This window comes from Petromyzon marinus, chromosome 43, assembly GCF_048934315.1.
Source record: "Petromyzon marinus isolate PM22_M1 ecotype Great Lakes invasive population chromosome 43, UKy_Petmar_22M1.pri1.0, whole genome shotgun sequence".
NCBI classification, from domain to species: Eukaryota; Metazoa; Chordata; class Hyperoartia; order Petromyzontiformes; family Petromyzontidae; genus Petromyzon; species Petromyzon marinus.
This window is the reverse complement of record NC_133709.1, coordinates 17,537,901-17,682,079: the sequence shown is the minus strand read 5'-3', so window position 1 is coordinate 17,682,079 and position 144,179 is coordinate 17,537,901. Positions and strand designations below refer to the sequence as shown.

The window sequence follows — 144,179 nt, the reverse complement described above, 5'->3', positions numbered from 1 at the left end:
TGATTAACACTGAACCCTGTGGGAGTCTCATTGATTAACACTGAACCCTGTGGGAGTCTCACTGAATAACACTGAACCCTATGGGAGTCTCACTTATTAACACTGAACCCTGTGGGAGTCTCACTGATTAACACTGAACCCTATGGGAGTCTCACTGATTAACACTGAACCCTATGGGAGTCTCACTGATTGATACTGAACCCTATGGGAGTCTTACTGATTAACACTGAACCCTATGGGAGTCTCACTGATTAACAATGAACCCTGTGGGAGCCTAACTGATTAACACTGAAACATAGGGGAGTCTCACTAATTAACACTGAACCCTGTGGGAGTATCACTGATTAACACTGAACCCTATGGGAGTGTCACTGATTAACACTGAACCCTTTGGGAGTCTCACTGATTAACACTGAACCCTATGGGAGTGTCACTGATTAACACTGAACCCTATGGGAGTGTCAATGATTAACACTGAACCCTGTGGGAGTCTCACTGATTAACACTGAACCCTACGGGAGTCTCACTGATTAACACTGAACCCTGTGGGAGTCTCACTGATTAACACTGAACCCTATGGGAGTGTCACTGATTAACACTGAACCCTATGGGAGTCTCACTGATTAACACTGAACCCTGTGGGAGTCTCACTGATTAACACTGAACCCTGTGGGAGTCTCATTGATTAACACTGAACCCTGTGGGAGTCTCACTGAATAACACTGAACCCTGTGGGAGTCTCACTGATTAACACTAAACCCTATTGGAGTCTCACTGATTAACACTGAACCCTATGGGAGTCTCACTGATTAACACTGAACCCTATGGGAGTCTCACTGATTAACACTGAACCCTAAAGGAGTGTCACTGATTAACACTCAACCCTATGGGAGTCTCACTGATTACCACTGAACCCTATGGGAGTGTCAATGATTAACACTGAACCCTGTGGGAGTCTCACTGATTAACACTGAACCCTATGGGAGTCTCACTGATTAACACTGAACCCTGTGGGAGTCTCACTGATTAACACTGAACCCTATGGGAGTGTCACTGAACCCTGTGGGAGTCTCATTGATTAACACTGAACCCTGTCGGAGTCTCACTGAATAACACTGAACCCTGTGGGAGTCTCACTAAATAACACTGAACCCTATGGGAGTCTCACTGATTAACACTGAACCCTATGGGAGTCGCACTGATTAACACTGAACCCTAAGGGAGTCTCACTGATTAACACTGAACCCTATGGGAGTCTCACTGATTAACACTGAACCATATGGGAGTCTCATTGATTAACACTGAACCCTGTGGGAGTCTCACTGATTAACACCGAACCCTGTGGGAGTATCACTGATTAACACTGAACCCTGTGGGAGTCTCAGTGATTAACACTGAACCCTATGGGAGTCTCACTGATTAACACTGAACCCTGTGGGAGTCTCACTGATTAACACTGAACCCTGTGGGAGTCTCACTGATTAACACTGAACCCTGTGGGAGTCTCAATGATTAACACTGAACCCTATGGGAGTGTCACTGATTAACACTGAACCCTATGGGAGGCTCACTGATTAGCACTGAACCCTGTGGGAGTCTCAATGATTAACACTGAACCCTGTCGGAGTTTTTGATTAACACCGAACCCTATGGGAGTCTCACTGATTAACACTGAACCCTATGGTAGTCTCACTGATTAATACTGAACCCTATGGGAGTCTCACTGATTAACACTGAACACTATGGGAGTCTCACTGATTAACAATGAACCCTGTGGGAGCCTAACTGATTAACACTGAAACCTAAGGGAGTCTCACTAATTAACACTGAACCCTGTGGGAGTCTCACTGATTAACACTGAACCCTATGGGAGTGTCACTGATTAACACTGAACCCTTTGGGAGTCTCACTGATTAACACTGAACCCTATGGGAGTGTCACTGATTAACACCAAACCCTATGGGAGTGTCAATGATTAACACTGAACCCTGTGGGAGTCTCACTGATTAACACTGAACCCTATGGGAGTCTCACTGATTAACACTGAACCCTGTGGGAGTCTCACTGATTAACACTGAACCCTATGGGAGTGTCACTGATTAACACTGAACCCTATGGGAGTCTCACTGATTAACACCGAACCCTGTGGGAGTCTCATTGAAAAACACTGAACCCTGTGGGAGTCTCACTGATTAACACTGAACACTGTGGGAGTCTCATTGATTAACACTGAACCCTGTGGGAGTCTCACTGAATAACACTGAACCCTATGGGAGTCTCACTTATTAACACTGAACCCTGTGGGAGTCTCACTGATTAACACTGAACCCTATGGGAGTCTCACTGATTAACACTGAACCCTATGGGAGTCTCACTGATTGATACTGAACCCTATGGGAGTCTCACTGATTAACACTGAACCCTATGGGAGTCTCACTGATTAACAATGAACCCTGTGGGAGCCTAACTGATTAACACTGAAACCTAGGGGAGTCTCACTAATTAACACTGAACCCTGTGGGAGTCTCACTGATTAACACTGAACCCTATGGGAGTGTCACTGATTAACACTGAACCCTTTGGGAGTCTCACTGATTAACACTGAACCCTATGGGAGTGTCACTGATTAACACTGAACCCTATGGGAGTGTCAATTATTAACACTGAACCCTGTGGGAGTCTCACTGATTAACACTGAACCCTACGGGAGTCTCACTGATTAACACTGAACCCTGTGGGAGTCTCACTGATTAACACTGAACCCTATGGGAGTGTCACTGATTAACACTGAACCATATGGGAGTCTCACTGATTAACACTGAACCCTGTGGGAGTCTCACTGATTAACACTGAACCCTGTGGGAGTCTCATTGATTAACACTGAACCCTGTGGGAGTCTCACTGAATAACACTGAACCCTGTGGGAGTCTCACTGATTAACACTAAACCCTATTGGAGTCTCACTGATTAACACTGAACCCTATGGGAGTCTCACTGATTAACACTGAACCCTATGGGAGTCTCACTGATTAACACTGAACCCTAAAGGAGTGTCACTGATTAACACTCAACCCTATGGGAGTCTCACTGATTACCACTGAACCCTATGGGAGTGTCAATGATTAACACTGAACCCTGTGGGAGTCTCACTGATTAACACTGAACCCTATGGGAGTCTCACTGATTAACACTGAACCCTATGGGAGTCTCACTGATTAACACTGAACCCTATGGGAGTCGCACTGATTAACACTGAACCCTAAGGGAGTCTCACTGATTAACACTGAACCCTATGGGAGTCTCACTGATTAACACTGAACCCTATGGGAGTCTCATTGATTAACACTGAACCCTGTGGGAGTCTCACTGATTAACACCGAACCCTGTGGGAGTATCACTGATTAACACTGAACTCTGTGGGAGTCTCAGTGATTAACACTGAACCCTATGGGAGTCTCACTGATTAACACTGAACCCTGTGGGAGTCTCACTGATTAACATTGAACCCTGTGGGAGTCTCAATGATTAACACTGAACCCTATGGGAGTGTCACTGATTAACACTGAACCCTATGGGAGGCTCACTGATTAGCACTGAACCCTGTGGGAGTCTCAATGATTAACACTGAACCCTGTCGGAGTTTTTGATTAACACCGAACCCTATGGGAGTCTCACTGATTAACACTGAACCCTATGGTAGTCTCACTGATTAATACTGAACCCTATGGGAGTCTCACTGATTAACACTGAACACTATGGGAGCCTCACTGATTAACAATGAACCCTGTGGGAGCCTAACTGATTAACACTGAAACCTAAGGGAGTCTCACTAATTAACACTGAACCCTGTGGGAGTCTCACTGATTAACACTGAACCCTATGGGAGTGTCACTGATTAACACTGAACCCTTTGGGAGTCTCACTGATTAACACTGAACACTATGGGAGTCTCACTGATTAACAATGAACCCTGTGGGAGCCTAACTGATTAACACTGAAACCTAAGGGAGTCTCACTAATTAACACTGAACCCTGTGGGAGTCTCACTGATTAACACTGAACCCTATGGGAGTGTCACTGATTAACACCAAACCCTATGGGAGTGTCAATGATTAACACTGAACCCTGTGGGAGTCTCACTGATTAACACTGAACCCTATGGGAGTCTCACTGATTAACACTGAACCCTATGGGAGTGTCACTGATTAACACTGAACTCTGTGGGAGTCTCAGTGATTAACACTGAACCCTATGGGAGTCTCACTGATTAACACTGAACCCTGTGGGAGTCTCACTGATTAACACTGAACCCTGTGGGAGTCTCAATGATTAACACTGAACCCTATGGGAGTGTCACTGATTAACACTGAACCCTATGGGAGGCTCACTGATTAGCACTGAACCCTGTGGGAGTCTCAATGATTAACACTGAACCCTGTCGGAGTTTTTGATTAACACCGAACCCTATGGGAGTCTCACTGATTAACACTGAACCCTATGGTAGTCTCACTGATTAATACTGAACCCTATGGGAGTCTCACTGATTAACACTGAACACTATGGGAGCCTCACTGATTAACAATGAACCCTGTGGGAGCCTAACTGATTAACACTGAAACCTAAGGGAGTCTCACTAATTAACACTGAACCCTGTGGGAGTCTCACTGATTAACACTGAACCCTGTGGGAGTCTCACTGATTAACACTGAACCCTGTGGGAGTCTCAATGATTAACACTGAACCCTATGGGAGTGTCACTGATTAACACTGAACCCTATGGGAGGCTCACTGATTAGCACTGAACCCTGTGGGAGTCTCAATGATTAACACTGAACCCTGTCGGAGTTTTTGATTAACACCGAACCCTATGGGAGTCTCACTGATTAACACTGAACCCTATGGTAGTCTCACTGATTAATACTGAACCCTATGGGAGTCTCACTGATTAACACTGAACACTATGGGAGTCTCACTGATTAACAATGAACCCTGTGGGAGCTTAACTGATTAACACTGAAACCTAAGGGAGTCTCACTAATTAACACTGAACCCTGTGGGAGTCTCACTGATTAACACTGAACCCTATGGGAGTGTCACTGATTAACACTGAACCCTTTGGGAGTCTCACTGATTAACACTGAACCCTATGGGAGTGTCACTGATTAACACCAAACCCTATGGGAGTGTCAATGATTAACACTGAACCCTGTGGGAGTCTCACTGATTAACACTGAACCCTATGGGAGTCTCACTGATTAACACTGAACCCTGTGGGAGTCTCACTGATTAACACTGAACCCTATGGGAGTGTCACTGATTAACACTGAACCCTATGGGAGTCTCACTGATTAACACCGAACCCTGTGGGAGTCTCACTGAAAAACACTGAACCCTGTGGGAGTCTCACTGATTAACACTGAACACTGTGGGAGTCTCATTGATTAACACTGAACCCTGTGGGAGTCTCACTGAATAACACTGAACCCTATGGGAGTCTCACTTATTAACACTGAACCCTGTGGGAGTCTCACTGATTAACACTGAACCCTATGGGAGTCTCATTGATTAACACTGAACCCTGTGGGAGTCTCACTGATTAACACCGAACCCTGTGGGAGTATCACTGATTAACACTGAACCCTGTGGGAGTCTCAGTGATTAACACTGAACCCTATGGGAGTCTCACTGATTAACACTGAACCCTGTGGGAGTCTCACTGATTAACACTGAACCCTGTGGGAGTCTCACTGATTAACACTGAACCCTGTGGGAGTCTCAATGATTAACACTGAACCCTATGGGAGTGTCACTGATTAACACGGAACCCTATGGGAGTCTCAATGATTAACACTGAAACCTGTCGGAGTTTTTGATTAACACCGAACCCTATGGGAGTCTCACTGATTAACACTGAACCCTATGGTAGTCTCACTGATTAATACTGAACCCTATGGGAGTCTCACTGATTAACACTGAACCCTATGGGAGTCTCACTGATTAACAATGAACCCTGTGGGAGCCTAACTGATTAACACTGAAACCTAGGGGAGTCTCACTAATTAACACTGAACCCTGTGGGAGTCTCACTGATTAACACTGAACCCTATGGGAGTGTCACTGATTAACACTGAACCCTTTGGGAGTCTCACTGATTAACACTGAACCCTATGGGAGTGTCACTGATTAACACCAAACCCTATGGGAGTGTCAATGATTAACACTAAACCCTGTGGGAGTCCTATTGATTAACACCGAACCCTATGGGAGTCTCACTGATTAACACTGAACCCTGTGGGAGTCTCACTGATTAACACTGGACCCTATGGGAGTGTCACTGATTAACACTGAACCCTATGGGAGTCTCACTGATTAACACTGAACTCTGTGGGAGTCTCACTGAAAAACACTGAACCCTGTGGGAGTCTCACTGATTAACACTGAACCCTGTGGGAGTCTCATTGATTAACACTGAACCCTGTGGGAGTCTCACTGAATAACACTGAACCCTATGGGAGTCTCACTTATTAACACTGAACCCTGTGGGAGTCTCACTGATTAACAATGAACCCTATGGGAGTCTCACTGATTAACACTGAACCCTATGGGAGTCTCACTGATTGATACTGAACCCTATGGGAGGCTCACTGATTAACACTGAACCCTATGGGAGTCTCACTGATTAACAATGAACCCTGTGGGAGCCTAACTGATTAACACTGAAACCTAGCGGAGTCTCACTAATTAACACTGAACCCTGTGGGAGTATCACTGATTAACACTGAACCCTATGGGAGTGTCACTGATTAACACTGAACCCTTTGGGAGTCTCACTGATTAACACTGAACCCTATGGGAGTGTCACTGATTAACACTGAACCCTATGGGAGTGTCAATGATTAACACTGAACCCTGTGGGAGTCTCACTGATTAACACTGAACCCTACGGGAGTCTCACTGATTAACACTGAACCCTGTGGGAGTCTCACTGATTAACACTGAACCCTATGGGAGTGTCACTGATTAACACTGAACCCTATGGGAGTCTCACTGATTAACACTGAACCCTGTGGGAGTCTCACTGATTAACACTGAACCCTGTGGGAGTCTCATTGATTAACACTGAACCCTGTGGGAGTCTCACTGAATAACACTGAACCCTGTGGGAGTCTCACTGATTAACACTAAACCCTATTGGAGTCTCACTGATTAACACTGAACCCTATGGGAGTCTCACTGATTAACACTGAACCCTATGGGAGTCTCACTGATTAACACTGAACCCTAAGGGAGTCTCACTGATTAACACTGAACCCTATGGGAGTCTCACTGATTAACACTGAACCCTATGGGAGTCTCATTGATTAACACTGAACCATGTGGGAGTCTCACTGATTAACACCGAACCCTGTGGGAGTATCACTGATTAACACTGAACCCTGTGGGAGTCTCAGTGATTAACACTGAACCCTATGGGAGTCTCACTGATTAACACTGAACCCTGTGGGAGTCTCACTGATTAACACTGAACCCTGTGGGAGTCTCACTGATTAACACTGAACCCTGTGGGAGTCTCAATGATTAACACTGAACCCTATGGGAGTGTCACTGATTAACACTGAACCCTATGGGAGGCTCACTGATTAGCACTGAACCCTGTGTGAGTCTCAATGATTAACACTGAACCCAGTCGGAGTTTTTGATTAACACCAAACCCTATGGGAGTCTCACTGATTAACACTGAACCCTATGGTAGTCTCACTGATTAATACTGAACCCTATGGGAGTCTCACTGATTAACACTGAACACTATGGGAGTCTCACTGATTAACAATGAACCCTGTGGGAGCCTAACTGATTAACACTGAAACCTAAGGGAGCCTCACTAATTAACACTGAACCCTGTGGGAGTCTCACTGATTAACACTGAACCCTATGGGAGTGTCACTGATTAACACTGAACCCTTTGGGAGTCTCACTGATTAACACTGAACCCTGTGGGAGTCTCACTGATTAACACTGAACCCTATGGGAGTCTCACTGATTAACACTGAACCCTATGGGAGTCTCACTGATTAACACTGAACCCTGTGGGAGTCTCACTGATTAACACTGAACCCTATGGGAGTGTCACTGATTAACACTGAACCCTATGGGAGTCTCACTGAAAAACACTGAACCCTGTGGGAGTCTCACTGAAAAACACTGAACCCTGTGGGAGTCTCACTGATTAACACTGAACCCTATGGGAGTGTCACTGATTAACACTGAACCCTTTGGGAGTCTCACTGATTAACACTGAACCCTATGGGAGTGTCACTGATTAACACTGAACCCTTTGGGAGTCTCACTGATTAACACTGAACCCTATGGGAGTGTCACTGATTAACACCAAACCCTATGGGAGTGTCAATGATTAACACTGAACCCTGTGGGAGTCTCACTGATTAACACTGAACCCTATGGGAGTCTCACTGATTAACACTGAACCCTGTGGGAGTCTCACTGATTAACACTGAACCCTATGGGAGTGTCACTGATTAACACTGAACCCTATGGGAGTCTCACTGATTAACACCGAACCCTGTGGGAGTCTCACTGAAAAACACTGAACCCTGTGGGAGTCTCACTGATTAACACTGAACACTGTGGGAGTCTCATTGATTAACACTGAACCCTGTGGGAGTCTCACTGAATAACACTGAACCCTATGGGAGTCTCACTTATTAACACTGAACCCTGTAGGAGTCTCACTGATTAACACTGAACCCTATGGGAGTCTCACTGATTAACACTGAACCCTATGGGAGTCTCACTGATTGATACTGAACCCTATGGGAGTCTCACTGATTAACACTGAACCCTATGGGAGTCTCACTGATTAACAATGAACCCTGTGGGAGCCTAACTGATTAACACTGAAACCTAGGGGAGTCTCACTAATTAACACTGAACCCTGTGGGAGTCTCACTGATTAACACTGAACCCTATGGGAGTGTCACTTATTAACACTGAACCCTTTGGGAGTCTCACTGATTAACACTGAACCCTATGGGAGTGTCACTGATTAACACTGAACCCTATGGAGTGTCAATGATTAACACTGAACCCTGTGGGAGTCTCACTGATTAACACTGAACCCTACGGGAGTCTCACTGATTAACACTGAACCCTGTGGGAGTCTCACTGATTAACACTGAACCCTATGGGAGTGTCACTGATTAACACTGAACCCTATGGGAGTCTCACTGATTAACACTGAACTATGTGGGAGTCTCACTGAAAAATACTGAACCCTGTGGGAGTCTCACTGATTAACACTGAACCCTGTGGGAGTCTCATTGATTAACACTGAACCCTGTGGGAGTCTCACTGAATAACACTGAACCCTATGGGAGTCTCACTTATTAACACTGAACCATGTGGGAGTCTCACTGATTAACACTGAACCCTATGGGAGGCTCACTGATTAACACTGAACCCTATGGGAGGCTCACTGATTAACACTGAACCCTATGGTAGTGTCACTGATTAACACTGAACCCTATGGGAGTCTCACTGATTAACACTGAACTCTGTGGGAGTCTCACTGAAAAACACTGAACCCTGTGGGAGTCTCACTGATTAACACTGAACCCTGTGGGAGTCTCATTGATTAACACTGAACCCTGTGGGAGTCTCACTGAATAACACTGAACCCTATGGGAGTCTCACTTATCAACACTGAACCCTGTGGGAGTCTCACTGATTAACACTGAACCCTATGGGAGTCTCACTGATTAACACTGAACCCTATGGGAGTCTCACTGATTGACACTGAACCCTGTGGGAGTCTCACTGATTAACACTGAACCCTACGGGAGTCTCACTGATTAACACTGAACCCTGTGGGAGTCTCACTGATTAACACTGAACCCTATGGGAGTGTCACTGATTAACACTGAACCCTATGGGAGTCTCACTGATTAACACTGAACCCTGTGGGAGTCTCACTGATTAACACTGAACCCTGTGGGAGTCTCATTGATTAACACTGAACCCTGTGGGAGTCTCACTGAATAACACTGAACCCTGTGGGAGTCTCACTGATTAACACTAAACCCTATTGGAGTCTCAATGATTAACACTGAACCCTATGGGAGTCTCACTGATTAACACTGAACCCTGTGGGAGTCTCACTGATTAACACTGAACCCTGTGGGAGTCTCACTGATTAACACTGAACCCTGTGGGAGTCTCAATGATTAACACTGAACCCTATGGGAGTGTCACTGATTAACACGGAACCCTATGGGAGGCTCACTGATTAGCACTGAACCCTGTGGGAGTCTCAATGATTAACACTGAAACCTGTCGGAGTTTTTGATTAACACCGAACCCTATGGGAGTCTCACTGATTAACACTGAACCCTATGGTAGTCTCACTGATTAATACTGAACCCTATGGGAGTCTCACTGATTAACACTGAACCCTATGGGAGTCTCACTGATTAACAATGAACCCTGTGGGAGCCTAACTGATTAACACTGAAACCTAGGGGAGTCTCACTAATTAACACTGAACCCTGTGGGAGTCTCACTGATTAACACTGAACCCTATGGGAGTGTCACTGATTAACACTGAACCCTTTGGGAGTCTCACTGATTAACACTGAACCCTATGGGAGTGTCACTGATTAACACCGAACCCTATGGGAGTGTCAATGATTAACACTGAACCCTGTGGGAGTCCCACTGATTAACACCGAACCCTATGGGAGTCTCACTGATTAACACTGAACCCTGTGGGAGTCTCACTGATTAACACTGAACCCTATGGTAGTGTCACTGATTAACACTGAACCCTATGGGAGTCTCACTGATTAACACTGAACTCTGTGGGAGTCTCACTGAAAAACACTGAACCCTGTGGGAGTCTCACTGATTAACACTGAACCCTGTGGGAGTCTCATTGATTAACACTGAACCCTGTGGGAGTCTCACTGAATAACACTGAACCCTATGGGAGTCTCACTTATTAACACTGAACCCTGTGGGAGTCTCACTGATTAACACTGAACCCTATGGGAGTCTCACTGATTAACACTGAACCCTATGGGAGTCTCACTGATTGATACTGAACCCTATGGGAGTCTCACTGATTAACACTGAACCCTATGGGAGTCTCACTGATTAACAATGAACCCTGTGGGAGCCTAACTGATTAACACTGAAACCTAGCGGAGTCTCACTAATTAACACTGAACCCTGTGGGAGTATCACTGATTAACACTGAACCCTATGGGAGTGTCACTGATTAACACTGAACCCTTTGGGAGTCTCACTGATTAACACTGAACCCTATGGGAGTGTCACTGATTAACACTGAACCCTATGGGAGTGTCAATGATTAACACTGAACCCTGTGGGAGTCTCACTGATTAACACTGAACCCTACGGGAGTCTCACTGATTAACACTGAACCCTGTGGGAGTCTCACTGATTAACACTGAACCCTATGGGAGTGTCACTGATTAACACTGAACCCTATGGGAGTCTCACTGATTAACACTGAACCCTGTGGGAGTCTCACTGATTAACACTGAACCCTGTGGGAGTCTCATTTATTAACACTGAACCCTGTGGGAGTCTCACTGAATAACACTGAACCCTGTGGGAGTCTCACTGATTAACACTAAACCCTATTGGAGTCTCACTGATTAACACTGAACCCTATGGGAGTCTCACTGATTAACACTGAACCCTATGGGAGTCTCACTGATTAACACTGAACCCTAAGGGAGTCTCACTGATTAACACTGAACCCTATGGGAGTCTCACTGATTAACACTGAACCCTATGGGAGTCTCATTGATTAACACTGAACCCTGTGGGAGTCTCACTGATTAACACCGAACCCTGTGGGAGTATCACTGATTAACACTGAACCCTGTGGGAGTCTCAGTGATTAACACTGAACCCTATGGGAGTCTCACTGATTAACACTGAACCCTGTGGGAGTCTCACTGATTAACACTGAACCCTGTGGGAGTCTCACTAATTAACACTAAACCCTGTGGGAGTCTCAATGATTAACACTGAACCCTATGGGAGTGTCACTGATTAACACTGAACCCTATGGGAGGCTCACTGATTAGCACTGAACCCTGTGGGAGTCTCAATGATTAACACTGAACCCTGTCGGAGTTTTTGATTAACACCGAACCCTATGGGAGACTCACTGATTAACACTGAACCCTATGGTAGTCTCACTGATTAATACTGAACCCTATGGGAGTCTCACTGATTAACACTGAACACTATGGGAGTCTCACTGATTAACAATGAACCCTGTGGGAGCCTAACTGATTAACACTGAAACCTAAGGGAGTCTCACTAATTAACACTGAACCCTGTGGGAGTCTCACTGATTAACACTAAACCCTATGGGAGTGTCACTGATTAACACTGAACCCTTTGGGAGTCTCACTGATTAACACTGAACCCTGTGGGAGTCTCACTGATTAACACTGAACCCTATGGGAGTCTCACTGATTAACACTGAACCCTATGGGAGTCTCACTGATTAACACTGAACCCTGTGGGAGTCTCACTGATTAACACTGAACCCTATGGGAGTGTCACTGATTAACACTGAACCCTATGGGAGTCTCACTGAAAAACACTGAACCCTGTGGGAGTCTCACTGAAAAGCACTGAACCCTGTGGGAGTCTCACTGATTAACACTGAACCCTATGGGAGTGTCACTGATTAACACCAAACCCTATGGGAGTGTCAATGATTAACACTGAACCCTGTGGGAGTCTCACTGATTAACACTGAACCCTATGGGAGTCTCACTGATTAACACTGAACCCTGTGGGAGTCTCACTGATTAACACTGAACCCTATGGGAGTGTCACTGATTAACACTGAACCCTATGGGAGTCTCACTGATTAACACCGAACCCTGTGGGAGTCTCACTGAAAAACACTGAACCCTGTGGGAGTCTCACTGATTAACACTGAACACTGTGGGAGTCTCATTGATTAACACTGAACCCTGTGGGAGTCTCACTGAATAACACTGAACCCTATGGGAGTCTCACTTATTAACACTGAACCCTGTGGGAGTCTCACTGATTAACACTGAACCCTATGGGAGTCTCACTGATTAACACTGAACCCTAAGGAAGTCTCACTGATTGATACTGAACCCTATGGGAGTCTCACTGATTAACACTGAACCCTATGGGAGTCTCACTGATTAACAATGAACCCTGTGGGAGCCTAACTGATTAACACTGAAACCTAGGGGAGTCTCACTAATTAACAATGAACCCTGTGGGAGTCTCACTGATTAACACTGAACCCTATGGGAGTGTCACTGATTAACACTGAACCCTTTGGGAGTCTCACTGATTAACACTGAACCCTATGGGAGTGTCACTGATTAACACTGAACCCTATGGAGTGTCAATGATTAACACTGAACCCTGTGGGAGTCTCACTGATTAACACTGAACCCTACGGGAGTCTCACTGATTAACACTGAACCCTGTGGGAGTCTCACTGATTAACACTGAACCCTATGGGAGTGTCACTGATTAACACTGAACCCTATGGGAGTCTCACTGATTAACACTGAACTCTGTGGGAGTCTCACTGAAAAACACTGAACCCTGTGGGAGTCTCACTGATTAACACTGAACCCTGTGGGAGTCTCATTGATTAACACTGAACCCTGTGGGAGTCTCACTGAATAACACTGAACCCTATGGGAGTCTCACTTATTAACACTGAACCCTGTGGGAGTCTCACTGATTAACACTGAACCCTATGGGAGTCTCACTGATTAACACTGAACCCTATGGGAGTCTCACTGATTGATACTGAACCCTATGGGAGTCTTACTGATTAACACTGAACCCTATGGGAGTCTCACTGATTAACAATGAACCCTGTGGGAGCCTAACTGATTAACACTGAAACATAGGGGAGTCTCACTAATTAACACTGAACCCTGTGGGAGTATCACTGATTAACACTGAACCCTATGGGAGTGTCACTGATTAACACTGAACCCTTTGGGAGTCTCACTGATTAACACTGAACCCTATGGGAGTGTCACTGATTAACACTGAACCCTATGGGAGTGTCAATGATTAACACTGAACCCTGTGGGAGTCTCACTGATTAACACTGAACCCTACGGGAGTCTCACTGATTAACACTGAACCCTGTGGGAGTCTCACTGATTAACACTGAACCCTATGGGAGTGTCACTGATTAACACTGAACCCTATGGGAGTCTCACTGATTAACACTGAACCCTGTGGGAGTCTCACTGATTAACACTGAACCCTGTGGGAGTCTCATTGATTAACACTGAACCCTGTGGGAGTCTCACTGAATAACACTGAACCCTGTGGGAGTCTCACTGATTAACACTAAACCCTATTGGAGTCTCACTGATTAACACTGAACCCTATGGGAGTCTCACTGATTAACACTGAACCCTATGGGAGTCTCACTGATTAACACTGAACCCTAAAGGAGTGTCACTGATTAACACTCAACCCTATGGGAGTCTCACTGATTACCACTGAACCCTATGGGAGTGTCAATGATTAACACTGAACCCTGTGGGAGTCTCACTGATTAACACTGAACCCTATGGGAGTCTCACTGATTAACACTGAACCCTGTGGGAGTCTCACTGATTAACACTGAACCCTATGGGAGTGTCACTGAACCCTGTGGGAGTCTCATTGATTAACACTGAACCCTGTCGGAGTCTCACTGAATAACACTGAACCCTGTGGGAGTCTCACTAAATAACACTGAACCCTATGGGAGTCTCACTGATTAACACTGAACCCTATGGGAGTCGCACTGATTAACACTGAACCCTAAGGGAGTCTCACTGATTAACACTGAACCCTATGGGAGTCTCACTGATTAACACTGAACCATATGGGAGTCTCATTGATTAACACTGAACCCTGTGGGAGTCTCACTGATTAACACCGAACCCTGTGGGAGTATCACTGATTAACACTGAACCCTGTGGGAGTCTCAGTGATTAACACTGAACCCTATGGGAGTCTCACTGATTAACACTGAACCCTGTGGGAGTCTCACTGATTAACACTGAACCCTGTGGGAGTCTCACTGATTAACACTGAACCCTGTGGGAGTCTCAATGATTAACACTGAACCCTATGGGAGTGTCACTGATTAACACTGAACCCTATGGGAGGCTCACTGATTAGCACTGAACCCTGTGGGAGTCTCAATGATTAACACTGAACCCTGTCGGAGTTTTTGATTAACACCGAACCCTATGGGAGTCTCACTGATTAACACTGAACCCTATGGTAGTCTCACTGATTAATACTGAACCATATGGGAGTCTCACTGATTAACACTGAACACTATGGGAGTCTCACTGATTAACAATGAACCCTGTGGGAGCCTAACTGATTAACACTGAAACCTAAGGGAGTCTCACTAATTAACACTGAACCCTGTGGGAGTCTCACTGATTAACACTGAACCCTATGGGAGTGTCACTGATTAACACTGAACCCTTTGGGAGTCTCACTGATTAACACTGAACCCTATGGGAGTGTCACTGATTAACACCAAACCCTATGGGAGTGTCAATGATTAACACTGAACCCTGTGGGAGTCTCACTGATTAACACTGAACCCTATGGGAGTCTCACTGATTAACACTGAACCCTGTGGGAGTCTCACTGATTAACACTGAACCCTATGGGAGTGTCACTGATTAACACTGAACCCTATGGGAGTCTCACTGATTAACACCGAACCCTGTGGGAGTCTCATTGAAAAACACTGAACCCTGTGGGAGTCTCACTGATTAACACTGAACACTGTGGGAGTCTCATTGATTAACACTGAACCCTGTGGGAGTCTCACTGAATAACACTGAACCCTATGGGAGTCTCACTTATTAACACTGAACCCTGTGGGAGTCTCACTGATTAACACTGAACCCTATGGGAGTCTCACTGATTAACACTGAACCCTATGGGAGTCTCACTGATTGATACTGAACCCTATGGGAGTCTCACTGATTAACACTGAACCCTATGGGAGTCTCACTGATTAACAATGAACCCTGTGGGAGCCTAACTGATTAACACTGAAACCTAGGGGAGTCTCACTAATTAACACTGAACCCTGTGGGAGTCTCACTGATTAACACTGAACCCTATGGGAGTGTCACTGATTAACACTGAACCCTTTGGGAGTCTCACTGATTAACACTGAACCCTATGGGAGTGTCACTGATTAACACTGAACCCTATGGGAGTGTCAATTATTAACACTGAACCCTGTGGGAGTCTCACTGATTAACACTGAACCCTACGGGAGTCTCACTGATTAACACTGAACCCTGTGGGAGTCTCACTGATTAACACTGAACCCTATGGGAGTGTCACTGATTAACACTGAACCATATGGGAGTCTCACTGATTAACACTGAACCCTGTGGGAGTCTCACTGATTAACACTGAACCCTGTGGGAGTCTCATTGATTAACACTGAACCCTGTGGGAGTCTCACTGAATAACACTGAACCCTGTGGGAGTCTCACTGATTAACACTAAACCCTATTGGAGTCTCACTGATTAACACTGAACCCTATGGGAGTCTCACTGATTAACACTGAACCCTATGGGAGTCTCACTGATTAACACTGAACCCTAAAGGAGTGTCACTGATTAACACTCAACCCTATGGGAGTCTCACTGATTACCACTGAACCCTATGGGAGTGTCAATGATTAACACTGAACCCTGTGGGAGTCTCACTGATTAACACTGAACCCTATGGGAGTCTCACTGATTAACACTGAACCCTATGGGAGTCTCACTGATTAACACTGAACCCTATGGGAGTCGCACTGATTAACACTGAACCCTAAGGGAGTCTCACTGATTAACACTGAACCCTATGGGAGTCTCACTGATTAACACTGAACCCTATGGGAGTCTCATTGATTAACACTGAACCCTGTGGGAGTCTCACTGATTAACACCGAACCCTGTGGGAGTATCACTGATTAACACTGAACTCTGTGGGAGTCTCAGTGATTAACACTGAACCCTATGGGAGTCTCACTGATTAACACTGAACCCTGTGGGAGTCTCACTGATTAACATTGAACCCTGTGGGAGTCTCAATGATTAACACTGAACCCTATGGGAGTGTCACTGATTAACACTGAACCCTATGGGAGGCTCACTGATTAGCACTGAACCCTGTGGGAGTCTCAATGATTAACACTGAACCCTGTCGGAGTTTTTGATTAACACCGAACCCTATGGGAGTCTCACTGATTAACACTGAACCCTATGGTAGTCTCACTGATTAATACTGAACCCTATGGGAGTCTCACTGATTAACACTGAACACTATGGGAGCCTCACTGATTAACAATGAACCCTGTGGGAGCCTAACTGATTAACACTGAAACCTAAGGGAGTCTCACTAATTAACACTGAACCCTGTGGGAGTCTCACTGATTAACACTGAACCCTATGGGAGTGTCACTGATTAACACTGAACCCTTTGGGAGTCTCACTGATTAACACTGAACACTATGGGAGTCTCACTGATTAACAATGAACCCTGTGGGAGCCTAACTGATTAACACTGAAACCTAAGGGAGTCTCACTAATTAACACTGAACCCTGTGGGAGTCTCACTGATTAACACTGAACCCTATGGGAGTGTCACTGATTAACACCAAACCCTATGGGAGTGTCAATGATTAACACTGAACCCTGTGGGAGTCTCACTGATTAACACTGAACCCTATGGGAGTCTCACTGATTAACACTGAACCCTATGGGAGTGTCACTGATTAACACTGAACTCTGTGGGAGTCTCAGTGATTAACACTGAACCCTATGGGAGTCTCACTGATTAACACTGAACCCTGTGGGAGTCTCACTGATTAACACTGAACCCTGTGGGAGTCTCAATGATTAACACTGAACCCTATGGGAGTGTCACTGATTAACACTGAACCCTATGGGAGGCTCACTGATTAGCACTGAACCCTGTGGGAGTCTCAATGATTAACACTGAACCCTGTCGGAGTTTTTGATTAACACCGAACCCTATGGGAGTCTCACTGATTAACACTGAACCCTATGGTAGTCTCACTGATTAATACTGAACCCTATGGGAGTCTCACTGATTAACACTGAACACTATGGGAGCCTCACTGATTAACAATGAACCCTGTGGGAGCCTAACTGATTAACACTGAAACCTAAGGGAGTCTCACTAATTAACACTGAACCCTGTGGGAGTCTCACTGATTAACACTGAACCCTGTGGGAGTCTCACTGATTAACACTGAACCCTGTGGGAGTCTCAATGATTAACACTGAACCCTATGGGAGTGTCACTGATTAACACTGAACCCTATGGGAGGCTCACTGATTAGCACTGAACCCTGTGGGAGTCTCAATGATTAACACTGAACCCTGTCGGAGTTTTTGATTAACACCGAACCCTATGGGAGTCTCACTGATTAACACTGAACCCTATGGTAGTCTCACTGATTAATACTGAACCCTATGGGAGTCTCACTGATTAACACTGAACACTATGGGAGTCTCACTGATTAACAATGAACCCTGTGGGAGCTTAACTGATTAACACTGAAACCTAAGGGAGTCTCACTAATTAACACTGAACCCTGTGGGAGTCTCACTGATTAACACTGAACCCTATGGGAGTGTCACTGATTAACACTGAACCCTTTGGGAGTCTCACTGATTAACACTGAACCCTATGGGAGTGTCACTGATTAACACCAAACCCTATGGGAGTGTCAATGATTAACACTGAACCCTGTGGGAGTCTCACTGATTAACACTGAACCCTATGGGAGTCTCACTGATTAACACTGAACCCTGTGGGAGTCTCACTGATTAACACTGAACCCTATGGGAGTGTCACTGATTAACACTGAACCCTATGGGAGTCTCACTGATTAACACCGAACCCTGTGGGAGTCTCACTGAAAAACACTGAACCCTGTGGGAGTCTCACTGATTAACACTGAACACTGTGGGAGTCTCATTGATTAACACTGAACCCTGTGGGAGTCTCACTGAATAACACTGAACCCTATGGGAGTCTCACTTATTAACACTGAACCCTGTGGGAGTCTCACTGATTAACACTGAACCCTATGGGAGTCTCACTGATTAACACTGAACCCTATGGGAGTCTCACTGATTGATACTGAACCCTATGGGAGTCTCACTGATTAACACTGAACCCTATGGGAGTCTCACTGATTAACAATGAACCCTGTGGGAGCCTAACTGATTAACACTGAAACCTAGGGGAGTCTCACTAATTAACACTGAACCCTGTGGGAGTCTCACTGATTAACACTGAACCCTATGGGAGTGTCACTGATTAACACTGAACCCTTTGGGAGTCTCACTGATTAACACTGAACCCTATGGGAGTGTCACTGATTAACACTGAACCCTATGGGAGTGTCAATTATTAACACTGAACCCTGTGGGAGTCTCACTGATTAACACTGAATCCTACGGGAGTCTCACTGATTAACACTGAACCCTGTGGGAGTCTCACTGATTAACACTGAACCCTATGGGAGTGTCACTGATTAACACTGAACCATATGGGAGTCTCACTGATTAACACTGAACCCTGTGGGAGTCTCACTGATTAACACTGAACCCTGTGGGAGTCTCATTGATTAACACTGAACCCTGTGGGAGTCTCACTGAATAACACTGAACCCTGTGGGAGTCTCACTGATTAACACTAAACCCTATTGGAGTCTCACTGATTAACACTGAACCCTATGGGAGTCTCACTGATTAACACTGAACCCTATGGGAGTCTCACTGATTAACACTGAACCCTAAAGGAGTGTCACTGATTAACACTCAACCCTATGGGAGTCTCACTGATTACCACTGAACCCTATGGGAGTGTCAATGATTAACACTGAACCCTGTGGGAGTCTCACTGATTAACACTGAACCCTATGGGAGTCTCACTGATTAACACTGAACCCTATGGGAGTCTCACTGATTAACACTGAACCCTATGGGAGTCGCACTGATTAACACTGAACCCTAAGGGAGTCTCACTGATTAACACTGAACCCTATGGGAGTCTCACTGATTAACACTGAACCCTATGGGAGTCTCATTGATTAACACTGAACCCTGTGGGAGTCTCACTGATTAACACCGAACCCTGTGGGAGTATCACTGATTAACACTGAACTCTGTGGGAGTCTCAGTGATTAACACTGAACCCTATGGGAGTCTCACTGATTAACACTGAACCCTGTGGGAGTCTCACTGATTAACACTGAACCCTGTGGGAGTCTCAATGATTAACACTGAACCCTATGGGAGTGTCACTGATTAACACTGAACCCTATGGGAGGCTCACTGATTAGCACTGAACCCTGTGGGAGTCTCAATGATTAACACTGAACCCTGTCGGAGTTTTTGATTAACACCGAACCCTATGGGAGTCTCACTGATTAACACTGAACCCTATGGTAGTCTCACTGATTAATACTGAACCCTATGGGAGTCTCACTGATTAACACTGAACACTATGGGAGCCTCACTGATTAACAATGAACCCTGTGGGAGCCTAACTGATTAACACTGAAACCTAAGGGAGTCTCACTAATTAACACTGAACCCTGTGGGAGTCTCACTGATTAACACTGAACCCTATGGGAGTGTCACTGATTAACACTGAACCCTTTGGGAGTCTCACTGATTAACACTGAACACTATGGGAGTCTCACTGATTAACAATGAACCCTGTGGGAGCCTAACTGATTAACACTGAAACCTAAGGGAGTCTCACTAATTAACACTGAACCCTGTGGGAGTCTCACTGATTAACACTGAACCCTATGGGAGTGTCACTGATTAACACCAAACCCTATGTGAGTGTCAATGATTAACACTGAACCCTGTGGGAGTCTCACTGATTAACACTGAACCCTATGGGAGTCTCACTGATTAACACTGAACCCTATGGGAGTGTCACTGATTAACACTGAACTCTGTGGGAGTCTCAGTGATTAACACTGAACCCTATGGGAGTCTCACTGATTAACACTGAACCCTGTGGGAGTCTCACTGATTAACACTGAACCCTGTCGGAGTCTCAATGATTAACACTGAACCCTATGGGAGTGTCACTGATTAACACTGAACCCTATGGGAGGCTCACTGATTAGCACTGAACCCTGTGGGAGTCTCAATGATTAACACTGAACCCTGTCGGAGTTTTTGATTAACACCGAACCCTATGGGAGTCTCACTGATTAACACTGAACCCTATGGTAGTCTCACTGATTAATACTGAACCCTATGGGAGTCTCACTGATTAACACTGAACACTATGGGAGCCTCACTGATTAACAATGAACCCTGTGGGAGCCTAACTGATTAACACTGAAACCTAAGGGAGTCTCACTAATTAACACTGAACCCTGTGGGAGTCTCACTGATTAACACTGAACCCTATGGGAGTGTCACTGATTAACACTGAACCCTTTGGGAGTCTCACTGATTAACACTGAACACTATGGGAGTCTCACTGATTAACAATGAACCCTGTGGGAGCCTAACTGATTAACACTGAAACCTAAGGGAGTCTCACTAATTAACACTGAACCCTGTGGGAGTCTCACTGATTAACACTGAACCCTATGGGAGTGTCACTGATTAACACCAAACCCTATGGGAGTGTCAATGATTAACACTGAACCCTGTGGGAGTCTCACTGATTAACACTGAACCCTATGGGAGTCTCACTGATTAACACTGAACCCTATGGGAGTGTCACTGATTAACACTGAACCCTATGGGAGTCTCACTGATTAACACCGAACCCTGTGGGAGTCTCACTGAAAAACACTGAACCCTGTGGGAGTCTCACTGATTAACACTGAACACTGTGGGAGTCTCATTGATTAACACTGAACCCTGTGGGAGTCTCACTGAATAACACTGAACCCTATGGGAGTCTCACTTATTAACACTGAACCCTGTGGGAGTCTCACTGATTAACACTGAACCCTATGGGAGTCTCACTGATTAACACTGAACCCTATGGGAGTCTCACTGATTGATACTGAACCCTATGGGAGTCTCACTGATTAACACTGAACCCTATGGGAGTCTCACTGATTAACAATGAACCCTGTGGGAGCCTAACTGATTAACACTGAAACATAGGGGAGTCTCACTAATTAACACTGAACCCTGTGGGAGTCTCACTGATTAACACTGAACCCTATGGGAGTGTCACTGATTAACACTGAACCCTTTGGGAGTCTCACTGATTAACACTGAACCCTATGGGAGTGTCACTGATTAACACTGAACCCTATGGGAGTGTCAATGATTAACACTGAACCCTGTGGGAGTCTCACTGATTAACACTGAACCCTACGGGAGTCTCACTGATTAACACTGAACCCTGTGGGAGTCTCACTGATTAACACTGAACCCTATGGGAGTGTCACTGATTAACACTGAACCCTATGGGAGTCTCACTGATTAACACTGAACCCTGTGGGAGTCTCACTGATTAACACTGAACCCTGTGGGAGTCTCATTGATTAACACTGAACCCTGTGGGAGTCTCACTGAATAACACTGAACCCTGTGGGAGTCTCACTGATTAACACTAAACCCTATTGGAGTCTCACTGATTAACACTGAACCCTATGGGAGTCTCACTGATTAACACTGAACCCTATGGGAGTCTCACTGATTAACACTGAACCCTAAAGGAGTGTCACTGATTAACACTCAACCCTATGGGAGTCTCACTGATTACCACTGAACCCTTTGGGAGTGTCAATGATTAACACTGAACCCTGTGGGAGTCTCACTGATTAACACTGAACCCTATGGGAGTCTCACTGATTAACACTGAACCCTGTGGGAGTCTCACTGATTAACACTGAACCCTATGGGAGTGTCACTGAACCCTGTGGGAGTCTCATTGATTAACACTGAACCCTGTCGGAGTCTCACTGAATAACACTGAACCCTGTGGGAGTCTCACTAAATAACACTGAACCCTATGGGAGTCTCACTGATTAACACTGAACCCTATGGGAGTCGCACTGATTAACACTGAACCCTAAGGGAGTCTCACTGATTAACACTGAACCCTATGGGAGTCTCACTGATTAACACTGAACCCTATGGGAGTCTCATTGATTAACACTGAACCCTGTGGGAGTCTCACTGATTAACACCGAACCCTGTGGGAGTATCACTGATTAACACTGAACCCTGTGGGAGTCTCAGTGATAAACATTGAACCCTATGGGTGTCTCACTGATTAACACTGAACCCTGTGGGAGTCTCACTGATTAACACTGAACCCTATGGGAGGCTCACTGATTAGCACTGAACCCTGTGGGAGTCTCAATGATTAACACTGAACCCTGTCGGAGTTTTTGATTAACACCGAACCCTATGGGAGTCTCACTGATTAACACTGAACCCTATGGTAGTCTCACTGATTAATACTGAACCCTATGGGAGTCTCACTGATTAACACTGAACACTATGGGAGTCTCACTGATTAACAATGAACCCTGTGGGAGCCTAACTGATTAACACTGAAACCTAAGGGAGTCTCACTAATTAACACTGAACCCTGTGGGAGTCTCACTGATTAACACTGAACCCTATGGGAGTGTCACTGATTAACACTGAACCCTTTGGGAGTCTCACTGATTAACACTGAACCCTATGGGAGTGTCACTGATTAACACCAAACCCTATGGGAGTGTCAATGATTAACACTGAACCCTGTGGGAGTCTCACTGATTAACACTGAACCCTATGGGAGTCTCACTGATTAACACTGAACCCTGTGGGAGTCTCACTGATTAACACTGAACCCTATGGGAGTGTCAATGATTAACACTGAACCCTGTGGGAGTCTCACTGATTAACACTGAACCCTACGGGAGTCTCACTGATTAACACTGAACCCTGTGGGAGTCTCACTGATTAACACTGAACCCTATGGGAGTGTCACTGATTAACACTGAACCCTATGGGAGTCTCACTGATTAACACTGAACCCTGTGGGAGTCTCACTGATTAACACTGAACCCTGTGGGAGTCTCATTGATTAACACTGAACCCTGTGGGAGTCTCACTGAATAACACTGAACCCTGTGGGAGTCTCACTGATTAACACTAAACCCTATTGGAGTCTCACTGATTAACACTGAACCCTATGGGAGTCTCACTGATTAACACTGAACCCTATGGGAGTCTCACTGATTAACACTGAACCCTAAAGGAGTGTCACTGATTAACACTCAACCCTATGGGAGTCTCACTGATTACCACTGAACCCTATGGGAGTGTCAATGATTAACACTGAACCCTGTGGGAGTCTCACTGATTAACACTGAACCCTATGGGAGTCTCACTGATTAACACTGAACCCTGTGGGAGTCTCACTGATTAACACTGAACCCTATGGGAGTGTCACTGAACCCTGTGGGAGTCTCATTGATTAACACTGAACCCTGTCGGAGTCTCACTGAATAACACTGAACCCTGTGGGAGTCTCACTAAATAACACTGAACCCTATGGGAGTGTCACTGATTAACACTGAACCCTATGGGAGTCGCACTGATTAACACTGAACCCTAAGGGAGTCTCACTGATTAACACTGAACCCTATGGGAGTCTCACTGATTAACACTGAACCCTATGGGAGTCTCATTGATTAACACTGAACCCTGTGGGAGTCTCACTGATTAACACCGAACCCTGTGGGAGTATCACTGATTAACACTGAACCCTGTGGGAGTCTCAGTGATTAACACTGAACCCTATGGGAGTCTCACTGATTAACACTGAACCCTGTGGGAGTCTCACTGATTAACACTGAACCCTGTGGGAGTCTCACTGATTAACACTGAACCGTGTGGGAGTCTCAATGATTAACACTGAACCCTATGGGAGTGTCACTGATTAACACTGAACCCTATGGGAGGCTCACTGATTAGCACTGAACCCTGTGTGAGTCTCAATGATTAACACTGAACCCTGTCGGAGTTTTTGATTAACACCGAACCCTATGGGAGTCTCACTGATTAACACTGAACCCTATGGTAGTCTCACTGATTAATACTGAACCCTATGGGAGTCTCACTGATTAACACTGAACACTATGGGAGTCTCACTGATTAACAATGAACCCTGTGGGAGCCTAACTGATTAACACTGAAACCTAAGGAAAGTCTCACTAATTAACACTGAACCCTGTGGGAGTCTCACTGATTAACACTGAACCCTATGGGAGTGTCACTGATTAACACTGAACCCTTTGGGAGTCTCACTGATTAACACTGAACCCTATGGGAGTGTCACTGATTAACACCAAACCCTATGGGAGTGTCAATGATTAACACTGAACCCTGTGGGAGTCTCACTGATTAACACTGAACCCTATGGGAGTCTCACTGATTAACACTGAACCCTGTGGGAGTCTCACTGATTAACACTGAACCCTATGGGAGTGTCACTGATTAACACTGAACCCTATGGGAGTCTCACTGATTAACACCGAACCCTGTGGGAGTCTCACTGAAAAACACTGAACCCTGTGGGAGTCTCACTGATTAACACTGAACACTGTGGGAGTCTCATTGATTAACACTGAACCCTGTGGGAGTCTCACTGAATAACACTGAACCCTATGGGAGTCTCACTTATTAACACTGAACTCTGTGGGAGTCTCACTGATTAACACTGAACCCTATGGGAGTCTCACTGATTAACACTGAACCCTATGGGAGTCTCACTGATTGATACTGAACCCTATGGGAGTCTCACTGATTAACACTGAACCCTATGGGAGTCTCACTGATTAACAATGAACCTTGTGGGAGCCTAACTGATTAACACTGAAACCTAGGGGAGTCTCACTAATTAACACTGAACCCTGTGGGAGTCTCACTGATTAACACTGAACCCTATGGGAGTGTCACTGATTAACACTGAACCCTTTGGGAGTCTCACTGATTAACACTGAACCCTATGGGAGTGTCACTGATTAACACTGAACCCTATGGGAGTGTCAATTATTAACACTGAACCCTGTGGGAGTCTCACTGATTAACACTGAACCCTACGGGAGTCTCACTGATTAACACTGAACCCTGTGGGAGTCTCACTGATTAACACTGAACCCTATGGGAGTGTCACTGATTAACACTGAACCCTATGGGAGTCTCACTGATTAACACTGAACCCTGTGGGAGTCTCACTGATTAACACTGAACCCTGTGGGAGTCTCATTGATTAACACTGAACCCTGTGGGAGTCTCACTGAATAACACTGAACCCTGTGGGAGACTCACTGATTAACACTAAACCCTATTGGAGTCTCACTGATTAACACTGAACCCTATGGGAGTCTCACTGATTAACACTGAACCCTATGGGAGTCTCACTGATTAACACTGAACCCTAAAGGAGTGTCACTGATTAACACTCAACCCTATGGGAGTCTCACTGATTACCACTGAACCCTATGGGAGTGTCAATGATTAACACTGAACCCTGTGGGAGTCTCACTGATTAACACTGAACCCTATGGGAGTCTCACTGATTAACACTGAACCCTATGGGAGTCGCACTGATTAACACTGAACCCTAAGGGAGTCTCACTGATTAACACTGAAACCTATGGGAGTCTCACTGATTAACACTAAACCCTATGGGAGTCTCATTGATTAACACTGAACCCTGTGGGAGTCTCACTGATTAACACCGAACCCTGTGGGAGTATCACTGATTAACACTGAACCCTGTGGGAGTCTCAGTGATTAACACTGAACCCTATGGGAGTCTCACTGATTAACACTGAACCCTGTGGGAGTCTCACTGATTAACACTGAACCCTGTGGGAGTCTCACTGATTAACACTGAACCCTGTGGGAGTCTCAATGATTAACACTGAACCCTATGGGAGTGTCACTGATTAACACTGAACCCTATGGGAGGCTCACTGATTAGCACTGAACCCTGTGGGAGTCTCAATGATTAACACTGAACCCTGTCGGAGTTTTTGATTAACACCGAACCCTATGGGAGTCTCACTGATTAACACTGAACCCTATGGTAGTCTCACTGATTAATACTGAACCCTATGGGAGTCTCACTGATTAACACTGAACACTATGGGAGTCTCACTGATTAACAATGAACCCTGTGGGAGCCTAACTGATTAACACTGAAACCTAAGGGAGTCTCACTAATTAACACTGAACCCTGTGGGAGTCTCACTGATTAACACTGAACCCTATGGGAGTGTCACTGATTAACACTGAACCCTTTGGGAGTCTCACTGATTAACACTGAACCCTATGGGAGTGTCACTGATTAACACCAAACCCTATGGGAGTGTCAATGATTAACACTGAACCCTGTGGGAGTCTCACTGATTAACACTGAACCCTATGGGAGTCTCACTGATTAACACTGAACCCTGTGGGAGTCTCACTGATTAACACTGAACCCTATGGGAGTGTCACTGATTAACACTGAACCCTATGGGAGTCTCACTGATTAACACCGAACCCTGTGGGAGTCTCACTGAAAAACACTGAACCCTGTGGGAGTCTCACTGATTAACACTGAACACTGTGGGAGTCTCATTGATTAACACTGAACCCTGTGGGAGTCTCACTGAATAACACTGAACCCTATGGGAGTCTCACTTATTAACACTGAACCCTGTGGGAGTCTCACTGATTAACACTGAACCCTATGGGAGTCTCACTGATTAACACTGAACCCTATGGGAGTCTCACTGATTGATACTGAACCCTATGGGAGTCTCACTGATTAACACTGAACCCTATGGGAGTCTCACTGATTAACAATGAACCCTGTGGGAGCCTAACTGATTAACACTTAAACATAGGGGAGTCTCACTAATTAACACTGAACCCTGTGGGAGTCTCACTGATTAACACTGAACCCTATGGGAGTGTCACTGATTAACAATGAACCCTTTGGGAGTCTCACTGATTAACACTGAACCCTATGGGAGTGTCACTGATTAACACTGAACCCTATGGGAGTGTCAATGATTAACACTGAACCCTGTGGGAGTCTCACTGATTAACACTGAACCCTACGGGAGTCTCACTGATTAACACTGAACCCTGTGGGAGTCTCACTGATTAACACTGAACCCTATGGGAGTGTCACTGATTAACACTGAACCCTATGGGAGTCTCACTGATTAACACTGAACCCTGTGGGAGTCTCACTGATTAACACTGAACCCTGTGGGAGTCTCATTGATTAACACTGAACCCTGTGGGAGTCTCACTGAATAACACTGAACCCTGTGGGAGTCTCACTGATTAACACTAAACCCTATTGGAGTCTCACTGATTAACACTGAACCCTATGGGAGTCTCACTGATTAACACTGAACCCTATGGGAGTCTCACTGATTAACACTGAACCCTAAAGGAGTGTCACTGATTAACACTCAACCCTATGGGAGTCTCACTGATTACCACTGAACCCTATGGGAGTGTCAATGATTAACACTGAACCCTGTGGGAGTCTCACTGATTAACACTGAACCCTATGGGAGTCTCACTGATTAACACTGAACCCTGTGGGAGTCTCACTGATTAACACTGAACCCTATGGGAGTGTCACTGAACCCTGTGGGAGTCTCATTGATTAACACTGAACCCTGTCGGAGTCTCACTGAATAACACTGAACCCTGTGGGAGTCTCACTAAATAACACTGAACCCTATGGGAGTCTCACTGATTAACACTGAACCCTATGGGAGTCGCACTGATTAACACTGAACCCTAAGGGAGTCTCACTGATTAACACTGAACCCTATGGGATTCTCACTGATTAACACTGAACCCTATGGGAGTCTCATTGATTAACACTGAACCCTGTGGGAGTCTCACTGATTAACACCGAACCCTGTGGGAGTATCACTGATTAACACTGAACTCTGTGGGAGTCTCAGTGATTAACACTGAACCCTATGGGTGTCTCACTGATTAACACTGAACCCTGTGGGAGTCTCACTGATTAACACTGAACCCTGTGGGAGTCTCACTGATTAACACTGAACCCTGTGGGAGTCTCAATGATTAACACTGAACCCTATGGGAGTGTCACTGATTAACACTGAACCCTATGGGAGGCTCACTGATTAGCACTGAACCCTGTGGGAGTCTCAATGATTAACACTGAACCCTGTCGGAGTGTTTGATTAACACCGAACCCTATGGGAGTCTCACTGATTAACACTGAACCCTATGGTAGTCTCACTGATTAATACTGAACCCTATGGGAGTCTCACTGATTAACACTGAACACTATGGGAGTCTCACTGATTAACAATGAACCCTGTGGGAGCCTAACTGATTAACACTGAAACCTAAGGGAGTCTCACTAATTAACACTGAACCCTGTGGGAGTCTCACTGATTAACACTGAACCCTATGGGAGTGTCACTGATTAACACTGAACCCTTTGGGAGTCTCACTGATTAACACTGAACCCTATGGGAGTGTCACTGATTAACACCAAACCCTATGGGAGTGTCAATGATTAACACTGAACCCTGTGGGAGTCTCACTGATTAACACTGAACCCTATGGGAGTCTCACTGATTAACACTGAACCCTGTGGGAGTCTCACTGATTAACACTGAACCCTATGGGAGTGTCACTGAACCCTGTGGGAGTCTCATTGATTAACACTGAACCCTGTCGGAGTCTCACTGAATAACACTGAACCCTGTGGGAGTCTCACTAAATAACACTGAACCCTATGGGAGTCTCACTGATTAACACTGAACCCTATGGGAGTCGCACTGATTAACACTGAACCCTAAGGGAGTCTCACTGATTAACACTGAACCCTATGGGAGTCTCACTGATTAACACTGAACCCTATGGGAGTCTCATTGATTAACACTGAACCCTGTGGGAGTCTCACTGATTAACACCGAACCCTGTGGGAGTATCACTGATTAACACTGAACCCTGTGGGAGTCTCAGTGATTAACACTGAACCCTATGGGTGTCTCACTGATTAACACTGAACCCTGTGGGAGTCTCACTGATTAACACTGAACCCTGTGGGAGTCTCACTGATTAACACTGAACCCTGTGGGAGTCTCAATGATTAACACTGAACCCTATGGGAGTGTCACTGATTAACACTGAACCCTATGGGAGGCTCACTGATTAGCACTGAACCCTATGGTAGTCTCACTGATTAATACTGAACCCTATGGGAGTCTCAATGATTAACACTGAACCCTGTCGGAGTTTTTGATTAACACCGAACCCTATGGGAGTCTCACTGATTAACACTGAACCCTGTGGGAGTCTCAGTGATTAACACTGAACCCTATGGGTGTCTCACTGATTAACACTGAACCCTGTGGGAGTCTCACTGATTAACACTGAACCCTGTGGGAGTCTCACTGATTAACACTGAACCCTGTGGGAGTCTCAATGATTAACACTGAACCCTATGGGAGTGTCACTGATTAACACTGAACCCTATGGGAGGCTCACTGATTAGCACTGAACCCTTTGGGAGTCTCACTGATTAACACTGAACCCTATGGGAGTGTCACTGATTAACACCAAACCCTATGGGAGTGTCAATGATTAACACTGAACCCTGTGGGAGTCTCACTGATTAACACTGAACCCTATGGGAGTCTCACTGATTAACACTGAACCCTGTGGGAGTCTCACTGATTAACACTGAACCCTATGGGAGTGTCACTGATTAACACTGAACCCTATGGGAGTCTCACTGATTAACACCAAACCCTGTGGGAGTCTCACTGAAAAACACTGAACCCTGTGGGAGTCTCACTGATTAACACTGAACACTTTGGGAGTCTCATTGATTAACACTGAACCCTGTGGGAGTCTCACTGAATAACACTGAACCCTATGGGAGTCTCACTTATTAACACTGAACCCTGTGGGAGTCTCACTGATTAACACTGAACCCTATGGGAGTCTCACTGATTAACACGAACCCTATGGGAGTCTCACTGATTGATACTGAACCCTATGGGAGTCTCACTGATTAACACTGAACCCTATGGGAGTCTCACTGATTAACAATGAACCCTGTGGGAGCCTAACTGATTAACACTGAAACCTAGGGGAGTCTCACTAATTAACACTGAACACTGTGGGAGTCTCACTGATTAACACTGAACCCTATGGGAGTGTCACTGATTAACACTGAACCCTTTGGGAGTCTCACTGATTAACACTGAACCCTATGGGAGTGTCACTGATTAACACTGAACCCTATGGAGTGTCAATGATTAACACTGAACCCTGTGGGAGTCTCACTGATTAACACTGAACCCTACGGGAGTCTCACTGATTAACATTGAACCCTGTGGGAGTCTCACTGATTAACACTGAACCCTATGGGAGTGTCACTGATTAACACTGAACCCTATGGGAGTCTCACTGATTAACACTGAACCCTGTGGGAGTCTCACTGATTAACACTGAACACTGTGAGAGTCTCATTGATTAACACTGAACCCTGTGGGAGTCTCACTGATTAACACCGAACCCTGTGGGAGTATCACTGATTAACACTGAACCCTGTGGGAGTCTCAGTGATTAACACTGAACCCTATGGGAGTCTCACTGATTAACACTGAACCCTGTGGGAGTCTCACTGATTAACACTGAACCCTGTGGGAGTCTCACTGATTAACACTGAACCCTGTGGGAGTCTCAATGATTAACACTGAACCCTATGGGAGTGTCACTGATTAACACTGAACCCTATGGGAGGCTCACTGATTAGCACTGAACCCTGTGGGAGTCTCAATGATTAACACTGAACCCTGTCGGAGTTTTTGATTAACACCGAACCCTATGGGAGTCTCACTGATTAACACTGAACCCTATGGTAGTCTCACTGATTAATACTGAACCCTATGGGAGTCTCACTGATTAACACTGAACACTATGGGAGTCTCACTGATTAACAATGAACCCTGTGGGAGCCTAACTGATTAACACTGAAACCTAAGGGAGTCTCACTAATTAACACTGAACCCTGTGGGAGTCTCACTGATTAACACTGAACCCTATGGGAGTGTCACTGATTAACACTGAACCCTTTGGGAGTCTCACTGATTAACACTGAACCCTATGGGAGTGTCACTGATTAACACCAAACCCTATGGGAGTGTCAATGATTAACACTGAACCCTGTGGGAGTCTCACTGATTAACACTGAACCCTATGGGAGTCTCACTGATTAACACTGAACCCTGTGGGAGTCTCACTGATTAACACTGCACCCTATGGGAGTGTCACTGATTAACACTGAACCCTATGGGAGTCTCACTGATTAACACCGAACCCTGTGGGAGTCTCACTGAAAAACACTGAACCCTGTGGGAGTCTCACTGATTAACACTGAACACTGTGGGAGTCTCATTGATTAACACTGAACCCTGTGGGAGTCTCACTGATTAACACTGAACCCTGTGGGAGTCTCACTGATTAACACTGAACCCTATGGGAGTGTCACTGAACCCTGTGGGAGTCTCATTGATTAACACTGAACCCTGTCGGAGTCTCACTGAATAACACTGAACCCTGTGGGAGTCTCACTAAATAACACTGAACCCTATGGGAGTCTCACTGATTAACACTGAACCCTATGGGAGTCGCACTGATTAACACTGAACCCTAAGGGAGTCTCACTGATTAACACTGAACCCTATGGGAGTCTCACTGATTAACACTGAACCCTATGGGAGTCTCATTGATTAACACTGAACCCTGTGGGAGTCTCACTGATTAACACCGAACCCTGTGGGAGTATCACTGATTAACACTGAACCCTGTGGGAGTCTCAGTGATTAACACTGAACCCTATGGGAGTCTCACTGATTAACACTGAACCCTGTGGGAGTCTCACTGATTAACACTGAACCCTGTGGGAGTCTCACTGATTAACACTGAACCCTGTGGGAGTCTCAATGATTAACACTGAACCCTATGGGAGTGTCACTGATTAACACTGAACCCTATGGGAGGCTCACTGATTAGCACTGAACCCTGTGGGAGTCTCAATGATTAACACTGAACCCTGTCGGAGTTTTTGATTAACACCGAACCCTATGGGAGTCTCACTGATTAACACTGAACCCTATGGTAGTCTCACTGATTAATACTGAACCCTATGGGAGTCTCACTGATTAACACTGAACACTATGGGAGTCTCACTGATTAACAATGAACTCTGTGGGAGCCTAACTGATTAACACTGAAACTTAAGGGAGTCTCACTAATTAACACTGAACCCTGTGGGAGTCTCACTGATTAACACTGAACCCTATGGGAGTGTCACTGATTAACACTGAACCCTTTGGGAGTCTCACTGATTAACACTGAACCCTATGGGAGTGTCACTGATTAACACCAAACCCTATGGGAGTGTCAATGATTAACACTGAACCCTGTGGGAGTCTCACTGATTAACACTGAACCCTATGGGAGTGTCACTGATTAACACCAAACCCTATGGGAGTCTCACTGATTAACACTGAACCCTGTGGGAGTCTCACTGATTAACACTGAACCCTATGGGAGTGTCACTGATTAACACTGAACCCTATGGGAGTCTCACTGATTAACACCGAACCCTGTGGGAGTCTCACTGAAAAACACTGAACCCTGTGGGAGTCTCACTGATTAACACTGAACACTGTGGGAGTCTCATTGATTAACACTGAACCCTGTGGGAGTCTCACTGAATAACACTGAACCCTATGGGAGTCTCACTTATTAACACTGAACCCTGTGGGAGTCTCACTGATTAACACTGAACCCTATGGGAGTCTCACTGATTAACACTGAACCCTATGGGAGTCTCACTGATTGATACTGAACCCTATGGGAGTCTCACTGATTAACACTGAACCCTATGGGAGTCTCACTGATTAACAATGAACCCTGTGGGAGCCTAACTGATTAACACTGAAACCTAGGGGAGTCTCACTAATTAACACTGAACCCTGTGGGAGTCTCACTGATTAAAACTGAACCCTATGGGAGTGTCACTGATTAACACTGAACCCTTTGGGAGTCTCACTGATTAACACTGAACCCTATGGGAGTGTCACTGATTAACACTGAACCCTATGGAGTGTCAATGATTAACACTGAACCCTGTGGGAGTCTCACTGATTAACACTGAACCCTACGGGAGTCTCACTGATTAACACTGAACCCTGTGGGAGTCTCACTGATTAACACTGAACCCTATGGGAGTGTCACTTATTAACACTGAACCCTATGGGAGTCTCACTGATTAACACTGAACCCTGTGGGAGTCTCACTGATTAACACTGAACACTGTGAGAGTCTCATTGATTAACACTGAACCCTGTGGGAGTCTCACTGAATAACACTGAACCCTGTGGGAGTCTCACTGATTAACACTGAACCCTATGGGAGTCTCACTGATTAACACTGAGCCCTAAGTGAGTCTCTCTGATTAACACTGAACCCTATGGGAGTCTCACTGATTACCACTGAACGCTATGGGAGTGTCAATGATTAACACTGAACCCTGTGGGAGTCTCACTGATTAACACTGAACCCTATGGGAGTCTCACTGATTAACACTGAACCCTGTGGGAGTCTCACTGATTAACACTGAACCCTATGGGAGTGTCACTGAACCCTGTGGGAGTATCATTGATTAACACTGAACCCTGTCGGAGTCTCACTGAATAACACTTAACCCTGTGGGAGTCTCACTGATTAACACTAAACCCTATTGGAGTCTCACTGATTAACACTGAACCCTATGGGAGTCTCACTGATTAACACTGAACCCTATGGGAGTCTCACTGATTAACACTGAACCCTAAGGGAGTCTCACTGATTAACACTGAACCCTATGGGAGTCTCACTGATTACCACTGAACTCTATGGGAGTCTCATTGATTAACACTGAACCCTGTGGGAGTCTCACTGATTAACACCGAACCCTGTGGGAGTATCACTGATTAAAACTGAACCCTGTAGGAGTCTCAGTGATTAACACTGAACCCTATGGGAGTCTCACTGATTAACACTGAACCCTGTGGGAGTCTCACTGATTAACACTGAACCCTGTGGGAGTCTCACTGATTAACATTGAACCCTGTGGGAGTCTCAATGATTAACACTGAACCCTGTGGGAGTGTCACTGATTAACACTGAACCCTATGGGAGGCTCACTGATTAGCACTGAACCCTGTGGGAGTCTCAATGATTAACACTGAACCCTGTCGGAGTTTTTCATTAACACCGAACCCTATGGGAGTCTCACTGATTAACACTGAACCCTATGGTAGTCTCACTGATTAATACTGAACCCTATGGGAGTCTCACTGATTAACACTGAACATTATGGGAGTCTCACTGATTAACAATGAACCCTGTGGGAGCCTAACTGATTAACACTGAAACCTAAGGGAGTCTCACTAATTAACACTGAACCCTGTGGGAGTCTCACTGATTAACACTGAACCCTATGGGAGTGTCACTGATTAACACTGAACCCTTTGAGAGTCTCACTGATTAACACTGAACCCTATGGGAGTGTCACTGATTAACACCAAACCCTATGGGAGTGTCAATGATTAACACTGAACCCTGTGGGAGTCTCACTGATTAACACTGAACCCTATGGGAGTCTCACTGATTAACACTGAACCCTAAAGGAGTCTCACTGATTAACACTCAACCCTATGGGAGTGTCAATGATTAACACTGAACCCTGTGGGAGTCTCACTGATTAACACTGAACCCTGTGGGAGTCTCACTGATTAACACTGAACCCTATGGGAGTGTCACTGAACCCTGTGCGAGTCTCATTGATTAACACTGAACCCTGTCGGAGTCTCACTGAATAACACTGAACCCTGTGGGAGTCTCACTAAATAACACTGAACCCTATGCGAGTCTCACTGATTAACACTGAACCCTATGGGAGTCGCACTGATTAACACTGAACCCTAAGGGAGTCTCACTGATTAACACTGAACCCTATGGGAGTCTCACTGATTAACACTGAACCCTATGGGAGTCTCATTGATTAACACTGAACCCTGTGGGAGTCTCACTGATTAACACCGAACCCTGTGGGAGTATCACTGATTAACACTGAACCCTGTGGGAGTCTCACTGATTAACACTGAACCCTATGGGAGTCTCACTGATTAACAATGAACCCTGTGGGAGCCTAACTGATTAACACTGAAACCTAAGGGAGTCTCACTAATTAACACTGAACCCTGTGGGAGTCTCACTGATTAACACTGAACCCTATGGGAGTGTCACTGATTAACACTGAACCCTTTGAGAGTCTCACTGATTAACACTGAACCCTATGGGAGTGTCACTGATTAACACCAAACCCTATGGGAGTGTCAATGATTAACACTGAACCCTGTGGGAGTCTCACTGATTAACACTGAACCCTATGGGAGTCTCACTGATTAACACTGAACCCTAAAGGAGTCTCACTGATTAACACTCAACCCTATGGGAGTGTCAATGATTAACACTGAACCCTGTGGGAGTCTCACTGATTAACACTGAACCCTGTGGGAGTCTCACTGATTAACACTGAACCCTATGGGAGTGTCACTGAACCCTGTGCGAGTCTCATTGATTAACACTGAACCCTGTCGGAGTCTCACTGAATAACACTGAACCCTGTGGGAGTCTCACTAAATAACACTGAACCCTATGGGAGTCTCACTGATTAACACTGAACCCTATGGGAGTCGCACTGATTAACACTGAACCCTAAGGGAGTCTCACTGATTAACACTGAACCCTATGGGAGTCTCACTTATTAACACTGAACCCTATGGGAGTCTCATTGATTAACACTGAACCCTGTGGGAGTCTCACTGATTAACACCGAACCCTGTGGGAGTATCACTGATTAACACTGAACCCTGTGGGAGTCTCAGTGATTAACACTGAACCCTATGGGAGTCTCACTGATTAACACTGAACCCTGTGGGAGTCTCACTGATTAACACTGAACCCTGTGGGAGTCTCACTGATTAACACTGAACCCTGTGGGAGTCTCAATGATTAACACTGAACCCTATGGGAGTGTCACTGATTAACACTGAACCCTATGGGAGGCTCACTGATTAGCACTGAACCCTGTGGGAGTCTCAATGATTAACACTGAACCCTGTCGGAGTTTTTGATTAACACCGAACCCTATGGGAGTCTCACTGATTAACACTGAACGCTATGGTAGTCTCACTGATTAATTCTGAACCCTATGGGAGTCTCACTGATTAACACTGAACACTATGGGAGTCTCACTGATTAACAATGAACCCTGTGGGAGCCTAACTGATTAACACTGAAACCTAAGGGAGTCTCACTAATTAACACTGAACCCTGTGGGAGTCTCACTGATTAACACTGAACCCTATGGGAGTGTCACTGATTAACACTGAACCCTTTGGGAGTCTCACTGATTAACACTGAACCCTATGGGAGTGTCACTGATTAACACCAAACCCTATGGGAGTGTCAATGATTAACACTGAACCCTGTGGGAGTCTCACTGATTAACACTGAACCCTATGGGAGTCTCACTGATTAACACTGAACCCTGTGGGAGTCTCACTGATTAACACTGAACCCTATGGGAGTGTCACTGATTAACACTGAACCCTATGGGAGTCTCACTGATTAACACCGAACCCTGTGGGAGTCTCACTGAAAAACACTGAACCCTGTGGGAGTCTCACTGATTAACACTGAACACTGTGGGAGTCTCATTGATTAACACTGAACCCTGTGGGAGTCTCACTGAATAACACTGAACCCTATGGGAGTCTCACTTATTAACACTGAACCCTGTGGGAGTCTCACTGATTAACACTGAACCCTATGGGAGTCTCACTGATTAACACTGAACCCTATGGGAGTCTCACTGATTGATACTGAACCCTATGGGAGTCTCACTGATTAACACTGAACCCTATGGGAGTCTCACTGATTAACAATGAACCCTGTGGGAGCCTAACTGATTAACACTGAAACCTAGGGGAGTCTCACTAATTAACACTGAACCCTGTGGGAGTCTCACTGATTAACACTGAACCCTATGGGAGTGACACTGATTAACACTGAACCCTTTGGGAGTCTCACTGATTAACACTGAACCCTATGGGAGTGTCACTGATTAACACTGAACCCTATGGAGTGTCAATGATTAACACTGAACCCTGTGGGAGTCTCACTGATTAACACTGAACCCTACGGGAGTCTCACTGATTAACACTGAACCCTGTGGGAGTCTCACTGATTAACACTGAACCCTATGGGAGTGTCACTGATTAACACTGAACCCTATGGGAGTCTCACTGATTAACACTGAACCCTGTGGGAGTCTCACTGATTAACACTGAACACTGTGAGAGTCTCATTGATTAACACTGAACCCTGTGGGAGTCTCACTGAATAACACTGAACCCTGTGGGAGTCTCACTGATTAACACTGAACCCTATGGGAGTCTCACTGATTAACACTGAGCCCTAAGTGAGTCTCTCTGATTAACACTTAACCCTATGGGAGTCTCACTGATTACCACTGAACGCTATGGGAGTGTCAATGATTAACACTGAACCCTGTGGGAGTCTCACTGATTAACACTGAACCCTATGGGAGTCTCACTGATTAACACTGAACCCTGTGGGAGTCTCACTGATTAACACTGAACCCTATGGGAGTGTCACTGAACCCTGTGGGAGTATCATTGATTAACACTGAACCCTGTCGGAGTCTCACTGAATAACACTGAACCCTGTGGGAGTCTCACTGATTAACACTAAACCCTATTGGAGTCTCACTGATTAACACTGAACCCTATGGGAGTCTCACTGATTAACACTGAACCCTATGGGAGTCTCGCTGATTAACACTGAACCCTAAGGGAGTCTCACTGATTAACACTGAACCCTATGGGAGTCTCACTGATTACAACTGAACCCTATGGGAGTCTCATTGATTAACACTGAACCCTGTGGGAGTCTCACTGATTAACACCAAACCCTGTGGGAGTATCACTGATTAACACTGAACCCTGTAGGAGTCTCAGTGATTAACACTGAACCCTATGGGAGTCTCACTGATTAACACTGAACCCTGTGGGAGTCTCACTGATTAACACTGAACCCTGTGGGAGTCTCACTGATTAACACTGAACCCTGTGGGAGTCTCAATGATTAACACTGAACCCTATGGGAGTGTCACTGATTAACACTGAACCCTATGGGAGGCTCACTGATTAGCACTGAACCCTGTGGGAGTCTCAATGATTAACACTGAACCCTGTCGGAGTTTTTCATTAACACCGAACCCTATGGGAGTCTCACTGATTAACACTGAACCCTATGGTAGTCTCACTGATTAATACTGAACCCTATGGGAGTCTCAATGATTAACACTGAACATTATGGGAGTCTCACTGATTAACAATGAACCTTGTGGGAGCCTAACTGATTAACACTGAAACCTAAGGGAGTCTCACTAATTAACACTGAACCCTGTGGGAGTCTCACTGATTAACACTGAACCCTATGGGAGTGTCACTGATTAACACTGAACCCTTTGGGAGTCTCACTGATTAACACTGAACCCTATGGGAGTGTCACTGATTAACACCAAACCCTATGGGAGTGTCAATGATTAACACTGAACCCTGTGGGAGTCTCACTGATTAACACTGAACCCTATGGGAGTCTCACTGATTAACACTGAACCCTGTGGGAGTCTCACTGATTAACACTGAACCCTATGGGAGTGTCACTGATTAACACTGAACCCTATGGGAGTCTCACTGATTAACACCGAACCCTGTGGGAGTCTCACTGAAAAACACTGAACCCTGTGGGAGTCTCACTGATTAACACTGAACCCTGTGGGAGTCTCATTGATTAACACTGAACCCTGTGGGAGTCTCACTGAATAACACTGAACCCTATGGGAGTCTCACTTATTAACACTGAACCCTGTGGGAGTCTCACTGATTAACACTGAACCCTATGGGAGTCTCACTGATTAACACTGAACCCTATGGGAGTCTCACTGATTAACACTGAACCCTATGGGAGTCTCACTGATTAACACTGAACCCTATGGGAGTCTCACTGATTACCACTGAACCCTATGGGAGTGTCAATGATTAACACTGAACCCTGTGGGAGTCTCACTGATTAACACTGAACCCTATGGGAGTCTCACTGATTAACACTGAACCCTGTGGGAGTCTCACTGATTAACACTGAACCCTATGGGAGTGTCACTGATTAACACCAAACCCTATGGGAGTGTCAATGATTAACACTGAACCCTGTGGGAGTCTCACTGATTAACACTGAACCCTATGGGAGTCTCACTGATTAACACTGAACCCTGTGGGAGTCTCACTGATTAACACTGAACCCTATGGGAGTGTCACTGATTAACACTGAACCCTATGGGAGTCTCACTGATTAACAACGAACCCTGTGGGAGTCTCACTGAAAAACACTGAACCCTGTGGGAGTCTCACTGATTAACACTGAACCCTGTGGGAGTCTCATTGATTAACATTGAACCCTGTGGGAGTCTCACTGAATAACACTGAACCCTATGGGAGTCTCACTTATTAACACTGAACCCTGTGGGAGTCTCACTGATTAACACTGAACCCTATGGGAGTCTCACTGATTAACACTGAACCCTATGGGAGTCTCACTGATTAACACTGAACCCTATGGGAGTCTCACTGATTAACACTGAACCCTATGGGAGTCTCACTGATTACCACTGAACCCTATGGGAGTGTCAATGATTAACACTGAACCCTGTGGGAGTCTCACTGATTAACACTGAACCCTATGGGAGTCTCACTGATTAACACTGAACCCTGTGGGAGTCTCACTGATTAACACTGAACCCTATGGGAGTGTCACTGAACCCTGTGGGACTCTCATTGATTAACACTGAACCCTATGGGAGTGTCACTGATTAACACTGAACCCTATGGGAGGCTCACTGATTAGCACTGAACCCTGTGGGAGTCTCAATGATTAACACTGAACCCTGTCGGAGTTTTTCATTAACACCGAACCCTATGGGAGTCTCACTGATTAACACTGAACCCTATGGTAGTCTCACTGATTAATACTGAACCCTATGGGAGTCTCACTGATTAACACTGAACATTATGGGAGTCTCACTGATTAACAATGAACCTTGTGGGAGCCTAACTGATTAACATTGAAACCTAAGGGAGTCTCACTAATTAACACTGAGCCCTGTGGGAGTCTCACTGATTAACACTGAACCCTATGGGAGTGTCACTGATTAACACTGAACCCTTTGGGAGTCTCACTGATTAACACTGAACCCTATGGGAGTGTCACTGATTAACACCAAACCCTATGGGAGTGTCAATGATTAACACTGAACCCTGTGGGAGTCTCACTGATTAACACTGAACCCTATGGGAGTCTCACTGATTAACACTGAACCCTATGGGAGTGTCACTGATTAACACTGAACCCTATGGGAGTCTCACTGATTAACACCGAACCCTGTGGGAGTCTCACTGAAAAACACTGAACCCTGTGGGAGTCTCACTGATTAACACTGAACCCTGTGGGAGTCTCATTGATTAACACTGAACCCTGTGGGAGTCTCACTGAATAACACTGAACCCTATGGGAGTCTCACTTATTAACACTGAACCATGTGGGAGTCTCACTGATTAACACTGAACCCTATGGGAGTCTCACTGATTAACACTGAACCCTATGGGAGTCTCACTGATTAACACTGAACCCTATGGGAGTCTCACTGATTACCACTGAACCCTATGGGAGTGTCAATGATTAACACTGAACCCTGTGGGAGTCTCACTGATTAACACTGAACCCTATGGGAGTCTCACTGATTAACACTGAACCCTGTGGGAGTCTCACTGATTAACACTGAACCCTATGGGAGTGTCACTGAACCCTGTGGGACTCTCATTGATTAACACTGAACCCTATGGGAGTGTCACTGATTAACACTGAACCCTATGGGAGGCTCACTGATTAGCACTGAACCCTGTGGGAGTCTCAATGATTAACACTGAACCCTGTCGGAGTTTTTCATTAACACCGAACCCTATGGGAGTCTCACTGATTAACACTGAACCCTATGGTAGTCTCACTGATTAATACTGAACCCTATGGGAGTCTCACTGATTAACACTGAACATTATGGGAGTCTCACTGATTAACAATGAACCTTGTGGAAGCCTAACTGATTAACACTGAAACCTAAGGGAGTCTCACTAATTAACACTGAACCCTGTGGGAGTCTCACTGATTAACACTGAACCCTATGGGAGTGTCACTGATTAACACTGAACCCTTTGGGAGTCTCACTGATTAACACTGAACCCTATGGGAGTGTCACTGATTAACACCAAACCCTATGGGAGTGTCAATGATTAACACTGAACCCTGTGGGAGTCTCACTGATTAACACTGAACCCTATGGGAGTCTCACTGATTAACACTGAACCCTGTGGGAGTCTCACTGATTAACACTGAACCCTATGGGAGTGTCACTGATTAACACTGAACCCTATGGGAGTCTCACTGATTAACACCGAACCCTGTGGGAGTCTCACTGAAAAACACTGAACCCTGTGGGAGTCTCACTGATTAACACTGAACCCTGTGGGAGTCTCATTGATTAACACTGAACCCTGTGGGAGTCTCACTGAATAACACTGAACCCTATGGGAGTCTCACTTATTAACACTGAACCCTGTGGGAGTCTCACTGATTAACACTGAACCCTATGGGAGTCTCACTGATTAACACTGAACCCTATGGGAGTCTCACTGATTAACACTGAACCCTATGGGAGTCTCACTGATTAACACTGAACCCTATGGGAGTCTCACTGATTACCACTGAACCCTATGGGAGTGTCAATGATTAACACTGAACCCTGTGGGAGTCTCACTGATTAACACTGAACCCTATGGGAGTCTCACTGATTAACACTGAACCCTGTGGGAGTCTCACTGATTAACACTGAACCCTATGGGAGTGTCACTGAACCCTGTGGGACTCTCATTGATTAACACTGAACCCTGTCGGAGTCTCACTGAATAACACTGAACCCTGTGGGAGTCTCACTGATTAACACTAAACCCTATTGGAGTCTCACTGATTAACACTGAACCCTATGGGAGTCTCACTGATTAACACTGAACCCTATGGGAGTCTCACTGATTAACACTGAACCCTAAGGGAGTCTCACTGATTAACACTGAACCCTATGGGAGTCTCACTGATTACCACTGAACCCTATGGGAGTCTCATTGATTAACACTGAACCCTGTGGGAGTCTCACTGATTAACACCGAACCCTGTGGGAGAATCACTGATTAACACTGAACCCTTTGGTAGTCTCAGTGATTAACACTGAACCCTATGGGAGTCTCACTGATTAACACTGAACCCTGTGGGAGTCTCACTGATTAACACTGAACCCTGTGGGAGACTCACTGATTAACACTGAACCCTGTGGGAGTCTCAATGATTAACACTGAACCCTATGGGAGTGTCACTGATTACCACTGAACCCTATGGGAGTGTCAATGATTAACACTGAACCCTGTGGGAGTGTCACTGATTACCACTGAACCCTATGGGAGTGTCAATGATTAACACTGAACCCTGTGGGAGTCTCACTGATTAACACTGAACCCTATGGGAGTCTCACTGATTAACACTGAACCCTGTGGGAGTCTCACTGATTAACACTGAACCCTGTGGGAGTCTCACTGATTAACACTGAACCCTATGGGAGTCTCACTGATTAACACTGAACCCTATGGGAGTCTCACTGATTAACACTGAACCCTATGGGAGTCTCACTGATTACCACTGAACCCTATGGGAGTGTCAATGATTAACACTGAACCCTGTGGGAGTCTCACTGATTAACACTGAACCCTATGGGAGTCTCACTGATTAACACTGAACCCTGTGGGAGTCTCACTGATTAACACTGAACCCTATGGGAGTGTCACTGAACCCTGTGGGACTCTCATTGATTAACACTGAACCCTATGGGAGTGTCACTGATTAACACTGAACCCTATGGTAGTCTCACTGATTAATACTGAACCCTATGGGAGTCTCACTGATTAACACTGAACATTATGGGAGTCTCACTGATTAACAATGAACCTTGTGGGAGCCTAACTGATTAACATTGAAACCTAAGGGAGTCTCACTAATTAACACTGAACCCTGTGGGAGTCTCACTGATTAACACTGAACCCTATGGGAGTGTCACTGATTAACACTGAACCCTTTGGGAGTCTCACTGATTAACACTGAACCCTATGGGAGTGTCACTGATTAACACCAAACCCTATGGGAGTGTCAATGATTAACACTGAACCCTGTGGGAGTCTCACTGATTAACACTGAACCCTATGGGAGTCTCACTGATTAACACTGAACCCTATGGGAGTGTCACTGATTAACACTGAACCCTATGGGAGTCTCACTGATTAACACCGAACCCTGTGGGAGTCTCACTGAAAAACACTGAACCCTGTGGGAGTCTCACTGATTAACACTGAACCCTGTGGGAGTCTCATTGATTAACACTGAACCCTGTGGGAGTCTCACTGAATAACACTGAACCCTATGGGAGTCTCACTTATTAACACTGAACCATGTGGGAGTCTCACTGATTAACACTGAACCCTATGGGAGTCTCACTGATTAACACTGAACCCTATGGGAGTCTCACTGATTAACACTGAACCCTATGGGAGTCTCACTGATTACCACTGAACCCTATGGGAGTGTCAATGATTAACACTGAACCCTGTGGGAGTCTCACTGATTAACACTGAACCCTATGGGAGTCTCACTGATTAACACTGAACCCTGTGGGAGTCTCACTGATTAACACTGAACCCTATGGGAGTGTCACTGAACCCTGTGGGACTCTCATTGATTAACACTGAACCCTATGGGAGTGTCACTGATTAACACTGAACCCTATGGGAGGCTCACTGATTAGCACTGAACCCTGTGGGAGTCTCAATGATTAACACTGAACCCTGTCGGAGTTTTTCATTAACACCGAACCCTATGGGAGTCTCACTGATTAACACTGAACCCTATGGTAGTCTCACTGATTAATACTGAACCCTATGGGAGTCTCACTGATTAACACTGAACATTATGGGAGTCTCACTGATTAACAATGAACCTTGTGGGAGCCTAACTGATTAACACTGAAACCTAAGGGAGTCTCACTAATTAACACTGAACCCTGTGGGAGTCTCACTGATTAACACTGAACCCTATGGGAGTGTCACTGATTAACACTGAACCCTTTGGGAGTCTCACTGATTAACACTGAACCCTATGGGAGTGTCACTGATTAACACCAAACCCTATGGGAGTGTCAATGATTAACACTGAACCCTCTGGGAGTCTCACTGATTAACACTGAACCCTATGGGAGTCTCACTGATTAACACTGAACCCTGTGGGAGTCTCACTGATTAACACTGAACCCTATGGGAGTGTCACTGATTAACACTGAACCCTATGGGAGTCTCACTGATTAACACCGAACCCTGTGGGAGTCTCACTGAAAAACACTGAACCCTGTGGGAGTCTCACTGATTAACACTGAACCCTGTGGGAGTCTCATTGATTAACACTGAACCCTGTGGGAGTCTCACTGAATAACACTGAACCCTATGGGAGTCTCACTTATTAACACTGAACCCTGTGGGAGTCTCACTGATTAACACTGAACCCTATGGGAGTCTCACTGATTAACACTGAACCCTATGGGAGTCTCACTGATTAACACTGAACCCTATGGGAGTCTCACTGATTAACACTGAACCCTATGGGAGTCTCACTGATTACCACTGAAGCCTATGGGAGTGTCAATGATTAACACTGAACCCTGTGGGAGTCTCACTGATTAACACTGAACCCTATGGGAGTCTCACTGATTAACACTGAACCCTGTGGGAGTCTAACTGATTAACACTGAACCCTATGGGAGTGTCACTGAACCCTGTGGGACTCTCATTGATTAACACTGAACCCTGTCGGAGTCTCACTGAATAACACTGAACCCTGTGGGAGTCTCACTGATTAACACTAAACCCTATTGGAGTCTCACTGATTAACACTGAACCCTATGGGAGTCTCACTGATTAACACTGAACCCTATGGGAGTCTCACTGATTAACACTGAACCCTAAGGGAGTCTCACTGATTAACACTGAACCCTATGGGAGTCTCACTGATTACCACTGAACCCTATGGGAGTCTCATTGATTAACACTGAACCCTGTGGGAGTCTCACTGATTAACACCGAACCCTGTGGGAGTATCACTGATTAACACTGAACCCTTTGGTAGTCTCAGTGATTAACACTGAACCCTATGGGAGTCTCACTGATTAACACTGAACCCTGTGGGAGTCTCACTGATTAACACTGAACCCTGTGGGAGTCTCAATGATTAACACTGAACCCTATGGGAGTGTCACTGATTAACACTGAACCCTATGGGAGGCTCACTGATTAGCACTGAACCCTGTGGGAGTCTCAATGATTAACACTGAACCCTGTCGGAGTTTTTTATTAACACCGAACCCTATGGGAGTCTCACTGATTAACACTGAACCCTATGGTAGTCTCACTGATCAATACTGAACCCTATGGGAGTCTCACTGATTAACACTGAACACTATGGGAGTCTCACTGATTAACAATGAACCCTGTGGGAGCCTAACTGATTAACACTGAAACCTAAGGGAGTCTCACTAATTAACACTGAACCCTGTGGGAGTCTCACTGATTAACACTGAACCCTATGGGAGTGTCACTGATTAACACTGAACCCTTTGGGAGTCTCACTGATTAACACTGAACCCTATGGGAGTGTCACTGATTAACACCAAACCCTATGGGAGTGTCAATGATTAACACTGAACCCTATGGGAGTCTCACTGATTAACACTGAACCCTGTGAGAGTCTCACTGATTAACACTGAACCCTATGGGAGTGTCACTGATTAACACTGAACCCTATGGGAGTCTCACTGATTAACACCGAACCCTGTGGGAGTCTCACTGAAAAACACTGAACCCTGTGGGAGTCTCACTGATTAACACTGAACCCTGTGGGAGTCTCATTGATTAACACTGAACCCTGTGGGAGTCTCACTGAATAAAACTGAACCCTATGGGAGTCTCACTTATTAACACTGAACCCTGTGGGAGTCTCACTGATTAACACTGAACCCTATGGGAGTCTCACTGATTAACACTGAACCCTGTGGGAGTCTCATTGATTAACACTGAACCCTGTGGGAGTCTCACTGAATAACACTGAACCCTATGGGAGTCTCACTTATTAACACTGAACCCTGTGGGAGTCTCACTGATTAACACTGAACCCTATGGGAGTCTCACTGATTAACACTGAACCCTATGGGAGTCTCACTGATTGATACTGAACCCTATGGGAGTCTCACTGATTAACACTGAACCCTATGGGAGTCTCACTGATTAACAATGAACCCTGTGGGAGCCTAACTGATTAACACTGAAACCTAGGGGAGTCTCACTAATTAACACTGAACCCTGTGGGAGTCTCACTGATTAACACTGAACCCTATGGGAGTGTCACTGATTAACACTGAACCCTTTGGGAGTCTCACTGATTAACACTGAACCCTATGGGAGTGTCACTGATTAACACTGAACCCTATGGGAGTGTCAATGATTAACACTGAACCCTGTGGGAGTCTCACTGATTAACACTGAACCCTATGGGAGTGTCACTGATTAACACTGAACCCTATGGGAGGCTCACTGATTAGCACTGAACCCTGTGGGAGTCTCAATGATTAACACTGAACCCTGTCGGAGTTTTTCATTAACACCGAACCCTATGGGAGTCTCACTGATTAACACTGAACCCTATGGTAGTCTCACTGATTAATACTGAACCCTATGGGAGTCTCACTGATTAACACTGAACATTATGGGAATCTCACTGATTAACAATGAACCTTGTGGGAGCCTAACTGATTAACACTGAAACCTAAGGGAGTCTCACTAATTAACACTGAACCCTGTGGGAGTCTCACTGATTAACACTGAACCCTATGGGAGTGTCACTGATTAACACTGAACCCTTTGGGAGTCTCACTGATTAACACTGAACCCTATGGGAGTGTCACTGATTAACACCAAACCCTATGGGAGTGTCAATGATTAACACTGAACCCTGTGGGAGTCTCACTGATTAACACTGAACCCTATGGGAGTCTCACTGATTAACACTGAACCCTGTGGGAGTCTCACTGATTAACACTGAACCCTATGGGAGTGTCACTGATTAACACTGAACCCTATGGGAGTCTCACTGATTAACACCGAACCCTGTGGGAGTCTCACTGAAAAACACTGAACCCTGTGGGAGTCTCACTGATTAACACTGAACCCTGTGGGAGTCTCATTGATTAACACTGAACCCTGTGGGAGTCTCACTGAATAACACTGAACCCTATGGGAGTCTCACTTATTAACACTGAACCCTGTGGGAGTCTCACTGATTAACACTGAACCCTATGGGAGTCTCACTGATTAACACTGAACCCTATGGGAGTCTCACTGATTAACACTGAACCCTATGGGAGTCTCACTGATTAACACTGAACCCTATGGGAGTCTCACTGATTACCACTGAACCCTATGGGAGTGTCAATGATTAACACTGAACCCTGTGGGAGTCTCACTGATTAACACTGAACCCTATGGGAGTCTCACTGATTAACACTGAACCCTGTGGGAGTCTCACTGATTAACACTGAACCCTATGGGAGTGTCACTGAACCCTGTGGGACTCTCATTGATTAACACTGAACCCTATGGGAGTGTCACTGATTAACACTGAACCCTATGGGAGGCTCACTGATTAGCACTGAACCCTGTGGGAGTCTCACTGATTAACACTGAACCCTATGGTAGTCTCACTGATTAACAATGAACCTTGTGGGAGCCTAACTGATTAACATTGAAACCTAAGGGAGTCTCACTAATTAACACTGAACCCTGTGGGAGTCTCACTGATTAACACTGAACCCTATGGGAGTGTCACTGATTAACACTGAACCCTTTGGGAGTCTCACTGATTAACACTGAACCCTATGGGAGTGTCACTGATTAACACCAAACCCTATGGGAGTGTCAATGATTAACACTGAACCCTGTGGGAGTCTCACTGATTAACACTGAACCCTATGGGAGTCTCACTGATTAACACTGAACCCTATGGGAGTGTCACTGATTAACACTGAACCCTATGGGAGTCTCACTGATTAACACCGATCCCTGTGGGAGTCTCACTGAAAAACACTGAACCCTGTGGGAGTCTCACTGATTAACACTGAACCCTGTGGGAGTCTCATTGATTAACACTGAATCCTGTGGGAGTCTCACTGAATAACACTGAACCCTATGGGAGTCTCACTTATTAACACTGAACCCTGTGGGAGTCTCACTGATTAACACTGAACCCTATGGGAGTCTCACTGATTAACACTGAACCCTATGGGAGTCTCACTGATTAACACTGAACCCTATGGGAGTCTCACTGATTACCACTGAACCCTATGGGAGTGTCAATGATTAACACTGAACCCTGTGGGAGTCTCACTGATTAACACTGAACCCTATGGGAGTCTCACTGATTAACACTGAACCCTGTGGGAGTCTCACTGATTAACACTGAACCCTATGGGAGTGTCACTGAACCCTGTGGGACTCTCATTGATTAACACTGAACCCTATGGGAGTGTCACTGATTAACACTGAACCCTATGGGAGGCTCACTGATTAGCACTGAACCCTGTGGGAGTCTCAATGATTAACACTGAACCCTGTCGGAGTTTTTCATTAACACCGAACCCTATGGGAGTCTCACTGATTAACACTGAACCCTATGGTAGTCTCACTGATTAATACTGAACCCTATGGGAGTCTCACTAATTAACACTGAACCCTGTGGGAGTCTCACTGATTAACACTGAACCCTATGGGAGTGTCACTGATTAACACTGAACCCTTTGGGAGTCTCACTGATTAACACTGAACCCTATGGGAGTGTCACTGATTAACACCAAACCCTATGGGAGTGTCAATGATTAACACTGAACCCTGAGGGAGTCTCACTGATTAACACTGAACCCTATGGGAGTCTCACTGATTAACACTGAACCCTGTGGGAGTCTCACTGATTAACACTGAACCCTATGGGAGTGTCACTGATTAACACTGAACCCTATGGGAGTCTCACTGATTAACACCGAACCCTGTGGGAGTCTCACTGAAAAACACTGAACCCTGTGGGAGTCTCACTGATTAACACTGAACCCTGTGGGAGTCTCATTGATTAACACTGAACCCTGTGGGAGTCTCACTGAATAACACTGAACCCTATGGGAGTCTCACTTATTAACACTGAACCCTGTGGGAGTCTCACTGATTAACACTGAACCCTATGGGAGTCTCACTGATTAACACTGAACCCTATGGGAGTCTCACTGATTAACACTGAACCCTATGGGAGTCTCACTGATTAACACTGAACCCTATGGGAGTCTCACTGATTACCACTGAACCCTATGGGAGTGTCAATGATTAACACTGAACCCTGTGGGAGTCTCACTGATTAACACTGAACCCTATGGGAGTCTCACTGATTAACACTGAACCCTGTGGGAGTCTCACTGATTAACACTGAACCCTATGGGAGTGTCACTGAACCCTGTGGGACTCTCATTGATTAACATTGAACCCTGTCGGAGTCTCACTGAATAACACTGAACCCTGTGGGAGTCTCACTGATTAACACTAAACCCTATTGGAGTCTCACTGATTAACACTGAACCCTATGGGAGTCTCACTGATTAACACTGAACCCTATGGGAGTCTCACTGATTAACACTGAACCCTAAGGGAGTCTCACTGATTAACACTGAACCCTATGGGAGTCTCACTGATTACCACTGAACCCTATGGGAGTCTCATTGATTAACACTGAACCCTGTGGGAGTCTCACTGATTAACACCGAACCCTGTGGGAGTATCACTGATTAACACTGAACCCTTTGGTAGTCTCAGTGATTAACACTGAACCCTATGGGAGTCTCACTGATTAACACTGAACCCTGTGGGAGTCTCACTGATTAACACTGAACCCTGTGGGAGACTCACTGATTAACACTGAACCCTGTGGGAGTCTCAATGATTAATACTGAACCCTATGGGAGTGTCACTGATTAACACTGAACCCTATGGGAGGCTCACTGATTAGCACTGAACCCTGTGGGAGTTTCAATGATTAACACTGAACCCTGTCGGAGTTTTTGATTAACACCGAACCCTATGGGAGTCTCACTGATTAACACTGAACCCTATGGTAGTCTCACTGATTAATACTGAACCCTATGGGAGTCTCACTGATTAACACTGAACACTATGGGAGTCTCACTGATTAACAATGAACCCTGTGGGAGCCTAACTGATTAACACTGAAACCTAAGGGAGTCTCACTGATTAACACTGAACCCTATGGGAGTGTCACTGATTAACACTGAACCCTTTGGGAGTCTCACTGATTAACACTGAACCCTATGGGAGTGTCACTGATTAACACCAAACCCTATGGGAGTGTCAATGATTAACACTGAACCCTATGGGAGTCTCACTGATTAACACTGAACCCTGTGGGAGTCTCACTGATTAACACTGAACCCTATGGGAGTGTCACTGATTAACACTGAACCCTATGGGAGTCTCACTGATTAACACCGAACCCTGTGGGAGTCTCACTGAAAAACACTGAACCCTGTGGGAGTCTCACTGATTAACACTGAACCCTGTGGGAGTCTCATTGATTAACACTGAACCCTGTGGGAGTCTCACTGAATAACACTGAACCCTATGGGAGTCTCACTTATTAACACTGAACCCTGTGGGAGTCTCACTGATTAACACTGAACCCTATGGGAGTCTCACTGATTAACACTGAACCCTGTGGGAGTCTCATTGATTAACACTGAACCCTGTGGGAGTCTCACTGAATAACACTGAACCCTATGGGAGTCTCACTTATTAACACTGAACCCTGTGGGAGTCTCACTGATTAACACTGAACCCTATGGGAGTCTCACTGATTAACACTGAACCCTATGGGAGTCTCACTGATTGATACTGAACCCTATGGGAGTCTCACTGATTAACACTGAACCCTATGGGAGTCTCACTGATTAACAATGAACCCTGTGGGAGCCTAACTGATTAACACTGAAACCTAGGGGAGTCTCACTAATTAACACTGAACCCTGTGGGAGTCTCACTGATTAACACTGAACCCTATGGGAGTGTCACTGATTAACACTGAACCCTTTGGGAGTCTCACTGATTAACACTGAACCCTATGGGAGTGTCACTGATTAACACTGAACCCTATGGGAGTGTCAATGATTAACACTGAACCCTGTGGGAGTCTCACTGATTAACACTGAACCCTACGGGAGTCTCACTGATTAACACTGAACCCTGTGGGAGTCTCACTGATTAACACTGAACCCTATGGGAGTGTCACTGATTAACACTGAACCCTATGGGAGTCTCACTGATTAGCACTGAACCCTGTGGGAGTCTCACTGATTAACACTGAACACTGTGGGAGTCTCATTGATTAACACTGAACCCTATGGGAGTCTCACTGATTAGCACTGAACCCTGTGGGAGTCTCACTGATTAACACTGAACCCTATGGGAGTCTCACTGATTAGCACTGAACCCTGTGGGAGTCTCACTGATTAACACTGAACACTGTGGGAGTCTCATTGATTAACACTGAACCCTATGGGAGTGTCACTGATTAACACTGAACCCTATGGGAGTCTCACTGATTAGCACTGAACCCTGTGGGAGTCTCACTGATTAACACTGAACCCTGTGGGAGTCTCACTGATTAACACTGAACCCTATGGGAGTCTCACTGATTAACACTGAGCCCTAAGTGAGTCTCTCTGATTAACACTGAACCCTATGGGAGTCTCACTGATTACCACTGAACCCTATGGGAGTGTCAATGATTAACACTGAACCCTGTGGGAGTCTCACTGATTAACACTGAACCCTATGGGAGTCTCACTGATTAACACTGAACCCTGTGGGAGTCTCACTGATTAACACTGAACCCTATGGGAGTGTCACTGAACCCTGTGGGAGTCTCATTGATTAACACTGAACCCTGTCGGAGTCTCACTGAATAACACTGAACCCTGTGGGAGTCTCACTGATTAACACTAAACCCTATTGGAGTCTCACTGATTAACACTGAACCCTATGGGAGTCTCACTGATTAACACTAAACCCTATTGGAGTCTCACTGATTAACACTGAACCCTATGGGAGTCTCACTGATTAACATTAAACCCTATTGGAGTCTCACTGATTAACACCGAACCCTATGGGAGTCTCACTGATTAACACTGAACCCTGTCGGAGTTTTTGATTAACACCGAACCCTATGGGAGTCTCACTGATTAACACTGAACCCTATGGTAGTCTCACTGATTAATACTGAACCCTATGGGAGTCTCACTGATTAACACTGAACACTATGGGAGTCTCACTGATTAACAATGAACCCTGTGGGAGCCTAACTGATTAACACTGAAACCTAAGGGAGTCTCACTAATTAACACTGAACCCTGTGGGAGTCTCACTGATTAACACTGAACCCTATGGGAGTGTCACTGATTAACACTGAACCCTTTGGGAGTCTCACTGATTAACACTGAACCCTATGGGAGTGTCACTGATTAACACCAAACCCTATGGGAGTGTCAATGATTAACACTGAACCCTGTGGGAGTCTCACTGATTAACACTGAACCCTATGGGAGTCTCACTGATTAACACTGAACCCTGTGGGAGTCTCACTGATTAACACTGAACCCTATGGGAGTGTCACTGATTAACACTGAACCCTATGGGAGTCTCACTGATTAACACCGAACCCTGTGGGAGTCTCACTGAAAAACACTGAACCCTGTGGGAGTCTCACTGATTAACACTGAACCCTGTGGGAGTCTCATTGATTAACACTGAACCCTGTGGGAGTCTCACTGAATAACACTGAACCCTATGGGAGTCTCACTTATTAACACTGAACCCTGTGGGAGTCTCACTGATTAACACTGAACCCTATGGGAGTCTCACTGATTAACACTGAACCCTATGGGAGTCTCACTGATTGATACTGAACCCTATGGGAGTCTCACTGATTAACACTGAACCCTATGGGAGTCTCACTGATTAACAATGAACCCTGTGGGAGCCTAACTGATTAACACTGAAACCTAGGGGAGTCTCACTAATTAACACTGAACCCTGTGGGAGTCTCACTGATTAACACTGAACCCTATGGGAGTGTCACTGATTAACACTGAACCCTATGGGAGTCTCACTGATTAACACCGAACCCTGTGGGAGTCTCACTGAAAAACACTGAACCCTGTGGGAGTCTCACTGATTAACACTGAACCCTGTGGGAGTCTCATTGATTAACACTGAACCCTGTGGGAGTCTCACTGAATAACACTGAACCCTATGGGAGTCTCACTTATTAACACTGAACCCTGTGGGAGTCTCACTGATTAACACTGAACCCTATGGGAGTCTCACTGATTAACACTGAACCCTATGGGAGTCTCACTGATTGATACTGAACCCTATGGGAGTCTCACTGATTAACACTGAACCCTATGGGAGTCTCACTGATTAACAATGAACCCTGTGGGAGCCTAACTGATTAACACTGAAACCTAGGGGAGTCTCACTAATTAACACTGAACCCTGTGGGAGTCTCACTGATTAACACTGAACCCTATGGGAGTGTCACTGATTAACACTGAACCCTTTGGGAGTCTCACTGATTAACACTGAACCCTATGGGAGTGTCACTGATTAACACTGAACCCTATGGGAGTGTCAATGATTAACACTGAACCCTGTGGGAGTCTCACTGATTAACACTGAACCCTACGGGAGTCTCACTGATTAACACTGAACCCTGTGGGAGTCTCACTGATTAACACTGAACCCTATGGGAGTGTCACTGATTAACACTGAACCCTATGGGAGTCTCACTGATTAACACTGAACCCTGTGGGAGTCTCACTGATTAACACTGAACACTGTGGGAGTTTCATTGATTAACACTGAACCCTGTGGGAGTCTCATTGATTAACACTGAACCCTGTGGGAGTCTCACTAAATAACACTGAACCCTGTGGGAGTCTCACTGATTAACACTGAACACTGTGGGAGTCTCACTGATTAACACTGAACACTGTGGGAGTCTCATTGATTAACACTGAACCCTGTGGGAGTCTCACTGAATAACACTGAACCCTGTGGGAGTCTCACTGATTAACACTGAACCCTATGGGAGTCTCACTGATTAACACTGAGCCCTAAGTGAGTCTCTCTGATTAACACTGAACCCTATGGGAGTCTCACTGATTACCACTGAACCCTATGGGAGTGTCAATGATTAACACTGAACCCTGTGGGAGTCTCACTGATTAACACTGAACCCTATGGGAGTCTCTTTGATTAACACTGAACCCTGTGGGAGTCTCACTGATTAACACTGAACCCTATGGGAGTGTCACTGAACCCTGTGGGAGTCTCATTGATTAACACTGAACCCTGTCGGAGTCTCACTGAATAACACTGAACCCTGTGGGAGTCTCACTGATTAACACTAAACCCTATTGGAGTCTCACTGATTAACACTGAACCCTATGGGAGTCTCACTGATTAACACTGAACCCTATGGGAGTCTCACTGATTAACACTGAACCCTGTGGGAGTCTCAATGATTAACACTGAACCCTTTGGGAGTCTCACTGATTACCACTGAACCCTATGGGAGGCTCACTGATTAACACTGAACCCTGTGGGAGTCTCAATGATTAACACTGAACCCTGTCGGAGTCTTTGATCAACACCGAACCCTATGGGAGTCTCACTGATTAACACTGAACCCTATGGTAGTCTGACTTTACCGAAAGAACCAAAGAGTATTATAAATATCTATAAATATATGTTGGCATATATATCTGATCATCAGTGAACATGAAATAAAACTCGTGTTCATAGCCCTGCACAAGTATCTGAGCCTTGGGACGCTAGTTCAACTCTCACTCATGGCCACCAACAATAGTGGTGATTATCTAAACCGGTTCTGGACCTCCCCTAGGTCGACTCAGCCTCAAATGATAAAATGGTGCGGTTATGCAGTTTGACTTGGTGCTGGCCACCCACCTTGTGTGCTGTGCCTGCCCTTATTAGGTGCTCAGTAACAGCTCCATAAGTCTATTAAAGCGATATGGGGAATCGTTTTCTGTGTTTGGTAGAGAAACCTTTCTTAAAACAAGATTTCCCATGTGGGTCGCTCGACCTCTAAATTAATCAGGCGTAAAAATGTGATTTGATCAACTTCTATGGTTAACGGGACAGTCTATGTGTGGGTGATGTTTACATCCACGATAGCATGGTTGGCTAAGTGCAGTGCAAAATAAATTGAACATACAAACAACAACAGGACGTTTCCTTCATCTGACCACTGCTACATAGAAGTGACTTCTCTGTCCGTGGCCAGGAGCAGCTTCAAAGCCCCTACATTTACTTTAGCCGATGATATCACAAGTGATGTCCACCGTTGTTGTTCAGCAGCCCTTTTGACTGCATTCCATTGTAATGAGAGGCTGCCCTGCTGCAATTAACACGTCACCACACTTGCGATCTAGAGGTCGATCCTTAGGCCTGGCATTTGGAGCGACGCTGCAAGCTTCTTAAATCTCGCTGCCTCTGTCCACCCAGCTGCGTAAATGGATACAGCACAGTTGGTCGATCGGCAGGTCGCATGCGGTGGTGGGGTAAAGCGTGGGTAACTCCCACCTCTTCCAACAAGGGAAGCATCTTGCAGGGCTGCACCTTTACTGACCGCACCGTCATTGATAAACCACGACGTGCATGGGTCCACGTATGACATGCGAGTAGGGGGTCCAGGTGCAGCGTGCGAGGATGCGAGGAGGGGATTCAGGTGCAGCGTGCGAGTAGGGGGTCCATGAGCAGCGTGCGAGGAGGGGGTCCACGAGCAGCGTGCGAGGAGGGGGTCCACGAGCAGCGTGCGAGGAGGGGGTCCACGAGCAGCGTGCGACGAGGGGGTCCACGAGCAGCGTGCGAGGAGGGGGTCCACGTTCAGCGTGCATGGAGGGGGGCCACTTGCAGCTTGTGAGGAGGGGGTCCAGGTGCGCCGTGAGTGGAAGGGGTCCATGTGCTGTGTGCGGGGAGGGGACCCACGTGCGGCGTGTGAGGAGGGGGTCCAGGGATCTGTTAGACAATCTCTCTGAGACGGCGCTGCTGAGCGTCATCGTCGTCTCCATCGTTGACAAATGCTTTGTTGTCTCGACCAACAGCACCCCTCTTTGACTGCTGGCCCGACGACGACGACTCCACGTAGGAGAGCACGTGCAGCAGCGTGAACAACCTGAACGGGGGCAGAGGGGGGGCACGGAGGGGAAGGGGGAGGGGCACGGGGCGCCACGGTGGCAAAATGTCAGGAGGTAACGGGACAGACCTAGGAGCCAATGGTTGACTGACTGAGATGACTGACAATGCACCAGCTGTGACCCCTACTGTGCCAAATTGTTGTGTTTAGCTGCCCGGTGCTCTGCTTATGGATGCGAGCAACGCTCCTCTGCCCTCCATTATTGCTGGTGGGCGACTGCCTCCAACTGCCAAGTAGCATCTCCTCAGGAGTGGCCGATCTTGAGACCGCTGGTACCAGTTATTGGCAAGTCCACTCATCTCTATATATCCTCTTGTACCATATCATTCCTTTTTTTCCCTAGCCCATGCCGTGCCCTTTTAGTCTGATCTATCCTGCCAAATAATAGCTGCTTTGCCATGCAGTGGCTGGGCATGGGGGCTACATGACCCAGCCAACACAGCCACGCTTGTGAGAGGAGCTCACCAATGGGAATGTGTCTAGATCTTTTAAGAATCTGTGAGCTCCTGACACAATCCAGTCTGGTTAAACCCAGGATGCATTGTAGGCAGGGTGACCTGAATGTTTCTAACCGGTGCAGATGTTACTTTAGACACCTCAACATCCTTCTCGAAATAATAAAGAAGGGAAGATATCAATGTGGTCAAAGAAAATCCGGAGCTTCGCATGGAATGACAAACCAAGTAGTTTCCACCCAGTGTTACACAGCCGATGAAAAGATAATGCTGCCCGACTGTTTCGGAGTGAGACCTCGGCTGCGAAACCGGAGCTGGTCATAAGCACACTGCCCACACTCACATAAAGGCAAAGACAAGGATCTCCTGGATAGCCTTAAGATACTGTTGGGGCAAGTGCTGTCAGCGAGTGGCACCTATGAAGGCCGGTACGGCACAAGGGGGGAGGTCCAGGACCATTTCAGATAATCGTTACTGTTGTTGGTCACTGAGTCGGCATGCCCACACACCCCCTATGGCCACGCATGGGTCGACCCCCTCCCCTCCTCCTCACCTGTGGTACAGCATGGCCAGGAACTGGACAATGAGCATGCTGGAGAAGGTGATGAGGAACATGAAGGCGAGGGGCAGCATGTCGATGACCGTCCCCTCGTTCTTCGTGCTCGGGATCTGGATGTAGAGGTCGGCTCCCACGAACTGCAGTGCCAGGGTCGCCACCAGCCACAGTGCATTGATCATGAAGTAGACGAAAGTGCCCTGCACGTTGGGACAGACAGACCAGGCCTGATTTACATTGCATTGGCCGAGTGGCGGGGGGGATGACCCCGGGCTGTTTATGGATCCCCTCTTTGTGCGTTCATTTTCCTCCCCCACTGTCCACTCTCGACGCCAAATGGTCACTTCTGTTGTTATTGTTTTATTGTTCATGTATTTTACAGGATTAGCGGATTATTGGAACAATTAACAATTAATTCGTAGGAATAATAAGGCATAGGTAATTCAATGTCGTTTAAATCTTCTTCTACCACATGCCAAGTACGGTAAGTACTCGCTTAACGCCTGCTGTTTGCACAACGCGTTGTCGCTGGAACGCAATTTTTCTGTTATCGAAGCATCTCCGGTACTCGCGATGACACGTTGCCAGTACCTTGTTTCTTATCTCGAAGAGTTCCTGCTTCACGCGTTTCCTGTCATCGTCATCTTCCTCCAGAAGCTTGAGGTAGTCACTGATCATGCTTTTCCAAAACTCGTCTTCCTCCTATACATTCCCATCCACGGGACAGAAGGTTCACTTTGTGCGATTGTCCAAATAACAACAACTTACTCCGATGAATAATATTAATATTGTAATAGTAATAGGTTTTACCCTTTTAACTGGCACAAAAACTGACACCTTTATTCAAAGCATCATGTTTGCAATAACCATAACACAAGCAATCAAAATGCAAACAAAAGAGACAACTCTGATAATAATATGCACTGTCCTTGAATTTGATTGGTCCACACCCGAGACGGCTTTTCTTAGAGCCTAGTCTCCACTAATTTTATTATCATAATCGGCTCGTGACATCACTACAGTAGTGTGGCCTTTATCAGCTGCTAGGATTTGGATATCCTTATTTACAAGCAGCTCTCTTAAGGCTTTTGCCTTGTTAAAGCTAATATTTACTTTTGGAAATTTGCAATTCTCAATTACTTTGGCAACCTCATGTCTAGTCATCTCTGCCTCATTATGTGGAAGGAGTCTAACTGCTGATTCTACCTCAGCAATTATCTCATCCACTGGAATTGTGCGTGGGGTAACGGTAAAGTTAAGGCCTTTAGAAAGGACAGAAATCATGTCACTGGTTAAAACAGTGTTAGTCAAGTTCATTACGGTTTTGTTTTTAAATTGTTCGTTTTTAGTAGGGATTTGTTTATTATGAAGTCTAGAAAATTTATTAATTTGGTTAGTTTTTGTTAGATTAAGATAATTCACTCCTATTGTGCTGTATTCTCTCTATTAATAATAATTCGCTAGCTTTGTGTAGTATTTGGTTAGCTTTAGAAGACTTTATGTGATGTGTTATTTTAACTGCGTTTGGTATTATCTTTGAATCTCTGCACCTTTTGAGGAACGCCAGTGAATATATCAATTTCATCCGCTTAATGCGGAGCTTCTCCAATTTTCTGGTTTTAAGAAAAGTATCCTCCCCATAGAGGTTAGTCAGTTTAACACGTAGGCTTTCGCGACCAATATTATTCAAACTGTAAATGTTGTGGATTCACTCTTCAACACACCGGTGGGCTAAAGTAGTGAATTATTTGTCTTTTGTCAACGTGACACTTTTTTTGCTGATTGGCCGTGTCGGGTGGTGGAGGGTTACGACACATTCATAAATAACGCGATCTAACCCAAAAACCTTTATTATAAATAGTATGGATCCTTGCAGTCACGAAAGCTTCAAATCTCGAAATGATTGCTTGTGTTGCAGTCGAAACGTCGTGATAATTGTATTGCTTCCCTTCTACGTGACTTTACCGAAAGAACCAAGAATATGAATCCCTGCAGTCACAAAAGCTTTGAATCAATATAGATGGACTCGTCTATCTGAACAAACTGTCAAATCGCTCTCCTTGGTGCTAACGTAAAAAAAGCCACTTTTTTCAAATTTTCTTGCTGTGGTTTTCACACCTGATGACGATTGCTTGTGTTGCAGTCGAAACGTCGTGAGAATTTTATTGTTTTATATTTTTATTATTTTATTGTTTCCCTTCTACGTGACTTTACCGAAAGAACCAAGAATATGTACTGTATGTTGAACTTCTTTCGCACTGTACGTAGCCAGCTGTGCTAATCGAGGGTACAGGGGAAGAACAAACTAAACACAAAAATAAGTTATAAATAAATAAGTTTTCAATCTAGATGATGATTTAAAAGTGCATATCTCCCAGTGGCTTCCTAATATCAGAAGGAAGAGCATTCCAGACGGCCCAGAGAAGCGTGTCTAAAAGCGCACGATGCGGTGACTGTCTTTGCTCGATGGCCAGCCAAAAGCCGCTGCTGCTGCGAGGATGACCAGAGTTTCCATGATGGTTTTACGCTCCTCGATGATTTCGGCGAAGTGTCACGGTTCATTAGTGATGTCGGTGCCAGTTCTGGTGATAGGAAACTTCTGCGGCATTCCCGAGTGACTATCTGAGCCGTGCGACCTGTTGTGGCGTCGTCTTTGCATTGCCGCGTGAGCGGCGTCGGCACGGCTACCAAATCACCACTACCGCCGGCACGGGGCACTGAGCCATCCTCCCCGTGGGGCCCAAGCTCCCCGGACGTCTGCACCATGCCATCGCCCTCTGAGCCGGGTGACGACGGCCCCCCAGCACACGCACTGGAGACACGCTTCATCGTCACACCGTAAGTTATGCTGAGTTGGCGACTTTGCGAATGCACCGGCATCCGTTCCACGGTTGGGGTGCGCTCGCCCTCCGGCATTTGTTTTCTTCGCGCTAATGGACTCGCCTTCGCGATTGCCCCCGATAAAGAATGTCGGTCGCGTCTTAATCAAACAAATTTTATCCACGCAAATGAATATCACACTGGCGGGGGACTATGTCACTCAGTTGACCTGGAAACGCCTGGGAATTCCCGCGGGAAGAGTCTATCGGCAGGGAAAGGGAGGTCTAGACCGCCACTCGTCAACATGCTGCCGCCGAGACCCTCACCAGGACAAGTGGACTGAGAAACGAACGAACGAATATTGTTTACTTGGAATGCCCCGCCATAGTATTCACTCACTCTTGTAGAGACGAGAGAGAACGATGCAAAGGCGCCCTGAGTAGGAACTGCAGACCAACAGTTAGGTAACCACATGATGAGCTGGTGCCAACGATTGCCCAAGCTCTGAAGGTGTTTTCGGCCAATTAATGAGCGTTTACCTGTATGTGGAAACTGGAGCATCCGGAGAAATCACCCGCATGCGAGGTGGAAACACTATCCCATACAGATGTAACAGGTGGAGTCCACAACTTTGATGTGCGGCCTCCTGGCAAGCCTGGGTAGGAACATAATCAAGGTTATTTTGGGTTAGATCGCATAAATATATCGTTAACTCGCAACCACCCAACACAGCCTCTCCCATACGCCACAACTCACTCGCCCACCGCAGCAGCCAGGGATTCGGTGATACATTCTTCCCTGTTCACTCGCCGTTATTTTGTGTACTGTATTGAACCGGACCTGGCTCATTGCATTTCGGACCAACACCACCTGACCAGTGAATTAAAACATGTACACCTGGCCCTCAAAAGGAATGGATACTCTGACCGTACCATCCGCCAAGCTGTCTCTCCCTCCATACAGAAACAACCACTTGATACTCCGGTCAAAACCATCACACTACCATATATAGCAGGCGTTACTAAAAAGATTTCCAAAATTCTAAACAAACACAAGATCCAGGTCCGGTTCAATACAGTACACAAAATTCGTGATCTGATCCCATCCGTGAAGGATGTCATTCCTGACTTACAGTACCCCGGGGTTTACAAATTAAGTTGTACCTGCGGTGATTGCTATATCGGGGAGACAAAGCGACATGTCTCTGACCGAATTCGCTAGCACAAATCAGATTTGAAACACGGCAGAACGAATTCTTCTGCCGTAGCTGATCACTATTACAACGCTGTGGGTGATCACGATATACTTTTCTCCGATACCAAGGTTCTTTGCAAACCCACGGGTTTTTATCAGAGATTTGTTCACGAGGCAATTCAGATCTACACACAATTTCAACCGAGAAGATGGTTTCAAATTAAGCAACCATTGGAAAGATGTTCTAAATCGAACCAAACATTAAACTAATTTTCAATGGTACAGTTTATTTTTCAAGTAGTGGTACCCAAAACTTTCGCAGCTCTTAAAAATTCCCTTTTCACACCATCAATAGGTAAACTCCCCCTCCCCCCCGCGCCAACCGGCATGTTCACCCGCATGTACACCACCTCTACACCGTTCATCATGCTAAGTCGGCCAATCAAATGCTAATTTTTATGCTAATTCCTTTGTCAAGGCACCTTGTTTCCTCGCACACAGCTTAAAGGTCGCGGTCTGAGCGTGGCTGTGTTTCACTCCAGCGCTGTCCTCGAGACAGCCTGGTCCCTTCACCTGATGGAGGCTGCTTGTGCTGTGGCCAAAACGTCGTGATTTTTGTTTTATTTTTTTACCTATGTGACTTTACCGAATAGAACCAAAGAGTATGGGGAAATCCTGGTTAGCTTATTTTCCTCCGCTTAGTAATATGCTTAAACCATGTCTCCGAATCACTGAAATTACACATCCTACATAATTTGCGTGCGTCGAGAGACGGGCGTTGCCCGTCGAATGACCATAGGCCGCCGGATGCACAGGCCGGCTACTTGGGGGGGGGAGGGGGAAGCCTGCAGGCGGGCATTGCGAGCGTCGAACAGGGTGCCACCAATGCACTTCGGCCAAGCACTTCATTTTTGAACTCATAAATGTAGATTTGGTGAAATTGGCTCTTTTGCTGATTATTTCGGCCTCAGTGAGAACAGCTCGACGTGTCAGGGAAAATGTGATGAATGTTTCAAGAGATTGTTTCTATCTCGTATTTGCACTCGATCAATATATGGTTGTCGTAACAAAAACTGGTCTCGCTTACATTTCTGTCATCCAAGTGCGTGTATGTTGAACTTCCTTCGCACCATACATAACCAACTGTGCTTATCCGAGGTGTGGTGGGAAGGGCAACTAAACACAAATCAGTTGTGCATGTTGAACCTACGATAGCTCGACAAAGCAGCCTATCATTTGGACGTTCATGAATTGGAACCTTAAGACACCTCTGCCGCTTACATTTGGTGGTCACACGTGGTGGTGGCCATGTGCTTCTTTGCCGGGCCGGGCCCAAAATTCGGTGGGGGGGGGGGGGGCAAAGAAAAATGCTCTCCCCCACCGAGAATGTCGGATCCAACAATGGGGGGTTGGGGGGGTGCCATCGTAAGCCACCTGGGCTGTACAGCGGAGTCAAAAGTGAGACCACTGCATTTACACCCCCCAACTCACCTGGGGAGTCGCCGTGTGCGTGTGTGGTTTGGTTTCTCAATCGCCCAGCCACGTGGAGGGGTAGCCACCACCAATATGAAACGCAACTTTATCATTTAATCCCGAGGCGGAGTTCGACTTCAATATATGGGGGGGGGGGGGTCGGGGGTACACTTTGTCTCCCACATTAGGCTTAGGAATCGTGGGTGCATATAAAAGGTTTTTTTATTTTAATTGTAAACTACTGCAGGCGGCAACTCGCCAGACTCGAGAAGCTGGCGCTGGCACGGTCCAGCACCTTGTGCCCATTTTAAACATGCTTCTTACCCCACACAGCGCCACTCCCTGGCAGACAGGTGTGGTGGGGGCACCTTTTTTATAGGACCTTTTTTTTTTTACCCAGTAGCAAAGTTATGATGTCTTGGAATTTACATTTGACTTCATTTTTATTTTAAAAAATATTCCAATAATTATCAATTTTTCGCTTATCTGTTGTTTATTAATAGGGGTTTTCCCCTTTTTTCTGGCAACAAAACTGAAACCTTTTTACAAGGATTCATGTCTGCATTAACCACAATACCAGTCAAAATGCAAACAAAAAACATACTATAATATATGCATTGTCCTTGAAACGGATTGGTCCACACCAAGGGACGGCTTTCTTTTGAGCCTCGACCCAATTGGTGCTCGACCAGATGACGCCAAAGGGCGTCATCTGATCAAAAGGCATTTTGGTACTGGAAAAGGAGGTCTAATGACTGTTGTTTATTATTGATGTATTTTACGGTCTTGTTGCGTATGTCGGAGAAGCAGGCGGTGTCGTTTTTTGTTGATGAAACCCGATTTCAGAGTTAGTTGACTCACCAGGTAATTCAAAATAAACTGATCAAGACATCGATTTGAGCAAAGTAAAAGAAAGCATATCCCAACAAATGCCACGGAACTCTCACTTTCCACACCAAAAAAATGCAATCCCAACAAGGGTGGAGGGGGAAGCCGCTTGTTAAAAATCATTGGTTATTTGTTTTATTAAAATCGTTTGTGCACGTGACATTTTTTTTTAATCAAAATGTTTTGGGACCAAACGGACAAGGCAGTTAAGGCAAGCGAGGCACGGTGGTGGCGTGGTCACGTCCACAGGGCCAGCAGCTGAAACGAGGTATCCTCCACTCAAAGACAAAGATTCCCCTGCCGGAAAGCCTCAGCAGACTGTTTGGGCAAGTGCCGTTAGGGAGTAGCAGCACCTATGAAGGCCGGCACGGTGCACGAAGGGGGGTGGGTGGTTCCGCCCTTTGTCTCCCCAGTGGCGATGTTCATTACACACCGCACCAGGTATGCATGAGGCCGAGTCGACCTAGAGGGGAGGCTCAGAACCGGTTCAGATGATTGTCACTGGTGTTGGCGGTTGCCATGAGCGGGAATCGAACTTGGCTTGCCAGGTTCATCATGCCGACCTCTACGCCACCACTACCCACACACGTCAGCTGCGCTGAGACAGTGCAGAGCTGGCCCGGCATGGCTCAGGAAACGGGGGCGAGGTTGTCTTTCCACTGCAGCCGTTGCACGGTCTGGTTCCAGCTCAGCATGGCAAATAGCCAGTGGAAAAACCACCTGCATCGTGGGGATCCAGATGCGCCAGTGGATAAGTTGTATTAGAAGCTGGCAAATCCAGGTAATGCCCACTGAGCTATGTAGCTCTCATCAGAAGTGACTTGGTCATCACAAATGAAAGCGTGCCAAAGTGGCTGTCACGTGGGTTTTCCCATCCACTATTTACACTCAACGTGCGTTTTGAATATTTGGCTGCTTATAATTCCCCACGTGTCGCGACCACGGAGACACCGCAAACGCCAAATATACAGCAGGCGTCAGGGGTCGGGATGGAACCCACGATCTCCTGTATACCGGGTGAGGTAGTTAACATTTCCTATCCACAATCTGGTGTTGGCCGTGAGTGACAATCAACTCAGATCGCCAGGTTCGTAGTGCAGCACAGCACTGACCGCTCGCTGCATTACCGCTCCCCACACTGATCTGACACGTGCTTACACACGCCATTCAACATTTGACAATTAAAACAAATTCACACAAAGTAAACTTTATTATTTGTACCATACCCCTTATTATTAAAACCAGAAATTGTCTTTTTTAAAACGATTACCGCCATTTACATTTTTTTGCAAAACGTTACAGACTACAGGTGACCCAACAAAAGGGCTTCTTACAGGTTTCCCACACTCTATGTGGATCCGGTCCATGAAATTTCAGGCCATATATGTCAACACGCGACCAGCCCACCTCATACCCAAAATTCCCCAATATTATTAAACACAGTTTGAATAATCAGAATCTTGAATCTTTAGTTATCCTGGAGGAATGCGACGAACTACGAAGTCTCTATCAAAATTTGTCCAGTGGAACATCTGCGGAAAAAATCGTCCGAATTCACACACGTATGCGGCGGCTAAGCGGCTGGACGTGGGACATTGCGCGCTGCTCGGCACGCAGCCAGCCATGTCCCCTCGTGCGTGCGGCGCATCGTAGGGTTGGGCCATTGTGTGGTGCCGAGCCATGCCGCATCTCCTTAGCACGCTGATTTTTTGGGAAAGTATCTACGACCGATGTAGAGCGAGGGAAACCTGCACTTTAAAACGATGGCTGTGCGGAGAGCCCCCGGCGGTCATGCCGACCGTCGCCGGACCGGGCCCAATGGTCACGACCCCGCTGCCCCTGCTGCCACCCACTCCATCACCCCCCCAACTCCCCCCCAACCGCGGCTCATTGCCACGCTCAGCCCAGGCTGGGCAGCCCAGCTACGATCTCGTCCTCGATCCCGCACTCGTTGCTCCCGCGGAGGATCTTAAAGTAGCCTGTTAACCGGAGGACCGGCCATGAGGAACACACAAAAACAAAGACACACGCACAAATCAGGGGTGAGTGAACACCCAAACCGCTGTTTTAGTTCATTTTTGTCTTTGTCCGCCAACAACCCCCCTCGGCCGCCCCACCGTGTGATTGTAGCCAACTGTGCCGAAGGGTCCACTGGGGCATGTTGGTGGTGGCGTACGTTTGTGTACGGTTGTGTGCGTGTGATCTTTGCCTTTGCGGAGGGGTAGTGTAGCGGTGAGCTCGCTGCGCTACAAACCCAGGTATTCCAGGTTTTGATTCCCACCTCATGGCCAACACCGGTGACAATTATCTGAACTGGTCCTGGGCCTCCTCCTCTGGGTCGACTCGGGCTCAAATGAGTACCTTGTGCCATGGTGTGTAAACATCGGCACTGGGGAGACAAAGACAGTCGGATGTGGTGCTGGCCACCCACTCTTTCGGAGACTGTTCCAGCCATCATAGGTGCATGCTGACAGTACTTGCCCCAAAGGGCTATAAGGGGCACCTTTGTCCATCTTGTGTTTTTGTGTGGAGAGTCTGTCCCATGACCTCCTGCCAGCGAGCCTTCCACACTTCACGTAAAAGTGTGGAAAGTGCACCTATCCTGGCACACACGGTTGTGCTGACGTCACTGTCGTTTAGCGGCCAATTTGAGGCTGTCGTTATTGTTGTTGGAGGGGATACTTTGGTGTGCGCACGTGTCGTCATGTGTTGTGTGCGAGCCCGCGTGCGCATCGGTGGTGTACCCACACGTTTGGCGGTGTGTTAGCATGTCCCCCTGCGTATGCATCTGCACGCGTGTCAATGCATTTGTGTCTGGCGGAGTGCATATGTGAGCATACGTTGGTGTATGTGCGCGACTATGCAGTGTGCGTGTCTGTGGTGCGTGGTGTGTGTGGTACATGGCGTGTGCATGGTCTGGATGTCGTGCGTGTCCTTGCGCCGGTGTGCGTGTCTGTGCGAAGGAGGAGGCTCCTGAAAGACGCTGGTACTGGGCAGATGGAGGTAGTCGCTCTCCAGCAACAACGGAGGGCAGAGGAGCGACGCTCGCATCAACGAGCAGAGCGCCGGGCCGCTAAAATGCAGCAACTTGGCACAGTAGGGGGTACAGCTGGTGCATCTACCGGTCATCTCAGTCGGCCAATCCATGGGACCTGCTGGGTCTGTCCCGAGACCTCCTGTCAGCGAGCCTTCGACACTTCACGTGGCCTCAGTGCACCTGGCCTGGCACAAGCGCCGTGGTGAGGTCACAGCCACGGGGTCACTTAGTGGCGCATGGCGGGTATTGGTGTGTGTGTGTGTGCACTTGGCATGCGTGGTGTGTGTGCGTGTCCGTGTCGGTGTGTGCACTTGGCATGCGTGGTGTGTGTGCGTGTCCGTGTGTCGGTGTGTGTGCGTGCTTACCATGGTCGCCCCAGTCAGCGTTCCAGGAGTTGGCCACTAGCCAGTAGGGCACTCCGCCCTCCACCCCCCAGCCCAGGATCTTGATGGCGTGGCCCCCCAGCTCCTCGCCCGCCACGTGTTGGTACACTCCTGCAGCACCACCACACCACCACAACCATCACCTGCACTATTCAATTCCTACACAACCAACAGAGTTAACCCCTACACACCACTGTGTTAACTCCTATGTAACCAATACCACAACACTATCACCACTGTGTCAATCCCTACATAATAATAACACCACCAAATCCTACAGGTAGTCACCAATGTGTGTAGACCGCTTACACATCACCACGTCTCAACAGCCCCCCTGCAGACCACCACCGTGCGTCAAATCCCACAGCATATAAAATAAAAAGATCCCCCGTAGCCTTTAATATATTAGACTGTTGGGGCAAGTGCTGTTAGCGAGCAGCCCCTATGAAGGCTGGCATGGTACACGCAGGAGGGGGCTATCCAGCACCACGCCCGGCCGGCCACCTTTGTCTCCCCGGTAGCGATGCTTACACACTGCACCAGGTACTCATTTGAGGCCGAGTCAATCTAGGGGAGGGGCTCAGGACCGGTTCAGATAGCCGTCACTGGTGTCGTGGTGGCCGTGGAGAAGGGTTTCGAACTTGGAATACAGTATCTTAATTTATCAGCCTTGAGAAATCCGATGAGCTACGAAGCTCTTTCACAGATGTCCATTGGGGGGGCAGGGGGTGTTGGGCAGGCGGATAGGCAGGGCCGGATTAAGATTCTTGTAGGCCTCAGGTACTTCTGGTTCTTGTAGGCCCTATGCACTTCTGTTTTGTAGGCTCTCAGTGATAACTTTCTACGGTTTTGGCACCGCTGCCCCATGTCACTACTGCCGCCGCTGTCACTCACTAAAGCCGATTTAAAAAAAAAAACGTCTCCGATCAACCATAGGACAGCAACGCCTCCTTGTCCTTCTATTGCACTGCTGCTCTATATTGAGAATTAGATGTGTGAAAAACAACACCATGAAAATATGCCACTTTGCTAATTTTGCAATGAACAAAAATCTCGATAAGTTCATCTCCTGTTTCATTTCTCTTACGTTATAAAAAAACGACTGACACGACTGTCTCTTTGTATGAAAACGGTACCTATCCTTGATATATATATAAATTTATTCAAGAGGATATCTTGGTTACATTTTTTGTTTATCATACAATAATAAACAGTAAAATCGTTTTTTTCTAAGGCCCTAGGGACAGTGCCTACTGTGCTGCCACCGCAACCACGTGTTCAGTGCCCCCTTGCTACAGGTGAGAGCTGGGGACACTTGGGAGAGCCAGGGCTCCTCTGGGACGATGGATCCGAGGACAAGGCAGGGATTCCTCTAACGATCACTCCACCCCCCCCTCACCGGCCCAGAGACGGCAGCAAATCGAATTAAGTCGTCATGTCGTGGTGCATAAATCAACTCCGGTGGTCATCCTCGCAGAAGCGGCTTTTGGCTGCGAATCATTTAACAAATATGGTGGTTACCGCATCATCGCGCGGCGCTTTCAAGATGCACGTCTGCGGCCATCTGGAACACTCTTCCAATATTCGGAAGACACTGGAGCTATCCATTTTTAAATCATCGATATTTACAAGCTAATTTCTTTAGAATTGCTTGTTGTGTTTAGTTTGTTCTTCCCCCCTCACCTCTGATTAGCACGGCTGGGGCTACGTATGGTGCGAAAGAAGTCCGACACATACGTAGCAAACGTGCCAATTCGATTTGGTCGCTTGGCAAAACCAGAGGCGGGAGAATGGTTGAACGGCGAGGAAAACAAATTTTATCGCGACCATTCCGCTGGAAGGTGGCATCCAGCATCGTCAAGTGTCGAGCCGAGAGTGCCACGCAAACGCCCGAAGATGCTGGGTGTACGTCTCCGGTGAAACGTCGGACAAAGATGATCACATTTTTTTGTGGCTTGGCCTTTTCAACGTTCCTCCCTCCCTCATCGTCATCTTGCACTCGGTCGTCACAAACCTGCAGCCATGTAAGTAACTCGTGCAATTTGTACTTCTCTCCTTGATGTATATATGTAATCCCTATTTCGTACCGCTATCGTTTTTGTTATTGTATTGTTTGAAAAAAAAAGGAAAAAAACAAGGAACCTATCTATGTGACTTTACCGAAAGACCCAAAGAATATTAATTAAGGAAAACACAACAAAGAAAAACCAAACAGCTTCAGAGCTCATTTTATTCCTCTATCTGGTCTAAACATAACAAAGTCTTCCCTATCAGAACTCACCGGACTTGTACTGTGGGAAGTCGGCGTAGACGGTAAAGGCGGCCTCCACGGGGCCGTTGTCGAAGATCTCCTGCTTGATCTGACTCTCGTCGGAATCGATGTTATACGCCTTCTTACCTGCGGGCGGGTGCATCACACGCACGCGAACACACCACATACACACACCACACACAAAGGTGGGGAAGAGTTGGAGATGTAAGCAATGGTGATGTTATTCATTATTCATATAACATCACCATTGAGTGGTGGCCATGTGAGTGATGACACCGAGTCTCAGGAGACGGCCGAGAGCAACGCTCACCACCAACGACAAACGTCCAGCCCATGCCCTTCAACATCACAACCACCACCGCCACTATCATCACCAAAAAAGACAAAGATCCCCGTGTAGCCTGAACATACTGGTGCGGCAAGTGCCGTTTAAGCGAGTAGCGCTTCCTACGATGGGGTGAGGGGGGGGTCAGTACCATGCCTGGCCGCCTTCTTCTCCCCGGTGGCGATGCTTGTGGCGCACGCCTCACCGGAGCACTCGTTTAAAGATGCCAGGGTCGACCTCGGGGAGGAGGCCCAGGACCGGTGTGGATATTCATCACCGGTGTTTAGGTCCCAAACAAGAATCGAACGTGGACCCCCCGCGCTGCACACAAGCGTGCGCGTAGATATTTACGTGCGTAGATGTGTGCATGGAGATGTGTGTGCACGTTCGCGCGCGAGCAGTCATGGCCGCGCATGTGTCGGCGTGCGCGTGAAGGCGGCCGGGCGTGGTGCGGTTCCAGCCTTCATGGAGGTGCTCGTTAACTATAAACCAAACTATAAACTTTTTATTTTACCAGGTTAGGCCCACTGAACTATGTAGATCTTTTTCAGAAGCGCCCTGGCCACAAATGACCTGCCAACCCCTTATCAGTGCCTACATTATTACAGGCCAGTAGTTCAGACCTCGTTGGCCACACAAATAGACGAAAAAAGTTTGCCCGTATTGAAACGGCTGTACGTCGTATAGACCTGAAAACTATTTCCTTGTACAAGAGTACAGGTAAACCGTATGGATTGACAGCTACGTAACAGCCAAATACTCTTAAACGTGTGATGTTGATTCTAAATGTGGAGGGAAAAACTGGAGGACCCAGAGAAAAATCCATGCTACCATGGGGAGTGAGAAACACGCAAACTCAAAATATACAGCAGGTGTCAGTGTCGGGAACAAACCCACGACCCCACGACCTCCTGTAAATCAGGTGAGGTAGTTAACATCCCCCCCAAAAAGACTGTTCAGTCTATAGGCGGGGGTTTTTGTCTTTGTAGAGATGTTTGCACGCAGGCATGCAAATGTGTCGTGCAGGTTTGTCCGCATACCAAAGTACTTGTCGGCCTTGTAGTGCGGCGTGTATCCCGGCACACACTCGTGCACGCACTTGGGCGTGGGGCCCTCCCCACTGCACGGCGGGCGCGAGCCATTCACATGGTGCTCACACGGCTTGATGGAGTAGGGGCGGCACCCTGCAGCGCGTCACACACGAGCAGCGTCACGCGAGCGTAGTCACACCGCGAGCCGCGTCATACACACACGCACATCGCCACACGCTACTCGCCCCGCACAAGTCACACTCGCCGAAAACACACGCACACACCAGGACGCAGCATCGCACACTGGCAAGCACACCATCGTCACACCACACACGGTCACACACGAGCAGCCGTAGGAACGTATCATATTTTATCAACTCAAGGGAATGGAAGGTGAGGTCAGGCAAAATCAGGGGAGACCAAGTAATGTTAGATCAAGCCAGGTTAGAGCAGGCCAAGGCAGGGCAGGGCAGGCAAGGCCACAATCAGGGCAGGCCATGGAAGACAAAGCCAAGGGGGGCAAGCAAGGGGCAGGTACCCTGTCCACTGCTGTACTGGCCGCCGGTGACCAGGCCGGTGCTGGTCCAGAAGTTCCAGGCCTGGGAGGGGTAGCCGCCATCGCAGCCCATGCCGCACTCATCGCAGCAGGAGAGCAGGTCCTCGGCCGACACGTGGGGGTTCACCTGGCCCTTCGAGTGGATGCAGAAGCGGTCGGACATGGCTTCCACGGCGCCAAATGCCTGCACGGGGAGGGGGGGGGAGACGCATGCATGCAGACACACGGGGAGAGGTAACGAGCGTGAACACACCACGTGTCAACGGTGAGGAGGTCCAGCATGCAAGCTGCACAAGAGTATCATTAAAATGACGATAATAAAAACGTCAACTTGCAACACCGCGACACCGCTTCGCAGTATTCGCTCACTCACTCTCGTAGAGAGAGAGAACGACCCGGAGGCACAAGGTGGAGGAGAAAACACAGACGAGCGAGGGAGGCAGCAGCCACACGGCGAGTCGCCACCAAAAACTGGGCGCTACGGTGGCGAGATGTGAACTCGCCACTTGGGAGACGAAGGTGGCCGGGCATGGTGCTGGTCACCGAGCCCGTCGTGTGCCGTGCCGGCCTTCATAGGTGCTGCTCGCTATCAGCACTTGCCCCAACAGTCTATTAAGGCTATACGGCACATCTTTGTCCCGTATATGCATGTGTGTGTGCATGCGTGTGTGCACACACACGTGAGTGTGCGCGTGTTGGTATGCGTGTCCGTGCGTGCGCATGCTTACCCAGCAGGAGCCGCAGGAGCCTTGGTCGCGCAGCTCCCCGATGGTCGGGCAGTTGGGCCACTGCGTGCGTGCGTCGAAGCTGTCGGGCAAGCTCTGGGACACCTTGTGTGTGCTGCACACACAACACAATAACACGCGTGACAAACAAGCGCACCACAACCACACGCGTTACACCCTACCCGTGTAGCCTTAACAGACTTTTGGAGCAAGCGCTGAAGGCGAGCGCCTATGAAGGCCGACACTGCACACGAGGGGGTAGGTGACCAACACCACGCCCGACTGCCTTTATCTCCCAAGTGGCAATGTTTACACACCAGACCAGGTTACTCATTTGAGGTCGAGCCAACCTAGAGGAGGCGCAGAACCGATAAAAGATAATCGTCACTGGTGTTGGTGGCCGTGAGTGGGAATCGAACTCTGGTCGTCGGGTTCGTAGCACAGCGTGCCGACCGCTCCACTACAGACACGTACACACACCATTACACACGTGCTCTCTTAAGCACACACATGACACAATAGCTTGTAGCAGTGGTGATGTCACAACAACCGAGTGGCAGTACCATCACCATGGCGCTTGTGCCAGGCTGTCTCCACTTTGAGGCCACGTTAAGTGTCGAACGCCCGCTGGCAAGAGGTCATGGGACAGACCCAAATGCCATGGGTTGACTGACTAAAGGTCACTCAACCACGGTGATAACCACCGCCATTCGCCACTAAGTGGCGGTGACGTCACCATGGCTCTTGTCCCAGGCTGTGCGCACGTTGAGGCCACGTGAAGTGTCGAACGCCCGCTGGCAGCAAATCACAGGGCAGACCCAGGTAGCATCCTTCACGAGCCTCTTCCACAGAGGCCGATCATGACACCACTGGTACCAGTCATCGGCCAGTCCACTCGGCTCCACGTCTTCCCATACCACATCACTCCATCTCTTCTCTAGCCCGTGCCGCGCCGGTTTAGCCCTCTATCTGGCCGAACAAAATCTGTTTAGGCATGCGGTGGCTGGGCATGCGGGCTACATGACCCAGCCAACGCAGCCTTGCCTGGCGAAGGAGCTCACCGATGAGACTGTCCAGATCTTTCAAGGATTTGTGAGCTCCTCACACAATCCAGCCTTGTTAAACCCAGGATGGATCGTAGGCAGGCCAGCCTAAATGTTTCTAACCGGCGAAGATGTTCCATTAGGGGGGTTCACGGTTCGCAAGCATAGCGAAGGGAGGGCATGACTGTGGCCGAGAAGACCTGAAGCTTAGTGCGGAGCGTCAGACCAGGTAGCTTCCACACAGCGTTACGTAACCGATGAAAAGATAATGCCGCTCGACTGATTCGGAGTGAGACCTCTGCTGTCAAACCGGAGCCGGTCATGAGCACACTGCCCAGGTATGGGAAACTCTCCACAACTGCCCCATCACCAATTGGGAGTTGTGGGGGTGGAGTGTCCGATGGTACAAAATACCCAGGCAGGTGCATAGTTTTTGTGGGGCTGATGGAAAGGCCCCACACCTCTTAGGTGACACGTTCCAGGTTCAGCAGCAGCACCTGCAACTCCTCCGAGTGAGCCGTAATTATCAGATCATCGGCATACATAACATGGTTGACCAATAGGGAGCCATCCCTTGACCGCACCCGGGCATCGATCAGCCTCCCATTGTACCTGTACCAGATGAAAATTGTTCCGGTACAGCCATCTAAGGCTTCACGAACTACGCGATCTAAATAGATGTCAAATAATGTGGGAACCAGAGGACATCCCTGTCACACCCCAAGGTGAACAGGGAAAAGCTCCAAATCCTAGGCACGTAGTTTTACCCGGGCCTGCTCACCATAATGAAGGTCCTTCAAAGATCGTGAGCAGAGAGTCAGGGACTCCGAAAGCACGAAGAACACCCCAGAGTCCAGGCCTACTGATGATATCATAGGCCTTGACTAGGTAAATAAAGCAGAGATGTAGGTCTTGTTGGAATTCTCTATACCTCTGCTGTAGCAGACGGACAGGACTGCCCTTTCCTGAAATCGCATTGGGGCTCCACGAGCCTCTCCTCAGCGTGCCTGGCAAGGCGATGTTGAATAATCCTTGCCAGGACTTTTCTCGGCACACTGGAGGAATGAGATGCCCCTGTAGTTGTAACAGTCTGTGCGGGCCCCCTTCTTAAAGAGGGGGACCCACCAGGGCATCCTTCCAATCCTGTGAAACCCATCCAGTGGTTCAGATTGTTTTTATGATTGTCATGTAGGGCAGTCTGTGCACAAATGCCATCCTCAGCATTTCGCTTGAGAGATCATCTCTGCCCAGTGCCTTTCCTGGTCTCAGACTCTGGATCGCCTTCAGTACTTCCTTAACAAATGGCACCTCAGTCAGCCACTCGCAGGGGGTGACTACCTCTTCCAATATTTGAGGCACTGCAACCTCAGGAGGGTCATCCCCACTTTGCCCCAGGCCGAGGAATTTCCCCTCCCCGAAGACCTCAGAAATGCTCAGCAAACCTGTTCCTGGGGGTCGGAGATTGGATCACCGTTCTTTCCCCTAATGATGGTGATCGGGGTGGCACTGCAAGTTACTTTTTTGATGGCATTAAAGTGAATTGTGATCGCGGGCCATTGAGGCAGACTCCATCGCCTCAGCAACCCGCGATCACCACCCATCCTTGCAGCGCCTCACAGCTCTCCGAACCTCCGAGCTAAGGCTGCGGTAAGCCTCCTCATTCTCTGATGTGGGATGCTGTAGACGATGAGAGTGGGCCTGTCGCTTTTTATCAGCCAGCACACCTCTGTCAGCCAGGGTCTCTGGGGAGGTCTGGGCCGTGTACCCAAAGCAGCCATTACAGCTGCATGAGCCACAGTCCTAAACCTCGGCCATTTCCCCTCCACATCAGCTGCAAGCGATGATGAAATTATTGATTGCAACTTTCATCAGTTAGCTGAGACCAGGCCACTACGGGTTTGAATGGGGTCCTGGGTGTACACCCACCACTGGAGTGCAAGAATGGCAGGCGCATCTTACAAATGACAAGTCGATGGTCAGTGGGCAGATCAGCTCCACGGTAGGTCCTGGTGTCAAGGACATGGGCCCGCATCCGCTGTTCCGTCACTATATAGTCCAGCAGATGCTCTTGCTTGGACCCAGCATGCATCCATGATGTTGTGTGGATGTGCCGATGCCGGAACAGTGTGTTGGTAATTAAAAGCCCATGGGCTGCACAAAAGTCTAGCAGCCTTCTACCGTTGTTATTGAGCTGATCTGGCCCATGCCTTCCAATCACGCCACACCAGGTGCCAGCATCATGACCAACTCGGGCATTGAAGTCACCCAAAAAGATGACTCTGTTCCGAGGGGCCACTTTAGCCAGCACCTGTGACAGGTCATAGAAGGCATCCGACTCATCGGCCTTGCCTGCATCCCTCCACGGATGTTCGTCTTCAGTGGGGGCATAAGTAACCACGACCACCACTCCGCCTCTGGTTGATGGGAAGGAGAGCTTACAGCTTTCCGCACCTCACCGCACACACACACACAATTGCACGCAAATTTCAATCACACGCACATAACACAACAAGTGCTGTTCACCACCAAAAAAAAAGCAAAAATTCAGAGTGGCCACCATCAGATTCCTCCAGCAGGTGAACTGCGTCAACAGCTGCCCAGGAGAACAGGTCCTCCTCCATCCCTCCTCCATCCCTCCTCCATCCCTCCTCCATCCCTCCTCCATCCCTCCTCCATCCCTCCTCCATCCCTCCTCCATCCCTCCTCCATCCCTCCTCCATCCCTCCTCCATCCCTCCTCCATCCCTCCTCCATCCCTCCTCCATCCCTCCTCCATCCCTCCTCCATCCCTCCTCCATCCCGAGGTCGTAGCGATGGCCACACACAGCTAATATGAGTCTGCTCCCTCGTGCGGCGGTGGTGACTCCAGCTCGCTATTGCAGATGAGGATGACCGCTGGCCCGGTTAAACAAAGATCCTGAACTTGATTTAACTTCACAACCGTTCCGGACCAGCACACCAAGGTTAACGGCCGAGAAGGTCACGCGGACCTCCGTGCACCACGAGTCTCTCTCTCTCTCTAACACGTAGTAGTAGGGGGCTTTCACGACCGAATACTATGCATAATGAGGTTATTGGGTTCGATCGCATAAACAGGAGGATGTATCCACAATTCTGTCTGTGGCCTGATGAGGTCGGTTGTGATTTGTTTACCTTTCTTGTACTTTGCACTCCAATCATGTTTTTGTACCATTTGTTTTTGTTGTAACGTTCTTACCCTACTGTCTGTGTGCTCGCACACTTGCGAAGGATTTGGCTCTCAAATGGTGGGGTTTAAGTTATTAAAAAATAGCCAGGTACCATGCCGTAAGCCCCGTGGTGAGCAAGCGGTATTCCTTTTTCCCATCCCTCAACTTTAAAGTAGTTCAATTAGCGATTTAGTGAGATTTATCGTTATTTATTACACGCGCTCGACCATACCAACTCGCATGCCTTCGGTGGGGGGACGGCCCTTACCAAGTCACACGCATGGGGGTGAGGGGGACATTTTCTTGAGTGTTAAAAATGCAATAAAATACGCAAAACGATGCTTGCAGTTACTACTATAAAGTTCGTAAATGTTACCACTATAGGCCGTAGATATTACTGCAGAGCAGGCGGGGGGATCGTGGCTGGGGGGGGGGGGGTTAGCAGCCCAGCCCCAGCCTGCCAAGGTGCCACCTCAGTGGGCTGGGCAATCTAGGTGAGGCCGGGGGCTCTGCACGGGGCTAGGCCTCAACGGCCATGTTAAGTACAATTTTATTGCTTTCGCTAAACTCACATTGATAGGAAAATATTATTTAAATAATCACCTTGCAAATATTACATTAATAATTTGGAGTGCAGACAACTAATATTTATATTTCTTGCTTCTTTCGCTAAACTGACGTACATAGAAACCTACTAGCGGGAAGTACCTGGCGTCGCCAGGGCAAAAAAGACAACCGCCATCCGCCACTAAGTGGCGGTGACGTCACCACTACGCTTGTGCCAGGCCAAAAAAAGACACAGACTTACCCGCACACACACACATGGACTGACACACACAGACATCGACTTACACACATTTTAACTTTAAGAGCAGGTTGGCAGCAAATGGGTAACTTTGGCACAAAACAAAGAACACCATCAGGGTGGTATCTTGTGGAGCCAGGACCTGTTGTTGGTCATTTCCTTTGGTGAAGTATATGCGTTGACCATTTTCGAGTTGAACTGCCAAATGGACGACTGTGGGGGAATGGGGGAGCCAAGAATTATCCAAATGGCCTCATGGCTACTGATGTATCTTCCTTGGACAAAAAGTTTAACCTCATCCACACTTTGCCCTTCTTTTTGTAAGGCTAAGACAGGCATGTCAGAGCCGTTGTTGATGTATTTGCAAACATATTTGATGGCTTGCACAGAATTGCAGAATTCCACATTAATGTGAGCCTCGGAGATTTCGTATCAAATGGGTTTGCGCCATACGAATGCGGACGCGCTTCGCGGTTACCACCACGCGATGAGTACGCATGACTTTCCGGCTCGGGGCGCAGTAAGCCGAAGTCGAGGCTGTATCTCCGACGGCTGTCGCATCCGCGGGGGGTGTGGGCCCTGACATTCCAGGGGGTCCTAAAAGGTGCGATACCACACTTGGTCTAGACCACGCAGAATAGGGGCGCCTGCAGGTAGAGGACGCCTTCTTATTAAAACTGCGGAGGCGTGTTCGGGACACTGGGGTAGGGACGAACCAACGGGTGGTTGCCCCTGTCATCCTTAAGGAGGGATTGTTGATGTACTGGGACGGCAGGTTGCGCCATTACGCTATTGTAGTACCCACTGCCATGTGCGGCAGAATCATCTGGGCCATGCATGAGCGACTGCTGCACCTCGGGGTACATAAGATGCTCGCAACCCTCAACTACATTTTTTTTGGCCCGGGATGGCAGGGGACGTTGCCAAAGTGCTCAAAGGGTGTGTGCAATGCGCGCCGTCGCAAACCCCTACCTAAATTGGGCTGTCCCCATTTGAAATCCATTCAAGTACCCCTCATAAACGAACTGGTCGCACTGGACGTTCTGGGGCCCTTTCCGACTATACTTATTGGTTGGCGTTGAGTATTTTTCCCGCTGGCCCATGGCCTGGCCACTCCCCAATCAGTTGGCGGCGGTTATTGCCGAGGCGTTCCTTCACGGGTACGTGTTGGACAAGGGGGCTCCAAAGCGCCTCCTCACTGATGAAGGCAAACATTTATCCTACAAATTATTGAAAGAGGTGTGCGACTTGTTGGGTATGAAGCAAGTACGGACATCGCCCTATCATCCCCAGACTGACGGGATGGTAGAACGCCTGGATAGGACCCTTACTTCCATGTTGAGTCAACAGGTTTCTGAGTCCCAAACGGACTGGGACTTGCACATCCCCGGGGTCCTCGCGGCCTACAGAATGGCCCCTCACGTGTCCACGGGATACTCACCGTTTTTTTATGTATGGGAGGGAGCAGGACCCCCCTATTGACGTCCAACTACACTTGGGACCAGGCAAGGTCAGCAGTAGCATGCCTGCGCCAACGCGCTTTACTCTTCAACGAGTGTCTGAGGCAAAGGAGGCCTCGAAGGAAAATTTGCCCTTACGGCAGTCAGCCAATGCGCGGTTGAGAGGGGCTTCGCCTTATGGTAAGCTTTGGTCGCCAGGCGACAAGGCTTGGCTGCATCGCCCTCAAGTTCCATTTGGTACGTCCCCCAAATTGTACAAGGCCTGGCGGGGGCCGGTTGATGCGATCCAGACCAATAGACCGCAGTGTATGAAAATTCAGTTCGGTCGTCGGTCATGTGATGTTGGTTAATAAACAGTGTCGCCTCCAAGTCCAAGTGTGCGCCTCGATTGAACCCATTACACTCGGAACAAATTGGCCACGTTTTATTTACGTGACAAACCCTTACCAATTGCCTGTGTCGGATAGTGGCGGGTTTAATGACACATTGTATATTTACGCGATTGAACCATAAAAAGCGCCTGCATTATGGTCTCTCTACACCAGCTTCGTGGCTCATCGGATTTTTCCTGGACAAATAAAAATTTTGAGTCCGTAAAATCCACGCGACTTCTGTACAGGCCGCCCCCCCACTCCGAACCCCTCTGCCCGCTGTGAAAACAGACGCCGCTCCTCCTCCGTGCAGCAGCAGTGGCGTCGTCGAATCTGCGATGCCAGCCTCTTCCTTCCTCCCTCTCCTCACCTCACCTGAGCCCTTTTCTCCCGCATCTCCTTTCCTTTACTCTTTGGTTCTTTCGGTAGTCACGTAGATAGGAAATTAATAGATCGAGGTTTCGATCGCAACACAAGAAATCGTGATCAGGCGAGACCAACACAGCAGGAGAACTGCTGAGGCAGGAGAAAGAGGTTATATAGGCTTGAGGTGGGCTCAACCCAATACCCTTCTCTCCTCCCTTCTCCCCGCTGCTCATGTCAACATTATCCTCGAACGACATCCTTGGCTGCGGCATGCATAAAAGGGGCACAACAAAGTTACTCAAACCCCTTTCCAAATTTGTAGAAAAAAATCAGTTCCCTCTAAAAAAAAAAAACGCCGCGACAACGCGAGTGGAAAGGAAGGACAAGCGGAGGGCTTGTGGGGCCGTTATCATCCGCTGGGGGTCACGCTGTGTCCAGGAGAACGGTCGGTGAGTTGCGGCAGAGGGAAAGGTGGGGGGTTGGGGGGACTCCACTGACCGTGTCGGCAGCTTGGGCCCTCCCAGCACAGTGCCGCACAACCTGCGCACATCCTCCACAGACGCGCCGTTAAACGCGTGGCCCGCCTGCGTCCAACCAAACACACGTGTGAAGGGGAGGGGGTGGAGTGGGGGGTGTAGGGTCACGACATGTGGCACGCCGGCGATTCCGTCACGATTAGTTTTTGTTGGACGCAGTTCATTATCAATTTCAGCGCTCGCCATGCAAGATGCCGTTGGGCTTTTTTATCGAGCGCATAATTTTGTGGTGAGACGACGGGAGAAGCTGAACGCAAGAGGGAGGGAAGAGGACGTGTGGCTGCTCCGATTTTTCCCCTCCACATTTACAATCAACATCAGGCGCTTAGAGTAGATAGCTGCTGTTATAAATTTCCACGTGATGATCCACTTCGTTGTGTTATCATTTGTGATGGCCAGGTTGCGTCTGAAAAAGAGCTACACAGGCTCAGTGGGCCGCAACAGCTAAAATATATATTTTTAGTTTAGTGTTGTTTACATGCCGCCCGCTATATTAACAATATAACATTATATTATACTGCATGTGAATGTTACCAGTGCTTAATCGGCTTAAAGATTTACACGAGCACTTCAAGAGCACCTACACATACTGGGGAAAGGAACTGCGCTCCCTAGCCAGGCAGCGTCGTCGCTTAGGGCGCTCGGCTCGCAGACGGCGGTTTGCGGGTTTCAACACGACGAGCGCTACCGCTGCAGAGGTGATGCACCAAACAGCGGCGGCGCCGGGTGGGACGCGGAGCACAGCGGCATTGCAGGGGGCCCCACAGGTCCGTTGACCGAGAGGTGTGTGTGTGGGAGGGCTAAGTGCAGGAATTGTATGGCGAGTGCGAGTGGTGTGTGCGAGAGGTGTACAGGGAGTGCGAGCACTGTACAGTGAGTGGTGTATGACAAGTGTCAGTGGTGAGTGCTAGCAGTGAGCGCGAGCGGCGAGCAGCGCGCGCGAGCGGTGTGAACAGGGCGGAGCAGCAGCAGCACGGTACCCTCTTCCTCACCTGCCAGGTGGTGCCCAGCGTGTTGACGTAGTTGGCCATGTACTTAGAGAGCGGAGGGAGCAGGGGGACGGACCGCCCCGCCACCAGACGTGTAGTACACGCCACGCACAGCAGCAACAGCACACGCAGCATCGTTCTGCTAAGACAATGGATTCCACCACGTAGCCTTTAACAGACTATTGGGGCAAGTGCGATGAGCGAGTGGCACCTATGAAGGCCGGCACGGCACAAGAGGGAGGTGGGTGGTCAGCACCACGCACTAGCCGCCTTTGGTCACCCAAGTGGTAATGTTTTAAGACACCGCACCAGGTAATAATTTTAGGATGAGTGGACCTATTAGAGGCCCAGGACTGGTTCAGATAATCGTCATCGTTTGTGGCCGCGAGCAGGAATCGATCTTGCGGTCGCCGGGTTTGCAGTGCTGCATGTGTGGGCGCATGCACCGTAGTGCGTGCACGCACACACCGAGGCATACACTGAGGCACACACGTGCGAGCGCGCATGCTACACAAAAATATGTATACAGTAGTAATCGCACCTCCGATTTTGTATGATCGCCTACGGACGGTGCAAAAGAAGCTCAACGTGCGTACAGACATTCACCGATTCCGAATTTTTTTGTTTATTATTTCGGCCGTCATCATAGACGACCTATGTGAAATTCATCAAGTCTCAGAATGTGGATATATTTAGTCGATACCTTAGTAAATGGGAGTAACAATAATAATTAGTATTATAACACGTCACATAACACTCCTTTAAAAAACGGCGAAAATTGTATAATTATGCAACGTTTCGGGAAATGTCCCCGCCCTCCCTACGTGCAGCGCAGATGAGCGCTTCAAAACATTCACTCTACAACAGTCACCGTGCTTGGCAAACTCCAGCGTGAAAATTAATGAACGGCTTGCGAGAGCGCAAGTGAGCTGAACCCGCTGAATCACAGCCGATCCGGTGGTTAAGAGCCAGCAACCGCTTTCTGGAGTCAGTCTCATCGTCGTGACGTGTTACTTTTTTTTCCCGGCACGAGGTATGGTGACATCCAAGTTATGAGTACCTCGCACAATTGCGGAGGAACTACATGGGCGGTGGGGGAGCCCTCGCTGTAAACAGTTGCTCAAGTTATGTATATTTGAAGAGGTTTTCATGTATGTGTAGTGACATCGCAGGATGTCAGTGTGATGCCGGCCCTAGAGAGGCACGGCGTGCGGTGTATTAACATCGCGGACACACTAGGATGTGGGTGCAGTACCGGCCCCAGAGGGGCTTGGTCAGCGCTGATTGATAGCGCTGGATGGCATCACGCTTGGCGAGCAATGTCAACCCTAGGGAATGGGTTACTGGAGGCCATGCACTCTGGCTGACCCAAGAGGACACGTGACCAATTAAGTCTACAGAGTGGCCCCAAGTGGGGGGCTGGGGGTGGTCACGTGGTCCGGGTCGAGATCCTGCTAGAGGGTTCTGGAAGGTGGTCGTGGCCAAGGGCGGAGCCAGCCACGCCGCAGAGAATATAAGCCGGGTCCCCCAGAGGGACCGGCGTTGTTGTTCAGCCTGAAGAAACCCCCGTCTACGTCTTCCAAGTCTCCAACACATGGACCTGGACCCAAGCTGTGGTCCTGGTCCGTAGTAGCTAGTTACGTTGTAATTAGTGTAGTCTGGTAATCACCACCATCGGTTGTTATTCTATTAAGGGGCAGTTACCGTGTGGTGGTGTTAATGTGTTGCCTCCAAAGAGTACGACTCGGTTGAACTCACAACCTATGTAGAATTTTTCGCACCACACGCAGCCAAGCATGCTAATAGCAGGTGTAGTGTGGAAGTCTATGGGCAGTGTTGCGTCTACGGGTATTGTTAGTCTAAGTGCAGTGTTTAGTCTAAGGGCAGTGTTTATTTCCCGTTTTTTTCACAGCAAGAGTCGGAGGTGCGTCGCATGAATCCACTTCCATCAAACGGCCGGCAATAAACGGCATGACCTACGTTGTGACCACTGTAGAATTTGCCGGAAACCCAAGCAGAAAAGGAAGAGAATATACAAACTCCACCGAGTACCAGCACCCGCCAATTCGCCACCAAGCGACGGTGACGTTCACCACGGCACCTGTGCCAGGCCAGGTGCCCTTTGATGCCACGTGAAGTGCACTACAAAAACGATAGGGAGTGCAAAGTGTAGGGAAAGCCAAGCAAGGTCACGACATTTTTTTTTAAACGTGGGCACATGCCCCCCCCCCCAACAGATCATCGTTTGTGGAACTTTTGGACCAAGATTATAAAGAATATTGGAGACATCATCTTGCACACACCCCTGTCTGCAAGCCAAGCCTTCGTCAGGAGTTGAGCTTGGATAGTTGCTCGGATGGGTGATCCACTACCCCTTCCATGAACAACACACAGTTGTTAGAGGCTACAATGTGGGCAGTTCAGCACCATCAATTGTTCTGCTCAACTCCCCTGCCCCCCGCCAAATCCGCAATGACCAGCGTGGTGGAGTATGATCAAATGCAGTGGATGCGTAGTGTAACAGGACTACTGTGGTGGTGGGGAGTGGTAGTTTTAGCGGTTAGCGCGCTGACGCTATGAACCCGGCGGCCCGTAGTTTGATTCCCGTTCACGGCCGCCACCACCAGTGATGATTATCTGAACCGGTCCTGGGCCGACGACTCGGCCTTAATGAGTAACCTGGTGCAGTGTGGAAACACCACCACTGGGGAGACAAAGGCGGCCCGGGAGTGGTGTTGGGCCACCCCCACCTCGTGTGCTGCGCCAGCCTTCATTAGGCGCTCTAACAGTGCTTGCCCCAAAAGTTTGTTCAAGGCTATATGGGGGATGTTTGTCTTTGTTTTGTGGTGGTGAGCGATAGCTTTAGCGGCGAGCGTACTGCCGCTACGAACCCGGTGGCCCGAGGTTCGATTCCTGCTCGTGGCTGCTAAAGCCAGGGTGACGATCTGGACCGGTTGCTAAAAAAAAAAATTCACGGAGAGCGAGGACTGGGATGACGGACCACAAATACCAGGACCCAGGCACGCCTTTTGGAGTTTGACCTGATGGGGTAAAAAAAGGGACAGAGCAGGGCCACGGAGGGAGGGAAGGAGCAAGCCCGAGACGGACGCCCACCAACCACAACGGCGGGGGTGGGGGGGCCAGATCAGCCGGACCAAGAGTAGCATCGAGAGAAAAAAATGGCAACGGCTTGGGGCCCTTTGTCTAGCAGCAGATAGATCAGGGCCGACAACAATGATTTAATTGTATGTCGACCACGAACGTTTCACAATGACTGTGTGTGGTGTTCTCCAAATAAAATCATCTACGTATGTTTCCCCCCCCCCACTCTCTTCCCCCACCACTGCACGCAATAAGCAGATGTATACAAAAATTTACAAAAGCCACAACTCTTTCCGCCCAATAAAAAACTACTAAAAAATCAGGAGAGGGGGCGTTGGGGAGAACCATAAAGACAACGCTCAAGTGTCATTTCTATTCAGCGATTCAAAACGACGAGCGTTTTTCCCATTGCAAGGAGCGGTGGGAGGGGGGCAGAACCGCCAAAACATTCCACAGACAACGCGAAAAAAAAGACCACGCCAGGCATAACAACTGTGAGACATTTTTGCCGATGTTGTCAACATCACGTGACGGGCTGTGGATGTTCATGACAAGCGTAAATAGCACACGGAACACAGCGGAGTCATTCATTCGTTCCTTGAAAAAAGGTCCTCTGGTCACGAGGTGGGGAACCCAGAACCCACGCTGACGGGAGATATGGAACTGAGTGGTGGGGGGGGGGGTGATGGCAGGAAGGGTGTTTGCCTCCATCATTCAGGGTGGGCCCCTAACCTCAGACCCCCCCCCCCCAATCAACTACTCGGCCGTACTTTATTAATTGCTTTTAGTGTTTAGTTTATAATAAAGGTTTTTGGGTTATATCGCATTATTTATAAATGTGTCGTAACCCTCCACCAACCAGCACGGCCAATCGGTTAAAAAAAAGTGTCACGTTGACAAAAGACCGGTGTGCTGAAGAGTGAATCCACAACATTGACAATTTGAGTACGACGTTTCGCTGGAAATTACATCCAGCATCTTCGGGCGATTTGCACCGGTGGGCTAAAGTAGTGAACTATTTGTCTTTTGCCAACGTGACACATTTTTTTAGGATTGGCCGTGTCGGGTGGTGGAGGGCTGCGACACATTTATAAATAACGAGATCTCACCCAAAACCCTTTATTATGAATAATACTGGTCGTGAAAGCCTACGTGTTAAACGGAGTGTTTTAGTTTGTTGTCCTTCCACCCTCCCCCGCACCTCCCGATGAGCACGGTTTGCGACGTACCGTGCGAGCTCAACGGACACACATACACGCCCCTCCTCTCCACATCACCTGGACCACACATTCTCTCCTCGTGGTGGTCATGTCGATTGTTCTCCAGGTTCGTCCGGTTTTGCCCTCCATGTGCGGTGTGGATTACTTGGCCGCTACCGTAAATTCCCAACCGTGACAAATTTGGCTTATGTAACGCGCGCCTACGACATAAGCTAAAACACACACACGCGCGCACACACAATGTAACTGGTATCAGCCTAATATTCCTATGCTGAAATCATCCCTGAAAATCACTCAATAGGGTTCACACTCTGCAGCATCGCCTACCGACTGTAAAAATCTGGCACGACCCTCCTGGAAAAAATAATCTTGAGACTCGCTGAGCCTTTCCTGGGTTAAACAAGTGGAAATAAATACTCGCCCAAAAATGATATTTTATTTTACCAGGTAAGGCCCACCTAGCTATACATCTCTTTTTCAGAAGAGACCTGGCCACAAATGATAGCTCAACGCAGTGGCTTATCACGTGGAAATTCACAACAGGCAAATACTCTAATCCCATGTCAATTACAAATGTGCAGGGATAAACCGGAGGACTCGTAAGAAAAATCCATGTGACCACGGGGGAGAACATGCAAACTCGAAATATATAACAGGCATCAAAGTTCAGGATCAAACTCACAACCCTCCTGTATACCAGGCAAGGTAGTTAACATCGCCACCGTGGCGCCCCTATTTATTTCTGCTTAGGGCCCCCTCCCCAATGGGCTGGCACCACCGCTGGCCTCAGCGAAGGCCACGAGACAATCACACACGCGATACGTCACATGACTTTGCGCACCTTTCCTCCCCCCTTCCACCCCGTGACCATCACGAGGATGATACCACACGGCGCAAGGACACATAACGATAATTAATTATAACCAGGCATCTCATACCAGAAGCCTGGGCACCGGTGTCAATCAGTCAACATTGGTTTGAGAGCCGGTCCTTAAGTCTGAGTCAACGTCAACAGGGCCCATGGAAATAAAAGGCTCAAGTCGTCTGTGGAAGTCTGTGGAACTCATGTGGTCGTTTCCTCCCCGAGTCTGGTCGAATAGGAGCAGCATCACACGTCCAGTGAAGATGCTCTTGAGTTATCAAAATGTGGCTGGGCACACATTTCCCCCACCCCTATCAAACTATCAATAGTCAGTTCGGCCAATAGGTGATACTCCATAGAACAAATTTACGTTGGTGAGATGTTAACTTCCTCACCTGGTATGCAGGAGTTCGTGGGTTCGATCAGACCCCGACGCCTGTGGTATATTTAGAGTTTGAGTGTTCTCTCCCAGTGCTCGCGCAGATTTTTATCCAGGTCCTCGGGTTTTTTCCCTCCACATTTAGAATCAAAATCACACGTTTAGTGCATTTGGTTGCAAAAAATGTCCACACGATAAGCCACTTCACCGAGCAATCCTTTGTGGCCAGGTCGCTTCTGAAAAAGAGCCAAGTGGCTCAGTGGGCCTTACCTGGTAAAATAAATAATATAGTTAATGGTTCGTTAAATATCCACACCTATAGCCAATGACCATGCTAGGCCTTTCCTCTGTGCACTGCAGTCTGACGACGCGACGACTAGCTTCACCATCTTCACCAAGGCCCGTTATAACTTCGTCTGGTCACGCTTTGTGTTTTTTATAGTAGCGACAACGACGGTGGTGGTGGTGATATGAGTGGCGACAATGATAATCGTGACCACAACGGTGACGACGATAATCGTGATTACAACCACGGTGATGATGACAATGGTGATTATGAGTGTGACGACGATAATCGCGACGATAACAACGGCGATGATGATGGTGGTGGTGATTATGAGTGTGACGAAGATGATGACGATGATAATCGTGACGACGACAATGGTGATGATGGCGATTATGATGGTGGTGGAGTGATTATTAGTGTAACGACAATGATGACGATGATAATCGTGATGACAACCACGGTGATGATGACAATGGTGATTATGAGTGTGACGACGATAATCGCGACGATGATGACAACTGTGACAACTGTGATGATGGCGATGATGGTGGTGATAAGGATATCTGGTGGGAAGCCGCAGGTATCGCCACGCGTGACGATTTTGGTCCACTCACCCACCAAGTCACCGCCAATTAAAGTAAAAAAACCTTACTTTTGACACATGTTAAACTTATTTCGCACCGTACATAGGCAACCGTGACAAACAACCATTGCCACCGATTTCTGCGAACACAATTATCCAACATCTGGCGAGGGCGCACGTGCGCAGACACACACACACGTCGCCATCAGTGTTGCTTAAACGGACTCATGGGAGCTCTTTCAACAGCTGGGCCTCTTAAGTCTTGCACCCTTCCATGGACCCATTATCGCCCGCGGCCATCCACGCGTTCAATTTCAGGTACACCCTGCTCAGGGAGTTTCATTTGGTCGTACGAGTTTCTTAAGACGGGAAAATTAACCAAAATGCATATCACACGGATCGGGGAAGTCAAATAAAAGTGCTTGTCCGAATGCAGACCCTTCACCATTGCCATAGGACTGAGGAATTTCCACCACCAGCTCTGCAAGGGCTGTTTCTAAGATAACCAGCCACAGTTGCTCAATGGAGCAAGAACTCACTTTGGCTGATCATCACCGTCGTCATCATCATCACTACCGATGTAATATAAAAACACATAACTAGCGCAGTTTAAGGACAGTCCAACCTCCAGAGCGAGAGGTTAGTGGACCCATAACGGCCAGGAGGGACGAGTGGCAGCCGAGGAAGGGAACGCGTCCGAGACGGAGCGATGAAATCAAGTCGTGTGCGGTTGGGTAGGCACGCGCAAGTAAAACTTCTTTCGCGCCACCGTACGTAGTCAACCATGCTAGAATCAGGGATGTGTGGTGGGGGGACAAACGAACACAAAAAGCAGTTCTAAAAAGGTGGATTAATAGGCGAGCATTAGGAAAAAGACTCAACGCCAAAGAATTCTGCATGCTCTATAATAAAGGGCTATTGCCCGAAACGTCGCACGTACTATGGAGGGTCCTTTCCCGATACTTGTTTTCCTTTTATTGCCACCAAATTACTATTGATTAATGTGTTGAGATTATATACACACACACACAAAAACTGGTTGGTTAATGTATATATTTGAGTGACAACGGGTAAAGTTTTTTTGAGGAGCGCCACAGTCGCTCCTCAAAAATACCTTGCCTGGTATACACGAGGTCGTGAGTTCGATCCCTACCCTGACGCCTGCTGTATATTCGGAGTTTTGCGGTGTCTCTCTCTCCCCGTGGTCACGTGGATTTTGCTCCACGTAGGTCCTAACGTTTTTTTCCTACACATTTAGAATCAACATCACGCGCTTAACTAGTATTTGGCTGCTATAAATGTCTCCACGTGATAAGCCACTTTGTCGAGCTCATTTGTGATAGCCAAGGTTGCTTCTGAAAAAAACAGCTACAAAGTTCAGTGGGGCCTTACCCGGTAAAATAAAAATTGTTTTGTTTTTAGTTTTCATCTTTCTTCCTGCTGCTCATCTTGAGCCGTGCTCTCATCTTTGTTCATCACATGGAGTCTTATTTTCCGGAGCTTCCTTATAATCCAGATAAAAAAATGTTTCCCCATACCTCCTTGCTACTCAAGGAGGTATGGGGAAACATTTGTTTCCAGAGGTTTCCACATTGGACACACACAAAGACAAATATCCCCCGTATAGCCTGAACAGACTGTTTGAGAAAGTGCTGTTAGTGAGTACCTATGAAGGCCAGAACAGTACATGAGGGGGTGGGTGGCCAGCACCACACCCAACCGCCTTTGTCTGCCTAGTGGCTGAGTCGACCTAAGGGAGGAGGCCTAGGATCGGTTCAAATAATCATCACTGGTGTTGGCTGCGAGCGGGAATTCAACGGCGGGTTCATAGCATGGCATGGCGCTAACCGCTATACTACAGCTCCCAACACGCACGTGCGCACGCTCGTTTTCTGTGATAACAATTGGCACCATCAGCAATACTTAAAAGTATTACACGGTTAAAAAAAAAACCCTCTCCAAGCTCATACATGTGGACTTTAAAACAACCATCACTGAAGGACATGCTGCCATGGTGCAAAGGGAGTTCGCAGGTTCAATTCGTATCTCCCGGCGCGGCAGTTGCCGGAACGGTGCAAGTTGAATCAATGTCTAATATCCCTTGGGCCCAATGCCTCCCGTCCACCCAACAGTATAAAATGGGAACAGTACACCAGTTATTCACAATGGGCAGGTCCGTGTGCTGTTGGGTAAAAATGTAGGCACTTCCAACACATCCCAGATGTAATTATGTACTTTACAGCCAGCATGGAGGATGAGTAGGCCAAATAACTGCTAGAGGGGGGTCTCTTTAGAGTTGAGGGAGCCATTGCAGGGCTGCTCCTTTAACCTTTATACCGTTGTACACCGATAAAACACAAAAGATGAGCGAAAAATGTTGCATAAAATCACTCAGATTCGGGAAGCTAAGCAGGTGTGTCGCCTGGCTAGTGATTGGATGGGTGACCGTCACGAAAAAAAAGACATGTTTTATAGGCTACATTGTGGGCAGTGCAGCACCGTCAACTGTTCTGAACCCCCCCCCCCCCACCACCTCCCCCAAATACACAATGACCAGGGTGGTGAAGTATGGTTAAATATCCCTCATGGCCGACAAGGCACAGGGGGAGGCCCTCATCCAACAGTGGACGTGATATGGTGTAACAGGACTACTGTGTCTGTGTTGTGGGTACCTCGTGTGGTGTAAACATCACCACCGGGGAGACCAAGGCGGTCGGGCGTGGCGCGTCGGCCTTCATAGGTGCTCGCTAACAGCACTTGCCCCAACAGTCTGTTAAGGCTATAAGGGGATCTTTGTCTTTGTGGAGGAGCGGTAGTGTAGCGGTTAGCGCGCTGCGCTTCGATTCCTGCTCAGGGCCAACACCAGTGATGATTATCTGAACCGGGTCCTGGGCCTCCGAGGTCGACTCGACCTCTAACGAGTACCCAATGCGGTGTGTAGTAAGCATCACCACTGGGGAGACAAAGGCGGCCGGGCGTGGTGTTGGCCACCCACCCCCTCTCGTGGCCGGCCTTCATTAGGTGCTACTCACTAACAACACCGGCCCCAACAGTCTGTTACAGTACAGAATAGAGGCTTTTAGGTCAGATCGCGTAAACATAATTGCGTCGTTAAACCCGCCGCCACCCGACACAGCAAATGTAGTCAAGGTTTGTCACGTAAAATTACCGTGGCCAATTCGTTCCTAGTACAGCACGCTAGTGTGTTGGGGAGTATATTTACGCGATCCAACCCAAAAACCTCAATTATGGATAATATTGGTTTGCGAAAGCCTACTCGGGTGTTAAGCCTGTTACAGGCTATAAGGGGGGGTGGGGTCATCTTTGTCTTAACAGTGCCCGCCATTTCGGGGCAGGTCACCACCCCGAGGGGAGCCGTGGGGAAGGACAGAGGTCGGAGGCCCCCAAAGACAGACACAAAACCCCCCGTGTAGCCTTAACAGACTGTAGGGGCAAGTGCTGTTCGCGAGAAACTACGAAGGCCGGCACGGCACACAAAGGGGGTGGATGGCCAACACCACGCCCGGCCGCCTTTGTCTCCCCAGTGGTGATGTTAACACACTGCACCAGGTGCTCATTTGAGGCCGAGTCAACCTAGAGGATGCTCAGAACCAGTTCAGATAATCGCCACTGGTGTTGGTGGCCGTGAGCGGGAATCGCTACGCTACCGTCCCCATTACTGGACACGCACACGTAACCTTCAAACAAGACAGAGAAATTCAACGAAACGCAGGGTTGGACGACCTTTGGCTGGGTGGGAAGTCACAGAAAAGAGGGCTGACAACGACGATGACGAATGAATGCGTGTGGGCCCTTTGTGCGTTTCTACGTGTTCTCTCGGCACGTTGCTTGGCATGCAATGGGGGGGGGGGAGAATTATAGCTGCATTGGCTCATCGGATTCCTCCAGTCATAAATGATTCTGCGTGAGCCTCGTTAGCCAGTATTTTGGAGAAATCCTCCTGGTCAGCGCGATTTAATCCCAGCTGTGTCGCCTGACGAGGCTGATTAATTACCAGCGAACCCTCGGACAGAGTACTTGAATTGTAAACGCTGTGGTGGGTTTACGCTCTCAACTCACAACCAGTTAAGTGCTGCTAAACGAGTAACTTAATTGGGCACGTTTTTGTTTACGTGACAACCCCTAAACTCAATTGGCTGCGTCGGGTGGTAGCAGTCTTTAACGACACACATTTGCACGATCTAACCCCAAAAAAGAAAAAAAACTATTGTGGAGGATGATAACTCTAATTTATAATAATGCGCATTCCATCCTAGAATCCCAATGCGTTTGGCAAAAAGGCGGAAACAAAGAAGATCAGAGTCGAGGATCAGAATCGTCAATACATAAGTACACCCCACTACGTGTCGATTGGAAGAGCCACACACAGGTTAAAAATAATTATACATAACTAAGGAAGCATGCTAGCCTTCTACAAGGGGGACATGTTGTTTGAACGGATATTACAGATCATCGATTATCCGGCAGCTTCGGGGTCGGTGGGTGCATCGGATTTTAAAAAGATCGCCGGAAAATCACATCACGATTTAAAATAGCTATTTTTTGCACGTTCTTGCACGACATTACGGTTTTTAGGCGTTGTATGTTTTTAATTTGTTTTTCAACATGAAATTGGAACAAATAAACATAAATAGACAACAAATAAACACCCCATCTTTAAAACGTTGCTATATTTACTGTTCCCTGCGTACCGCTCCAATCTCGCCGACTTCGCATTGGGGTGACGTGTACACACGTGCAGTATGTTCATTGTGTAAGTTGTATGTAGTGTATAATGTAGTATATATTTCACACCGAAATCAAGCGTAACTTTGTCACGCTACACGGTGCCGATCCCCCGGACTGGGTTACAGCCTCTGGAAGCAGTTTCGCCCGATCGGCCCAGGGCCTCCAGATAATGTTCGAAGCAGCAAAATAATTTTATTATTATTGATGGCCCAATTTAACCTTATGGCGGTACCCCGGGGTGCCATAGTACACCCCGGCTCTTGCATAATGTCCGTGATGCAGTCATTTGCAGTCTGTTGATGGCCGGCGATGCAGCAATTGACTCATCTCGACAAGCTGTACACGATGCACTATTCAAAGTTGCATTTTTCGAAAGCGGATTTTTTTTATGCCGTTTGGCGTTTCGACATCGCGTAGTAGCACTGATTTCGGATTGATTGGTACCCCAGTCGCGGAGTTAGGTACACCCCTGGAAAAAAATAGTGTCCCAGAAATAAAATATTTAATTGCCTCGGCCATTTATTATTACAGTGGTACCTCGGAGATCGAACGCCCCAGAACTCGAAGAATTCGGTGATCGAACAAAATTCGGCCATTTTTTGCCACGGACATCGAACAAAAATTCGGAGGTCGAACAACTGGAAATAATCTTCTTTGGTTCTTTTGGTAAAGTCACGTAGAATGAGAATAAAATCATAAATTCACTCCAGCGCTGTCCTACCAGACAGTCTCGTCCCTTCACCTGATGAAGGCCGCTTGTGTTGTGGCCGAAACGTCGTGAGAATATTATTGTGTTATTTTATTTTGTCAATTTATGATTTTATTCTCATTCTACGTGACTTTACCGAAAGAACCAAAGAAGATGAATCATTGCAGTCACGAAAGCTTTAAATCGAAACTGGAAAGAACCTGTGGGCCGAGATGCTTAGCCAGGGCGACTGAGACCAAGGCGAATGACCCAGTTTACGCGTAGCTCTCGCCCAGTGCAGACCCACAAAACATCGTTCCGTTAACTTTTTCATTAACTGAATGATAATTCATAGTCATTTCAGAAACATCTTAAAACGGAGGCAGAAACAATCCTCTCTTGATCAGTTTTTTTTAGTAAAAAGGCCCTTAAGTGAATCACAGTTAGTGCTCGACAAAAGGCAAAGAAAGAACCCCAGAAGGGCAGTTACCCAACGTGTTTATGGAGGGGGCCTCCCCTTCCAAGCAACACTGACACATCCTCCCCTCCTCACCACCTTCCACTCAGGCCATCCACTCTCCTTACTACAGGTAAAGTGAAGTTCAATGTTCATTTATTCTATTAATTATAACTGTTTGTTTTTTGTATGCTTTTATGTACTGTACTTTAATATTGTAAATTTTGTGTAAAATGGCCCATAATAGGAGCATCCTTGGGTGGGGAACCAATTAATGCTATTTCCATTCATTCTTATGGGGAAATTTGATTCGGTGTTCGAACATGGTTTTGGAACGAATTAAGTTCGATCTCCGAGGTACCACTGTATTTGGTATCCCGGGGTACCGCCATGAGGATCACTTAGTCCAGGGGTCGGGAACCTATGGCTCGCGAGCCAGATGTGGCTCTTTTGATGATTGCATATGGCTCGCAGATAAAACAAAATATTCTCACTTGTTTTAATCCATCCATCGATTTTTCACTGCGCATGTCCTGTTCAGGGCTGCAGGAGCAATTGTCCATTATTTTAATTGGATGATACTGGCCTACGTTTGCCGTTGCTGGGTAAAACAGGTAAACGCCCCCTTTTGAATCAGTCTGAGACTGCGTCTGCTCGGTCATTAGCTCAAAGCTAACCCTTCGACGAAGAAGATGGCGAAAAGAAAAAAAGACGACGAGTATCGTACATTTCAGGACGAATGGACCGAAGAATTCGCCTTTGTGGAGAGAGCGGGTTCTGCGGTGTGTCTAATTTGCAATGACAAAATTACATCGTTGAAACGGTCGAATGTAAAGCGGCACTTCGACACGCGCCACGCTACCTTTGCATCAAAATACCCTGCGGGAGACAGCAGAAAGAAAGCGTGCCAAGAGCTTCTGAGCAGGGTGCAAGCTAGCCAGCAGCAACTTCGCGTATGGACCCGGCAAGGTGACTATAATTCGGCTAGCTTTGCTGGTTCTTTAGCAATAGTGAGGAACGGAAAACCATTCACAGATGGCGAGTATGCTAAAACGTTCATGCTGGATGTAGCCAATGAACTTTTTGATGATCTTCCGAACAAAGACAAGATAATCAAACGGATACAAGACATGCCTCTGTCGGCAAGAACTGTTCATGATCGTACCATCGTGATGGCAAACAAAGTGGAGGAAACGCAAGTGAAGGACATAAATGCAGCGCCGTTCTTTTCTCTGGCTTTGGATGAGTCAACAGACGTGAGCCATTTGTCGCAGTTCAGCGTGATTGCAAGATATGCTGTTGGTGACACACTGCGCGAAGAAAGTCTTGCTGTTCTGCCATTAAAAGGGTCCACAAGAGGTGAGGATTTATTCAAGTCTTTCATGGAGTTTGCTCAAGAAAAAAGTCTACCTATGGATAAACTTCTCTCAGTGTGTACTGATGGTGCTCCGTGTATGGTGGGGAAAAACAAAGGATTTGTGGCGCTTCTCCGTGAACATGAAAATAGACCCATCCTAAGTTTCCATTGCATTATACACCAGGAGGCACTTTGTGCTCAGATGTGTGACAGGCAGTTTGGCGAAGTGATGTCGCTGGTCATTCGTGTGATCAACTTTATTGTTGCCCGAGCCTTAAATGATCGCCAGTTTAAAACACTGCTGGATGAAGTTGTAAATAACTATCCTGGTCTGCTTTTGCACAGCAATGTGCGTTGGTTGTCAAGAGGGAAGGTGCTTAGCCATTTTGCGGCTTGCCTGAACGAAATCCGGACTTTCCTTGAAATGAAAGGCGTCGGGCATCCTGAGCTAGCCGACACCGAGTGGCTCCTCAAGTTTTACTATCTCGTAGATCTGACTGAACATCTGAACCAGCTCAACGTGAAAATGCAAGGCATTGGAAATACAGTGTTATCCCTTCAACAAGCTGTATTTGCTTTTGAAAACAAGCTGGAGCTTTTCATCACGGATCTTGAAACAGGTCGTTTACTACATTTTGAAAAACTGAGCCAATTTAAAGATGCATGCACAGCAAGTGAACCCATTCAAAACCTTGATCTCCACCAGCTAGCTGGCTGCACATTCAGTCTCCTACAGTCCTTCAAAGCACGCTTTGGAGAATTTCGTGAGCACACGTCTTTTTAAGTTCATCACCCATCCAAACGAGTGTTCACTGAACACAGCCGACCTGAATTACATCCCTGGTGTCTCCGTCAGAGATCTTGAAGCAGAAGTGGCTGACCTGAAGGCCTCAGACATGTGGGTGAATAAGTTCAAGTCACTGAATGAAGATTTGGAAAGAATCACACGACAGAAAGCGGAGTTGGCGAGCAAGCACATGTGGACAGAAATGAAAAAACTCCAACCCGAAGACCAGCTGATTCTCAAAACTTGGAACGCGCTTCCTGTCACATACCACACACTGCAGCGTGTGAGTATTGCTGTATTGACCATGTTTGGATCTACGTATGCATGTGAGCAGTCATTCTCACATCTTAAAAACATCAAGTCCAACCTACGATCACGTTTAACGGATGAAAGCCTCAACGCTTGCATGAAGCTTAACCTCACCAAGTACCAACCCGACTACAAAGTACCAACCCGACTACAAAGATATCAGCAAATCCATGCAGCACCAGAAGTCGCATTAATGGTGAGTGTTATAACAACATTATTTAAAAGAATAAATTCAGAGGCTTATTATACTGACATTTAGTTGAATTCACTTTTAAAATATATTATATGGCTCTCACTGAAATAAATTTCCAAATTGTTTGCTTTCATGGCTCTCTTAGTCAAAAAGGTTCCCGACCCCTGACTTAGTCGAAGACTAACGCCCACGTGACAGCAAAGGAATGTTCGGAACGCGTGCAACAGCAGGGAGCCAAGGACGTCCAATCTATGGGACCTTTTTTGCCAGTTATCAAAGTATATTCAAACAATTTCAGGTGTTTACCCTTTTGTGGCACTAAAACTGGAGGTGTTAAGGTGTTCAAACACCAAATAGTTACTGGTCATCTGTGAAACCTAGTGGACATGCGTGGAAAAAAGTTATAGCTCATCGGATTCCTCCAGTATAAATATTCTGATTCGGAGATATCTTTCTGCAAGGAATCTAGTCTGCATTAAGTACACGTGCTTGTGGCAAAACGTGCAAACCGTGCAACGGTAATGTTTAAAAAAACACGTAGGCTTTTCGCAAACAATATCACCCACAAGGCGCGTGTCGCCTTTGGCCTAAAACCAGAGACAGCCTTCCGTGTGGCCTTGCTCTCGCCAGGATTGCCAGAAAGGGTAAAAAAAACCTATCCATATTTATCAAGGACATCCAAATGGGAGATGTAGCGACGATTTTATTCTCCCCTGGTGTAAAGGGCAGGCAGGGTGGGGTGGCTGTGGCGTGGACGAGGGTTGAAAGCGGAATTTATTCAGCAGTGGATAGACCCTGGCTTGTTGATGACTAAAACCCTCGCGAGGCTATTTAAGACAGAAACATGAGGATTTCTCCGCAACTCTTTGTGGCCGTCCCCGCCTGATGATGCTGGTTGTTTTAATTTTAAAACGTCACGGTACACGAATTGTAAAACCTTTTAGTGGGTTTACTCTCCAACACACACACCGGTGTAGTGCTGTACTAGAAACGAATTTGGCCACGTATTGTTTACGTGACAAACCTTAACTACGTGACTTTACCGAAAGAACCAAGAATGAGTCTGAATTCACGAAAGCTTTAAATCAAAATTTAAATTGGCTGTGTCGGTTGGTGGTCGCGGGTTTAACGATAAACATTGTACATTTACGTGATCTAACCCCAAAACCATCTCCAACATTTCAATATCGGCGACAAACAAAAAAAATCACAAACGAGCAGAGAACAACGGAGTACGCGGTTTTGTCTGTGCTCTAAAATGGAAACCACAAGGCCAAACAATGTTCCAAATTGACAAAAGATGCCCCCCCCCCATAGCCTGCAACAGACTATTGGGGCAAGTGCTGTTAGCGAGCACCTACAGAGGCCGGCTTGGCACACGAGGGTGTGGGTGACCAACGCCACGCCCGGCCGCCTTTGTCTCCCTCGTGGCAATATTTTTACCAATAGCAATAGGTATTCAATTGAGGCCGAGTCGACCTAGGGGAGGCCCAGGACCGGTTCAAATAACCGTCACTGGTGGTGTTGGCCGAGCTCAAGGAATTGAACTCTGGATCACCCGGTTCAGAGCCCAGCGCGCTAACCGCTGCACCACCACTCCCCATTAACTGACCACCACCCATGCTCACTCCACTGCTGGATGAAGGCCTGCCTCCCCAATTACCGTTCGACATTATTTCACGGCAAAGACCTCTGCGCCAACTTTTCAAACAGCTTTAAATTTCACTGCACGATAGCACAAATCCACCGCTGCTGCTGGATTTGAGGCTTCCAACGCATGTCCATGCAGGTCCGTAGTGTGTGGGGGGGGAGTTACGGATTTGGCCATACTTCACCACGCTGGTCACAAGTGCGGTCAGTATAGGCGTGTGAGAACTTTGACGAATGTACAAAGATTGTAGCGCCGCACAAAGCAGCTGCATCCCTCTCTCTCTCTGCTGCTGGCTTTGGTCACCACGCAGCTACTACAACATCCTGTGATGGTCGACCAATCCAAGCACGATCTCAACCCTGACAATAAGCTTTGTGAGCTCGGGGTTATTTGAAACACACCTTCAAATACTTTTGCCGACAAAACAATAAGCAGCACGGGAAACCAATGTCACAATACACATCCCCATCCATTCATTCATCAGCATTTACACTCACTATCTTTTGTGCGTGAATCAAATCCACAAATACTCACCCGGTGAGTGTGTGAGGGAGGGAAGTAGTTGTGGTGACGAGACACGAGAAAGCAATAATAATTGACACTCACTACGGGTACGGGATGCCTGCGTTTATATAAGCGGGCAGCCGGCGGGCCTGCACTCCTCCCACCGGCCACGTGCTCCCCACCCCCACCCACGTGACGCCCCACCCCCACCCACGTGACGCCCCTCACCACGCTACCCCACACCACCCACGTGATACCCTCACCATCCTACCCCACCCCCAACAACACACCACCCATGTGATACCCTCACCACGCTACCCCACACCGCCCACGTGACGCTCCTCACCACGCTACCCCACCCCCAACAACACACCACCCACGTGATACCCTCACCACGCTACCCCACACCGCCCACGTGACGCTCCTCACCACGCTACCCCACCCCCAACAACACACCACCCACGTGATACCCTCACCACGCTACCCCACACCGCCCACGTGACGCCCCTCACCACGCTACCCCACCCCCAACAACACACCACCCACGTGATACCCTCACCACGCTACCCCACACCACCCATGTGATACCCTCACCACCCTACCCCACACCGCTCACGTGACGCTCCTCACCACGCTACCCCACCCCCAACACACCACCCACGTGATACCCTCACCACGCTACCCCACACAACCCACGTGATGCTCCTCACCACGCTACCCCACCCCCAACAACACACCACCCACGTGATACCCTCACCACGCTACCCCACACCGCCCACGTGACGCCCCTCACCACGCTACCCCACCCCCAACAACACACCACCCACGTGATACCCTCACCACGCTACCCCACACCACCCATGTGATACCCTCACCACCCTACCCCACACCGCTCACGTGACGCTCCTCACCACGCTACCCCACCCCCAACACACCACCCACGTGATACCCTCACCACGCTACCCCACACAACCCACGTGATGCTCCTCACCACGCTACCCCACCCCCAACAACACACCACCCACGTGATAACCTCACCACGCTACCCCACACCACCCACGTGACGCTCCTCACCACGCTACCCCACCCCCAACACACCACCCACGTGATACCCTCACCACGCTACCCCACACCACCCACGTGATACCCTCACCACGCTACCCCACACCGCCCACGTGACGCTCCTCACCACGCTACCCCACCCCCAACAACACACCACCCACGTGATAACCTCACCACGCTACCCCACACCACCCACGTGACGCTCCTCACCACGCTACCCCACCCCCAACACACCACCCACGTGATACCCTCACCACGCTACCTACACCACCCACGTGACGCTCCTCACCACGCTACCCCACCCCCAACAACACACCACCCACGTGATAACCTCACCACGCTACCCCACACCACCCACGTGACGCTCCTCACCACGCTACCCCACCCCCAACACACCACCCACGTGATACCCTCACCACGCTACCTACACCACCCACGTGACGCTCCTCACCACGCTACCCCACCCCCAACACCCCACCCACGTGATACCCTCACCACGCTACCCCACACCACCCACGTGATACCCTCACCACGCTACCCAACACCGCCCACGTGATACCCTCACCACGCTACCACACACCGCCCACGTGATACTCTCACCACGCTACCCCACACCACCCACGTGATACCCTCACCACGCTACCCAACACCGCCCACGTGATACCCTCACCACGCTACCACACACCGCCCACGTGATACTCTCACCACGCTACCCCACACCGCTCACGTGACGCCCCTCACCACGCTACCTACACCACCCACGTGACGCCCCTCACCCCGTAAACCCTCCCCCACTCACGTCACCCCTCACCCCGTTCACCCTTCGCCCTCACATCATCCACGTGACGAGGTGCGTGTGACCGGGCAACGATTGCATGACTCAACAAAAGAAGCGTTGGAATTACTGTGCGCTGCAATATTCCACTCGTGTTTAAACATGTTTGACAAATAAAAAATTCAGCGATGTAATAATAAACGCAAAAAACGCACGAAATCACATACCGCCATATCTCTTTAAACGGGACCGCTAACTTTTCGTATTTATTTCATGAAAAGCAAGTGTTAAATGTAAACATTACATTCCAGCAACCACAACCCCCATCACCTGGAATCGACCCGCCTGGTGACGTTATCTGTAGTATTTATCTTTCGGGCTTGTAATCAACAGTCAATCCTACTTTAACGCGTATAATTCGTAATGGACCAGCCCACGAACCTTACTAAACCCGTTTTTCTTGTCATTATTGGGCTGTACCATTTAATAAGGGGGTTTTACTCCCTATTTAGAGTACAATTAACCTGCTCAAGTGGCGTTCACTAACCCCTACTATTTAAGCCAGAGTAGGTTTTTTAATCAGTTACATATTTTATAATCCGTTACATATTTTGTAATGAACCCGCTCAATGTACGCGTTTCCTAACCCGTCATTCGGTATTGGCAAGACTGGACTGTACCATTTAAGCGAGAGGGTGTGTTTTTTATCCGTTACACCATTTTAATGAACCCGTCCCAGTGATGCGTTACCTAAGGGGCCATCCATTTAGTACGTACGCATGGAGGGGGGAGGGGGAATTAACACAAATGCGTACGCTTGCGTTTGGGGGGGGGGTCTACTGACAATGGACGTATGCATAGGAAACGGGGGGCGGGTGAGGCCTCGATAATAATTTGTCTATATTGGCCTACACATTAGCCACAGTTCAGTTTCAAAAACTACGAAAGTTTACAAGGGATAGAGACGATAGACCAGCCATCACAGACGACAATCCAGATCTTCTCGAAGCAATGATTGATATTGCTTCGATTGGTGCCGCTGTCAGCGACCGACGCCGGTCGCAGGAAATGCGATTGTGCTATACGCTAGATGACCTACATAAAGCCTTATCAAAACAAGGCTCTCATCTGCCGGGGTCGGCGACGTATCTGCGGCTTCTTCCAAGACGATCCAGCTCAATGGAAGGCTGGATGATAACGTCAGCGACGCTGTGGATATTTTTACAGTTTTCTTTTCAGTTTCATGTATTTGGTATAGCCCTGTGAGCCATTCGGCTCTTGAATCGGGTGCAACCGCGACAAACAAAACACATGAACAAGAAAACATCTTAAAGTGACTATGCGCATACAGAAAAATCCAGGAAAAACAGCAAAATCTTCCAGAAAAAGCACCATACACCAACGCTGTGTGCAAAAATCCCAGTGAGATGCAAGTCAAACAACAACAACCACAAAACAACTTAGATTAAAGCCATCAGTTTAACTCCGTACTACAACAAATATGGCCAAACCAAAAAAACGTTTTCGAAATCACCAAAATAGATCCATAAAAGCAATGTAGAGACTGTGACCGAAATTTGCAGACTGCAGCGAATGCTGCTGTGCTTCAGCCTGACATGGCGCGTGTTGACGAAATTCTGATACTTAACCTGTTCGACTGGGTTCAGTCGGCGTTTGAACCTAGCGGACACGAGACAAACTTTTTAAAGGTACGCAACTTAATTATTTAATGCAGCTGGCGGTGGACTATCTGTTTGCTTAAACACTTAAGCACGTTAATATTAAATTTTGATTTAAAGCTTTCGTGACTGAAGTAATTCATATTCTTAGCTCTTTCGGTAAAGTCACGTTGAAGGGAAACAATAAAATAATAAAAATATATTTCGATTTCAAGCTTTCGTGACTGCAAGGATTCATCTTCTTTGGTTCTTTCGGTAAAGTCACGTAGAATGAGAATAAAATAATAAATTGATAAAATAACACAATAATATTCTCACAACGTTTCGGCCACAACACAAGCGGCCTTCATCAGGTGAAGGGGACGATACTGTCTGGAGGACAGCGCTGTCCGCTTGTGTTGTGGCCGAAACCTCGTGAGAATATTATTGTATTATTTTATTTTATCAATTTATTATTTTATTCTCATTCTACGTGACTTTACCGAAAGAACCAAAGAAGATAAAATATATATTATTTTATTGTTTCCCTTCAACGTGACTTTACCGAAAGAGCTAAGAATACACGTTAATATTATTAATCCTTGATCGTTTCTGCATGGATTAAATATCGGACGTTCTATAAGATTCGGGGGTGCGTCAACCGTACGTACGCAGGTGTGGGGGGAGTAAAAAGTACGCGTGCGTATAAGAAGGGGGGTCACGTTTTGACAATTTTTTGCGGACCTACTAAATGGATGACCCCTAAACCGGCCATTCATAATGGCAAAACTGGGCCGTACCATTCAGCAATCGGGAAAGGGGGGGGGTGAGCGGAAGTTCTTGCGTGACGTCAGAGCGCGGAAGCCGACATATCCGAGGCGGGTGTTGAACTCGAGGGATGTTTTAAATTTGTGCTCAACTAACGGATTTTGTTTTACCTTCGATCAACGTCGTTTAACATCGATTATCGGATCGCGGCGAGCGAGAGTCCCCTGCAGTGGCTGACCACGGTACGGAGCCGCGTTGTTCGTTCGCGCTGATGGAGGTGGGGGAGGCCTACACCACCCGGGCCTCGCCCGCGTCGCTAACAATCCCATAATTGTCACAACCCATACAGTTTACCCTGTATTCTTGTTCAGGGAAATTGAGTATGCAGGGGAACGGGTTGACCAATAATGTCTGAATTGGTTTGTAATAAGGTCGGCACTGATGAGTTGACATGTATGCAATCATTGACCACAGAGGTGTAAACATTTAGACGGCACTCGATTGATTAGACGAATGAACGTACACATTCGTCGATTATATAACTAGATACAATAAAAGTGTGTTTAGTTGTATGTGTATATTTGTTTTTTAATGTGATTTGTTTACCCTTTGCTACACTTTGTACTTATATCGTGTTTTTGTGTGTTGTAACGTTCTGACCCCGTGCCCCTTATTGGGAATCTGTAAAAATAAGAGAGCTTTATAACTCATCGGATTCTTCCACTTTAAATTAATATTCTGACTGAAATAGAGAGGCCAGTAGAGACAGTAGTGTGTGATACGAGTTTGGAGACTGCAATTGTGTACGCAATGGGGGTAATAATTAAAGTTTAAACATTTTCCCGATCAACAGTTTTTAGGAGATTGTTATGCAACCATTTTTTTACCCTTGGCATCAACACCACCACCACGGGACGGGGAGAGTTGAGTCACTTCTGCACAAGGGTAGCCAGAGGGGACGGGGAGAGAGCAGCGCCGCGGTGGCTGGAACATGTTAACTCCCTCGCCTGGTATGGAGGAGGTCGTGGGTTCGACACCGACTCTGACGACTCGCCTGCTGCTGCTGTATATTTGGAGTTTGTGGTGTCTCTCCCCGTGGTCGCCTGGATTCTTCTCCAAGTCCTCCGGGTTTCCCCTCCATATTTATCATCAACATCACGTGTTTAGAGAGTATTAGGCTGCTGTACATATCCACGTGTTAATCCGCTTCGTTGACCTATCAGTTGTGGCCAGTCGTTTCTGAAACATAGCGAATAGCTCAGTCGGCTTTACCTGGTAAAACAAAAAAATGTTGGATAAAAAAGATGACTGGGAAAGGGACGAGCAATCATTGAGAGCACGACTCAATATGAGCAGCATGAAGAAAGATGAAAACTAAAGACTAACCAATTTTTATTTTATTTTACCAGGTAAGAAGGCCCCACTGAGCTATTGAGCTCTTTCTATCACAAATGATGGCTCAACGAAGTGGCTTATCATGCGCAAATGTATAGCAGCCAAACACTCTAAACGCGTGATGTTGGTTGATACTAAATGCAGAGGGGAAAAAACGGGAGATCCCGGAGAAAAAAATCATCGTGACCACGGAGGGATGATGATGATGATGATAGGGGAGGGAAGAGAGAAGAAGCGAGCAGAAGTGAGCTGCACGGAGCGAACCACGTGATTTATGGCAGGCTTGAGCTCATTCATAGACTTTGATGTTGCAAAGAGTTCGCAAAAATAACTAACGCACGCACAGTGGTCACGCATTTGAGGGGGCTGCGTTTGGTCATGCATACAGCTAAAACTATTTTCATTGCTCTCATAGTTATACGTTTTTGAAAGTTCTGTACGGTAGTATCATCATTGTATATAGTTCATAGTACCTTTGCAGTCAAATACCAAGTCTCTTCTGCACATGCCCTGTACGTTAGCATAAAGTATTGTTCAGTATTTATCCTAATTACTTATGTCTTCAAAGTGATGTTGAATTTATCCCCTACTGCAGTGTCCTTCGTTGCAAGGCCCGCGGCCCCTGGTGGTCTTTAGTGCGGCCCCTGGTAGCCTTTAGTGCGACCCCCGACAATACAGAACATGTGAAAACACCCCCTCCCCCCCCATCATCGTGCTGTTAACCTCAATGGTTTCAAATATGTGGCGGCCCTCACACACTGGTGATGTCTTATTGGCGAAAGTGGCCCCCCACTGAAAATTTGTGAAGAACGCTGTCCTACAGCATAGTATCAAAATTTGAGTGTACATTTTGTATTCAAAGATGAATGGAAAAGCTTTACTGCCACTCTCCCTGCAGAGTCTCGGTTGTTATACAGGCGTTGCAGGATCTTCATCAAAAGTTGGAGAAACCTATCTTGTCCATAATTGCCCACATATCCTGGTCATCAACTGACTCGAAGGCCTCGCTCTTATAGTCTTCAAAACACGCATCTATATGGTGCTTGTCGTTATTCACAGTTGCATAGCATGCATTCACAGGTGATGTCCAACCACACTTTTGAATGCAGGACTTGAGCATGGCAGAGAGAGTCTCGGGTCTCTCCCCTTCCCCGAGACCACCTGCAATTCTGCTCAGCAACTCCGCGTTGAGTGGGAGCCCGGGACAGAGCGGTGACATCGGCTTCCACAGAATTCTGTCACAGCTGAAGGAGTTTCACAGCCGCAGAGTTGAGGGTGAGTTTGGAGCAGACCAGACACATTTCATGCGAAGGGTGGTCCATGGTCGGCAGGGTGATGCAGTGGTAACACTTGTGCCTCATAGCAAGAAATACCTGGGTTCAGTTACTAACTCAGGAACCTTTCTGCGAGGAGTTTGTAGATTATCCCCATATTTTATAGAGTGTTATGTGAGTTTGTTGTGTGTGTGTATGAGTGTGTGGAGTTTGTGCATCTCAGTCAGTCAACCCATGGCACCTGGGTCTGTCCCATGACCTGCCAGCGAGCGTTTGACACTTCACATGGCCTTAAAAGTACACTTAGCCTGGCACAAGCACCGTGGTGACATCACCGCCACTTAGTGGCGAATGGTGGTTGTTGTTGGAGTTTGTAGTAAGCGATAGTGTCGCGGTTAAGCACACTGTGCTACGAACTCGGGTTCGATTCCTGTTCACCGCCAACACCAGTGACAGATTATCTGAATTGATCCTGGGCCTCCCCTAGGTCAATTCAACCTCATATGAGTACCTGGTGCGGTGTGTAAAAACATCACCACTGTGGGAGACAAAGGTGGCCGGGCGTGGTGCTGGCCACCCACCCCCCTCGTGTGCCGTACCAGCCTTCCTTGGTGCTCGTTAACAGTACTTGCCCCAATAGTCTGTTAAGGATAAACGGGGGATCTTTGGAGTTTGGAAAAATAGGGGGCACAGCTGGTGCATCTGCCAGTTCTCTCAGTCAACCCATGGTGGCTGGGTCTGTCCTGCGACCTCCTGTGAGTGAGCCTTCGACCCTTCACATGGCCTCAAAGTGCACCTGGCCTGGCTCAAGTGCCGTGATGACGTCACCGTTATTTAGTGGTGAATGGCGGGCATTGGTGGAGCTTGTATATTCTCTCACCCTGTTCTGCATGGGTTTCCTCCAAATTCTCCAGTTTCCTCTCATAGTGACTCGCTTATCTCTTTTCTCTAATTTGCACTCCTATCGTTTGCTCTGTTGTTTGTTGTAACTTGCTGACCCACCCCGACTAGACAATTGTGAAAAAGAGCTTCATAGCTTATCAGTTTTTGCCAGAATAAATACATACTCGGATTCTTATTCTGACATTCAATGTCATTTGTGTTGACTAAACATGCCAATAAAGCAGGGATCCTGCTTAAATAAGTAGTTTTCTGATGCTTTACTGGGGTATATAAGTTAGTATTATGAATGAACAACAGAGCATATGAGCAGCAGGTTGTTGCGTCAATAAAATCTTCACCAAAGCCGCCGTTTTCGAGCAAGCCTGGTGGTCCGTTTTAGTCTTGTGAGCAGTTATCACGGTTATACTTTTACAGGGCATAACAGCAGCCAGTGTGGTTTTGTCCCTTCTCTTTCCCCGTCCCCTTCAGCCCTGCTCGACAAGATCAACAAGCTCAAGCAGGAGCGCTGCCTGTGAGTTGAGAAACGCTTATTTTTTCGTAAAGGCCTGGATTTTGGCACGGAAATCTTTGTTTATGATATTAACGGGATGAGGTTTTGTAAAAAAAAACAGTAATTCACGGAATAAGTCAGTTGCGGCAGTACCCCCCCCCCCCCCTACTTTCCCTCCCCCTGCAAAGTACACATTTTTTTAAAGGAAATAAAGGACACAGCCCAGTGTCATGTGATTCTACATCTCCCCTTTTTTACCGTAACTATTCTCATTTTATCCGACCTAGTTGAGTAATGGAACCGATAATCGGTAAATGAACCAATTACTTGGATTATCAGGTAGACTGTTTTATCTCGTCCACACTCTTCAACCACCACGCTGCAGGTCTCAACACTCACTCGCTCGACGATTCACACGACTGACTCAACCACAATAGTCAACCACTCCACCGCCCATTTACACACTCGCCCAGCCACCCCCAACAATAAATCACACCAATATTTCTGCTTCTTCCCTCACACTGAGGTGGCGAGATGTTAACTCCCTCATCTGGTATGTAGGAATTTGTGGGTCCGATCCCGACACTAAAGCCTGCTGTATATTTGGAGTTTGCATGTTCTCCCCCGTGGTCACAAGGAATTTTCTCCGGTTTCTCCGGTTTTCCCTCCACATTTAGAATGAACATGTGGTTCGTGTATTTGGCTGTTATAAATTTCCACAGGATAAGCCACTTCATTGAGCTACACAGTTGAGTGGGCTTTACCTAGTAAATTAATAAACAATTCCAATTTGGAATTATGTATCGTCGTCTCTTTTCCCAAGTTTTTTTTTTTATGAAAAAAATATGGGAACAAAAAAGCAATTGTAATCTTTACAAAATTATGGTTTCTGCTGGGGTCCGGTGGTGTGGCAGGGATGCACTGACGTTGGAGGAGGCGTTTGATTCCAACCGGCGTCTCAAAGAGCAGCTCAAGAGGCAGAAGGAGACCATTCGGGAGCTGCAGCATCAGTGGTGAGAGCCACAGGCCACACTGGGGCCGTTTAGGCCACACAAGGGCCTCTTAGCCCCAAACTCAGCATGCTGAGCCGGTCCCACTGAGATCCTGGGTTCATCTCGCTACGGTGGTGAGATGTTCACTACCTCGACCTGGTATGCAGGAGGTCGTGGGTTCGATCCCAACCCTGACGCCTGCTGCATATTTTGAGTTTGCGTGTCTCCTTGTGGTCGCGTGGATTTTTTGCCAGGTCCTCCGGTTTTTCCCTCCACATTTAGAATCAACGTGCGTTTAGAGTATTTGGCTGCTATAAATGTCCACATGATAAGCCACTTCGTTGAGCTATGATTTGTGATAGGCAGGTGGCTTTTTAAAAAGCGCTATATAGCTCAGTGGGCCTTACCTGATAAAATAAAAATAGTTTCAATAGTTTAAATCCCGGCAGTTACCTGTGATTAAGCCAGGTTCTCATGTGTAGCGAGTTGATGGTGTCGGCCAAGTTATAATCAATTGCACATTGCAAAAACGCATCGTATAAAATTTGGTTCTACATGTAATTTTTCTGAATTCCAGCTCTGAAAATGAAAGAAAGACATTGGCTTGATTATCATGCGATGAACATCACCCTGTGTGGCAAGGTTTGTAGGAAAGTGCTGCCATTTGCTGTGTGGACTAGAGGTCACTTGCATGTATGTACGTATGTTGAACTTCTTTTGCACCGTACGTAGCCAGTCGGGAGGTGCGGGGGAAGGACAACAAACTAAACATATAAAGCAGTTCTAAACAAATGAGTTGGCACGTGATGCAGGCACACATGGCCTACATTTTTGGAATAACGTCAAGGGACGACAAAGGGGAAAAAAAATTCTGATTCAAGAAAACAGCGTTAGCCTTGCGCCAATCAAGTTACGGTAGCCTTGGCTGTTGTACGACATAGTCTTGGCTGTGGGGTCGGCTTTCAGTTCTCTCGCTGAGCGAGTGCGGTGGCTGGGCATGTGCAGGCAGTCGGGGGTCACGATCCAAGTGGAGCCCGGGGGACACGGTGACAACGAGGGTAACATCAACAACGACGAGGGCAACGACAACGCCGAGGGCGCAGGCTCCAAGGGCAGCGCGAGGGGCAGAGATGGGCAGCAGCCGGGCCGCACCTCCGCCCTGCGACTCAACAAGGGCAGCCTTGTGCGGAAGCGACGGTACCGCCACCACTCACTGGAGCGGACCCACGGTGAGTTCCGCTCGTCGTTTAACAGATCAATCGTCCTTGTCAAGAGCCTGTCTCTCCACTGCTGGATGAAGGCCTTTCCACACACCGTTGCCATCTCTCGCCGTCCCATGATGCCACGATCCATCGGTCCGCCTCGTGTGGTCTTATCCTCCAGAGCGCAATCCCTCCATTGGATGCCATTCTGTCACTAGTCTCGTACGTTAGCCGTCATCCCTTCTTGCGACATCTACTCAAGCCCCCACTTTTCCAAATAGTCAAAATGATGTCTCTTAATTCACGTTCGTTCTCTGAGCCCACATGTTCCGCTTCCGGCCTCTCATTAATTACCAGTGTACATCGCTGTGCGCTTCTCCGTGCGATAATTTTTTCTTCTCTGCACGGGCTTAGGCTCGGGCACGTGATGTCTGCACCCCGTGTTAATGTTTAAGCCCGGTGTGATGTGGGATGTTCCAGATTGTCCCACGGCAACACTGTGCCAGCAGCACCAGAGGAGACAGCAGAAGAAGGAGCTTATCTTTGTTCCAGAGACTCTGGTTCTGGATGTACCGGATGTGAAGGTGACAGAAATCATCTCAAACTCCACTGTGGTGGTCTCAGTGCATAGCTCTTATCTGCAGGTCAACTCTTCTCTGTTTGTGTAGATTATTATAATATTTTTTTTTGACCCAGGAAAGCCTGACTCAGTCTCAAGTCACTTATTCAGGAAGAGGGTCCTGCTAAGTTTTCTCAGCAGGGGCCGATGGTTTGTGATGCGTTTGTTTCCTAGTTAAGACATTGAAAAATGTCTCGTTAATTGCAGACCGTTGAGTGAAGTATCTTGATGCGTAGATTTTCACGGCCAAATGTACGTCTTGAAATCCTAAATCTTTGCGCGGTTTCAAGTGAAACGTCGTGTAAAATTTCTACATTTTATCGTGAGCATTGTTCTTTCACTTAGTGCGCAGACAATCTACCAGCGAGACACAACGATAATAATTAGCGCTTCGTTAAACGCTTGCGCACCTGACAATTTTATTTGGAAATGTAGTGGTTGGTGGTGGAGGGCTTGACAGCAATACATTTTGCCAGATCATTACATCACTTAACAAAATGTTGAGGTGCCCGATACACAATCGTGTATCGGGAATAATAATAGTTAACAGGAAGGTTGATTCCAGTTGTATGTCTATATGTACTGTATGTTGAACTTCTTTCGCACCATACGTAGCCAGCTGTGCTAATCGGAGGTGCAGAGGAAGGACAACAAACTAAACACAAAAAGCAGTTCTAAATAAAAAAGTTTTCAATCTAGATGATGATTTAAAAGTGCATATCTCCGAGTGGCTTCATAATATCAGAAGGAAGTGCATTCCAGACGGCCCAGAGATGCGCGTCCGAAAGCGCACGATGCGGTGACCGTCTTTGTTCGATGGCCAGACAAAAGCCGCTACTGCATGCGAGGATGAGCGGAGTTTCCATGATGGTTTTACGCTCCTCGACGATATCGGCGAAGTGTCACGGTGTTCAGTATTGATGTCGGTGCCAGTTCTGGAGATAGGAAACTTCTGCGGCATTCCCGAGTGACTTTCTGAGCCGTGCGACATGTCGTGGCTTTGTCTTTGCAGCGCCGCTTGAGCGGCGTCGGCACGGCTACTAAATCACCATTACCGCTGGCACGGGGCACTGAGCCATCCTCCCCGTGGGGCCCAAGCACCCCGGACGTCTGCACCATGCCATCGCCTTCCGAGCCGGGTGACGACGGTCCCCCAGCAAACGCGCTGGAGACACGCTTCACCTTCACATCGTAAGTTACGCCGAGTTGGCGATTTTGCGAATGCACCGGAATCCGTTCCGCGTTGACCGACTCGCCTTTGCGTTTGCCCCCGAGAAAGAACGTCGCTCGCGTCTTAATCAAACACATTTTATCCACGCAAATGAATATTACGTTGGCGGAGGACTATAATAATAAAAATATTGTGAGCGCTTTTCTGAATACTCAAAGACACTTTACATAAAATCATAAAGCAGCAAAAACATCAAATGGTAGAAACACTAAAACACATCAAACTTAGCTAAACATTAAAAGCTATTTTTAAAAGGTGAGTTTTAGTCAATGATTTGAACGCTGGAAGGTCGGTGCAGGCACGGATTTGTTTTGGGAGAGAGTTCCAAAGTGAGGGGGCAGCTATAGAGAAGGCTCTATCGCCCCAGGTTCGATGCTTGGTCCTGAGAGGTGGAGTCAGGAGGTTGGCGTCAGATGAGCGAAGGCTACGGGATGGGTTGTGGCGGTGGAGCAGGTCAGTGAGGTAGGAAGGGGCCTGGTTATGAAGGGCTTTATGTGTGAGGAGGAGGATTTTGAATTGAATTTGTTGTGGGACCGGGAGCCAATGGAGGTTCTGGAGGACAGGGGTATTATGGTTACCGGTGCGGGTGTGAGTGAGCAGACGAGCAGCAGAGTTCTGGATGTACTGGAGTTTATTTAATGTTTTGGTTGAGGTGTCGTATAGGATGCTGTTGCAGTAATCGATTCTGGAGGTGATGAAGGTGTGGATGAGGGTTTCTGCAGCGGAGAAAGAGTGATGGGCGAAGTCTGGAGATGTTTTTGAGGTGAAACAAGGCAGTTCTGGTGATTTTTTTAATGTGGTGTTCAAAGGAGAGGTTATTGTCAAAAATGACTCCAAGGTTGCGACTTTGAAGGGATGGAGACAGGGTGTAGGTATCGACAGTGACGGAGAAACTGCGAATGGATTTAGTGATAGATTTGGGACCGATGATGATCATATCTGTTTTATCGCAGTTAAGTTTAAGGAAATTGGTGTGCATCCACGATTTAATGTCAGCGAGGCAGTTAGAGAGAGTGGAGTGGGTGGCGGAGGTGATGGATTTGGTGGAGATGTAGAGCTGGACATCATCGGCATAGCAGTGAAAGTTAAGACCATGGTGGCGAATGACTGCCAAGGGGAAGCAGGTATAGTATGAAGAGAAAAGGACCTAGCACCGAGCCCTGGGGGACACCTTGGGACAACGGAGTGGTGGAGGAGGTGCAGTTGTTGATGTGGATGAATTGTTGTCTGTCGGTGAGATAAGATTGGAGCCAGGAGAGGGCAGTGCCAGTGATGTTGAGGGTAGATTTGAGGCGAGAGAGAAGAATGGTGTGGTTGATAGTGTCAAAAGCTGAAGTGAGGTCCAGGAGGATGAGGATGCTGAGGTGACCAGAGTCTGCTGGAGAGGAGGATGTCGTTAGTAACTCTGAGGAGGGCTGTTTCAGTGCTGTGTTGTGAATGGAAGCCGGATTGAAATGGTTCGAACAGGTCATTTGAGGAGAGGTGGGTTTTAAGTTGTTTTGCGACAGTGCGTTCCAGTATCTTAGACAGAAAGGGGAGATTGGAAATGGGCCGAAAGTTTAACATAATGTTGGGGTCAAGTCCAGGTTTTTTGAGAATGGGGGTGACAGCAGCCAGTTTGAGTGAACGTGGAATTGAGCCAGAGCTGAGAGAGGAGTTAATGATTTTTATGATGAGTGCGGAGATTGCTGGTAAACAGTCTTTGATGAGGTGGGATGGGATGGGGTCCAGGACACATGTTGATGTTTTCATCCCTGTCAAGATTTTAAACAGCTCCCCCGGCGACAATGGGGAGAACTGAGACAGTGGCTGAGAGGTGTGGTGGGGGGAACAAATGATGGAATGACAGAGTAGACAGTGGTAGCAGAAGAAGAGGACAGGTTGGTGTAAATGGTGTCAATTTTGGTCTGAAAGAATGATAGAAAGGTGTTGCATTTATCAGTTGTGAATGAGTTGACGATATTGTCACTGGGTTTGAGAAGTTTATTTACGGTGTCGAAAAGAGCCTTTGGGTTGGTTGAACCAGAATGTATGAGGTGTGAGTAGTAGGTGGACCGGGTAGTGTTAAGAGCTTCCTTATACTGCTGAAGGTAATCTGTGTAAGCTTGTAGATGAACAGTTCAACCAGTTTTCTTATGGAGCCTTTCAAGCTGACGCTTACGGGATTTCATTTTGTGCAGAATAGGAGTGTACCAGGGAACAGAGTGAGTGAATGAAACAGTTTTAGTTTTAATGGGAGCCAGATGATCAAGACTGGTGGAAAGTGTTTCATTGTAGTAGTTGGTGAGGTCGGAAGGGTTGTCAGTCACGGGGGGGGGGGGGGGAGGAGGACATTTTGCTGGCAAGAGAGGCTGAAAGGGCAGGACTAGAGATGGATTTAAAATTTCTGAAAGCAATTGTCCTTTTGTCCTTGGTTGTAGAAATGGGGAGATCAATGTTCATGGTGATAGCCAGGTGGTCCGAGATGTTGAGGTTGTGGGGCTCGAGGAGCGGTATGGTGAGACCAGTAGAGCAGACCAGATCCAAAATGTGACCACGGCTGTGAGTTGGAAAGTTGACATGTTGGGTGAAATTGAAGCAGTGTAGCAGTTCCAGGAATTCAGTAGCAAATTTACAGTCAGTGTCAATGTGGATTGTGAAATCCCCCAGGAGCAGAACAGAAGGTGAGATGGCAGATGACTGAGTTAAAAAGTCAGAAAAGTCAGAGAGAAAGGAAGGTTTTGGTTTGGGGGGTCAGTAGATTATGGCAGTAACTAGAGGAGTTGGACCAGAGAGTTTGAAAGTGATGTGTTCAAAGGGCTGAACAGCAGGGATGGAGATGGTGGATGTTTTAATGTCCTTTCTGTACACTGCAGCAACACCACCTCCCCGCCCCTCAGATCGGGGTTTGTCCATGTATGTATATCCTGTAGGTGTAGTCTGGTTGAGTGCGAAATAGTCCATAGGTTTATGCCAAGTTTCAGTGATACAGAGAAAATCCAGGTTATTGTCAGTAATGAATTCATTTAAAATGAGGCTTTTATTGTTTAGTGAGCGGGTGTTGAGCAAAGCCAGTTTCAGGTGACTTTGCTTCATGGTGAATTGAGAGGACCGAGGGATGGGGCGGAGATTGGTTAGGTGCACGTGTCGTATGTTGTGATGACGTATTAAGGAAGTTGTGGGGCGCAAACAGGACCAGATGGATGGAATGGAGTTTGGGGTTGAGTAGTTGTAATTGAACATACGATCAGAGCCTCTGTGAAGCGGACGGCGAATTAGTCCAGTTTCTCGGTGAATGTCAATGCAGTCCAAATGAAGGTGGTTGTTGATTTAGTGGAAGTCGGTGGTGGAGTGGAGTGGTGGCATTATCCAGGTGTGGAGCTAGCACTAGCTTGTACCCAGATGCCCGGTGTCTTGTAAATTGGAGGGCGTCCATGGCTCCCAGGCGCTGCTCCGGCTTCTCGACGGTGGCGCTACGACCACTGCGTGACGGGAGCCGTGGGAGCAGGCAGACCCGGGGAGCAGCAGCTCGGGCAGACCCGGGGAGCAGCAGCTCAGGCAGGCCCAAGAAGCAATAGCTCAGGCAGGCCCAGAGAGTAGCAGTTCAGGCAGGCCCAGGGAGCAGCAGCTCAGGCAGACCCGGGAAGCAGCAGCTCAGGCAGGCCCAGGGAGCAGCAGCTCAGGCAGACCCGGGAAGCAGCAGCTCAGGTAGGCCCAGGGAGCAGTAGCTCAGGCAGGCCCAGGGAGCAGCAGCTCAGGCAGGCCCAGGGAGCAGCAGTTCAGGCAGGCCCAGGGAGCAGCAGCTCAGGCAGGCCCGGGGAGCAGCAGTTCAGGCAGACCCAGGGAGCAGCAGTTCAGGCAGGCCCAGGGAGCAGCAGTTCAGGCAGACGCAGGGAGCAGCAGCTCAGACAGACCCAGGGAGCAGCAGCTCAGGTAGACCCAGGGAGCAGCAGCTCAGGCAGACGCAAGGAGCAGCAGCTCAGGCAGGCCCAGGGAGCAGCAGCTCAGGCAGACCCAGGGAGCAGCAGCTCAGGCAGGCCCAGGGAGCAGCAGCTCAGGCAGGCCCAGGGAGCAGCAGCTCAGGCAGACGCAGGGAGCAGCAGCTCAGGCAGACGCAGGGAGCAGCAGCTCAGGCAGGCCCAGGGAGCAGCAGCTCAGGCAGACCCAGGGAGCAGCAGCTCAGGCAGGCCCAGGGAGCAGCAGCTCAGGCAGGCCCAGGGAGCAGCAGCTCAGGCAGACGCAGGGAGCAGCAGCTCAGGCAGACGCAGGGAGCAGCAGCTCAGGTAGACCCGGTTGGCCTGGGAACGCCTGGGAATTCCCGCAGGAAGAGTCCATTGGCAGGGAAAGGGAGGTCTGGACCGCCACTCGTCACCATTCTGCCGCCGCGACCCTTACCAGGACAAGTGGACTGAGAAACGAACGAACAAATCCATAATAGAGGTTTTTGGGTGAGATCGCGTAAATATATCAATGTGTCTTTAAAACCCGCCACCACCCGACACAGCCAACTAGTAACGGTTGTCATGTAAACAGAACATGCCAATTCGTCACTAGTACAGCACACCGGTGTGTTGGAGAGCCAAGCCACAACATGTCCCATTAAGACCCATAGTACAACAGGCTCTGCCATAAAATTATGTTAAAACAAAAACAATCACTAACGTTTCGATCACAACGCAAGCGATCTTCATCAGGTGTCAAGAACAAATCACGGAGGTAAATACAACAAAAAGATGAGAGACGAGAATTCAACAAACCTGAAAAAACATTATGTGAAGCACATCCAGTCAGGCCAACAACACAGTTAGACACTTCCTGGCGGACCACGAATTTCAGAAGTGTTAAATTTCGTGTTCAACCTTTGGATTGCACATACCAGCATAGATCGAATGAAAAAAACGAGGTACACGGTCAGTAGAAATACATATACAAGTCCACCAAGAGGTAAGGAGGGAGGAAAGACGGACAGGGAGGCAGAGAGAGAGAGAGAGGGGGGGGGGCCGGAGGGATGAACAGAAGCTTAAATAGGAAATACGGTTGGAGGGGGGGAGGGGCCAGAGCGAGAGCGGCAGCTCAAACACGCACATCTTACACATACAAAACGGCAGCTCAAAAAGGACCACCTCTTGTAAATACAAACCGGCAGCTCAAAAAATTACCACCTCTTGTAAATACAAAACGACAGCTCAAAAAAGGGCACATCTTACACATAATTACAACGGTAACTTCCCCATAGAAGTGTGATAATAAAGTATTAAAGCTTTCATACTCTTTGGTTCTATTCGGTAAAGTCACGTAGGTAAAAATAAAATAACAAAAATCACGACGTTTCGGCCACAACACAAGTGGCCTTCATCAGGTGAAGAGACCGGACTGTCCAGAGGACAGCGTTGGAGTGAAGACAGCCAAGCCCAGGTCACGTCCTTTAAGCTATGTGGGAGGAAACAAAAAACGCCTTGACAAAGGAATTAGCATAAAATTATGTACTGGACCGGCACGGTGGGGGTGGGGGGGGGGGAGGAGTTTACATAATGTTGGTGTGAAGGGAAATAAGCTGCTGTGAAAGTTTGGGATACCACTACTTGAAAAAATATACTGTACCATTGAAAATTAGTTTAATGTTTGGTTTGATTTAGAACATCTTTCCAATGATTGCTTAATTTGAAACCATCCTCTCGGTTGAAATTGTGTCTGTGTTTGTAAATCTGAATTGCCTCGTGGACACATCTCTGATAAAAACCCGTGGGTTTGCAGAGAACCTTGGTATCGGAGAAAACTATATCGTGATCACCCACAGCGTTGTAACAGTGATCAGCTACGGCAGAATAATTCGTTCTGCCGTGTTTCAAATCTGATTTGTGCTCGCGAATTCGGTCAGAGACATGTCGTTTTGTCTCCCCAATATAGCAGTCACCACAGGTGCAGCTCAATTTGTAAACCCCGGGGTACTGTAAGTCAGGAACGACATCCTTCACGGATGGGATCAGGTCACGGATTTTGTGTACTGTATTGAACCGGACCAGGATCTTGTGTTTGTTTAGAATTTGGGAGATCTTTTTAGTAACGCCTGCTATATATGGTAGTGTGATGGTTTTGACCGGAGTATCAAGTGGTTGTTTCTGTATGGAGGGAGAAATATCTTGGCGGATGGTACGGTCAGAGTATCCGTTTCTCTTGAGGGCCAGGTGTACATGTTTTAATTCACTGGTCAGGTGGTGTTGGTCCGAAATGCAATGTGTCCTGTGGTATAACGTTTTGATGAGATAATTATTTTGAGCTGGGTGGTGGTGGGAATCAGGTTTCAAGTAGGAATCTGTGTGGGTGGGTTTCCTGTAGACAGAATGCCCCAGTGAGCCATCAGGTCTCCTCTCAAACAGAACATCCAAGAATGGTAGCTTGCCATCTTTCTCCACTTCCATGGTGAATTTGATGGCGGGATATCTAGAATTGATGTGGTGTAGGAAAAGGTTCAAAGCTGGGAGGCCATGTGGCCAAATGACGAAAGTATCATCCAAATATCTCTTCCACAGGGAAGGTCTGAGGGTGGAAGTCTGGATGGCGTCTGATTCAAATTTCTCCATGAAAACATTGGCTGTCACTGGTGATAAGGGAGAACTCATGGGGGTACCCTCATTTTGTTTGTAGAAGGTGCCATTCCAAGTAAAGTAGGTATTGGTGAGGCAGTGTCTAATCAGCGCAGGTGTATCGGGGTCTAGTCCATGTTGTACCAAATTTTCAATTATTTCAATGGTATCAGGTACCGGGACCTTGGTGAACAGGGAGACCACATCGAAGCTGACAAGGATAGCGTCAGGGGACAGAACGTCTTTGACCATAGAGACCAAATGAGCTGAGTTAAGTACTGCTGAGGAGGTCTTGCCAGTGAAAGGTAGCAAGGTATCTGACAGAAAATGTGCTAGCTTATAGGTAGGGGAGTTGATCGTGGATACGATGGGTCGTAGTGGAGTGCCTTCTTTATGAATCTTGGGGAGACCATAGAATCTAGAGGGTCTTGCAGCAGAAGGTTTTAAGGAGGGATTTACAAATTGAGCTGCACCTGTGGTGACTGCTATATCGGGGAGACGAAACGACATGTCTCTGACCGAATTCGCGAGCACAAATCAGATTTGAAACATGGCAGAACGAATTCTTCTGCCGTAGCTGATCACTGTTACAATGCTGTGGGTGATCACGATATAGTTTTCTCCGATACCAAGGTTCTCTGCAAACCCACGGGTTTTTATCAGAGATTTGTCCACGAGGCAATTCAGATTTACAAACACAGACACAATTTCAACCGAGAGGATGGTTTCAAATTAAGCAGTCATTGGAAAGATGTTCTAAATCAAACCAAACATTAAACTAATTTTCAATGGTACAGTATATTTTTTCAAGTAGTGGTATCCCAAACTTTCAAAGCAGCTTATTTCCCTTCACACCAACATTATGTAAACTCCTCCCCCCCCCCACCCCCACCGTGCCGGTCCAGTACATCATTTTATGCTAATTCCTTTGTCAAGGCGTTTTTTGTTTCCTCCCACACAGCTTAAAGGACGCGACCTGGGCTTGGCTGTCTTCACTCCAACGCTGTCCTCTGGACAGTCCGGTCCCTTCACCTGATGAAGGCCACTTGTGTTGTGGCCGAAACGTCGTGATTTTTGTTATTTTATTTTTACCTACGTGACTTTACCGAATAGAACCAAAGAGTATGGATCCTTGCAGTCACAAAAGCTTCAAATCTAGAATATTAAAGCTTTCGTGACTGCATAAAATTACTCATTGGTTTTTTCGGTAAAGTCACGTATGTAGAAATACAATAAAATCATATTCAAACAAAAAACAATCACGACGTTTCGATCACAACGCAAGCGATCTTCATCAGGTGTCAAGAACAAATCACGGAGGTAAATACAACAAAATGATGAGAGACGAGAATTCAACAAACCTGAAAAAACATTATGTGAAGCACATCCAGTCAGGCCAACAACACAGTTAGACACTTCCTGGCGGACCACGAATTTCAGAAGTGTTAAATTTCGTGTTCAACCTTTGGATTGCACATACCAGCATAGATAGAATGAAAAATACGAGGTACACGGTCAGTAGAAATACATATACAAGTCCACCAAGAGGTAAGGAGGGAGGAAAGACGGATAGGGAGGCAGAGAGAGTGGGGGGGGGGGGGGGTGGAGGGATGAACAGAAGCTTAAATAGGAAATACGGTTGGAGGGGGGGAGGGGCCAGAGCGAGAGCGGCAGCTCAAACACGCACATCTTACACATACAAAACGGCAGCTCAAAAAAGGACCACCTCTTGTAAATACAAAACGGCAGCTCAAAAAAGGGCACATCTTACACCTAATTACAGCGGTCACTTCCCCGTAGAAGTGTGATAATAAAGTATTAAAGCTTTCGTGACTGCATTACTCATTGTTTTTTTTCGGTAAAGTCACGTATGTAGAATTTTATGCAGTCACGAAAGCTTTTTAATACTTTATTATCACACTTCTACGGGGAAGTTACCGTTGTAATTATGTGTAAGATGTGCCCTTTTTTGAGCTGCCGTTTTGTATTTACATGAGTGGCCATTTATTGAGCTGCCGTTTTGTATTTACAAGAGGTGGTCCTTTTTGAGCTGCCGTTTTGTATGTGTAAGATGTGCGTGTTTGTGCTGCCGCTCTCGCTCTGGCCCCTCCCCCCCTCCAACCGTGTTTCCTATTTAAGCTTCTGCTCATCCCTCCGGCCCCCCCTCTCTCTCTCTGCCTCCCTATCCGTCTTTCCTCCCTCCTTACCTCTTGGTGGACTTGTATATGTATTTCTACTGACCGTGTACCTCATATTTTTCATTCTATCTATGCTGGTATGTGCAATCCAAAGGTTGAACACGAAATTTAACACTCTTCTGAAATTCGTGGTCTGCCAGGAAGTGCCTAACTGTGTTGTGGGCCTGACTGGATGTGCTTCACATAATGTTTTTTCAGGTTTGTTGAATTCTCGTCTCCCATCTTTTTGTTGTACAGTGGTCCCTCGTTTATCGCGGGGGATACGTTCTAAAAATAACCCGCAATAGACGAAATCCGCGAAGTAATCAGCTTTATTTTTTACAATTATATATGTTTCAAGGCCGTAAAACCCCTAACCACACACTTTTATACACTTTTCTCAGACAGGGATTAACATTTTCTCACATTTCTCTCTTATTTAAACACTCTCAAAGTTCAAACTTTCACAGATTTAAAAAAATAAGTACAAAATTAGTAAATTAAACCAAAGATCAAAACCTGTTTTCAAGCCCAAACATTTTTAACAAATTTAATTTTAATGATCAATCTACGAGGTTTGACACATAAGAAATTATTACCAGTAATCTTCTTTGGTTCTTTCGGTAAAGTCACGTAGAATGAGAATAAAATAATAAATTGATAAAATAAATTTTATTATTTTATTCTCATTCTACGTGACTTTACCGAAAGAACCAAAGAAGATGAATCATTGCAGTCACGAAAGCTTTAAATCGAAATATTACCAGTAACTCGCGTATTTCACAGTTCCTCTGAAGGTGCCTCTTTGTCCTGGCGCCGCTCCGCTGTAACGTCTTTTTCCTCTGAAGGCCTTGGTGCAGGTGTTTTTTTCCGAGTGCAGAACATAGTTATGGGTAGTTGTTGGCACTGTTTTTTCTTCTGGGCCAGAAGATTCTTATAAACAGACATGCCACCTTTGATTATATTTGAGAACTGTAATGAACGGAACATCAAAGGGTCCCATTCTTGTGCAGCTCTCTGACGTTCAGTGGCCATTCTCACCATGGTCGCCAAGCGATCAAGTGTTAGTCCATCCTCCTCCTCTTTATCAACACTTGTGTCCTCTTCTTCCTCTTCTCCATCATCCTCACTTGGTGGCTTTGTCATCTCTGCCAGGTCTTCATCAGTCAGCGGTTGTGAGTGGGCATCAATCAGGGCATTAATGTCATCGAGAGTCATATCATTAAAGCCATCTCCCCCAAGCTGTTTAGCCAGATTCACAGCTGTATCTACCGCAGAGTGATGGATCTCATCAAGAGAGCATCCGGTGGGGTTGTGCACTGCCTCTGGCCACAGTTTTTTCCAGCAGACATTTAAAGTTTCAGTTTTCATCTCATGAATGGCCCTCTGAATATTTTGGAGACATGATGCAATCGTGTATTCACGCCAGTAGGCCTTTAGTGAGAAATCTTGATCCGAGTCCATAGCCTCAACAAGATGCTGCAGGGTGTTGCGCGTATAGAGCGCTTTGAAAGCGAGGATGATGCCTTGGTCCAAGGGCTGAATCAGCGATGTGGTGTTTGGCGGGAGAAATTCAATTTGCACACCATCATACGACAAATCATCAGCGTGGCCTCCGGCCTTGTCCACGAGCAGAAGCACTTTAAAATCTAGTCCTTTTCCTCTCAAGTAACGCTTGACTTCCGGAATGAAATAATGTTGGAACCAATCCAGATTGAGCACTTTTGTCATCCAAGCCTTTGCAATGTGCATCCAGTAAACGGGCAACGCATTCTTATTTTTGTTTTTTAGGGCTCTCGGATTTTTTGACCTATAAATAAGCCCTGGTTTTATCATAAAGCCCGCAGCATTTCCACACATAACCAGAGTCACACGATCTTTTTGGGCTTTAAATCCAGAGGCTTTGGCTTCGTCCTGCATTATAAAGGTGCGAGAGGGCATTCGTTTCCAAAATAAGCCTGTCTCATCCATATTAAAAACTTGATCAGGCTTATATCCCCCTTCGATGATCACTTTACATTTGTTCACGTATGCCTCTGCTCCAGCGGTATTTGCAGAGGCGGCCTCTCCATGTAGAGAAACACTTTTAAGTCCAAAGCGTTGCTGGATTTTGTCAAACCAGCCCTTGCTGGCATTAAATGGGCTTGGTTCTGCGTGAAAAGCACTCTTTGATGACCCGGGCTCCGCATCATCTTGCTCCTCGCTGTCAGCAAAGGTTTCATAAAGTTTTTTAGCTTTTGTGCGGATGATGTTGGTGTCCAGCGGAATGTTCTTTTTCCTGCTGTCACTGATCCACAGAGCTAAAGCAGACTCCATCCTTACAATGGTCTTGTTGCGGACAGTTACAAACCTTTTTGCATCCCTGTTAAAACTTATTGCTGCCGTCGTCCTTATGTTATTTTCCTCCTTCTTTATGTAACGAACCGCGTAACGTCTACCTTCCTTTAGCATGTCCAGAAGTCCAACTTTTTCTGCGATGGTTAGCATCTTCCTCTGCCTTTTGGGTGCGACTGCAGGTGCCTTTTTCCTTGCAGTTTGTTTCATCGACATTATGGGTTTTTTTCGGGTAGAAAACTTGCAAACATACAGCACTTCAGAGTCACACTGCTAGCGATTGAACATTTATGTAAATCTGGCTAGCCGAACGCATTCTGTACTCCCTTAGCTAATCAGGACGCAGAACACATGTGCAGTTCTCCCGTAGCCAATCAGGACGCCGAACACAATGTGCGTTCATACTGTACGCAGGAAAAAAAAGCATGCAAAATTACACTAAAAAAAATACGCGAAACAGCGAGGCCGCGAAAGGTGAACCGCGTTATAGTGAGGGACAACTGTATTTACCTCCGTGATTTGTTCTTGACACCTGATGAAGATCGCTTGCGTTGTGATCGAAACGTCGTGATTGTTTTTTGCTTTAATATAATTTTATCGTATTTCTACATACGTGACTTTACCGAAAAAACCAATGAGTAATTTTACGCAGTCACGAAAGTTTTAATACTTTATTATCACACTCCTACGGGGAAGTTACCGTTGTAATTATGTGTAACATGTGCCCTTTTTTGAGCTGCCGTTTTGTATTTACAAGAGGTGGTCATTTTTTGAGCTGCCGTTTTGTATTTACAAGAGGTGGTCCTTTTTTGAGCTGCCGTTTTGTATGTGTAAGATGTGCGTGTTTGAGCTGCCGCTCTCGCTCTGGCCCCTCCCCCCCTCCAACCGTATTTCCTTTTTAAGCTTCTGTTCATCTCTCCGCCCCCCCCCCCTCCTTTCTCTCTCTCTGCCTCCCTGTCCGTATTTCCTCCCTCCTTACCTCTTGGTGGACAAATATTGTTTACTTGGAATGCTCCGCCATATTATTCACTCACTCTTGTAGAGAGAGACTAGAGAGAACGATGCAGAGGTGCCCTGAGGAGGAACTGCAGACCAACAGTTAGGTAACCTAGATATGAAGCATTCGTGACTGCAAGTATTCATACTCTTTGGTTTTTTCGGTAAAGTCACGTAGGTTAAAATAAAAGAAAGAAAAAACAACTAAATTAAAACACGACGTTTCGGAGGCAACACAAGCTTCCGTCTTCAGGTGGTACAGAGACAGTAAAAATTTGCTGTATCAAATGAAACGGCTCTGGAATACCCGGGATTATATACAGGTTAAGGGGGGGGGAGGAGCCAGGAAGGGACGTGGGTGGGGAGGGTAGGGCTAAGTTAAGCCGCCTTTTGTTATGCTGCCTGGGGTTTGGGGGGAGCGGTGATGCACTGCTGGAAAGCGAGTACAACACCCTTTTTTTGCTGCAGGGAGCTCTTAGTTAGGTAACCACATGATGAGCCGGTGCCAACGATTGGCCAAGCTCTGAAGGTGTTTTTGGCCAATTAACCCTTTCCCGTTGCAGGTTGCAGGGTGGATTTCTCGTTCACCGCCGAATCTCAGAACGCGCGAGTGGTTTACAGTATTAATTTTATTTAGAGAGGCGTAGCACCGCTGTTTTTAAACACATTGCACTGTACTCGCCACAGAACCATAGCGGCCAATGGCGGAGCCAGCATTTTCAGGTAGGGGGGCAACCCCTCCAGCAATGAAAAATGATAGGAGTTGTTAGTAAATAAGGACTTGTCCCTTGCTTTTTATTCGACGCGTGTGCGCCAATGGCGCAGCCATCGATTGAGGGTCGAATTCGAACCGTGTGATCGGCATCGCGCTCACTGAAGGTATGCCTTCAGGGAAGTCGTGTACTGTATACGCAACTGCGCACAATTCTGAGGAACTTATAACTGCTTTGCCGTTACTTATTGCCAATTATGGACTCAGACTATTGTCCTATCATCTCATAGAGTCACTGGCAAATAATAATATGCTACACAGTGGCAGTGGTGGGTTGCAAAATGCCGATTTATTTTTTATATATAAATGTAATTTTTTGTCTGTTTGTCGGTCTGTGTGTGTTTACGCGCTTGCGAGGGATTTGACTCTCAAATGGTGGGGTTTACGTAAAAAAAATTAGCCAGGTACCATGCCGTAAGCCCCGTGCTTGGCATTCCTTTACCACGTCCGTCACCTTTAAATTAGTTAAGTTAGCTATTTTGTGAGATGTTGCTATATTTATTTATATTTTTGTGAGACATCAACCGTACCAACTCACATGCATTCAGTGGGTGGGGGGGGGTAGACCCTGCCAAGTGATACGCGTTCGGTGGGGCTGAGGGGAACATTTTCTTTGACGCATTTTACATGCAATAAATATACACATAAATTTGGTACGGCTGGCCCTCAGGAGGAACGGATACTCTGACCGTACCATACGCCAAGCTGTTTCTCCTACCATACAGAAACAACCACTTGATACTCCGGTCAAAATCATCACACTACCATACATAGGCGTTACTAAAAAGATTTCCAAAATTCTAAATAAACACAAGATCCAAGTCCGGTTCAATACAGTACACAAAATACGTGATCTGATCCCATCCGTAAAGGATGTCATCCCTGACTTACAGTACCCCGGAGTTTACAAATTGAACTGTACCTGTGGTGACTGCTATATCGGGGAGACGAAACGACATATCTCTGTTTAACACGTAGGCTTTCGCGACCAATATTATTCATAATAAAGGTTTTTGGGTTAGATCGCGTTATTTATAAAGCCATTCTGGCAAATTGCCCATGATGCTGGATGTAATTACCAGCGAAACGTTGTACTCAAACTGTAAATATTGTGGATTCACTCTTCAACACACCGGTGGGCTAAAGTAGTGAATTATTTGTCTTTTGTCAACGTGACACTTTTTTTTGCTGATTGGCCGTGTCGGGTGGTGGAGGGTTACAACACATTTATAAATAACGCGATCTAACCCAAAAACCTTTATTATGGACATAGCTCTGACCGAATTCGCGAGCACAAATCAGATTTGAAACACGGCAGAACAAATTCTTCTGCTGTGGCTGATCATTGTTACAACGCTATGGGGGTGACCATGAGATTGTCTTTTCCGATACCAAGGTTCTTTGTAAACCTACAGGTTATCAACAAAGATTTGTCCACGAAGCCATTCAGATATACAAACACAGGCATAACTTCAACCGAGAGGATGGTTTCAAATTAAGCAACCACTGGAAAGACGTTTTAAATCATACCAAACGTTAACTAATTTCTAACAGCAACTTCAAGCAGTGGTATACCAAACATATTCTTTCCGAACCTTTCTATTTCCTTTTTTCTACTGCCCCCGTACAGCACATCCTCGACGATCTTCTTCATTTTTTCCCGTTTATATTACACACACACAATGACCCATCTACACAACAAAAGACGGATTAACTCAGCTCCACACTCCACTAAAGTCCCCTACATGGCCCCTCCCACACCCCCCCCCTCAACCTGTATTTAAGCTCGAGGTTCCCAGAACCTCACCACTTGGTGCAGCGATTTTGTTGTGACTGGTCCCACCTGAAGACGGAAGCTTGCATTGCCTCCGAAACGTCGTGTTTTAATTGTTTCTTTCATTTTATTTCAATTTATTTTCATTTGTTTTACCTACGTGACTTTACCGAATAGAACCAAAGAGTATACACATAACGCTGTGGGTATTTCTTCACAGTGTTATGTCCTCTTTGCCCCCCCCCCCCCAACACGATGCATGCAGTTTATACTACAGAGTCCGTAGATAGTTAAATTATAGTGCTTAAATAGCATTAGTGTTGCATGGGCGGGGGATGGTGGGAGGGGTGCGGGGGTAGCGGCCCAGCCCCCAGCCTGGCAACGTGCCACCTCCAGGATGGGGGCTCCGCACGAGACTAGGCTTTACCACAACTATGGTAACTACAATATCCTTGCTTCTTACGCTACAATCACGTACTTACAAAACTTTTATTTTATTATTCACCTTGGTATATATTCTATTATTTTGGTTTGTGTGCTCATCAACTATTTTTTTGGGTTTCTAACTTGGCCATTACTTTGATATTTATTATTGTGTGAACTCACGTTAAAATATCTTCTTTATTATTGTGTGAACTCACGTTAAAATACACCTGTTTTTGCAATTATCACCTTCCTATTATTACATTACTTATCTTCACTTGAAGCTTTCGTGACTGCAGGATTTCATATTCTTTGCCTCTTTCTGTTACGTCACGTAACTACAAACATATCAATTATTTTTGCATTTATCACAATGCCATACACACCATACAAATCGCACGATACCATATACACTACCATACACACCATGCTATTCACACAGTACCATGCACACCATGCTATACACGCACTATCATACACACAATACCATACACACCATGGTATACACACAATACCATACACACCATGCTTTACACATGATACCATACACACAATACCATACACACAGTGTTGTGTGTTTGGTATTGTTTGTGTACCATGCTATGTATGCTATTGTGTGTATACCATGGTGTGTATAGTCGGGTGTTTACAGTATTGTGTATGCTATTGTGTGTTTTCTGTTGTGTGCATAGCATTGTGTGTATGGTATTGTGTCTATGCTATTGTGTCTATAGCATGCTGTGTATGGTATTGTGTGCATGGTCTCGTGTGTAAAGCATGGTGTGTATGGTATTGTGTCTACAGTTTTGTGTGTATAGCATGGTGTGTATCATATTGTGCGGTTTTAATGCGGTTTTAGGAAAGGGCGTTTCTGCACAGATGCCATATTTTCTGTCCGTCTGCTACAGCTGAGGTGTAGGGAATTCTAACAAGACCTACATCTCTGCTTTATTGACCTGGTCAAGGCCTATGATACCATCAGTAGGGCTGGGCTCTGGGTTATTCTTCCTGCTTTCGGAGTCCCTGACCCTCTGCTCACGATCATTATCATGATGGTGAGCGAGCCCGGGTAAAACTACGTGGCCTGGAGTCAGAGCCATTCCCTGTACACCTTGGGGTGCGACAGGGATGTCCTCTGGCTCCCACATTAATTAAGATCTATTTTGACCGCGTAGTTCGTGAAGCTTTCAATAGCTGTACCGGAAGAATTTCCATTTGGTACAGATACAATGGGGGGCTGATCGATGCCCGGGTGCGGTCAAGATATGGCTCCCTATTGCTCAACCATGTTCTGTATGCCGATGATCTGGTAATTGTTGCTCACTCAGACGAGGAGTTGGAGGCGCTGCTGCTGAACCTGGAACTTGCCACTAAGAGGTGGGACCTTGCCATCAGCCCCACCAAAACTATGCACCTGCCTGGGTATTTTGTACCATCGGACACTCCACCCCCACAACTCCCAATTGCTGATGGGGCGATTGTGAAGAGAGTGGAGAGTTGCCCATACCTGGGCAGTGTGCTCATGACCGGCTCCGGTTTAACAGCAGAGGTCTCACTCCGAATCAGTTGAGCGGCAATATCTTTTCATCGGATGCATAACGCTTTGTGGAAGCTACCTGGTCTGTCGCTCTGCACAAAGCTTTAGGTCTTCTCGGCCAAAGTCATTCCCTCCCTTCTCTACGCTTGCGAAACATGGACCCCCCTAATGGAACATCTTCGCCGGTTAGAAACATTTAGGCTGGCCTGCCTACGATCCATCCTGGGTCTAACCAGGCTGGATTGTGTGAGGAGCTCACAAATCCTTTAAAGATGTGGACAAAGTCCCATCAGTGAGCTCCTCCGGCAGGCAAGGCTGCGTTGGTTGGGCCATGTAAACCGCATACCCAGCCACCGCATGACTAAACAGCTTTTGTTCGGCTGGATTGCGGGGGCTAAACGGGCACGGCACGGGCTACAGAAGAGATGGAGTGATGTGGTACAGGAGGATGTGGAGCTGAGTGGACTTGCCGATGACTGCTACCAGTGCTGTCAAGATTGGCCTCTGTGGAGGAGGCCCGTGAAGGACGCTACTGGCCAGTTGGAGCCAGTCATCCTCCAGCAACAACGGAGGGCGGAGGAGCGACGCTCACAACAACGGGCGGAGCGCCGGGTGGCTAAAGCACAGCAAGTTGGCACAGTAGGGGGCACAGGTGGTGCATCAGCCAGTCGTCTCAGTCAGTCGACCTGTCGCATCTGGGTCTGCCCTGTCACCTGCCAGCGGGTGTTCGACACTTCACGTGGCCTCAAGGTGGACATATCCTGCCACAAGCGTTGTGGTGACGTCACCGCCACTTAGTGCCGAATGGCGGTTGTTTTTCTTGTATGGTATTGTGTGATATTTTTTACACTTTTCATTATTTTTATATCTACGTGACTTTACCGAAAGACACAATGAATGTACATTAATAAAGTTTGCGTGCAGACAACTAATTTTTTATTCCTTGCTTCTTTCGCTCAACTTATGTACACAGAAACCTGGTATTTTAATAATCACCTTGCAAATATTCACATATTTTCGTTTGTGTGCTCACAACTAATAATGTATTAATAACTTGCTCTGCGTTGATATATTTGTTATTGTGTCAAATCACGTTGATAGAAACCTATTTCTTTAATAATCACCTGCCAAATATTACAATCATAATGTTGATGTGCGGACAATTAATATTACTGTTCCTTGCTTCTTCTGTTAAACTCAAGTACATTGAAAGTGTGTAAGTCGATGTGTGTGTCTGTCTTTTTCGCCCGGGCAACACCGGGTACTTACCGCTAGTTACTAATAAACCCCAATGATCCAATCGAAATTAGGGATTTCGATCGGATCATTGGGGGGGCACGTGGTAGCAGCACCACTGCCACACTCTACTATAGCTGGCACCAAACTGTGCCACATGCCCCTACCACATGGCCTTTTACCATGGATTCTGATTGGAATCGATTAAATGGGAAAGGGTTAATGAGTGTTTACCTGTGAGTGGAAACTGGAGCATCCGGAGAGATCCCCCAATGCGAGGGAGAAACACTATCCCATACAGATGTAACAGGTGGAGTCCTCAACTTTGATGTGCGGCCTCCTAGCAAGCCTGGGTAGGAATATAATTAAGGTTATTTTGGGTTAGATCGCATAAATATAAATGTATTGTTAACTCGCCACCACCCAACGCAGCTGATTAGTAACTTCTCTTCTCAGCCGTTGTGGACGCAAGCCCCCCAGGGCGTGCGGACACACGGGGCTATTGGTGCCTCTGCACCACGGGTCGCTTCAGGCGGCAACACCGACCTCGCCCGACCCGGCCTCCGCGGAGACTGACGTGGACTCGCCGTCGCTGCTGGGCCGCAAGCTGCCAAGCCACGAGCTGCCTGCACCACCGGGGCCTTCCACCGTCGCTTCGACCGAGGATGCGCAAGACGTGGGGACCACGCCACCCGACGCAGTCCCCGGCGTGATGCGAGACTTCGCCGATTGGAAGATCCCAGCTGCAGAGGCGGTGTGGTGGCGGAGGGGGCAGCGGCGGGCAACGAGCGACGAACAGGGAGAGCCGAGGCGGCGAGCCTCGGGGAGCCCAGTGGCAACTGGGACCTCCCCCTCGCTGGAAGTGCGAGGGGCCGCGTCCGTGCTCACCTCCTTGGGTACGGGACGTCTGCTCGAGCGCCATGGGTGGGGGAGTAGGGGGTTTAGTTATTAATGCTTTGCGGTGGAACGCAACAGTGGAGAGATGTTAACTACCTCGCCTGGTATACAGGAGGTCGTGGGTCCGATCCCGACTCTGACACCTGCTGTATATTTGGAGTTTGCGGTGTCTCTCGCATCATCATGGTGGCTAGGAGATGTTAACTACCTCGCCTGGTATGCAGGATGTTGTGGGGTTTGATCCCGACCTTGACGCCTGCTGTATATTTGGAGTTTGCAATGTCTCTCTCTCCCCGTGGTCGTGTGGATTTTTCTCCGGATCCTCCAGGTTATCCGTCCACATTTACAATCAAAATCACGCGGTTTTAGAATTTGGCTGCTATAAATTTCCACGCGATAAGCCACTTCATTGAGCTATCATCTGTGGCCAGGTCGCTTCTGAAACCAAGCGATATTGCTCATTGGGCCTTACCCTGGTAAAATAAATATAGTAGTTAATAACTTCGCTACTAAGGTTGAAAGTATTCATGCATTTGATCTATCCATCTGCGGAGGGGAGGTGGAGGGAGTCACTATAAATGTTTAAGATGACCCAATATTAATTCAACTTTAGCTAAAAGTTGTGTTGCCATTTTGGTCTTGCCATATTGTGTGGCCTGTGTTGCATGTGGCCTGTGCGTGGTCTCTGTATGGCATGTTTAGTGTAACCCCCACCCCCTCCCCCTGTATTTGACATCCGTGCCTCCCACCCCCTCCCCCTGTATTTGACATCCGTGCTTCGCTCTGTATGTGGCTCGCTTGTGCCAGGCGCCGCAACTGCTACTCCGGCGGCAGATACCGATGGGGCCGAAATGATGCCGTGGCACATTGACCCCTACGCTTGCCTCTCCCAGCATGAGGAGGACAGCCCGACGGCACAGGTAGACGCAGCGCGAGGTCTCCCGTGAACGCACTTGACAATTTTATGGACGCTGCTAAATTGACGCAACGGAACTTCCGCGTGGACGAAACTTCGCTGCAGTCACACTCGCGCCATGAGATCGTCGGGCGAGAAGCCACCCGGTAGGCTGCGTCACCAAACCGCCTTCACGTCGCCTTTCCAGTCATTCCTGGAAAGGTGAATTATTTTTATTTCGAATTAATTATTTGATCGTTGTAATATTTACGTTCTTTCCATTTTTTTTACTATGAAAAGTGATTTAGTTTTTTTGTATTGTTGTAACCTCCCCTTGTCTCCACCGCCCGCCCACCCGCCTCTGTCCACCTACCGGTACATGGTAAATGGGTTACGGCACGGTCGATCGACGACAGGTCGTGCGTGGTGTGGTAAAGTGTGGGTACCTCATTAAGTGATTTGCTTACCTTTCCTATACTTTTCACTCCTATCGTGTGTAGGTCTGTTTGTTGCCATAACGCTCATTGGATTCCTCCTGCATTATCAATACATATTCTGACTGATACAAGTGTATATATTTGCATCTTTTTAGGTTAGGAGTAGAGTTGCAATGACTGTCCGAAACACATTCCTAACTTTTAGTACCAAATTAATGGGGAAAGCCATTCCGATTCACAAACTCTCCTTTTTCATCGTAATGTTTTTTCATGGACACATCCCTTTTTGTGAATCGAAGGACACCTGAATATTGCACTTTTCGATCTTCAAGGCTCAAAGAAGCCCCCGTTTTGGCGGAAGTGCATCAGGTGTGAGAGATGGAGACAGCGACAACGACGACAATCGTGGCCCGGAGGACCTGAGCGTGGACTGCACCTTTGTGAACGAGAGCGTGCTGCTGAGGCACGGCGGTGCAATAGGGCGGTACAACGACGACGGCAGCGGCGCAATCGTGACGCCCCCCCAAGCGGACAGGCGCCCTGTCCAACAGGCAGCTTGCTGGACACCTACAACGCCGAGCAGCGGCCGCGAGGGCCCCGCAGCCGGTATGCTAGCCTCATCCGCTGTAGAGCCCTTCCTTTGCCAGTCCACTGCTGGATAACCGCCACCCCGTGCCATCGCGGTCACGGTAGCTGTTTGACCAACCACACCACGCTGGTCAATATTTTGGGTCAGCGTTGGTGAAGGGCCCAGGACCGATGTTTAGACACAGCCGGGAATTGAACTCGGGTCGCTGAGTTCAGAGGGCAGCGCGATAACCACCTTGTTTGTACGACAGCAGAGTGAGCAGTTGGGCACAGCTCCGTGTATGTTGACTGCGTGGACAAACATCCGAGGGGCAAAGTGTGATTGTTATTATTGTTTTATCTGTCGTGCAGGCAGAGAGACCACGTCCATTTGCAATGACAGCCTGGACGACCTCTTTGACAGAACCTGTGATGGAGAGGAGTACGTGTCCTTCTGCCTGGATGACAAGTTGACCGTCGCTCACCCATGCAGCAATGACCAGAAGATCATCGCTGACCCACGAAGCTCTGACCAGGAGAGCATCGCTCATCCACGCAGCTATGACCAGCCCACCAACGCTCACCCACGCATTAATGACCAGCTCACCATTGCTCACCCATGCAGTAATGACCAGCCGACCGTCGCTCACCCACGCAGTAATGACCAGCTGACCATCGCTCACCCATGCAGTAATGATCAGCTAACCATCGCTCACCCACGCAGCAATGACCAGCCCACCATCGCTCACCCATGCAGTAATGACCAGCCGACCGTCGCTAACCCACGCAGTAATGACCATCTGACCATCGCTCACCCACGCAGTAATGACCATCTGACCATCGCTCACCCACGCAGCAGTGACCAGCCCACTATCGCTCACCCACGCAGTAATGACCAGCTGACCATCGCTCACCCACGCAGCAATGACAAGTCCACCATCGAACACCCACGCAGTGATGACCAGCCGACCATCGCTCACCCACGCTGCAATGACCAGCCCACCATCGCTCACCCACGCAGTAATGACCAGCCCACCATCGCTCACCCACGCAGTAATGACCAGCTGACCATCGCTCACCCACGCTGCAATGACCAGCTGACCAGCGCTCACCCATGCAGAAATGAACAGCCAACCAGCGCTCACCCACGCAGTAATGACCAGCCAACCACCGGTCACCCACGCTGCAATGATCAGCCCACCATCACTCACCTACGCAGCAATGACCAGCTGACCATCACTAACCCACGCAGCAATGACCAGCCCACCATCGCTCATCCACAAAGTAATGACCAGCTGACCATTGCTCACCCACGCAGTAATGACCAGCCCACCATCGCTAATGACCAGCCCACCATCGCTCACCCACGCTACCCCAACCAGTCGACCAACACTCAAGCATGCAGCGGCAATCAGCCAGTTACAACTGCTGCCGCTCACAGCACCAAACGACCAATCTCCACGGCTGCGCACAGCCCGGATCGGCTAGACACCACGTGTTCCAAAGCGCCAACACAGAAGAGCTGTGGGCACGAGTTGGGCGCAGGTGGCAGGTGAGCTGCTGTGATTGTGTCTGGCACGAGACTACACACAAGTCATTGCCTGTCTAACATTACATGTCATGCCGAGCTGCTGGGTATAGCACACGTGGTGCTGGTGTCGATATGGGTCATGCTGGTTGTCGTGTCGGTGATGATGGAGGTAATTGCGTTGGTGGTTGTGTTGGTGGCGGAACTGGTTGTTTTAGTGTTGGTGGTGATGGTGTTAATGATGATTGTGTTAGGGATGTTGATGGAGGTGGTCTTGGCGGGGATGATTGGGGGGGAGTGGTGTTGGTGATGGTATTGATGGAGGTGGTCATGATGTAATGATGACCTGATCTGACCTAGCCTGGCACAAGCGCCATGGTGATGTCACTGCCACTTAGTGGCAAATGGCGGTTGATGTAATGGTGGTGGTGTTGATAGCTGTGGTGGTGATAAGGATGTGGTGGTGTTGATGGTGGTTCAAACTGCAGGAATTACTCTTTGATGGTGGTTGTGGTAGTGTAGCTGTTAGCGCCCGGTGCTACGAACTCTGCAACCCGATATTGGATTCCCGCTCACGGCCAACACCAGTGACGATTATCTGAACCGATCCTCGGACTCCCCTAGGTCGACTCAGCCTCAAATAAGTACCTGGTGCGGTGTATAAACATCGCAACTGGGGAGACAAAGGCGGCCGGGCGTAGTGTTGGCCACCCCCACCTTTTGTGCCGTACCAGCCTTCACAGGTGCTGCTCGCTAACAGTACTTGCCTCAAAATCCTGTGAAAGGCTATACGGGGGGGATCTTTATCTTTGGTGGTGGTTGTGGTTGTACAGACTTGGCGCGGAGCAGCCCAGGTTTGCGTATGTGGACGTGGTGCGGAATAAAGACGAGCGGAGGAAGCTGCAGGGCTTCTCCTGCAAGCAGTGCGAGAACGTGAGTCTACTCTTTGCCGCTAAGTGCACCACAGTAACAACAGCAACAACTATGAGAATAATAATTACGTTTTCAGTTGAATATCGGCCAAATTGGTCAAAGCGTTACCCGAAACTCGGGAGACGTTAACCAGCGCTAAAAGTAATTCTCTACAAACATGCAAATGTGCTTTTTGTACCCTGACAGCAAAAACAATAGTTTTATTTGCTCAGGAAAGTCTGAAGACTGATGAATAACGCAGCCCAGGTCAGGTTGGAAACTGGAATGCATTATCTCCGAACCGTCCCAAGTGTCCCATCACTAAGGGGGGACTCGTCCATTTGAATATAGGCCAAATTGGTCAAAGCATTAACAGAAACTCAGGAGACGCGAACCAGTGCTAAAAGTAACTCTACAAACATGAAAGTATGCTTTTTAACCTGACAGCCAAAACAATAGTTGATCTTAGAACTGCCGTATGGAGGCTTGCTCACTTTAGTATTGGCCTAGGAGTATTTATTTGTTACCATACATCACCACGCTGGTCAATGCAGGTCGGTTCCTACATCGCTTTCTCGCCCCATGCCGTGGAATTCCCTCCCTGGTCACGTAGTTGACCGACTGACTGTCCAAACGTTTAGAGCAGAACTTGTGGCACACCTGTGTGGCTTGGCATTTACAAATGAAAACAAAATGAATGTGATAAAAGATGTGGTTATGTAGACTATATAACCTATTCGCTATTTTAATTGCAGGGTTTTAAAGTTCTAATCACGAAAAATAATCAATAAATGTATAGGGGCCTTCGTTATTATTTGAACACCACTGGAGCTATGCACTTTTAAATCTACGCTGAAAACTAATTTCATTAGAACTGCTTTTTTGCGTTTAGTTTGTTGTCCTTCCCCCACACCTCCGCTTAGCACGGTTGGCTACGTAACAGTGCGAAAGAAGTTCAACATACATACTTTGAAGTAAAAAAAGTTTCAACAATTCAATGATGCAATTCTGCAGAAACACCGCATATGTAACTACTCTCCTGTTAATTTGTTAGTGTTTACATTATTATACAATTCATTACTCGTTAATCTTTCGTCAACGTTTGCTAAGATGCAGTACCGGAGCAAACGACCACGAGACGGCAAGGGCACTAGCTTGGTGGTAAAAGTCATCACCACTCACCCCCGCCCTCCCTCCCCCACCTCCACCGCTTTACAAAACAACAGCAGCAGCGTGACACACAGCACAAATATCAACACAAAGCATTTAACCGCCTACGACTGCATTAATGTTTGTTAGCGTTTGAACTTTGTTGTTCTGAATCTGCTATGCCGGTCATCGAGTGAATTCTTCCACCACCCTCGTATTATACTATTGGGGTGGGGGGGATAGTGCTGCCTCCATACTGTGTGGACCATAGGTTTCTGAAGTTGCTCTGTGATAGACGCTTCAGCTGGCCGTATAACGCTCTGGCTCTCTATGGGCACAGATAACTGGTGTAACGCTGTGGCACTATGGGCACAGATAACTGATATAACGCTCTGAATCTTAGCCTTTAAAGGCAAATCTCAGGCGGTGTAGACTCTGACCTGAAATTAATCTCGCTGCTGAGCTGGCTGAATACTCGCAAAAGAAATAAATTAAACAGGCGGTATGCCTCCTTAACATATTTGTCCCTCCACATGAGATATTAAGTATTGTTTTGCTACACAATTCGTCTGCTTTAACGGACCTTCTTGGGAGTGCATAAATGCTCCTGCATTTATGCATGGTTCAATACAGGCAAACTATAGACCATTTCCAACATTCAGTGTCTCATCTGAAGAGGAGTCAGTCTTGCTTGGGGTGGCCACGGTGGGGAGATGTTAATTCTCGCCCGGTATACAGGAGGTCGTGGCTTTGATCCCAACCCTGACTCCTGCTGTATATTTGGAGTCCGCATATCTCTCTCCCCGTGGTCGTGTGGATTTTTCTTCAGGCCCTCTGATTTTCCCCTCCACATTTAGAATCAACATCACGCGTTTAGAATATTTGGCTGGTATGAATGTCCACATGATGATGATGATTTTAAGCTTTCGTGACTGCAGAAATCCATACTCTTTGGTTCTTTCGGTAAAGTCACATAGGTAGAAAAATAAAAACAAAATAAAAATAATATATCATGATGTGCTGGACCGGTTCAGCAGTTCCACTGCTGGATTATTTTTTCTGCCCGAGGACAACCGCTTGTGTTGCGATCGAAACGTTGTGATATATTATTTTTAATCTTGTTTTATTTTTCTACCTATGTGACTTTATAAGCCACTTCGTTGAGCTATCATTTGTTATAGCCAGTTTGATTCTAACCAAAAAGAGCTATAGAGCTCAGTGGGCCTTAATTGGTAAAATACAAAGAACCAAAGAAGATGAATCCTTGCAGTCACGAAAGCTTTAAATCGAAATAAAATACAAATAGTTTAGTTTTAGAATTTTCATATTTCTTCATGCTGCTCATCTTGAGCCATGCCTTCATCTTTATTCGTCTTGGGATCTCCCGTCCCACCCTTTCCTGGTCATCTTTATCTCACTGTGATAAGCCACTACATTGAGGTAAGGCCCACTGAGCTATGTTAAAATAAAAATAGTTTTTTTTTTTTAATATATAGATTGAACTATCAGTTAATGAGCAACAGGGCAGCAGTGTTGGAAGGCAGTCACGGGACAACCTCGTCTCAAGGGAGGTGGAGGAACGCTGTAAAGCTTTATTGCAGACAGGGTGGTGGTGGCGGCTTCTTGCCGACCGTTGCAATGGGCGTCTCGGCCGCCCGCTGCGGTGTTTCGGGTGATGTACCGCGCCGTCCGATTTCTATTTTCGCACACTATTGGTTCCTGAATACGGCGTCGGAGTGTCATACGGCGGCACCCAAGTACGGCGTTGGAGTGTCATGCGGCATGACCGAGGTACGGCATCGGAGTGTCGTGCAGCACGACTCAAGTACGGCGTTACCCGGGTACGGCGTCGGAGTGTCGTGTACGGCGTCTCCTGAGTATGGCATCGGGAGTGTCGTGTGGCGCGACCCGAGTACGGCGTCTAAGTGTCATGCGGGATGACCTGAGTACGGCGTCGGAGTGTCGTGCGGCGTAGAGACAGACCGAAATTTGGTTTCGGTTTCACGCCGAATGTTGGCAAATGGCCTCTTTCGGCATACTTTCGGTTTCGGCCGAAAGTCAATTTTTTACTTTCGGTTTACTTTCGGTTTCGGCGGAAACCAGAAATTCAGTTTCGGTCGGCCTCTAGTGCGGACCCGAGTACGGCGTCGGAGTGTCGTGCGGCGGGACCCGAGTACGGCGTCACCCGAGTACGGCGTCGGAGTGTCGTGTGGCAACCAGAGTGCCATGGCCTTTAGTAACCCCATTCATACGGCCGGCACTCCCACACACTATCCTGTAGGGCTGGCACCTCACGGCAAGCGTGATGCCATCCAGCGCTATCAATCAGCGCTCACCAAGCCCCTCTAGGGCCGTTACTACACCCACACCATAGTGGTATCTACGATGTCGTTACACCGCACGCCGTGCCTCTCTAGGGCCGGCAATACACAGTGACATCCCGCGATGTCATTACACTAATACTTAAAAAGTGTTTCTTAGCTTGTGCTGCTGCAGTGGCTGTGCAGTCTCTGGCTTTTCTAGATGTACGCGAATTTCCTCAGCATGTGCCTCTGCAGCAGTAACTGTTGCAGTCTCTGGCTTGTCTTGATGCACGCTGCTCTGGAGTTTCCTCAGCCCGTGCGACTAAGGTGCATTCGTTGTGTGTTTGCTGTTGAGACAGCCACTGCTCCTCCACTGTTTGTTTCGCGCGCCACAGCGGCCGCCACTTTGTGTTTATTTTCGTGTCTTGGAGACACTTCATTTTTTGTTGCCATTTTTTTTCGTAAACAAAATTGCGAAGTTTTTAACTAAAAGAACCTCCAGTCGCTAAGCAAGCATGTTTTTGGGTTGTGCATGTGTAGCGCTGTAAATGGGCTGTGTACACTTACCTGCAGGGTCAGACACGGTCCAGCAGGGGCAGTCGCTATATTCCCAGCCCCAAAGCAGGAGGGGGCTGCGGGGTGTTCTAGGATCCCCTGGGACCCCTCCCAATAGGAGGGGTCTCTCTTGAAGGTAGGCGGAGCCAGGGGCTGACACACCGGGCCGGTGCATAAAAGCCGGACCTCTGGAAGGGTCCGGGGCCAGTCCATGACAGAAGCTAGAAGACCAGCTAGATATTACCCTGGGACCCCTAGCCCTGCTGCCCTTGTAAGGGCTGGGACTCTGTGGGCCAGTGATGAGACCCTAGGAACCTCTGGCCTGATGTCCTTGTAAGGGCCGGGTCCGAGTGGGCCAGTGGTCGGAACCCGCACCTTGGCTGGGTCGGGTCAGTGCAGCCACCCCTAGGGCACCTGTAGCCGGAGGACCCAGAGTCCGTAGCCCCGTGATAGGGCACACTAGCCCAGAGGCAATATCTCCCCAGGCGGTAGTCAGAAAGGGCCGTTGCCCTTGTGTGAGACTGAGGCTATACTGTAGTGTTTATTGGAATAAAGTGTTGCCTCCGAAGATTCGTCTCCACCTTCCATAAAACCCACTACACATGTGCTGATGTGTGCTTTGACGAGGCTCTAATTTATCATTACGACCAGCATACATTCTACAAAGTTAGGTTTTCCTAGTTTACATTGCTCTAAGGGCAAAACATTACAAACGTTCATCTGAGGGCTTAGTTTATTGTATTTGTCTACTTAGTTAAAATTGAAACCCAATAGTTTGTCCGTTAAAAGCGGTACAAGGAAGGGAGACACACAGACAACAAGTTACTTTTATATTTTAGATTATAATAACAATACTACAATTGTCATACTGTCGTCAAAGTTCTCGGGGATTTAGTATCTATGGGGAGCCTTCTTAGCTGGCATCAAAATGACGAAAGAAGAATCGGCTTCGCTTTCCGGCCGTGATGGACGTCTCGATCTTGTGGGCGCTTGTGTAAAGTTGGTTGTCCCGTGGAGAAACTGATCCTGTACACAGTAACGTGTTGGGGAATCGGAGACCGTCCCCATGGGTTCACAGCGGCCGTGTCCCCGGTGGCCAGAGAGAATTTGTGAAGAATCGGGGTATTGTCCCCCCCGGTATAAAATTTCCTGACCTCTAACAGCACTTGCCCCCAACAGTCTGTTAAGGCTATACCATTGATGGGGGGGGGGTCTTTGTGCACGCGTGCGGTGGCAGTTCTACTCGCACCTCCCCGAGGCGGAGCGAGTGCTCCAGATGACCGAGTGCTCACGCCACCGGGGGCGCTTCCAGCCGCCCAACACGCCGGAGAACTTCTGGGAGGTCGGCTTCCCATCCACACAGATGTGCCAGGAGAGAGGTGCGTGTGTGCATGCGTGTGTGTGTGTGTATATGCCTAAACAGCTTTTGTTCGGCCGGATCGAGGGGGCTAAACGGGCGCGGAACGGGCTAGAGAAGAGATGGAGTGATGTGGTACAGGAGGACGTGGAGCTGAGTGGACTTGCCGATGACTGGTACCAGCGGTATCAAGATCGGCCTCTGTGGAGGAGGCTCGTGAAGGACGCTACTGGGTAGTTGGAGGCAGTCGCCCTCCAACAACAACGGAGGGCGGAGGAGCAACGCTCACAACAACGAGCGGAGCGCCGGGTGGCTAAAGCACAGCAAGTTGGCACAGTAGGGGGCACAGGTGGTGCATCAGCCAGTCATCTCAATCAGTCGACCCGTGGCACCTGGGTCTGCCCCGTGACCTCCTGCCAGTGGCCGTTCGACACTTTACATGGCCTTAAAGTACACTTAGCCTGGCACAAGCGCCGGGGTAACATCACCGCCACTTATTGGCGAATGGTGGTTGTTGTTGTTGCCCTAAGGCAACTCACCTCTGTAGATGAGCTGCTTTAGGGCTCCCTCTAGTGGAGCCGCTTTTTCCAACAGTGGCGTCGGCGAGCAATTGCAGGGCTGCGCCTCTACCTTAATCACTGAACAAATGTTACGGCGCTTTCTTGTTCCGCATACGTTGTTAATACTGCACAGCACTGTCGTAGAGAAACCCCCAAATGCGACCGCATCTCAAGACACTTAGGCAGTGGAGATATTAATTTTAGAGGCGGTCAGAAGGTCTCTGTGCGAGTGTCTCTAGACGGCCAGGCGTGGTGCTGGCCACCCACCCCCTTGTGTGCCACAGTGCTGGCCTTCATAGGGTACTGCTCACCAACAGCACTTGCCCCAACAGTCTGTTGAGGGTACCCAACCCCTTCATTGGGATCGAACCGGCAACTCCCTGGATGGAAACTCCCAGCGATCTGCTGAACCGTTACATCACTGCCAGGGCAGCAGGGCGCCAACGCAATGGGTGGCGCATTGTGTCGCACCTCCCACCCTAGCTTTGTGGGCAATATCCTAATGAAGCAGGGTGGTGGGCATGGTGTGTGTGTGTGTGCGCATGATGTGTAATGTGTGTGATGTGTGTGTGATGTGTGTGGTGTGTGTGTGGGGCCCGCGTGCCAGGCTATTTAAAGGAGGAAGACGAACCGGCCAATCGCGTGCGTCGCAAGCGGCCGTACAGGGCCACCTTCTCGCCTGCACGAAAGCAAGAAACGCACGAATGGCACACGATTGCACGATGCACAGTACACGATACGCGGTGACACGATGCAAAATACACGATACACGGTGATCCGATACGTGGTGACACGATGCATAGTACAGGATATGCGGTGACACGATGCACAGTACACGATACACTGTGACACGATGCACGGTGACATGGTGCACAGTACACGATGCACAGGACATGATGAACAATCCACGACATGCCACGATGCACAGTACACGATACGTGGTGACACGATGCACAATACAAGATGCACAGGACACTATACACAATGCAAATACAAGATACACAATGTACAGTACAAGATGCACCATGACACGATGCAGTGGAATGCTACACAGTACACGATGCACAGTACACAATGCACAGTAGACGATGCACAGTACACAATGCACAGTACACGATGCACAGTACACGATGCACAGTACACGATGCACAGTAGACAATGCACAGTACACGATGCACAGTACATGATACAATGCACACTTGCAGCAGCACGCTACATGAGACATACGGTACACAAAGGGACAGCTCTGACCTCAGGGCCGTACGGCCACTTTGACCCCCTCCGGATTCTATTTGTCTTTCTTTTGTTGACCTTTTGCACCATACTTAGCTAACCGTGCCAGTTGGGAGGTGTGGGGGGGATGGACAACAAACTAAACACAACAAAAATGGTTTTCCATATTTTATCGTAACCGTTATTTTTCATAATAGAGATTTTTGGGTTAGATCACGTATATATAAAAGTCGTTAAATCCGCCGCCACCACCCGACACAGCCAATTAATTAAGGTTTACCACATAAATAAAACGTGGCCAATGCGTTACTAGTACAGCACTAACCGGTTGTGTGTTGGAGATTAAACCCACAACAACATTTACAATTCAATTACCGTGATGTTCCGCCAGTAATTACAACAACTAGCATCAACAGGCGAACAGCACAGAGTTGTGGAGAAATCCTGCTGTTTCGGTCTTAAATAGACAGGGGATTAATGTGATGTCGTCACCTGTGAGCCAATCAGGTGCATGGCCAGAGGAGGGGTGCGTTAATGTGTGCATTCCATTCGGACTCGGGAAAGGGTTGAGACACATCGCACCATCGCCCCCCTACTGCAAAACTGCTGCAGACTGCATAGCAACGTGGAAACGAATTTCTACTAAAAAAATGTTTTACTTTACCAGGTAAGGCCCCACTGAGCTACATATCTCTCTTTCACAAGTGACCTGGCTATCACAAATGAGAGCTCAATGAGGTGGCTTATTATGTGAACATTTATAGCAGCCATTTACTGTAAGTGCATGATGTTGATTCTAAATGTAGAGGGAAAAACCGGAGGACCCAGAGAAAAATCCATGCGACCACGGGGAGAGAGAGACATACAAATTCCAAATATACAGAAGCAGGCATCAGGGTCAGGATAGAACCCACGACCTATTGTACACTAGGCGAGGGAGTTAACATCCCGTCACCAGTGGCGACTTCACGATAGCCTTGCACACTCGCGAGCTGCTCTGATTCTGCCTGCAGGTGATCTGCTGGCGGACGGGGGACAGGCCCAACTATCGGCGTCGCTCCGGGACAGAGTCTCCCTCCGCCCTCACTCTGAAAAGCCGAGCAGAGCCCTGGGCTGCAATGCCACGGTCCACACATCCCTGGCGAGCCACACATTCTTGGCGAGCCACGCAATAGAAAAATCGCGTGCGGGCGGGTCACGTGATGGTGTTGTGATGTCATCACCTGGCGCTGTGACGTTGTGCTTGATGTCATCACCTGGCGTCGTGATGTCACGTCGCACGCGTGTGCATGCACACGCAACCCGCTAATCACATCCTCGCCTTTAGGTTTCTTCTCGTCTTGTTCTCTCATCACTTTCCTCTTCTCTCTGCAGCGCTGTCATCCCCTATCTCTTGGCGAGATTTTAACTACCTCGCTTGGTATCCAGGAGGTCGTGGGTTCGATCCCGACCCTGACGCCTGCTGTATATATTTGAAGTTTGCGTGTCTCTCTCTCTTGTTGTGGTCGCGTGGATTTTTCTCTGGGTCCTCCGGATTTTCCCTCCACGTTTCGAAACACGCGTTTCAAGTATTTGCTATAAATTTCCACATGATGATAAGCCACTTGGTCGAGCTATCATTTGTGATGGCCAGGTCGCTTATGAAAAATAACTTGCACAACTCAGTGTACGCCTTAACTGTATAAATAAAAAAACTTGTTTAATAGCTTTTAGTTTATGTACATAGGTTGCATTTCTTTCACGCCACCCAATATGAAAAAATAAGAGAAGGTTTTACCCTTTCTGACAATAAAACCAGTGTTAAGATGTTAAAAGACAATGCATTTATCAAAGCATGGTTTGTTTGCATGTTCACCACTAGTACGTGTGGTTAATGCAGACGATTCCTTGCAAAATGTTTTTATTTGGTGTTTGACCATTTTAACACCTGTTTTATTGCCAGAAAGGGTAAAACCTATTCTTATTTTTTTCATATCCACTTCATCTCGCCCAATCGGTGTGTGTGGTCTGCTAGCTCGGTGAGCCGTACTGTTTGGCGCGCTGCAGCCACTGAGATTGTCCGCCAGTTGAAGAACCCTGATCCGC

The 144,179-nt window shown here is 47.6% G+C and overlaps 3 protein-coding genes across 9 annotated transcripts; 1 reads left to right on the top strand and 2 right to left on the bottom strand.

Annotated features, from left to right (window-relative positions):
- Nucleotides 1-56,118: 56,118 nt before the first annotated feature.
- Nucleotides 56,119-65,973, bottom strand: LOC142930829 (chitin synthase chs-2-like). Of its 2 annotated transcripts, XM_076073889.1 has the most exons (4): nt 62,292-65,973; nt 59,524-59,634; nt 58,930-59,132; nt 56,119-57,900 (listed from the first exon to the last, which is right to left on the bottom strand). In XM_076073889.1, exons 2-4 carry the CDS (start codon nt 59,608-59,610, stop codon nt 57,747-57,749), a joined length of 444 nt encoding a protein of 147 aa, XP_075930004.1. In that variant the 5' UTR covers nt 59,611-59,634; nt 62,292-65,973; the 3' UTR covers nt 56,119-57,746. The 2 variants fall into 2 exon arrangements, with proteins under 2 accessions (XP_075930004.1, XP_075930005.1); XM_076073890.1 differs by lacking the exon at nt 62,292-65,973 and having other exon boundaries at nt 59,524-62,278.
- A 525-nt stretch (nt 65,974-66,498) lies between these two features.
- CTSB (cathepsin B) lies at nt 66,499-99,692 on the bottom strand. Of its 5 annotated transcripts, none has more exons than XM_076073886.1 (10): nt 99,551-99,692; nt 84,374-84,535; nt 82,397-82,532; nt 81,367-81,452; nt 73,640-73,751; nt 72,894-73,095; nt 72,365-72,508; nt 71,009-71,125; nt 68,710-68,838; nt 66,499-67,286 (listed from the first exon to the last, which is right to left on the bottom strand). In XM_076073886.1, exons 3-10 carry the CDS (start codon nt 82,526-82,528, stop codon nt 67,207-67,209), a joined length of 1,002 nt encoding a protein of 333 aa, XP_075930001.1. In that variant the 5' UTR covers nt 82,529-82,532; nt 84,374-84,535; nt 99,551-99,692; the 3' UTR covers nt 66,499-67,206. The 5 variants fall into 5 exon arrangements, with proteins under 5 accessions (XP_075930001.1, XP_075930003.1, XP_075930000.1 ...); XM_076073888.1 differs by having other exon boundaries at nt 84,434-84,535; XM_076073885.1 differs by lacking the exon at nt 84,374-84,535 and having other exon boundaries at nt 82,397-82,535.
- A 4,140-nt stretch (nt 99,693-103,832) lies between these two features.
- On the top strand, nt 103,833-143,806 carry LOC116957810 (uncharacterized). 2 transcript variants are annotated; one of them, XM_032980197.2, is made up of 15 exons: nt 103,833-104,060; nt 106,288-106,453; nt 107,824-107,866; nt 108,760-108,858; nt 109,843-110,066; nt 110,520-110,623; nt 111,671-111,849; nt 130,158-130,597; nt 131,406-131,518; nt 132,263-132,536; nt 132,870-134,049; nt 134,859-134,958; nt 140,182-140,323; nt 141,469-141,550; nt 143,108-143,806. In XM_032980197.2, exons 1-15 carry the CDS (start codon nt 104,055-104,057, stop codon nt 143,109-143,111), a joined length of 3,156 nt encoding a protein of 1,051 aa, XP_032836088.1. In that variant the 5' UTR covers nt 103,833-104,054; the 3' UTR covers nt 143,112-143,806. The 2 variants fall into 2 exon arrangements, with proteins under 2 accessions (XP_032836088.1, XP_032836087.2); XM_032980196.2 differs by having other exon boundaries at nt 103,834-104,025.
- Nucleotides 143,807-144,179: the final 373 nt, after the last annotated feature.

What these genes read in the sequence shown, in the direction of transcription:
- LOC142930829 (XM_076073889.1), bottom strand. Translation starts at nt 59,610, where the DNA reads ATGATCAGTGACTACCTCAAGCTTCTGGAGGAAGATGACGATGACAGG. An exon ending in TCTTCGAGATAAGAAACAAG is followed by an intron (nt 59,133 to 59,523) that starts GTACTGGCAACG and finishes CCCAACGTGCAG; the next exon opens with GGCACTTTCGTCTACTTCAT. An exon ending in CTGGCCATGCTGTACCACAG is followed by an intron (nt 57,901 to 58,929) that starts GTGAGGAGGAGG and finishes GCCCCCGTTCAG; the next exon opens with GTTGTTCACGCTGCTGCACG.
- CTSB (XM_076073886.1), bottom strand. Translation starts at nt 82,528, where the DNA reads ATGCTGCGTGTGCTGTTGCTGCTGTGCGTGGCGTGTACTACACGTCTG. An exon ending in GCTCCTGCGGCTCCTGCTGG is followed by an intron (nt 73,096 to 73,639) that starts GTAAGCATGCGC and finishes CTCCCCGTGCAG; the next exon opens with GCATTTGGCGCCGTGGAAGC. An exon ending in CGCTGACTGGGGCGACCATG is followed by an intron (nt 67,287 to 68,709) that starts GTAAGCACGCAC and finishes TCCGGTTAACAG; the next exon opens with GCTACTTTAAGATCCTCCGC.
- LOC116957810 (XM_032980197.2), top strand. An exon ending in TCACAGCCGCAGAGTTGAGG is followed by an intron (nt 106,454 to 107,823) that starts GTGAGTTTGGAG and finishes CGTCCCCTTCAG; the next exon opens with CCCTGCTCGACAAGATCAAC. An exon ending in ACAGATGTGCCAGGAGAGAG is followed by an intron (nt 140,324 to 141,468) that starts GTGCGTGTGTGC and finishes CCCGCGTGCCAG; the next exon opens with GCTATTTAAAGGAGGAAGAC.